This window comes from Schistocerca gregaria, chromosome 11 (assembly GCF_023897955.1).
Source record: "Schistocerca gregaria isolate iqSchGreg1 chromosome 11, iqSchGreg1.2, whole genome shotgun sequence".
Taxonomy (NCBI): Eukaryota; Metazoa; Arthropoda; class Insecta; order Orthoptera; family Acrididae; genus Schistocerca; species Schistocerca gregaria.
In genome coordinates, this window is record NC_064930.1 from 107846912 (window position 1) to 107968807 (window position 121896).

General features: G+C 40.5%; 2 protein-coding genes across 5 annotated transcripts; one reads left to right on the forward strand and one right to left on the reverse strand.

The window, feature by feature from the left end:
* Positions 1 to 35066: 35066 nt before the first annotated feature.
* On the reverse strand, positions 35067 to 85668 carry LOC126295361 (uncharacterized). 3 transcript variants are annotated; one of them, XM_049987839.1, is made up of 3 exons: positions 84990 to 85078; positions 78208 to 78329; positions 35067 to 38493 (listed from the first exon to the last, which is right to left on the reverse strand). In XM_049987839.1, the coding sequence occupies exons 2-3, from the start codon at positions 78299 to 78301 to the stop codon at positions 36953 to 36955; spliced, it is 1635 nt and encodes a 544-aa protein (XP_049843796.1). In that variant the 5' UTR covers positions 78302 to 78329; positions 84990 to 85078; the 3' UTR covers positions 35067 to 36952. The 3 variants fall into 3 exon arrangements, with proteins under 3 accessions (XP_049843796.1, XP_049843798.1, XP_049843797.1); XM_049987841.1 differs by lacking the exon at positions 84990 to 85078 and adding an exon at positions 77803 to 77959 and having other exon boundaries at positions 78208 to 78294; XM_049987840.1 differs by lacking the exon at positions 78208 to 78329 and having other exon boundaries at positions 84990 to 85668.
* A 51-nt stretch (positions 85669 to 85719) lies between these two features.
* Positions 85720 to 117709, forward strand: LOC126295365 (uncharacterized). Of its 2 annotated transcripts, none has more exons than XM_049987845.1 (4): positions 85720 to 85902; positions 94348 to 94484; positions 94601 to 94754; positions 116565 to 117709. In XM_049987845.1, exons 3-4 carry the CDS (start codon positions 94745 to 94747, stop codon positions 117626 to 117628), a joined length of 1074 nt encoding a protein of 357 aa, XP_049843802.1. In that variant the 5' UTR covers positions 85720 to 85902; positions 94348 to 94484; positions 94601 to 94744; the 3' UTR covers positions 117629 to 117709. The 2 variants fall into 2 exon arrangements, with proteins under 2 accessions (XP_049843802.1, XP_049843803.1); XM_049987846.1 differs by having other exon boundaries at positions 85744 to 85833.
* Positions 117710 to 121896: the final 4187 nt, after the last annotated feature.

Below are 121896 nucleotides of genomic sequence, written 5' to 3' on the forward strand. Positions count from 1 at the left end.
TTCCTTTCCTTCCTTCTTCCTTTTCCTCCAGAGCTCCCTTTCTCCTTCCTTTCTACCTCCCCCCTCCTCTCTCCCAGTTCCCCCCCTCCCTTCCTTCCCTCCCCCTGGCTTCCACACCCAACTCTATCCTCTCCCCTCCCCTCACCCTCCCTTTCTCCAAGTGACTTCTTCACCCTCTCCCCTCCTACCCCCTGCCCATTCCCTGCACCCAGTGTGTTCATTGTGTCAAAGATCATCACTCTCCATCTATGACCATCACTGCTTTCTTCGGTGTGCTCCTTTGGTCAGATGTAAAACTGTTTTTCTACATTTGTGTGCACTGTTGAACTTGCTTGTAAAACCAGTGCCTTCCGCAAACACCTTCATTTCATATCTTCTGTATATCTCCTGTTTTTACCATTCATTCTTCTAATAATTTCCGGGTATGCAGCCGGATCCCGTCGACATTCTGCCACGATATTTCGGCCCGGAGACGTCCGGCCATCTGGGCCGAAATATCGTGGCAGAATGTCGACAGGATCCGGCTGCATACCCGGAAATTATTAGAAGAACAAATACGCCGGGAAAATTTCAGAAGTTTACCATTCATGTTTGTTTGTTTTTCTATCTCCATGTTTACTATCTGTTTTTCTTTTCTCCAAAGAGTGGCATATATAGGCCACTTTTTTTCAGCTTACTTTTGAGTGGTTACATAATTAAATTAGTACATACGTTGTAGATGGAGAGGGATTGACAGTGCGTTATTTAAACACATTATGTAAATTGTGTGTTAAGTTGTTATCAGTAGCTGTCATTGCTGTCCATCGGGTGATGAGAAAGATCAGTTCCTCCTTAGTGGCCAGACAACTCTTTTCTCAATTTTGGTAGAGTGGTGCTTCCATTCAAAATCAAAGCAGGGTACGAAATTATCACAGTCTGACTGTACATTCTGAACGCAATGCACCGTTCCCAGTGTCACACTAGAACATGTTATCGACACTCGGTCAAATCTCTAATCCGTGGTAGGGATGCACACGAGGGCGATTGTTCACCTCCTTCTACCCACTGTATCAACTGCAATGGTAGCCGTGCCATCTTCTCTCGAGATTGTCCTGTGTATCTCGATGAGTGGGCTGTCCAGGAGATCCAGGTAAAGGAAAACGTGTCTTTCCCAGTTGCTTACAAGTTATTGGCTGGTTGTGAACCACGACTTCTACCGTCTGGATCTAACAGTCCTTTTCTTGCTACATTTTGCTCCACGAAAGACGTAAACACGCAGAGATGAGGCTTCAAATTCATCTATGAGGTTGTGAAATCACCCAGCGCCCAGGTAGCCACCAAACCCTCGCCTCAAGGGGCGAAGCCCCTAGCTACACAACTGTCAGGCTGGCAAGCACAGGAGGAGTACTCCCGTGAAGACTTGCTCCGTCCCTCCAGCCGACCGACACCCGAATCTTCTGCTGCTAACAGGAAAGACTCGAAAAAGTCCTACAGAAGTGAACGGTCTGTTCCTTCACTGACTCGAAGATCCTCTTAGACGGTGTCGAACGGGATCCTACACCCGGCCGGCCACCGTTTCGCCAGTGCACACCACCGAGTTTCTGAGTTGGACTCCACAGACTGACAGCACGAGAAAGCCATTGCTTCCGTGGACTTCACGGAGTAGGATCCTCTCGCTTCTGTGCCCCGTAGCAATCAGTCTTTGCAGGTCGGCACCCGGCAGCTGCCGAGATGACAACTCTTAATTTTTTCTTCGTCACGATTCTCCTCCAATGGTACGTTCGCAAACTTCAATCCCACAAAGAGGCTATATGGCTGCCTTTAGCTTTGCAGCATCCCTTTGTATTTCGCCTTCAGGAACTCAAAATGCATCTTTGTGACCACTTTGAGCTTGTGCATTTCTTTCCGGTCTGCTTTGACCTTCCCCCTGAGGTCAGCATCCCATCACACGGGGGTGCCATACTGCTCATACGGGACGACATTCGTAGTCGACCCATGATACAAGCATTGTCGTGGATGGTAAGTCTACTGCTGATCTAGAGACTGATGTTAATGATATACTCAGAGAAGTTACAGCTTGGTTTTCAATTAATTCTCTTTCAGTTAATATTAAAAAAAACTAATTTTATACAGTTCCACACAAAAAATAAAACTCTAGAAAATATAGTAATTGCTCACGAACTAGAACAGGTGCAAACCACTAAATTCCTTGGGGTTCACATTGACAGTAGGCTCAACTGGGAACAGCATGTGTCCCTTACTCTAAAAAGGCTTTCATCAGCAACTTTTGCTCTGAGAATCATTACTCATTTTGGGGGCATCAACATTTTAAAATCAGCTTACTCTGGGTACTTTCACTCATTAACGAGTTACGGCATAATATTCTGGGGTAATTCACCAGCCTCAAAAAAAAATCTTAACTGCTCGGAAGAGAGCAGTCAGAATCATGTGTGGGGTTCCTCCACGAACCTCATGTAGAAAACTTTTTACACAGTTAGGTACAATACTAGAGGTAAAGAAGATCTACATGTTGAACTAAAAAATTTAACACTTGTACAGAAGGGAGTAAAGTATGCTGCTATAAAGACTTTTAACACATTGCCTAATTATATTAAATGTACAACAAGAGAAAATGAAACGCTGTTCAAAGATATGTTAAAAAATACTTGCTTGACCATCCACTGTACTCATTAGATGAATTCTTTTTTGGAAGTAATGCCCTCCCTTAATAATAGATGTATTCAGTCTCTTAGTTATTAGATGGACAATACAATATTATGTTAATGTTATAGTGTTAATTGAATAGTTATAATGTTATATTGAGAATTGCTATACTAGTTAAATTACAGCTTTTAAATGAGAAAAAGTGATACTTATTAATATCTATATCATTGTATTATATTACCATTCAGTAGAATTAATTGTATTTGCACAATTGTATTGACACATGCCACATCCAGGCGAATCACTCGCATGTACGGATCTATGGAATACGCATACCAAATAAAAAAAATTAAAAAATCCCAGACTTCCTGCCTTCAAACTGTTGCAGTTCACCTTTTCCTTCCTCACCTGACTTTTTCCCTTTGTACCATTTAGGTCCCTCTGACATTCGCTGTCACCAGGACAGAGTTCCTTCAGTTTATCGGACAGATAGCTCACCCATTTCTGCTACTCAGTGACTTTAATATGCATCATCTCCTTTCGGGCTCTCCCAGGATCTGCCAGAGAGGTGCCCTGTTGACAGATCTGCTTAGCCACCTCAACCTCTTGTGCCTTAACACAGGAGCCCCCACATTCCTCTCTGCCTCCTCGCACAGCTATTCCCGTTTAGACCTGTCCTGCACTGCCCTGCTTGCCCGTCATCTCGAGTGGTCTGTTCTTTCTGACACCTACTCGAGCATCCATTTTCCACATGCTAACCACTTGATGACTCCTACCCCACCTGCGTACACACCCAAATTGCAGCTTACTAAGGCTGACTGGAGGCTTTACTCCTCTGTGGTGACCTTCGGAGAACAAGATTTCTCCAGTTGTGATGACCAGGTGGAATATCTTACAAATGAATTCTTTCTGCTGCAGAACATTCCATTACTTGCACGTTTTCTTTACCATGCCATGCCCCAGTCCTTTGGTGGACTGAGGCAAGCTACAACATACACTACTTACCATTAAAATTGCTACACCATGAATATGATGTGCTACAGATGCGAAATTTAACTGACAGGAGGAAGATGCTGTGATATGCAAATGATTAGCTTTTCAGAGCATTCACACAAGGTTGGCGCCGGTGGCGGCACCTACAACGTGCTGACATGAGGAAAGTTTGCAACCGATTTCTCATGCACAACCAGCAGTTGACCGGCGTTGCCTGGCGAAACGTAGTTGTGTTGCCTCGTGTAAGGAGGAGAAATGCATACCGTCACGTTTCCGACTTTGATAAAGGTCAGATTGTAGCCTATCATGATCGCGGTTTATCATATTACAACATTGCAGAGATGACAGACATCTTATCCGCATGACTGTAACAGATTGTGCAACCACATCTCGATCCATGAGTCAACAGATGGGGATGTTTGCAAATCAAGAACCATCTGCACAAACAGTTCGACAATGTTTGCAGCAGCATGGACTATCAGCTCGGAGACGGTTTCTGCGGTTACCCTTGACGGTGCTTCACAGACAGGAGCACCTGCGATGGTGTACTCGACGACAAACCTGATGCACGAATGGCAAAACCCGATTTTTTTTGGATGAATCCAGGTTCTGTTTACAGCATCCATGTCTGGCGACACTGAGGTGAACGTACATTCGAAGCGTGTATTCATCATCACCATACTGTGGTATCACTCGGTGTGACAACCCGTGGCTCTACCCTTCATTCAATACCTGTGAAACCCTACAGCTCAGCAGGATAACACACTACCGCATGTTGCAGGTCCTGTACGGGCCTTCCTGGATTCAAAAAATGTTCAACTGCTGCCCTGGCCAGCACATTCTCCAGATCTCTCACCAATTGAAGACATCTGGTCAATGATGGCCGAGCAACTGGCTCGTCACAAAATGACAGTCACTACTCTTGATGAACTGTGGTATCGTGTTGAAGCTGCACGGGCAGCTGTACCTGTACACGCCATCCGAGCTCTGTTTGACTCAATGCCCAGGCGTATCGAGGCCGTAATTACCACCAGAGGTGGTTGTTCTGGGTACTGATTTCTCAGGATCTATGCCCCCAAATTGAGTGAAAATGTAATCACATGTCAGTTCTAGTATAATATATTTGTCCAATGAATACCCATTTATCATCTGCATTTCTTCTTGGCGTAGCAATTTTAATGGCCTGTAGTGTAATTTGGTAATTTGTGCATGCAGACATGCTCTCTGCAATTTTAACCGTCTTCCCATGATGGCAAACTGCATTTGTTATAAACACATGCATGCACAGTGTCGTTGTGTTCTTCGGGTTGGCAAAAACGCTAGCTGGATTTCATTCACTAGTTCTTTTAACAGTTCCACACCTTCCTCTGTCACGTGGGCCAGCCTCCGACAGTTCAGTGGAACCTTGGTCCGTACCCGAATTTCCAGCCTGACACTAGCAGACAGTGTCATCGTGGGCCCTATTGCTATCTCCATCACCTTGGGTGGCCATTTTTAGGAAATTTTGAGCTCTTCCCACTATTAGCCTGCCTTCCTCCATTGTAAATGAGCAGAGGGGGCTCGGGTGATACCCTTCTCTCCTCAGAATCGTGACTGCTACAGTGCCGCCTTTACTATGAGAGAGGCTCGATTGTGCTCTCAGTTCCTCCCGATCCTACACCCCAGGGCCAGATGCTGTCCACATTTAAATGTTCAGCACCTTTCTCTTGCAGGCAACCACTTTCTGCGTAATATGTACAACCTCATCTGGGCAGAGGGCACGTTTCCCGGAAGCTGGTGTGAAGCCACCATCGTACCCATACCTAAGCTCAGTAAGGATGAACACCTTCCTTCTAGCTACCGTCCCATCTCTCTCACCAGCTGTGTTCACATGGCTCTGGAACATACGATTCATGCCCAGCTAGTATGGTAGCTCAAGTCTCGAAATTTACTAAGACTGTACAGTGTGGATTTCAAGCACGCCGTTCTGCAGTTTACCATCTCGTCACTTTGTCCACCCTCGTCACGGATGGTTTTCTGCAGAAATCTCAGACTGTGTTCACGTTTTTTGATTTGGAGAAGGCCTACGACACCAGCTAGAGAACTGGTATCCCCCGTACCATCTACATGTGGGGCTTCCGTGGCCACCTGCCCCATTTCCTCCAGGAATTTTTAAAATACCTAGTTTCAGAGGTGCTTGTGGGTTCTGCCTTGTCGGATACCTTTATCCAGGACAATGGTGTGCCTCGTGGTTCCATCCTGAGCGTCATCATTTTTGCTGTTGCCATTAACCCTGTAATGGCCTGTATCCCGCCGGGCATCTCCGGCTCCCTTTTTGTTGACGATTTTGCCATCTATTGCAGTTTTCCACCTGTCTCACTGAGCAGCGTCTTCAGCAATTTGTTGATCATCTCTACTCCCTGAGCTTTGACAATGGCTTTCATTTTCCACTGACGAAAGCATCTGTACAAATTTCTGGTGGCGCAATTGTTTTTCTCCCACCACCTTCACATGCTGGGGTGTTGCCCTACCATTCATTTAAAGTACGAAATTCCTAAAGCTCATGCTCAATAGGCCAACGTTTCTTACCTGGCAGCCCGCTGTATGCAGTTCCTTAAAGTCCTACATGGTACTTCCCGGGTGCCAATCGAACGACCCTCCTCCTGTTGTACTGGTTCCTCGTCCGTTCAGAATTCGACTAAGGGTGCTTTGTTTATGCATCTGCACGTCCGTCCCTCTTACGCCATCTCAACACTATCCACCATTGTGGCATCCGTATGGCCACGGGTTCCATTTACACTAGCCAGGTTGAGAGTCTGTATGCTGAAGTTGCTGAACTGCCACTGACTTTCCCCTCAGCAGGTATGGATTCCATGTGTGGCGACCCATCCTATGCCACCTTCTTCGACGATTCCTTTGATCACCAGTATGGGGTGCATCCCTCTTCTCTGTTACCTCCTGGAGTCTGCTTTTGGCACTTGCTACAGTAGCTTAAATTCACACTACCAGCACCTTTCCCAGTGGGTGTGAACCCTTCACCACATTGGCCTCATGAAACGACCTGTGTTAACCTCGGCCTTCATTCGCTTCCTAAGGACACTACTTCAGCCTCGACCTGTCACTTTCAGTTTCTCGACCTTCGCACTGCAATGGTTGCCTAGTCGTAGATATTGCTAATTGCTATAACAGCACTATTTCACTCCCATTTACGGAGCTTGTTTGCACTTGATGTTAGGTAGGCGCCATTAAAATGCATTGTAGTAATTGCTGCTGCTTGCTGGATCGCTGCTGTGTCTCGATAAAAGGGGTAAAAAGACGAATTCCCGTATTTTTGATATGCTTTTGATGATAAATAACGAGCAAAACCCACAAATATTTAAACTTCAAATATTTATTACTCTGGTGGCCATCTTAATTCCACTGTCCACCAAAGACAATGACACAACAGGCAAAGTAGTACTTCTTTTACATGTTCTTTGCATTGTTTATCCACCTCAAACAATAACACACACAGTACACACTTCACCAAAGTGACATTCCGACTGCGCCCCCGGCCCTTCTTACTGCTTGTATTTATAACATTGTCAAAGAACTACTAAAAACAGATATAGTTTATAAGTCACATGTACATTTGTTATCATAATTCGTGCAGAAAAGTTATTAATTTACATCGAGTGACATAATTTAACATGTTATTAAAATGACAGACAGATTTGTTGACTTGACAGAATAATTGTTTATTACAAAAAGGCCGTTTTTTAGAAGTTTGTCAATTGACTTCTCTAATTTGCACAAATAAGTAAATAACATGAATTATTAAGAATTACATTGGTTTTCGTCTAAAATAGGATTGTTTAATTAATACTGAGTGAAAACGGTCATAGTGAACAAATGAGTTTCACTGGATGATTTTTATTTAAGGAGTTCCAAAATATGTAAGTTTGCCACTATTTTTTGTACTTCATATTAATTATTTAAGACGAACTTTGTGTTTTTACATGATGACATTTGCTGTATCTGTGATCAAGTGATATTAACTTTTGTGTGGGTCAGTTAGTCGGTATAATTTAATGGGTTGACTGCGTATGGAGACATGTTATGCAGTCATTGTTAACATACACAATAACTTTTCTATAATCATAAATATTCGTTAAACTGGTTGAATTTGGAGGGTATCGCATACTTCGGTAAAGTAAAGCCTTCAATATGTTCCGTTACAGCACGGAACTTCACAATAGTACCTTTGTGTACACTGACGGCTCTCGGATTGCCCGAGGGGTCTGGTGTGCCTTCGCCATTGCCACCCGTGTCTTTCGATATCGGCTTCCGGCACACTGCTCGGTATTTACAGCCGAGCTCTTCACCCCGTATCAGTCCACGCAGTACATCTGGTGATGCAGCATTTTCAATTGTATCCTCTGCTCAGACTCACTCGGTGCCCTTCATAGTCTATGTGTGCTGTACACTGCCTGTCCCTTAGTGCAGCAGGTCCAGGAAATCTGTCACTTGCTCACTCTTACCGGCGCAACTGTGATGTTTATATAGGTTCCTGGTCATGTTGGTTTACCGGGAAATGAGGTTGCTGATGCTGCTGCCAGAGCTGTAGTCCTTGTATCTCAGAATACTGGTTCCTATATTCCCTTTCGTGATCTCTCTGTTGCCGTCTGTCGGGAGGTGGCGTCACTTTGGCATCACCATTGGTCCTCCCTTCGTGGGAATAAAGTGCAGATTATTAAGCCTTTCCTCCCGACCTTATTAAGCCTTTCATCTCGACCCACCCTCCAAGAGAGTCATTTTAAATAGGTTGCTTATTGGGCACTGCCTTTTTAGCCATCATCATTTCTTAAGTGGCGCTCCCCCACTACTTTGTACACATTGCGCACAAGTTTTAACTGTCCACCATTTCCTGACAGAATGCTCGTTTTCAACCACATACGTTCCCACCTGGGTTTCCTGTCTGAGTTATCGGCCGTTTTACTGAACAATGCATGGGCTGTTGACCACGTTTTACTTTCTATCTGTCGTAGCAATATGTTGGAGGCCATTTAAATTTTAGTTCTGGACCTCCACTTCTGTACGATGTCTTTCATAGCCCTTTCTCCACGTCTCTGTTTTTAGCTGTCTTCTCTTACATTAATCATTTTTCACTCCTCTCTGTCTTTGTGTTCTATAGCTTTGAATTGGATGTGTGTGACCCCAGTTGTTTCTGCACCCTAAAACAAGAAGAGAAAAAAAAAAAACAAGCAAATCACTTATGCAACCAGTTCTGACTATTGCTGAAGTGTGTGGGACCCACACCACATGGGACTAATGGGGGATATTGGATGTATACAGAGAAGGGCAGCACGAATGATTTGTTTATTCTGTGGGAGAGTGTCACAGAGATACTGAAGGAACTGACCTGGAAGACTCTTGAAGATAGACACAAACTATCCTGAGGAAGTATATTAACAATGTTTCAAGAACAGGCTTTAAATGATCCTTATTTGTCACCTGTAACATCAGGCCTACTACAGTAGTAAAAGTTTATATGCCAGCTACCTGTGCAGATGACGAAGAAATTGAAGAAATATATTATGAGATAAAAGAAATTATTCAGATAGTGAAGGGAGACGAACATTTAAGTCATGGGTGACTGGAATTCGACAGTAGGAAAAGGGAGAGAAGGAAACAAATTAGGTGAATATGGATTGGGGCTAAGAAATGAAAGAGGAAGCCGCCTAGTAGAATTTTGCACAGAGCACAACTTAATCATAGCTAACACTTGGTTTAAGAATCATGAAAGAAGGTTGTATACGTGGAAGAACCCTGGAGATACTAAAAGGTATCAGATAGATTCTATAATGGTAAGACAGAGATTTACGAACCAGGTTTTAAGTTGTAAGACATTTCCAGGGGCAGATGTGGACTCTGACCACAATCTATTGGTAATGACCTGTAGATTAAAACTGAAGAAACTGCAAAAACGTGGGAAATTAAGGAGATGGGACCTGGATAAACTGAAAGAACCAGAGGTTGTACAGAGTTTCAGGGAGAGCATAAGGGAACAATTGACAGGAATAGGGGAAAGAAATACAGTAGAAGAAGAATGGGTAGCTTTGAGGGATTAAGTAGTGAAGGCAGCAGAGGATCATGTGGGTATAAAGACGAGGGCTTGAAGAAATATTGAATTTAACTGATGAAAGGAGAAAATATAAAAATGCAGTAAATGAAGCAGGCAAAAAGGAATACAAAGGTCTCAAAAATGAGATCGACAGGAAGAGCAAAATGACTAAGGAGACATGGCTAGAGGATGTAGAGGCTTATCTCACTAGGGGAAAGATAGATACTGCCTACCTTTGGAGAAAAGAGAACCATTCGCATGAATATCAAGAGCTCAGATGGACACCCAGTTCTAAGCAAAGAAGGGAAAGCAGAAAGGCGGAAGGAGTATACAGAGGGTCAATACAAGGGTGATGTACTTGAGGGCAATATTATGGAAATGGAAGAGGAAGTAGATGAAGATGAAGAGTTTGACAGAGTATTGAAAGACCTAAGTCGAAACAAGGCCCCGGTAGTAGACAACATTCCATTAGAACTACTGACGGCCTTGGTAGAGCCTGTCCTGACAAAACTCTACCATCTGGCGAGCAAAATGTTTGAGACAGGTAAAATACCCTCAGACTTCAAGAAAAATATAATAATTCCAATCCCAAAGAAAGCAGGTGTTGACAGATGTGAAAATTATCTAACTATCAGATTAATAAGTCACAGCTGCAAACTACTAACGCGAATTCTTTACAGACGAATGGAAAAATGTAGAAGCCAACCTCAGGGAAGATCAGTTTGGATTCTGTAGAAATATTTGCAACATGTGAGGCAATACTGACCCTACGGTTTATCTTAGAAGAAAGATTAAGTAAAGGCAAACCTACGTTTCTAGCATTTGTAGACTTAGAGAAAGCTTTTGACAATGTTGACTGGAATACTCTCTTTCAAATTCTGAAGGTGGCAGGGGTAAAATAAAGGGAGCAAAACGCTATTTACAATTTGTACAGAAACCAGATGGCAGTTATAAGAGTCGAGGGACATGAAAGGGAAGCAGTGGTCGGGAAGGGAGTAAGACAGGGTTGTAGTCTCTCCCCGATGTAATTCAATCTGTATATTGAGCAAGCAGTAAAGGAAACAAAAGAAAAATTCGGAGTAGGTATTAAAATCCATGGAGAAGAAATAATAACTTTGAGGTTCGCCGATGACATTGTAATTCTGTCAGAGACAGCAAAGGACTTGGAAGACCAGTTGAACAGAATGGATAGTGTCTTGAAAGGAGGATATAAAATGAACATCAACAAAAGCAAAATGCGGATAATGGAATGTAGTCGAATTAAGTCGGGTGATGCTGAAGGAATTAGATTAGGAAATGAGACACTTAAAGTAGTAAAGGAGTTTTGCTATTTGGGGAGCAAAATAGCTGATGATGGTTGAAGTAGAGAGGATATAAAATGTAGACTGACAATGGCAAGGAAAGCGTTTCTGACGAAGAGAAATTTGTTAACATCAAGTATAGATTTAAATGTCAGGAAGTCATTTCTGAAAGTATTTGTATGGAGTGTAGCAATGAATGGAAGTGAAATATGGACAATAAATAGTTTGGACAAGAAGAGAATAGAAGCTTTTGAAATGTGGTGCTACAGAAGAATGCTGAAGATTAGATGGGTAGGTCACATAACAAATGAGGTGTTGAATAGGATTGGGGAGAAGAGAAGTTTATGGCACAACTTGACTAGAAGAAGGGATCGGTTGGTAGGGCATGTTCTGAGGCATCAAGGGATCACTATTTTAGCATTGGAGGGCAGCGTGGAGGGTAAAAATCGTAGAGGGAGACCAAGAGATGAATACACTAAGCAGATTCAGAAGGATGTAGGTTGCAGTAGGTACTGGGAGATGAAGAAGCTTGCACAGGATAGAGTAGCATGGAGAGCTGCATCAAATCAGTCACAGGACTGAAGACCACAACAACAACAACATCAGGCTCATAATGTCATTGTCTGTTGTGAGGTTGTATCTTGTGCTGTGCATATGACATAATAGTTGCAGCACTGATCTGAAACTAGGAGGGGCTAAAGTATTACTTGATGTATTGAAGTGGTCAAATAGACAAAAGCTCAGCCGTCATAATCGTGACTTCCTTGAGGAGATTAAATTTCATTCCAATACGACTGCTGGTATTTCAGTAAACACAACCACCTCCTTCTTCATTACTTGAAGTCTTGGTGTACATGAATCGTGCATTATGTTTGCAGAGAATTCCTTAAAAATGCTATTATTTGAATATCTTGTTGAAAAGACACAAACATTCATTTTCAACAACACATTTTCATTCTTCACATTGGATTGACAATGTGGACTTTTAAACAAAATCCAGAAGTCTGTGGACCAGTTAGTGCCAGTTCTGAGGTCGTGCTGCAATCTGGATACCGAGGAAGACAACTCACTGGGAAAGGAGGCCTTCATTTATTTATTTATCCATCGTGTTTTGTAGACTTGATAATGAAGAACCGTTGGTGCTGCAGTATGTCGTGTTACACTTAGCTCCAGAACAGTGCTGTGTGTCCTTCCATATACCTTACTAACGAATGATGCTTGAGACTTGATGAAAGTCATAAAATAAGGTGTTGAATGTAATGTTACAAGTGTTGTGTGGGGTTGTTATTCTTATTTGCACTGTCTTGCCATATCGAGTGTCCGTGCGTGTGTTCGAGGTGGAACAGTGACTGCAATAACTTTGCGAGAGGAGCTGTGTGCTAGGACACTGGGCATACAAGCTCCGTTCATCACTGGCTTGTGCTGAAGCACTGTGTTGTCCGAAGAATAAATGCCCTTAGAGAACAATAGAAATAATCTCCGTAAAGCAAATGGATTGAACTGTCAATTTTCATTGTGTACTCTGTGTTTGTAAGCAGTCTTTCTGGCTTTGAATATTGAAGAAAACTGTAAATCACTTTGAAGAATACACGAGAGACATACGAAAAATTTCTATTCCCTTATTGAAGAAAAACAGATATCGTTGTATGTCATTGCCTTCCAGGATATATAGCATTATAAGCAGAAGTCTTGGATACTGCAGCAAAGGCCACCTTCTTTTAAGAAGAAAAGAAAACCAGAATGGTATTCTATCCCTGCTGACTGAAGTAAGTAGAAGCTCTTACTTTTAAATGTCACAAGAACACTACAGGAACCAGTCAAGGGACTCTTAGAAACCTTAGGAACAGTGAAGTTGCAGTATTTGTAAGACTTGTCATCATCAGGTGAAGGAGATCAGCAGTCTTTATTACTTGTTAAAAATTATTAGTGTCGATTGTAATAAAATGTAATTACATTTCGCCGATTTCTGGGTTCGGTTGACTAATAACAATTCCGATGTCGTGCCTACCTAAAAATAAGTACAATGTTGGCCATGACACCACCGTTGCTAAGTGTAACTCATATCGTGCTTACTAAAGAATTGCTGCCTGATCACAAAGCTGGCAATATCAATACTGTGTGGAACCCATGAGTGGTAAAAAGTTGGCCAAAGCATGACTCTAGGTGTATAAAACCAACAGAAGGCTCAAAATAAACTATCAGTATACTGCTTTGTACTGTTTTTGCTTATGCCACCAAAATGTAGCTCAGTAAATTAGAAGGAAGTCCACTGTCTCAAACAAAGCTGAAGCTTCCGGTCATTTGAAAGGTTTTGATGTTTCGGGCCACAAATTCCTCTCCTGCAGCAACCAAATGTACAGGATGAGTCAAAAAGGGCCTTACAACTTTGAAACGATATAGAAATTTATTGAGATAACTTAAAGATTTAATATATGTGTCGTTTTCTGGCAACCAGTCTCAAGTTAGATTCGTGTAGTGCATCAGTACCCCATTCTTCCACTAGGAATGCCAGTATAGTGCACAGTTAAAATGTTGCATCAGATAGAGGATAACGAGACAGTCCTGAAAACAATACTCTTCAGTCAACATTTCATATCAATGGCACGGTGAAAACACCCAGGTGCAGGATACGAGGAAGCAAAGATACACGTGCGACCCTGGAACATGTTCATGACAACCCCATAGTTAATGCGCTTTGTTATTGCGTTTTGTGCCCTTAGCAGACTGTAAGCGTACGACCATTTCTTCTTTGTGTAATTCTCTACAGGAACTGGCAAGTGTTCCAACTCTGTAACGTGGGAACGAATCCACTAGTGGTTCCCCTACTAGTGAATGTCGGATGTCCAAGTATGCGTTCTTATGTTTAAGACAGCCAGAACATTCGCGACTACATAATAAATTTACACTGATGGGTAGTCCGTGGGAACACGACACCGTTCACATTCAGGGCGTGAGCTGCTGCGTTTCTTCAGCTTTGTACAGACCAGATGGCCTACCAAACTGGTGGGCCAGGATCAGTATACATCACTACATCAGACATCACGTCACTCTAGACTGTGGTCCATACGATGGATCAGCGAGGGCAGTGACCGGAAGAGACAGAGCAGGCTTGTGAATCGACAAAACGTGAACCACGGTAATGCCTTCTTTTCAGCAGATCTGCCTCACAGGAAGCGTTTACAGATTGATGTGTGGGCAGCCCGCCAGGCTGAGTCGCACTTCTGTGCTTCGGCTAAAACAGATACCTCCAGTCGGCCTCCCGTTTCCCACTGATGACAGGAGATTGCACTACGGCCAACTTACGATTGCTGGGACCCAGCTGCAACATGTAAATTGAACAATAAATTGTGTAAAAATTAATCTTTTTTCATTGGCTGATCCTCGGGCCATATATTCTGTCGAAACATTAGGGGGGTCCAGCCCGTGAGTGGGCAACCTGTACAAACTGGATGTCAGAAGTGTTTGACTGCAGCAGCAATATAAATTGGATGGCAAGCCTAAGAAGGATGTTAACCCTGGAAATTGTTCTGAGAACGATGCACCAATGGAGGATTGTCAGTATCCGCAAGAGCTTTGTTCACAGATAGTTGTACTTTTGCTATGTCTGAATAGGATTTGAAGACTGGAAATTAACATTTAAAAGGTCACATGAATCCATTGAATTGTCTCACTATAAGGGAAATAGCCGTGAAGAGTATCTTGTCCTGATGCATTGTAGAATTTTCAATTTAACGTGTCACAGTGCACCTGGTGATAAATTCATGTCTGCAAGATGGACTACATGCCAAGAAGCGGGTGGCGTAGGCCAAGAGGAGTGAAGGGTGACTGATGGCGAGAGGGGACCGAGAAGGGGGGAGGAGTCTGAGAGGGAGGAGGGGTCGGAGTGGGACCAGGGGTCTGGAGAAGGAGAGGGGGACAGGTGTCTGGAGAGGGCGGGGCGTCCGAGATGTGTGGGCGGGGCATCCAAGAGGGGGCGGGGCGTAAGAGATGAGGGGGCGTGGCATCCAAGAGGGGGGCGGTGCTTCCGAGATAAGTGGGCGGGGCATCCAAGAGGGGGCGGGGCGGGGCGTCTGAGATGAGAGGGCGGGGCGTCCGAGATGAGAGGAGGTCTCTGAAAGGTGCTGGAGCGGTCTGAGGGGGGGGGGGGGGGGCGGCAGGGCATGAGAGGGGGAGGGAGCTGAGAGGAGGGAGGGGGCCGAGATGTGGATGCAGGGAGGGAGGGAGGGAGGCAGTATGAAGTGGTGATGGTAAGTAGATATGTGGAGGCAATCCTGTGACCACGTCTCTATTGCAACTGTGTGTTACACCACTGTAATGTCCTTAGTAGTATAGGCAACTACTGCATACTGTACACAAAGCCATTTAAGCAGTCATTCTTCCTGTTCTCCATACCTGAATAGCCCTAATAACTGGTACAATAGGACGTACCCTCTGCCATGCACTTCACAGCGGTTTTCAAAGTATAGATGTTGATGTAGATATACATATATGAACAACCTGGCATTAGCTTGGATATCAGTTCTCGTTATTGCCACACTGGGCCACTATTTTTTAAATTTTGTCTATGGATCTATATTATGTTTCTTTCTAATAACTCCATTATTAATAAAAGCTTTTTGTGACATGGAAGCTTAGATTTGTATGACAACAAAAAGTTAAAAGTGCATAGCAATCGAGAGGTGATGTGGAAAGAGCAGGGGTAGGGGTCACTGAATGGTCTCTGGCCTAGGGCACTACCATTTGTTAATATGGCCCTAGTGATACAGCCACCTGAAGTTGCAGGGTTCTGGTCTGCAGTTGTAAGACATTTGTGGTCTTGAAATTTGTGTTCAGTTGTGTGTACCTGTGTTTTATGTTGTTTGCTTTTGATACAATACATGAATCTGACATTACTTAACAGGCTTTCTTGGTATAGGAAATACTAAAAGTTAAAAATTTCTAGACATGTACCTTTCCTGTTACAAAAAACTAGATTACAGATGTTTTTTATTCCCTTTAGGTACACTCACAAAACACATTTTCAATCATTATCACAAAGTGTAGTGGCACATGAAATCAAATGCTGAGGTATTTACGCATATAATAGAAAGTGTGCCATCCTTAAATTAACTTTCTTATTTTTACTAAGCCTGTCTAAAGAAACTTTTTTTTTACTATGTTTCTCCAATGAATGGCAAGATCTGTGGAATACGGTCAGTATTATGCTTCCACAGTACTATGACACCAGCCGTACAACAAAGTTGACAAGCGGAGATCAGTGGGTGACACGGAAATGGCAGATTCAACTTTGTTGAAAGAAACATTGCCTTTATTTGATTGTAGATGGAACACATCAGTGTACATTACTAGGAGAAGAAGAATAACCATCCGACACATTTTGGTGCTGGAAACAGAACAATGCAAAGGCAGCTCGTATCGTCCGACGGCAGTTTAAGAGTAACCTACTATTAATGCGTGAAAGAAGCCTGACACAAAAGAAATATTTTTCCAAATTATTTGCTGAATATGAATTTCATGACGTAACCTGCAATGGGTATAAATGTATCGCCCAGTTGTGATGTGTGAAAACTTGTACTGGGCTGGAAGCTAATTCTGGATTTCCCATTTATTGTGAGTAGTCCCCTTAACCATTTTGGTTACCCGTGCACACTCTGTAGCACGATCCAGACCTCCATACGTCACTGTCCATTTCCTATATCGTCATCTTGTGTACGTCTCCCTTTAAGCTCAAAACATTACTCAATTCCCTCACAAATTTTCAGTTGTAAAAATTTGGTAATACGTCTATACGTGCAGCTGATGTCACAAAATTCACACTCAGCAAATAATTTGGAAAAATATTTCATACAGCTGCTGACTGTCAAATTGTACGTAAGCAAAAAGAAATATGGGACACCTTTATATCAATGTTTGAATTATCTTCATTGCAATGATTATGTAAGTGGCTCAGTTGTCCCTTTGAAATAACGGGTGATGACATCATGTACGTAACAACCACACCTCGCCACTTGCTGCAAACATTTTCAATGACTTACGCAATGAACTGGGAAAAAGTGATCCAAATGCACCCTAGCCTCTGCCGCTCCTTCATATTTGTATTTTCAAAACAATAGGACCTGAATATCAGTTTTATAGGTCGACCTGGTATCATTTGACTGCATCTGAGAATAAGACAAAGTTTCTCACTGAGAATTTTCATTTGATTAAGAATTCACCGACGACACACACAAAGACTCGGGCAGATAGCACTTTCTATGCAAAATCAAAAGAAATTTAATCAGTCACAGAAGAAGCAAACTTGTTCTGATCTATATAGCACAAAAGTTGAACAAATTGTTGTAAACTGCTGTAAACACATGTTCACAGGGGGAGGAGATTACTGTTTAACTTTAATGGCAATGAGGCCATTAGAGACGGAACACAAGCTTGGATTACAGAAAGAAATCAGTCATGCCCTTTCAAAGGAATTATCCCAGCATTTGCCCGGAGAAGTTTAAGGAAATCACAAAAACCGTAGTCAATATGGCCGGACTCAGGTGTGAACCACTGTCTGCCCGAATGCGAGTCCACTGTGCCACCTCACTCGGTTCCACAGAAAAACGAAAGATGACAGCTAGTAATACTAGTCGTAGTTCCCGATTAAAAGTGAACAGCAAATCAAGTACATTATAATTCTGACAGCATTGATGCTTGCACTTCTCACCGGCACAGCACGCCACATGCACAGCATTTCGCTGTGTTTGAAAAGTTTCCAATTCCACAATATGTGCACGCAGCTGGTAAGAAAGTATTTTTTGCACATGGGGCTGGCAGTGTTCACACTAAAGTGCATATAAAGAACAGAAAGTTTGGTATGCACCTACGCCAAGGCCTAAGCCTACACCTATATTCTGCAAATCACTGTGAGGTGCATGGCAGAGGGTAGAAGTTGTACCAGTTATTAGGCTTTCTTCCCATTTCATTCACAAATGGAGTGTGGGAAGAATGACTGACTATGTCTGTGCATGCAGTAATTATTATAACCTTATACTCACAATCCATATCAGAGCGATATGTAGGGGGTTGTTGTATGTTCCTGGAGTTGTCATTTAAAGCCGGTGATTGAAACTTGACGTCTATCTTCAAGAGTCTTCTAGTTCAGTTCCTCCAGAATATCTGTGACACTCCCACAGACCAAACAAACCTGTGACCATTCGTGCTGCCCTTCTCTATATGCTGTTAGTCCTCTCCCGTCTGGTATGGGTCCCACTCATTTGAGCACTGTTCTAGAATCAGTTGCACAAGCGATTTGTAAGCAGTCTCGTTTGTAGACTGATTGGTTTCTTGTTAGAATTCTGGGGAAGCAAAAAGTCTACCACCTGCTTTGCCTGCAACTAAGCCTATTTGATCATTCCATTTCATATCCCTACAAAGTGTTACACCCATGTATATGTATGAGTTCGCCAATTCCAATTGTGATTCATTGATATCATAGTCACACCACACTACGTGTTTTTTGGTTTTGTGAACTGTACAATTTTAAATTTCTGAAAATTTAAAGCAGGTTGCCAGTCTTTGCACCAGTTTGAAATCTTACCAAGATCTGACCTACTATTTATGCAGCTTCTTCAAGCTAGTACTTCAATATAGATAACTGCATCAACTGCAAAAAGCCTACAGTTACTACTAACATTGTCTGTTAGGTCACTAATATACACGAGCAGAAGGGGTCTACATCTACATCTACATTTATATTCTGCAAGCCACCAGACGGTGTGTGGTGGAGGGCACTTTACGTGCCACTGTCATTACCTCCCTGTCCTGTTCCAGTCGCGTACGATTCGCGGGAAGAACGACTGTCTGAAAGCCACCGTGCGCACTCGAATCTCTCTAATTTTACACTCATGATCTCCTCGGGAGGTATAAGTAGGGGGAAGCAATATATTCAATACCTCATCCAGAAATGCACCCTCTCGAAACCTGGTGAGCAAACTACACCGCGATGCAGAGCGCCTCTCTTGCAGAGTCTGCTACTCGAGTTTGCTAAACATCTCCATAACGCTATCACGGTTACCAAATAACCCTGTGACGAAACGCTCCACTCTTCTTTGGATCTTCTCTATCTCCTCCTTCAACCCAATCTGGTACAGATCCCACACTGATGAGCAATACTCAAGTATAGGTCGAACGAGTGTTTTGTAAGCCACCTCCTTTGTTGATGGACCACATTTTCTAAGGAAAATAGCAACTACCTGGGAGCCTGTATGTAATATTTTCTGGGTCTCATGAACAAATAAAGCGAGTTGGGTCTCACGATCGCTGTTTCTGGAATCCATGTTGATTCCTGCAGAGTAGATTCTGGGTTTCCAAAAACGATATGATACGCGAGCAAAAAATGTGTTCTAAAATTCTACAACAGATCGACGTCAGAGATGTAGGTCTATAGTTTTGCGCATCTGCTCGACGACCCTTCTTGAAGACTGGGGCTACCTGTGCTCTTTTCCAGTCATTTGGAACCTTCCGTTCCTCTAGAGACTTGCGGTACACGGCTGTTAGAAGGGGGGCAAGTTATTTCGCATACTCTGTGTAGAATCGAATTGGTATCCCATCAGGTCCAGTGGACTTTCCTCTGTTGAGTGATTCCAGTTGCTTTTCTATTCCTTGTACACTTATTTCAATGTAAGCCCAACACACTTCCCTGGCACGCGCACACAAAGCTACTTCATCTGACATTGACTCTCTGTCCACGACAACATGCTGCATCCTTTTTACCACGATGTCCCTAATTCAGTCACAAATTTCACTTGATGCATTATATGACTGTACTTTTGACAATAAGTTTAGGTGTGATACCGAGTTGAATGCTTTTTGGAAATCAAGAAATACTGCGTCTACCTGACTGCCTTAATCCAAACCTTTCAGTATATTGTGAGAAAAGTGCAAATTGGGTTTTGGAATACATGCTAGTTGGTACTGAGATCATTCTGTTCAAGATACCTCATTATGTTTGAGCCCAGAATATGTTCTAAGATCCTACAGCAAATTGACGTCAAGGATACTGGACAGTCATTTCATGGATCACTTCTACTACCCTTCTTGTAGATGAGTGTGACCCGTGCTTTTTTCCAAGAAGTGGGCACAGTTTTTTGTTTGAGGTCCCTACGATAGATTATAGTTAGAAGAGGGGTTAACTCAGTCACAAATTCAGTATGGAATCTGACAGGTATTGCATCAGACCATTGAGCTTTGTTCAATTCTGACAATTTCGGCTGTTTCTCAACACTGATGACACTACTTATTTTATTCATATTTTCAGTGGTACAAGGATTAAAATGGGGCAATCTGTTGGGTTTTCCCTTCTAAAGGAACATTTGACAACAGAGTTATGAATTTAAGCTTTTGCTTTGCTGCACTCAGTTTCAGTTCCTGTCTCTTTCTCTAGCGACTGGACACGACCTTTGGCTTCACTAACAGCCTTTACATATGAACAGAATTTCTTTTGATTTTGTGAAATATCACTTGACAATATTCTGCGACAGTAGTCATTGAAGTCATTACAATTGCTCTCTTGACAGTTAAACATTTTTTATTCAGTGTCTCTATCTCTATAGGCCTACACTTTGTTTTGCACCTATTATGCAGTAATCTCTATTTCTTCAGAAGTTCCTTTACGGTGACTGTATACCATGGAGAGTCACTCCCATTATGAAATGTTCTACTATGTACTTGCAAGGTCAACTCCTCTTTTAAGGTTGAGCCATAGTTCTTCAACAGGCTCCTGCCCTGTGCTGAAAGTTTCAAGTTTCTCACTGAGGTATGGCACTACTAACTCTTTATTTAGTTTACTGAACATATGTATCTTTCTGCTTGTTTCACCTGTCCTTTGTTCTTGCTACTTATCGTAGAGATGATACGTTTACAGTAAGTGGCACAGTCTATCTTTTCCTACATTGTTCAGATTCTTATTTGTATTGAACACAAGAAAATAGGTATTACAAGGTAAATACAAGGTGCTAATTCAGTCAAGACCAATAATACATTTATTATTGTACCAACTACATGGTAAATCTGAGTGATACTAGCTGAATGATTTATTTGTATGTCTGACAGATGCCCACTTTCTTTTTCACACTGCTGTTCACAAAAAAATGACAATATATATAAGGAAAAAACTGGAATATGAGGTTCATTCTAACAAATACTAAAACAACAGTTAACACAAATTAACTTTACTGCTCTTATGTTTTTAAACTGCAAACAATATTCACCACCAGTGAACAGTATTTCGATAAAAGTCCAGTTAAATTTCAACATTACACAATGCTATACAATTTCACATCAGACATGATTAAATCGTGTAAGCTTTTTTAACTTCTGCCTTATACTTAATTTATCCATTCCAATCTTGTTGTAATCTAGAGCAGGAAACTGGTAGTCTACAAATTTCTTTTCTGCATATGGCAAGATTTTTGTCAGTAAATATTTGTACATAATTTATGGCATCACTTACATTTACTCGGAACATATTCTCTGAATAGTATACAACACAGTTCACATATCACTTGTTCCCCCACTGGCTAACAAGTTTTACAAATTTGTTTTATTGCAGAAGTATTATCCCCAATAGATATTTGTTATGCTGATGAAACAATTTTTATTACTGACATAGTGGTGTGAGTGTTGTCAAACAAATGAACAATTCTAGGGTGGAAAAGGCAGCTTAGTGGTTCCAGGAAGATAGTCTTACATTAAATAATTGTAAAACTCAACAAACCTTTTGTTGCTTAGAAATTTTAATAAAGGGAAAACTCACTCAGTAAAGTTGTTAGGCATCTACCTCTCACTCACACACACACACACACACACACACACACACAAACGTGTGTGTGTGTGTGTGTGTGTGTGCTGCTGACAAAGGCCTTAATGGCTGAAAGCTATAATTGTGTGAATCTTTTTGTTGTGCCTATCGCTACTCAGCATCTCCACTATATGGTGAGTAGCAACTTTCCTTCTCTGGTATTGTTACATTCCATCCTGGATTTTCCATTGTTTAATTTAAATGGTGGCAAAGACATGGTTGAAAGAAAAAGCATTTAAACACAAAAGAATTTATACGTATTGAAAAAAATAAAGGACTTTTATTAATGTGGCCGTGAATAAAACTTTACACACTGATCTGCCAGAACATTACGACCACTGACCTACTATCGATATAAACCCGTCTGTTGCAACCTGGTGAAGAATGGCTGCTTATTAAGACACATGCAAGGTGCATACAGTATGAGTGAGAACGCGGTCCGGGTGCAGAATGGGGAAGGCACACGATCTATCCGAGTGGGAATGAGGGCATATCGGGATGGACCAGAACAATCATTTCAGACACTGCACGACTCATTGGGAATACGAGGAGTGCAGTGGCGAGTGTCTTCGACACGTGGTGAAACCACATTCCAGATGTTGTGGGGTTGGATGGCCACTTCTCATTACGGATGTCTGATGTACGCTGGGCAGCCTGGTAAAACGGGGCAGGCAGAGAACTGTGGTGGAACTAACTTCAAACTTTAATGCTGGCCAGAGAGCAAGTGTGTCTCAACACACAGTGCGCCAAACACTCCTAACGGTGGTGGGCCCCCGCAGTAAACGGTCTGTGTACGTGCCAACGTTAACACCGCAACATTGGCAACTGCGAGTGAAACGGGCACGTATCCGTCGGCACTGGATGTTTTGGCACAGTGGCAGAGCACTACTTGGTCTGACGAATCCCGATACCTTCTTAACCGTGCCGATGCTAGAGGGCAAACAGCTGCTCGACACTCGTACTGCGGGTCGGAGATCAGCTGGTGGCGGCTCCGTTACTGTCTGGGGAACATTCACATTTGCATCTGCAGATCCAGTGGAGCTCGTGCAAAGCATGATGACGGCCAAGAAGTACTGTACACTGGTTGCAGAGCACGTACACCCATTCGTGGCGAGTTTTTTTTCCGACTATGCTGGCATTTTTCAGTAAGATAACGAACTCTGTCACAAGGCCAGGAGTGTGACAGTGGTTCTAGGAACACAGTGCGAGTTCCAGTCAATGTGCTGACCTCCCAACTTGCTAGATCTGAACCATATCCAACACATCTGGGATGTGAATGAATGTGTCATCAGAGGTCGTCCCCTCCCCAGAACTTACAGCAATTATGCAGTGAACACACAGCATGCAGTGAGGTGATCGCTCAGTCAAACAGTGGTCGTGTACCAAATAATTTTATCTTGTGACATCGGTTTTACATATCTCATCGAAAAGAATGACCGGGAGAGCAGTTGTTTCTTAATTTTTGTGACAATGATTTTATATCAGCTGGTCTGCCTCGTGTATTGTTATATCGAAATAGTTTATAAAAGTTAAACTACATTCAGATCCGATGATGGCACCTTTAGTGTGTTGAAACCAGTTATCTAGTACACAGTATTTAAGCGCTCTTGGATTTTGAATTATTTCTATTCGGGTGACTCATGGTGTACATGTGATGCCAACTCCCTACGCGACCTACTGTGGCCTTCCGTGCCATGATGCATTGCTCCTGTTACTGTGCCAGAGGTGGATATACCGGGTAGATGGTCACAATACCCTGGTTCATCAGTGTAGATTCAGATCAGATCAGATTCTTTATTCACCATTGACCACCTGAGGTGGAATAGGCAAGTTACATGGATATTATATAGCATTTTCCTTAAATAGTACCTTAAAGCTAAATGAGCATTGCAAATAGTGCCCACAGATGATAACAAACACCATAACGTAAGATAAATACAGTCACTGACATCACATAATGAAATCCTTAAAAACTAATATCAATTGATTTTATATTCATAAATTCTGTTATATTGTGAAAAGGATTGATTAGTAACCAGTTTAGTAGCTTGCTCCCGAAGCTACTTATGTGAGCAGACCGGGAATAAAATGAAAGTTTATTAAATACTTTTAGACTACTGATTAGATGGGAATTCCCTGTTCTTGTCAGCCTGTGCCTAGGTATGTCTAATTTTTGTTTTGCCTCTGGTATTATGGTGGTGTATGTTTCCCCTCATTTCAAAATCCTCTATATTGTTGTTTTTTTTTTTTTTTTTTGCACACACAATGCTGAGGTGTGTATATAAAGATTAATAACTGTTTGTATTTTCAGGTGAATGAACAGTGGCGGGCAGCGCTCTGATCTACCAGAATTGCTCATTGCCCGTATCACTTTCTTCTGAATTTTTAGAACTTAAGTGATGTGACCTCCCCCGATGAACCATGGACGTTGCCGTTGGCGGGGAGGCTTGCGTGCCTCAACGATACAGACAGCTGTACCATAGGTGCGACCACAATGGAGGGGTATCTGTTGAGAGGCCAGATAAACGTGTGGTTCCTGAAGAGGGGTAGCAGCCTTTTCAGTAGTTGCAGGAGCAACAGTCTGGATGATTGACTGATCTGGCCTTGTAACATTAACCAAAACGGCCTTGCTGTGCTGGTACTGCGATTGGCTGAAAGCAAGGGGACACTACGGCCATAATTTTTCCCGAGGGCATGCAGCTTTACTGTACGGTTAAATGATGGTGGTGTCCTCTTGGGTAAAATATTGCGGAGGTAAAATAGTCCCCCATTCGAATCTCCGGGCGGGGACTACTCAGGACGATGTCTTTATCAGGAGAAAGAAAACTGGCGTTCTACGGGTTGAATAGAATTGGGGAGGAGTTTGTGGCACAACTTGACTAGAAGAAGGGATCGGTTGGTAGGACATGTTCTGGGGCGTTAAGGGATCACAAATTTAGCATTGGAGGGCAGCGCGGAAGGTAAAAATCGTAGAGGGAGACCAACAGATGAATATACTAAACAGATTCAGAAGGATGTAGGTTGCAGTAGGTACTGGGAGATGAAGGAGCTTGCACAGGATAGATTAGCATGGAGAGCTGCATCAAACGAGTCTCAGGACTTAAGACCACCACCACCACCACAACAACAACAACAACAACAACAACAACAACAACAAGTGATGTGAAGAGAGTGTCCCCATATCAGCAGTCCATACTCTGTATGTGACTGAAAGAGTCCAAATTAAATAACTCTTAAATGTTCTTTTGTCACCAGGCTCCTCAATTTCTACATAAATACATAACTCGAGACAATTTTGTGCAGATATGGTTGATGTGTGTTTCCCATGTTAACTTAGAGTCTACATGAATTTCTAGAATTTTAACTGCTTTCACCTATACCTCTTTTGACAATTCTAGTATAATCTGTTGGTTTTTATCAGGGTTGCAAAGCAGTGTATTTGATGAGAACCAATTTAGTGCTGCTTCCAGCCCATCTTGCAAAACTGATATGTTCTCATGCTGAGCAAGCAAAGTTGTGTCATCAGCATAACAAATAATAATTTGGGGATACAATGGGGTAAATCATTGACTGCAATTATAAAAAAGAAGGGCCCAAGGACAGAACCTTGTGGGACTGCTGCCTTAACTTCTAGCAATTGTGAGTCTTTGTTTCAGACAGAGGCAAACTGCTTTCTATTGTTTAGGTATGATTCAATTACTGCCAATGCAGAGTCTTGTACAACATAGAATTTAAGTTTAGCAAGAAAGATATAATGAGATATGCAGTCAAATGCCTTACTTAAAACACATAAAAGAAGTGAGGCTCTATTTTTATTCTCAAAAACTGTTATTACTTCATTCACAATTGAAAGGACAGCAGTAGTTGTATTTCTTCTCTAGCGGAAGCCAAATTGACTATTAGAGAGTAAGTTACGCGACTCAAAGTAGTAGTTCAGTTGGTTATAAAATAAGAGATTCAAATATTTTCGAGAAAATGAGAACTATTTTAACTGGTCAGTAATTTTTGAGATCATGTTTGTCCCCTTTTTTTTACACTGGGATAACTTTCGATATTTTTAGAGTTGTAGGATAGACTCCAAACTCTAGACACCTATTAAACAGAAAGGCCAATGGTTCACTAATTATATGCACTGTTTTTTTAATAATGTAATTGGACAACCAAGAATAGTCCATCTTGGAGTTTGAGAACTTTGCCACTACCTTTATAATCTCAGTGGGTACGATTGTCCTTCGTTTAAAGGTATTGTTTGCAGGTTGTATGTAGACTATATACTCTATGTGACAGAACATGGTATAGTCAAATTATCTGTTAAATAGCATCTATGTAATATTATTTATACATGTTAAGCTTTGTATAATTATGTATTACTGATGAGCCATATACATCACAGTTTGCCACAGGCAAATAAATTAATTTCAATCTGGAAATACATAGGGGGTATCATGTTCTGATACAGATTTAACTACTCGACGGCTTCTGTATGTCGAGACAGATCGGTTTTGAAAATAAGGAAGCACATCCTGCAATATAGTAGGGTATGTTCTGCCTGTAAAAAGATAGCTAATCATCAAGACGTGAGCATTACATCTCTACATTTTCTATAGCTGCTTTGACATTTTGCATATGTTTTCTTGAGTGAAAATTGTAAACAGATAACAGACAACACACATTAAAAGTCAAGCAATTCTCATTCACAATTTCTGAATGGAATATTTGGACTGATCTGCACTGAGATTGTTATTACAGCCACATCTGGCCCAAATGCAAGAAAAAGAGAATTTCAAGTCATCGTAAGTTGATAAATATACCAGAAGTGACTGAACACAAAAGTGTACTTCCCAGTTCTAAATGCCTGACTGACAGCATATTTAAAATTAGGCCAAAAGCAGTTAAGTATTTCTTGCATGCAGCAGCTAAGAAACACTATTTATTTTTAAGTTATGAATATAATTTTTACCTTCTCTTAAAATACCAAGCCAATAAATTTGGTTGTTAAGATTTGCGAGGAGGGGCTCTTATGCCCATTAGTAAATAGATTCCTTGAATTAACTGTATCAAAAATCCTATCGATATAATAAAAGTATTCAACAATTGTTTCACTACCGTCGAAGTGCACACATCATCTATTCTCCTCAAAAAATCTGTGCTGTCAGCCACACTAGAACTCAAGTGTTTGGACTGCTGATCTCTGATTCATTTTCCTGTTTATATAATTGATTTCTAAACAATTTATTGGAAAATGTTTTGCATTCTTCAGTATGCAATTTATTTAGTCTCTCAATAAAATGCTACTCTTAATAACACAACTCGGAGGCTCAATAACTGATTCTTCTGCTAGAGTGAATTTCAAGGCAACTTCATCATATGACACATCTGCATATCTAACATCCAATACACATATTTTTCCAGGGGATGAGGAAGATGGCTTTTAAGTGCACCTTTAGAAAAATTGAACACACAACATAGTGAATGTAAAGTGCTTTCATTTACCTTACAGCCATCGCAAGTAACACACCAAACATTAACATCACAATGGCAGAGTCTCTGTAGAGCAGATATTATCAGCATTGACTGGTTCACTTCAATACTATTCATAAAGAAGTATGCAACAGATTTTGACCTATCTGAGTATTGTATGGGTAAAGAAAAACTGCTGCGTTATAAACAGGATAGGCAAAATAATGCAAACAGTGGTAGTAATGGGATGGTTGTGTTTGACGATCAACAACACAGGTAAAACACGTGGTACGCTGGACTGTTCACGTTCAGTACGGACGAGGTATCACAGCAGGCTGTTTATAGGTAGTGCACGCTTCGTACCTGCATTCAGAGAACAAGGTTGACGAGCAACAAAAGACCTAACAGAGTTACAAGGAGAGCAGATTGTGGGGGCCCAATTAGCTGAAGCATCAGTAACCAAGACAGCCAACTTATTGAATGTTTCAAAAGCAACTGTTTCAACAGTCACGACAGCCTACACACGGAAAGACATAGTGTAAACATAATAGGGGATGCAAATCAAAACTAAATTACAGATCGTTGTACGCTAACACAAATTATGTCAAAACAACACAAAACTACGGTGGCTAAAATGACTGCAGAGCTCAACAGCCGTTTTCGAGACCCCAAATCTATCGACACTGTCTGCTGAGAACTCCACATTCACGGACACGCCCCATGCCGAAACCATTAGTGATGGCAACCGATGCAAAGAAGCGTAAAACAGTGTGAGGTGCACAAATCCTGGACGGTTGATCAGTGGAAACAAGTAATACGGTCTGACGAGCCAACGTTTTCGTTATTTCCAACATCGGGCCAGGTTTACATCTGAAGAACACTAAAAGAAACCTCCAATCCCGATTGCTCGATTCCGACAGATAAGCACGGAAGTGGAAGTGTGATGGTATGGGCAGCGATATCACGGTAGCCTGCTGGTCTCATCATTACTCTCAAAGGCCTTGTTACAGCCAATTATTATGTAAACATTTTAGGTGATCAGGGGCACCCCACGATTCAAATGTTATTCCAACAATGATGCCATATTTCAGGAAAATAATGCACCCATTCACACAGTCAGGACGGTCCAATCGTGGTATGAGGAGCACGCAGCTGAACAGCATCGTCTTTTCTGACCGTCACCATCACCAAACTTTAACATTATCGAACCGATGTGGGCAGTAGCAGGGCGCAGACTCTGGAGCAGATTTAGGAAGAGGCTCTGATCGAAGAGTGGCATATTGTTCCACTGGAGAGTATATAATGATTATATGCCAGTATTCCGAGAAGAATCGCAGCTGTATTATGGGCAAAGGGGGGCCAACCCCATATTAATAAACCATTCCAAAGTAAGTACAGGTGTTCACATTATTTTGCATATTTTAAAACGAATGCACGATATTTACTGAAGATGTTAGGAATATAGACAATATCCCTGCCGAACTTCTGAAATCTGGAGGAGCAAAACTGAATCAGGAGTTGTATAATCTTGTTTTCAACATGTACGAGAAGGGTAAAATTCCTACAGACTTTGAGAAAAACATTATGATCCCCATTCCAAAGAAGGCAAATGCTACAAGATGTGAAAATTATAGGACGCTCAGCCTAGTTACTCACGCCTCTAAAATAGTAACCTCAATTATCCTAAAACACACAGAACAAAAAGTCGAAGCTACACTCACCGGAAAGATAGACAGGGTGTATACATGGACAAGGAAAAAAAATTCCCGGATTTCCCGGTTGAAAATACACTTTATCAATCCTTAGAATGTTTATGGTTTTCAACACAGACGTAGAGTTTGCGCACTTTAGAAAACGAAACCCAGGGGGAAATAAAAACACGTTTTGGAAAGATCTTTGATGTGCAGCAACATGTATGTTGCATTTTTTCGTGTTACGGAGGTATAAATTCGATTTGCACCTAACACTGCATGTTACTTTCCGAAGCAATGAAATCGAGATGCAATGAAATCGAGATTGCGACGCGCTGTTGTAAGCTAGTCATAGCTCATGTCACGCGATCTCGCCAGCTGATGACAGCATAGGACACGTGATTTAGTCAACCAATGGCAAGATTACTCATAAGTAGCGCGAACGCACAAAAAAGAAAAGTTAATGGTTTAAATTAATATACAAAGCGTTGCTACAAGAAAGACAAAGCTTTCACAAATAATATTGGCCTCGAAGATAAGTAAGCTGCAAGAGAAGCTAAGCTTCGACATATAATGCTGATCTTTTCGCGCGTGTTGCACTTTAAGATACATCACACAAATGTGCCAGTAAAATTTTTAATAACGACGTAAATGTCTGATCTTCTAGGCTCGAAATTCTTCTAGATGGTCAACCTCAAAGAGTTGATTTTGAAATGAGAGTCAAACGCTCTGTGATTTAAGACATTCATCGTATATTCTCGCACATATGGTAGTTCATCTTGAGTAAAAGGAAATTTACTTTGAAAGTAACACTTTTCAAACCACCATTCACAATATTTTCCCGTGACCTGTTAGAAATTGGTGCGTTTCAGCAGTTGTCAGAGAGCGCCAGATAACAGGCGTCACTGCGCCTGCGCACGTTGGCCTCGGCCTGCGCAACTACGATGACGCAGGAAGCCCGCATGTTCGTACGTGTAAAACATAAAAAGATCTTGTGTTATGTCATAAAAGAAACAAGACATCAATTTCGTGAACCATACTAAAATGCATAATTCGGCTTTAAGTGCACAACCCTGTGTCCAGATTCGGATGTAAATTTTCTTGAGTACCAGTACTTTATTATGGATACGAACTAAAAGATGAAAAACGTGCACTTGAAATGCAGCGAACAGTGTGCAGCCAACACTGTGAAATTAAACACTTCGTTTCAAATAAATTGTCTGCCTCGGCGCAAGAGATTAATAAAAGCCAAATCCCTTTAGCAAACCGTCAAAAATAACTTCATTGTTCTGCAAAGGTGGGGGGAAAAACCCGAAACTAACAACATATTTCAGCAATTATGCGAAAGTATTTTAATTCATTTGGCCGCTCCCGGCCACAGAAATCCGTTTTGTTTTCATTTAATGTGAGAGCAATAAACAAAGAGGAAACAGCAAAATCACTGGAGACTGCTCTGTGCATCAGATCCAGATCTACGATATTTCATAACCGGAGCAATTTAGATAGTGGCGCCCAGCCACACACCTATAACCTATAACTCATACGTCACTCAACTGCGCATGCCCAAGAGCCCGCCAGCAACTGCTCAAATGAATCTAACAGCTGTCACGTCACGCTCATCAGAGGCAACTTGTTAGGAAGCGCTGCATATTCTTCCTAAAGCCTTTGACACAATTTGGTTGGCAGGCGCTTGTATGAGCACTGTCTTTTGTTGTTGTATATGGCGTATTTCCTTTGCGACTTAAGTTTTATTTTCGTTTTTTTTTCTCTCTCTCTCTCGTTCATGTTTTGTTGCTGCCGTATTATTCTGCAGAAGCGGGGTACAGTAATATCCTTCGTTAGAGTATTGGTTCTTACCAACCAAAAGCACAAAAATTTAACTGGTAACTAAAACAATGAAAAATTCCCGGGTTTTTCTCGGTTTTCTCCCGGACGAAAAAATTTCCGGGTTTTTCCCGGATCGTATACACCCTGGATAGAGGAACCAGAGAAGCAATATTAGCTCTAAAACTAATAATAGAGAAACAACTGGATAAGAACATGACAACATACATAGCTTTCGTAGATGTTGAGAAAGCCTTTGATAATGTTAAATGGGATAAGATGTTTGAGGTACTCAAAGAAGTAGGTATAGACCATAAAGATAGAGAAATTATATGGAACCTGTACAACAACGAGACAGCAGTTATCCGTGGACGGACAAAACAAGAAGAGGTGAAGATACGGAAAGGTGTCTGACAAGGTTGCGCACTATCCCCTATTATCTTTAACATATACATTGAAGACGCACTGAAAAAAGTATGGGAAAATTCACAGACTGGTTTAGTAATTCATGGCCAATGAATAGATATGATAAGATATGCCGATGATATAGCTGTCCTGGCTGAAAGTGAAGAAGATCTTGTAGTCCTACTGAATAGAGTGGATAAAGTTATGGGGGAAGAATACAATATGAGGATTAATAAAGCAAAAACGACTGTAATGGCATGCGACAAAAAAGATCAAGTGAAAGTCCAAGTTCATGTAGGCAATGAACTGCTTGAACACGTTGATAAATTTACTTATCTGGGCTGTAATATCACCAGGGATGGAAGGAGCAAGGCAGAAGTGAGAAGTAGAATTTCTCAAGCAAAGGCTGCTTTTAACAAGAAGAAAAACATCTTAGCACCAGCCTTGAAATCAGGAAAAGATTTTTGAAATCGTATGTGTGGAGTGTGGGTGTGAAACATGGACTCTTGGGACAGAGGAAGACCAGAAACTAAATTCTTTTGAAATGTGGTGCTATAGACTCAAGTTCAAAATAAAATGTATCGACAAGGTCACAAACGAAGTGGTTCTGGAAAGAGCAAGTGAGAAGAGAAGCTTCTGGAGTTTCATTGTTAAAATAAGAGTGCAATTTACAGGCTACCTATTAAGACATAAAGGGCTCCTGAACACAATCATAGAGGGATATGTCGAGGGAAAAAGACCAAGAGGAAGGCCACGACTGAGGTACACAGATCAAATCATGAAAGATGTGGGATGTAATCCTATAAAGAAATGAAGAGAAAAGCTGAAGGACGCACAGAATGGAGGCAAGCTCCCATTGTAGCTGTTGCAAACCTATTCTGGGATTGACCACTACAGAAGAAGAAAGTTAGGAATAAGACATTGTGGTGGTTTGTTAATGTAGTGGGTATGTTTGATGCTCAAACATGTAAAGAATTGGAAGACAGCTTTGATTTATTATAAAGAATGATTGTGAACATGTCCAACTTGCAACAAGATTGCCTTATCATTTAATGTTAAGTTGGGAAGGTGGGCAACTCGGAGAAAAGAGTGATTATGTGGATCCTTTCTTGGTAGCTAGCTGGAAGCATGTCAACTTTTCTGAGAAGAATTTTGGATCTTCCAGACTATGGAAAAGAAAGTTGTAGACTCTAGTAGGTATAATCTGTTATATAGTGACTGGGCGTGGAAGGCTATCAATTGGTACAATGTGTCCTTTTGATCTGAGAAGGTAAGGAAACAGCATTCAGGTACACTAATAAAGGGAAAAGTACATTGATTGAAAAATTAGTGTAGGCGATAAGACGTGTATGTCCGTCAAAAAAATTTGTGGGGGGAGAGAGAGAGGCATTTGCATTGAGCTCCATACATGACACATTCTTCGATATTCGACAATCTTCTGTTCGCTTCTTCTGGGTGGACTGCAATATAATATAGCTGATATATGTTAGGTTCAAGTGATTTAGAGTTTAAATGTTTTAAAATGAACAAAAAAATGATGGCTTACTTTATTTAGTGTAACAGGAACAAATAATGCCTACGCCAGCAGTCACAAAAAGTATTTTTGGATAAATATTTAAACAGTGCTTGCTAATTGTGTTTGTTGATATTAACACACTAAATTTCAAACACTCTAGTGAGCTTTCTGTGGCCAAAAATTGCAAAGTTACTCCTAACTGCTTGTCGACTGGGAATGCTGTATTTTGCTTTTCTATTCTTTCTTGTTTTAACATTAACAAGTAATTCTTGTCCGTTACAGATGTCTTAGAACACTGCAACTGATGAAAAATGGCCCTGAGCACTATGAGACTTAACATCTGAGGTCATCAGCCCCTAGAACTTAGAACTACTTAAATCTAACTAACCTAAGCACAGCACGCACATCCACGCCCGAGGCAGGATTCGAACCTGCGACTATGGTGGTCGCGTGGTTCCAGACTGAAGTGCATAGAACTGCTCGGCCACACGGGTATTGAAGAATTCTGCAATGGAACTTTTTAAGAGAGCTATTGTAAAATATTGTCAGTAAAGAAACAATGTTCACAGCACGTAAATGAATGTAAACAGCTGAAGATGTAGTGAACACGAAATAAACGTATTCTCAAAAAACATGGGTTTTGAGTCATGATTTGTTGCCTGGCATATTGGGGAAGATATCCCATTCATATTGGTGCGTTACCCCGTAAAGATTGACATCATGGGCGCTATATTTTTGAGTTTATGAGCTAAGAGCACAGCTGTCACATCACGTGACAACCTGGCTCATGAGCTTAAGTAAGCATATGAATCAGACCCATATGTCACCAAAGATTGCCCTTGCCTGCCATACAACTTTTACAATAAACATTTCAAAATGGAATAATAAGACTATTAAATTGACATTTTCTGATGGTAGTGTAATATAAATTAGAAGGATTAGGTTTTCAGTCATGGCAAGAGAAGTGTACAGTAGTTTACAATACAATACTTGTGCACAGAAATCAAGGTACTGATCAACATTTTTGTCCAAGGTATTTTGTTGCTAGAGGAAAAATAAGAGCTCAAGTATTTCATCCCAGTATTAATACTGCTATTTAAGAAATTCATACATATCAAGGTGAAGTGTGATACTTTATTGTCACACAAACTCCATATCCAATAATGCTCCTCCGCAGCACACAAAGGAGCAATAGACATTTCAATTATGAGAAGATAGTGACAGACTCTAGTGGACACACAACAACTGCAAGCTAAGTAACTGTTTTCAGTATTCACTGAAGAGAGTCTGCCTGCCTATATCTTAAAGAATTAAGTTAGAGAAATTCCAGTGAACACCAGGAATAAGTTACTGATTGGTACTCATCTCTCATATTATACGGCATGTGGCCCTCGACATAGTGAATTCCTTCAGAGTGTTTACGATTTTAGGCCAAGTGGCCAGTAGCTAGTAGAACGAATGGCAGTGAAACCATTAGTCTGATGAAGGTTCTTCCTAGTGATTACTGAAAGCATCTCAAGGTTTTGGGCTGACTCCTCCATAAAAAAAAAAAAAAACTGTGTCTGTGAGACAAAGAAACGAACTCACTAAAAGTAATTACTCGTTACTGCAGCAGATCAGTCCTGCCAGCTCAACAATATCTAACGAACAAACACCCACCAAAACCTCGAAGACATCCTCCCTCTCATTTCGAATATGAAGGTTAACAGACAAGTTAACCCATACTGTCATTACTGTCCTGATTGCATCACACAAGTAACATTGGAGGGGGGAGGGGGAAGCTGTAGGGAAATAGTATAAATATTAAACTGACATATAATCCTTTAACCTTACTACCAAATGTGTTCATGCTCTGAAATGAGAATGCAATAGATACTAAAGTGCTGTCTGGTGTAAAATTGGACTTTTTTAATTTAACAAAACTGTGGACATATCACACTGACCTGAAACAAAAATGGATATGTCATACCATTAACATAAATACCATATCCATTTTCTGGTAATACATTTGAAATTCATGTTTTAGGATAAGCTATATTCTGTAGAAGTTCTTGCAATCCTGTTGTTTAATTTCTCTAATTCAGGTCAAAAACCAGTTCAAACACTACACCAAAACAGAGCAAAATAATTACTCCACAAGAACAACTTGCAATAAAACCATGTTTAAGAATACAAGGAGCTGTCAAATGCAAACCAGAGATGGAAAGAAAGTAAATTGTTTATTATTTCAAAAGTAATCACCATAACAATACAGTGTCATCGAAACGACCGCGGCAACATGTGGGCGGATGTTATCCTGCAACAGAATTATGCTGTCTGTCCACATTCGTGTGTGTTTGGACTTATGGTGTGCTTCAGTTTTTGCAAGTGTCCACATAAAGCTGTGCTTTAGTTGTGGCACTGTGTTCCAGACAGTTAATGGGCAACAGGCCCTTCCAGTCCCAGAAATAGATTATCATGACTTTCCTGGAGCTGGCATGCCCATTTTGACTATGCTGCAAAAGTTACACTGGGAAGTCCTCACATGCCCTCAGTACAGTGCCAATCTCTTCCCATGCGATGTCACTATTTTTGGAGCCTCGAGGAAAGACATCCCTAGCTGTCGATTTGCTTTGTTGAAGAGATGCACACCGGGGTGCAATCGTCGTTCTGTAGGCAACCTCAAACATTTTCACAGTGGGATAAATATATTAATATTTATAGTGACCACCTAGCTAACTCTTTTTCATTTGACTGCCCCTTACAAAATATTCTAGTGGATATAATATGTTCATGTTTTATAACTTTTATTCTTTGCCAAATATATGTAATTTGAATGATGTGTTGATTATGGTTAAGCTTTGCATCAACATTCACTTCATGTTTTAAGTCATTGTATTTGAGCACAGCAAAAGACCTTGTGTAAGGTAAAGAAAGATGCACGGCTTACCTGGCAAGAGCATTGCATGCGTAAGGTAAGGTTGCTGGTTTCAACCTCTGTCCAGCACACAGTTTTATTATCTGCACCTATTTACATCATACAATTTCGTGTTCTTTACTTCTTTGAGCAAATCTTACTATCTTTTGGAAAATAAAGGATATTATTATATAATTATGCCATAAGAATGAGTGCCATAAACGAACTTTAATATTTTTTTTCCTCGGAGACAAAAATGCATTATTACAATTATTTACATCTTTGATGGCACTTCAACAAACTACATGCAGAATAGTGAAAGACATCTTGCTGATATACAAAATAAATATTGCTAATGATGGCTGAAACTTAACGAGAATTTTAAGTAAGGTTTAATACAAAAATTCTTTTACAACGGTGGATACTTCTTCAAAGCACTTTTATAATACGTTGAAACACAGACACATGGTAAAGGAAACTTCTTTAGGAGCATTCAGCTTAATAGTAACCTAAAGCTCTGTAAACCTAAAGGCAGTAGACAATTTAAGTGCATGAATATTAGAATCTGAAAAACGATTTCGCTAGGTTTAAATAGTAATTTTTTCTGGAATACTTGTGGAGATTTGTTTACGCAGTCACAGTAAGTCTTCTTTAGTGTAATAATGTTCTAAGCTCTTTAAACTGTTTTCAGTTGACATTTTGATTTTTCCTATGGTAACAATGACTATTTTCTATCTGCTGTCAATCCAAATAATTATTGATTAAACAGAAAATACACGATTACCCACAAATTTTGAATTTATATTGTAATATTAGGTCGTTTTTACAGAAAGCTCTCATGCATACCTAAGACTACTGGAAGGAAGAATATTTCTGACAAAAATTTTAGCCACAGCCTCCGGGTAGTTTCCAGACTTAAACATTCACTCTGCAGTGGAGATTCATTTAGAGAATGGCTTCTCCATGACATACTTTTACTCAGGAGAGCCACACCAGCAAGGTATGCAGGAGATCTTGTGTGAAGTTTAGATGACAGGGTGAAGTACTGGTTGAAGTAAAGCTGTGACACAAAGTTGTGGGTCACGAGTAGATAACCCAAGTCGCTGCAATCACTGTCCAGTAAGACTGGAAATAACAAACAACAAACCACACACACACACACACACACACACACACACACACACACACACACACACACTGAAAAATTCATTTCACAAATGAATGTACATTAATCCATACACATACATATGTTAATACGCGCACGTGTTGGCATCACCGCACAGGAAAGTTGGTGGAACAGTAGTTCATTTAAACTGTTGTACGCTATAAATTTTTACTTGCGGCATACGCGGTTGGATGAACTCGCGGACAAAGTCGACCACGTGTTCACTGACGTGCACAGTCTGCAAGTTAGTCAGATGGGACAGTTCACGATAGGCATCCAAGTCCATTCCGAACGTGTAGAACAGTGACAAAGTGCGAAGCTGAGTGCAGTGCCGGAGGAACCACAAGTGGGCGACGTCCTCCGTGTGGGACAGCGACAGCGTCTCCAGTCGCGACAGTGACGGCATCACACCGGAGAGGACGTCCGCGTCGACCCGGCACCTCGTCAGGTCCAGGGCCTCGAGTCTCGTCAGGTGGCGCAGATTCGACAGCTCCGACGTGCCGGGCCAGTGCGAGAACTCCAGGCAGAGACGGCGCAGTTGCGGGCAGTGGCGCAGGAAGCCCAGGTGCGGCAGGTCGCTACCGACGAGGTCCAGCTCTTCAAGCAGCGGCAGACGCGGCAGAACTACAGCCAGCTCGTACACGTTTGCGGCACTGCCGGCCAGGTAGAGCGAGCGGACGCTGGCGGGCAGGTGCCGCAGGCCTGTCAGCAGCGTGTCCGGCGGCGAGGCCTCGACGCGGAGCTCCTGGAGCCGACCACAGTGCCGCAGGAAGGACACGTCCGAGACGAGGTCGCAGCACTCTAGCTGCAACGACACGAGGGACTTCAGACCCGTCGCCGCCACCTCCAGGTCGCCTCCCGCCACGCAACAGTCGCGCAGCCGCAGCCTCTGCAGGTTCCCCAGGTGCCGGAGATTCGCGTACGCGGCTGACGGCAGGTCGGCACAACCTTTCAGTTCCAGTTCCTCCAGCGCGTCCGAGCAGTGCCGCAAGAATGCCAGTTCTTCTAGGCCGGGGCACTCTATTTCCAGCGTCCGCAACCGGCCGATCCCCTCCGACGCGTCCAGATAGTCTGCCGACAAGAACTCTGCATAGATGCACAGGTCCGTGAGATTTGGGCACAGCTCGAGGGCCGCGCCGACTGCGTAATCTGCACTGGAACTGGACGAGGCGCAGCAACACACTTCCCGGTCTCGTTTTCGGGCAAAAGCGTCTAGTGTCGGTATCGCTTTGAAGATCCGCAATTTCCGGAGAGCCGCAAAATCTATAATCGAACGAGAAGAGAAGATGCTTTCCGCGATGTCCAGTCTAGTCGACAAGTACGCGCACCTCAGTCTCTGACTGTCCTCTGCAGATGCTATGTCAGAAATGTCCGTCACTAACAGCACCAGGCGGGGGTAGAAAATGTCGATAACAAACTCGGCTGCCGCCTTGACGATGACTTCCTGCAATAGTGGCAGGGCGCGCAAGATGGCGAATGTCTCGAAGGATTCCTTTGGACTCCTGTTGCTGACGTACCTCTTGCCTTTCCACAGGTGAGTGAAGCCCGACACGATTTCGTGCCACTGCTTGCTCACGGCAGCACAGTGTGCCAAGTCGGGGATCGGTAAGTAGCAGAAGATGGAAAACATTACGTCATACGGCAGATTGTGGATACCTGCAGAAGGAGTCGACGCCATTTCTGCAAACAGACACAAATTTATTAGTTATTCATCAGAGTAAGCTTCCCTACAGAATATAAGAACGGTTTTTCACTTACGTTACTCGCACGTATAGTATATACGAATATAAATAATGCATTAATACAATTTTGTGGTCTTTGATCGGATGAATAGTTTGCTGCAGCTCTCTGTGCTAGTCTATTCTGTGCAAGTCCTAGAATCTCTACTGGGTGCCTGAGAAGACCCTGCACCCCACTTCACTTTGTACAACTGAGGAAATAAATAGTTCCTCGATCTCCACCCCAGCTTCGAAGCTGACGAAAAGCACTGTTGCCAGTTTTTTACTGTTTTGTTTCATTATTTTAGTCGTGAAGCCACAGCCGATGTGAGCTGAGAAGCGATCAGTCGTGTGTGCGTGGGTGCTGGTACGAGGTGCATTCAAGTTCTGAGGCCTCCAATTTTTTTTCTCCTGACTGGAAAGAGATAGAAACATGCGCATTGTTTTAAAATGAGGCCGCGTTCACTGTCAATACGTCCCAGAGATGGCAGCACCGTACGGCAGATGGAATTTTACCGCCAGCGGCGAGAATGGAATCGTGGCGTCGGCGTTGTGAAAAATGTCTGCAGGGCGATTACATCGAGAAGTAACGCCAGTTTCATCGATTTCGGGTGAGTAGTTCATTAGAAAAAAAATCTGAGGCCTTAGAACTTGAATGCACCTCGTATGTCCACAAGAACTGCAGAAAGTGGCCGAGATAAGAAATTCATTTAGAAATTACCTTGGCAAGGCCCCACCGAGCAAAACTATCCTGCTTTTGTTTCAGGCAGTGACACACATGTGCTGCATTGTGGATGTGAGAAACCACAAGGGAATTGAGTGATATGTCTCCAGTGAAATCCATTTGAAAAAGGGCACATAACAAAACACCACAGTCGACAACGAATAACTCTCTCTCTCTCTGTCTCTCTCTCTCTCTCTCTGTCTCTCTCACTCACTCACTCACTCACTCACTCACCACGAAAATTAAGAAACTGGACTATTTAATTTAAACCAATGTTGGTGAATGGATCATCTGACATCATCATGCAGCAGTGAATCACAGCTTGTCATGTTTTGTTGACACAATTTCCAAATGCAGTGTCTCTCTCACAAGTATTATTGTATGACAAAATAGTCATATACTGCAGTACACACATTAGGAATGCCTTTTTATAAAGCATAAAAATCTCTGATGTTCAAAAGTTTGAAAAATTTTAGACTGAATAGAGGATTCCTCAGTATAGAAGATGCAGCATTTTATCTGAGACAGTGTATCGACAGATGTGTAAGTCACTTCAGGTGTGCCCACGGAAGTGTGTTGGAGCCTTCGTTACTGGACCTATTCTCCTTCTTATCCCATCTCGACGATTTTAAAGTTTAGTTCCAAAATTGCAATGACTGCTGATGACACAATTATACTAATCTATGATTCAAACAAAACCTTACCAGACACAGTTCAGATGAACAAGACTTCAACTAATTCAGAGTCCGTAGTGGAACAGACTCATTACACGAGTTAAAACAAGCAAATCTGACCTGTCAGTGCCAGAAGTGGAAAGTAACAGTCATACACTGAGTGAATAAAACTGTCTAAAATAGTGTATCAGATAAGTTAAAATGGAGTCAACAGACATATGAACTAAAGGAGAGACTCAGTTCTGTTTTTACATGTTATTGTGTTTACACAAAGACATGAGTGTAGGTTTATTTTCATAGTTTTCACTCACTGTTGTTTTTCTGGGACAGTGCACCTAAAGTAAATGAAGTGTCAATTTAGCAGCAGTGAGCATAAACAGTATTGTTAAACATAATTAACTATATATCTTGCAGTCACCTTTTTTAGATTATTAGAATTCTCACACTAACTTCCTAATACATCTTCTGTTTAATGGTTTTTGATGACAACATTAAAAAATCACATTCAATTAAACTGTAATGTCCTTAATCAGAAGACAAGATGTTCATAAATTTACAAAAGTACACTTTAATTGTGAAAATGTTGAAATGTTTGATATGGCACTGAATACAGTATACCTTCAAGTTTTACTCCCAGCTAACACTGTATAGATCCCAACGCCCCCCTAAGTGGTATCTGCGAATGAGTTATTCCAACTGGTTTCGTGAATCCAAATCTACTACTATAGTTTAGAGACAATTTGGGATTAAATATCACAAGCTGCCACCTTAAAGACAGACTGTTGTTACTCGGTACCATTCTTTCACCGAAACTGGCTGTGCATCACATAGGACGCCGGGTCAGGGTCGGCGAGCAGCCAAACACAGCAATTTAACAAGTTCGGCACTCTCACTTTCATAGTCAGGGTATATGAACGAGAAGTGCCAGCATTGGAATTTAAACGCCTACTGTTACAGTGTGGAAGCAAGACTTGCCAAACTTGTTCAATTGCTGCATCAGACTGCTGGTTGACTCTGACATGGCATCCAATGTGGTAAACAGCCAGTTTTGGTGAAAAGATTGTGGCAATCAATAACAGTTTGTATTTGAGTTCGTGCATTGTGATATTTTGTTCTGAATTGTCTCACCTGTAGAAGATCGGGATTCGTGAAATCAAAAATGCTGCGCGCGTGCGCAACATCCCTCCCCCCCCACTCCACACACACACACACACTCTACACCATTATACAACTCTGTGATGGCTGTCAGAATAACTCATTCGCACATGTCACCCAGTAGGACAATGGGAATGTCGGGAACTAGCAGTGTTAGGTGGAAATATGTTGTTGTTGTTGTTGTTGTTGTTGTCGTCTTCAGTCCTGAGACTGGTTAGATGCAGCTCTCCATGCTACTTTATCCTGTGCAAGCTTCTTCATCTCCCAGTACCTACTGCAATCTACATCCTTCTGATCTGTTTAGTGTATTCATCTCTTAGTCTCCCTCTACGATTTTTACCCTCCAAACTGGTGACCCCTTGATGCTTCAGAATATGCCCTACCAGCCGACCCCTTCCTCTAGTCAAGTTGTGCCACACATTTCTCTTCTCTCCAATTCTATTCAATACTTCATCATTAGTAATGTGATCTACCCATCTAAGCTTCAGTATTCTTCTGTACCACCACATTTCGAAAGTTTCTATTCTCTTCTTGTCCAAACAATTTATTGTCCATGTTTTACTTCCATACATGCCCACACTCCATACAAATGTTTTCAGAAACGACTTCCTGACACTTACATCTATACTCGATGATACAAATTTCTCTTCTTCAGAAACGCTTTCCACTTTTGTCGATGTTCATCTTATATCCCCCTCTCAAGACACTGTCCATTCCGTTCAACTGTTCTTCCAGGTCCTTTGCCGTGTCTGACAGAATTACAATGTCGTCGGCAAACCTCAAAGTTTTTATTTCTTCTCCGTGGATTTTAATACCTACTCCAAATTTTTCTTTTGTTTCCTTTACTGCTTGCTCAATATAAAGATTGAATAACATCAGGGATAGGCTACAATCCTGTCTCACTCCCTTCCCAACCACTGCTTCCCTTTCGTGCCCAATTCCAGTCAATATTGTCAGAAGCTTCCTCTAGGTCTACAAATGCTAGAAACGTAGGTTTGTCTTTCCTTAATCTATTTTCTAAGATAAGTCGTAGGGTCAGTATTGCCTCACATATTGCAATATTTCTACAGAATCCAAACTGATCTTCCCGAGGTCGGCTTCTACCAGTTTTTCCATTCACCTGTAAAGAATTCGTGTTAGTATTTTGCAGCCGTGGCTTATTAAACTGATAGTTCAATAATTTTCACATCTGGCAACACCTGCTTTCTTTGGGATCGGAATTATTATATTCTTCTTGAAGTCTAAGGGTATTTCGCCCGTTTCATGCATCTTGCTCACTAGATGGTAGAGTTTTGTTAGGCCTGGTTCTCCCAAGGCTATCAGTAGTTCTAATGGGATGTTGTCTACCCCCGGGGCCTTGTTTCAACTTAGGTCTTTCAGTGCTCTGTCAAATTCTTCACGCAGTATCATACCTTCTACTTCATCTTCATCTACATTCTCTTCCAATTCTATAATTCTATATTATATAACTTGAAGATATACTGCGTTCAGTGCTGTATCAAACATTTCTGTAAGTTATTTATCCATTCCACAATTAAAGGTTACTGATACACGACTAATTTATAAATACCCTGTACAAAAGACAAAAATTACTCTCTTGTAGACTTTGCTTCCATGTCTAGAGCTTATAAGGGAGGTCCTGCTATCTGGTGCAAAGATTCAGGAATATCTGATCCAACTCAACTTAGCCAGGGTATTTGTTACACCAACTACAGATAGTAAATACACCCTTAGTGGTGATCTGGATGTAACATAAACAAGAGTTTCATGGAGGTCCTAAGGTGCATGACCAGCCCTGGGTTAACACTGCTGTGAGCTGCATGATCACTGGATTGAGTAGGTTTCTACATCTACATCTACACTCTGCCAATCACCATGAAATGCATGGCAGAGGGTACATCCCACTGTACCCATTATTATCCTTCCCATTCCACTCATGTACGGAGTGCAGGAAAACTGATTGTTTGAATGCATTTATGTGTGCAGTAATTATTCTAATCTTATTCTCACGATCCCCATGTGATCTATACATAGGGGGCCGTGACATATTCCTAGTCATCATTTAAGGTCGGTTCTTTAAACTCTTAATACACCTTCTCAGGATAGCTATGTCTATCTTCAAGAGTCTTCAGTTTCGTTCATTTAACATGTCAGTGACACTCGCCCACAGGTCTAACAAGTATGTGACAACTCATGCTACTCTTCTCTGTATACGTTCAATACCCCCGTTATTCCTCTCTGGTACACACTTGGGCAACATTCTACAACCAGTCGTACAAGTCATTTGTAAACATCTCCTGTGTACGCTAATTGCACTTCCCTGGCGCTCTACCGATAAGCCAAAGTCTACGACTTACTTTACCCACACCAGAGCCCATGTGATCATTACATGTCATATCCTCGTGAAGTGTTACATCCAGGTATTTGTATGCGTTGGTCGATTCCAACAGTGACTCGTTGATTGTAGTCAGAGCATCGATGTTTTCCATTTTGTGAAGTGCACAATTTTACATTTCTGAACATTGAGAGCAAGTTGCCAATCTTTGCACCACTTTGAAATCTTATCAAGATTTGATTGAATATTTTTGAATCTTCTTATGGACAGTACTTCAGTATAGATAACTGCATCATCTGCAAAAAGCCTGAGGTTACTATTAATAAGGTCTTGAAAGTCATTGATATACAACATGAACAACAAGGGTCCCAACACACTCAAAGTCACTTCCATATGTAACAATGACTCTCCATCCAAGATAACATGTTGCATCCTCCCTATCAAAAAGTCCTAAAGCCAGTCAAATTTTACTTGATATCCCATACAATCATACTTTTGACAATAAGAGTAGGTGTGGTACGGATTCAAACACTTTTCGGAAATCAAGAAACACTGACTCTACCTCACTGCCTTGATACAAAGGTTTTAGTATAGAGGAAAAAGTGAGGTTGGACTTCACATGATCGATGTTTTCGAAATCCGTGCTGGTTATCATGGAGGAAATCATTCTGATCGAGATACCTCATTATGTTTGAGCTCAGAATATGTTTTGAAATTCTACAACAAATCAGTTTCAAGGATACTGGATGGTAGTATTGTGCATCACATCTACTACCCTTTTTGTAGATGGGTGTGACATGTGATTTTTCCAAGAAATGGGCACGTTTTTTGTTCAAAGGATCTATGAAAGATTATAGTTAGGAGAAGTGCTAACTCAGCTGCAAATTCAGTATAGAATCTGGCAGGCTATTTTAACAATTTTACGAGTTTCTCAACATCACTGACACTAATACTGATTTCATTCATCTTTTCAGTGGTACAAAGATTAAATTGGGCAATTCACTTAGTTTTTCCTTTGTGAAAGAACATTTCAAAACAGAATTACACATTTCAGCTTTTGCTTTGCCTCTTTCAATTGCAGTTCCTGTCTCATTCACTTTGGTGCCGCTAACAGCTTTTACATACAACCAGAATTTCTTTGGGTTTTGTGAAAGATCATTTGATAATATTCTGCAATGTCAGTCACTGATATCAACAGGCATTGCTCTCTTGACAGCCATATGAGTTTCATTTAGCATTTCTCTATTTATAGCTGTTGTGTACATAGTTCCGCGTAGTCAGCGCGTACACAACTTTCCCCACTAGAGCGCACCCCGCTAAGCACAACAGCGCAGCCGCAGCGCTCGTCCGTCTTCGCACTATGAGAAGGCGCTGTCTTAGAGACGGACCAAATTCTGCTTCCGCCGATCCACATATTAATATGTAACGCAGCGATTGAGATTGCTGCTAACGGAGAACCTTTTTTCCTCGCGGATCACACTTGGGCAGTGATACCTGAACGCTCGAGGTATTATAACGAGTGTACAGACCTCCAATTAGTCAGTCTGCATTTGTCTGTAGTCAAGTTTCACTCTGCGCCTAATAAGATTATCATATTCCTGTACATAGCCATCAAGATAAATGAATAGACACTTTGTCGAGTATCAGAGATATGTGAGAATAAGATTAACATACCAAGACCAATGGAACTTCAGATTGTCAATTGTAGACAGCTTCCAGAACCAAGTTAAGTTATTTTTATGCTAGCTATTATTTTAATAAATGTGTGTGAAAATTAATCAAGTTCTGTTTAAAGTTGGTCACCGTCAATCTGCTACTCTAAGTATGCAAGTGGCATTTCTATCGTCTGACCTAACGGTAGAAGATAAACACGCCACTATAAGACCACGAGACATATTGCTGACACTCGCCTACTTCGTTAGAGCGACAAGTCAAATAATCTGATGGTGTGTGTACCGAAGGTCTTACAGTACGCACACCACAACAGCCCTATGCAGTAATCTCCATTTCTTTAGAAGTTACTTTACAGTAGCTGTACAACTTCAAGGGTTCCTTCCCTTACGAACTTTTCTACTGTGCACATATCTATCAAGTGCACGGTCAACTATTCTTTTAAACTTGAGTCATAGTTCTTTTACATGCTCCTGCCCTCTGCTGAAAGTGTCAAGTTCCTCACTGAGGTATGACACTACTGATTTTTATCTTGTTTACTGAACAAACATATACCGGGTGATAAAAAAGTCAGTATAAACTTTACAACTGAATAAATCACAGAATAATGCAGATAGAGAGGTACAAATTGACACACATGCTTGGAATGACATGGGGTTCTATTAGAAGCAAAAAAATACAAAAGTTCAAAACAATGTTAGACAGATGGCGCTTCATCTGATCAGAATAGCAATAATTAGCATAACAAAGCAAGACAAAGCAAAGATGACGTTTTTTTTACAGGAAATGCTCAAATGTCCACCATCATTCCTCAAAAATAACAATAGTCGAGGAATAATGTTGGGAACAGCACTGTGAAGCATGTCCGTAGTTATGGTGAGACATTGGTGTTGGATGTTGTCTTTCAGCATCCCTAGAGATGTCGGTCGATCATGATACACTTGCAACTTCCGGTAACCGCAAAGTCAATAATCGCACGGGCTGAGGTCTGGGGACCTGGGAGGCCAAGCGTGACGAAAGTGGCAGCTGACCACATGATCACCACCAAATGACGCGTGCCAGAGATCTTTCACGCGTCTAACAAGATGGGGTGGAGCGCCATTCTGCATAAACATCATACGTTACAGCAGGTGTTTATCAGCCAGTCTGGGGTTGATGCGATTCTGTAACATATTGGTGTACCTCTCACCCGTCACGGTAGCAATTACAAAACCAGAATCGCACATTTCCTCGAAGAAAAAAGGCCCGATAACGGTAGATGTGGCAAATCCAACCCATACTGTGGCTTTCTCGTTGTGCAATGGAGTTTCCACGGCAGTTCTAGGTTTTTCGGTAACCCAAATTGTGCAGGTGTGGGCATTGACAGACCCTCGGTGCGTGAAATGATGGTCGACAACACGTTACTCAAACAATTGTCATCTTCCGCCATCTTTTGAAACACCCACACAGCAAATGCCCTCCGCTTCACTAAATTGCCAGGTAACAGTTCACGATGCCAATTGATTTTGTATGGATAGCATCAGAGGGAACGCCTCTCTGCCAACCAAACAGTAGTGTACGGAATGCCGGTGCGACGTGCGACTATACGATCTCTGACTTCCCCGCACACAGACGAACCCGCTACAGTCTCCAATTCTTCCTGAACTGTCTCAGCAGCATTACGCCTTGTGCCCGGTTGGCCACTAGTGGCTTCGAACTTCGAAATCATTCTCGCCACAGCTACATCTGTCAACGGACCTTTACCTGTTGGAATCCCCTTCCTATGGCGATATGATCGTAACGCTGAACTAGCACATTCCCCATTCTGATAATACAGCTTCACTAAAAGCGCCTTTTCAGGTAACATCAACATTTTGCGACTGCTGGCGCATCTGATTCTCTCTCTCATTACAGCTCCTTTTGTACACGATTATCATGCGCAGTCACTGACGTTTTGCTGTCCAATGCCATCTGCCAGACATGTCATTCCAAGCATGTGTGGCAATTTTTACCTCTCTATCTACATTATTCTGTGGTTTATTAAGTTTTCAAATTTATACTGACTTTTTGATCACCAGGTATATATCTATCTGCTTGTTTTAATTGCCCTTTTTACTTCTGTGACCGTTTTCTCTCTGCAACCGTGACATGGTCACTGATACTAGTTTCGATGCTGACATCCTCAAACACATCAGGTCTATTTGTTGCCACTAGAGACAATTACTTCATCATGTGTGGGTTCCCTAACTACCTGTTCCACATAGTTTTCAGAGAAGGCATTTAGAAATGTTTCACGGGATGTCTTATCACGACCACCATTAACGAAACTAATTTTCCCAATTGATTGTCGGATGATTAAAATCTTCACTCACGATTACATTATAAATGTGTTTGAGCAAAGTAAGGTTTTCTCTAAAGTTTTTGGTTACATTAGGAGAGGAGTCTAGTGGGCAATAGAAGGATCCATTTATCACTTTATGCCCACCTCTGATACTGAGACTTGCCCAAACTATTTCACATGCAGCTTCAATTTCTAACTCTCTGGATCGGAGATTCTTGTCTACTGCAACACATACACCATCTTATCCATCTTTTTATTTGCTGCTCCTCGTATTGGCTGTGTTTGCAGTTAACATTTTTTGGGATTAGGGGTCCGCCAGTTATGCAAAACACCGTTTTTCTCAGTACCCAAACATGTTTCGGCACCACTGTGCCATCATCAGTGGGTTCTCATTTTTATTTATTCTGCAATGTGAACATTTTCGTTACATGATTATAAAATTATGTGCATTTTGAGTTCAAACAACAGATTGTTTCTTTCTGTAAATATGGTACAAAATGTAAAGGTATTCATGCTCACCAAATGTGAAGGTATTTACAAAAAGAAATGATCTGTTGTTTGAACTAAAAATGCATATTATTTTATAATCACGTAACAAAAATGTTCACATTGCAGAATAAATAAAAACGAAAACCCACTGATGATGGCACAGTTGCGCCGAAACATGTTCGGGTACTAAGAAAAAAGGTGTTTTGCGTAACTGGCAGACCTCTAACTAAAAAACTACACCACCTTATTTCACCACTGACCTATCCTATCGATTTACACTTAAACTCTCCTCAGGTCTCACTGCTATCAAATTCAGGTTTCAACCAGCTTCCTGTACCTACTACTATGTGAGCTTCATTGCTTTTCATGAGCACTCTAATCTCTGCCACTTTGTTGCAAATTCTTTGGCAGTTAATTATTTGGATTTTAAGACTATCACCTGTGGGAGGCATTTCTTTTTATCTTACACCGATACTTCTGGGTTTCATACAACTATCGTTATCTGGACTGGACGGAGACTTGCTCAATCTGTAAAACTCTCGTGTGCACCCCACACAGTCAGCTACCCCAGTAGCAGCCTCTGACAAGTAGTGCATCCCTGACCAATTTAGGACCCTACAGTTCTCAAACCTAAGACGCACATCCACAAAGTCGCAGCCTATAGTGTGATTCAAACTACTTTGTACTTGACAGCTAGCCGAGCGCGTGACTGTGAGACAGTGTGGGCCAATAGCAAGCTGACGTTCAGCACCCCTCCCCTGCATAGTTGCCACTGCTTATGCGTCACGGCTCAGTACCTGCTAACACCTGGTCTTGTGCGCGTTGTGTTGTGTGAACTGCATTATCTCAGTGTCTGCTTCTCCTTTGATTCCATTACACAAGTTTGTGATAAATTAGTGTAGTGGCTTCTGTGTACAAAATGTCCGAAAGTAGAAAGCGTGGTCATCCTAGAGTTCGTAGTCCGAAATCATCTTCGAAGAAAGTTGGGCAAGGAATAGCATTGAGAGGACAATCGCGCACATACGTCTGCAACGTACGACAATATTTTGAGATGGAAAGGGAGAAGGGAGGGCCTCTTCTTTCCGTTAATAATGTAGTTGAGAGGACTGCGGCAGCATTAAGAATAAGCAGAACAACCGTTATAAACATGGGTAAAGAGCAAAATGAAAAACTGAATACACATTTCGGGTCATCAACTCTTAACTCCGAACCACCAAGTCTGGAAACTCCGGGGAAAAAACAATGCGTCAAGAAACGTGTGACAAATGCTGGTTCTTTTGAACAGGATGCGATTCGCAGACATTTGTATGCATATTATCACCGTAGAGAGCATCCGATGTTACAAAAACTGTATGTAATGCTTAAAGAAGCTGGTCTTTTCGTGGGCAGTAAGTCGTCTCCTCGGCTGGTTTTATTAAACCTGGGATTTAATTACGAAAAATTTAGCGAGCGTACAGTTTTCTTGGAATGGCAAGATATTGCTGCTTGGAGATACTGATTTTTTGCGGCACGTAAAGGACATTGAACTCTATGATTTAGTGTGGCTAGATGAAACATGGGTGAATTCTGGTCATACACTGAAGACACGTTGGTCTGACAGATCACAAGAAGGAATGGCAATACCTGTTAGCAAAGGAAGCAGAATAATTGTTGTTCATGCAGGTACCACACGTGGGTTTGTTCCTGGCTGTTTACATGTTTTCAGGTCAAAGAAAACCTCAGATTTTCACAAGGAAATGAACCACACCACCTTTCTACGATGGTTTGAAAATTCACTGTTACCGAATTTGGAGAAACCATTGTACATCATTATTGACAATGCGCCATACCACACTGTTGTAAAGGACAAAGTCCCAACGCTATCTTCTAGAAAAGACAAAATTATGCAGTGGTTACGACCAAATAATATACAATTCGATGAAGGAACGAAGAAAGTGGAACTATTGGAACTTCTGTCACAACATAAGCCACGACACCCGACATACGTTATAGATGAAGTTTCCAACAAACATGGACATTCTGTAATTAGATTACCTCCCTATCATTGTCACTTTAATGATATACAGCTAATATGGGCCCACATCAAGGGGTACATAGCACATGAAAACAAAACATTCAGGCTTTCAGAAGTGGAAAGATTTTTACATGAAGCTGTTTCTAAAGTAACTGTGGAAAATGGGAGAAATGTTGTAGTACATACAAAAGCTGTCATTCAGGAGGCATGGAAGAACAAATCCTTATTGGAAGATAAGTGTTTCCGAATTAATTACTGCTGTCGGGAAGTCACCTGAAAGTTCTAGCGACACAGATATAAACAGCGTTTTCCAGCTGTCGGACAAAGAACACGTCGAGTGATGGTAAGTTCATTGTCTTGGTATTTTGAGTTTTTGTGATTTGTTGTGAAATTCATGGCACAAGACCAAAATGTAACTAACGGCGGTATATGTGCTGCTTCTCGTCTTGGCGAAACTGTAGCACCCACCCACTTCCAACAAGTTCTAAAAATAAATTCAAACATTTCCGGAACTTTTTCTCACTTTGACCCCCCCACAAAACGTAAAGGGAAAAAGTTTGTGCTTACTACATTTCTGGTGTCGATTTGGAAAAGTTCCGCATCAGGCATGAGATTTTAATTAATTATTTCACTATTACTGGCTGTATTGCTCAGAAAGTTTTGCAAACATTATCGAAACATGCCACTGAAGATAACATTAAAATTTTGATGTTGTACGACACACGGTTTAGGAGATGGGGAATGATTAATATAGAATAGCGTGAAAATTCAACTTTTCATAAAAAGATAAATATTTCTCTATTTCAGTAGCACAAAATTTTCACCGAGTTAAAAAAGTGTCAGAAGGTAGTTCTCGTATCACTACCATGTACAGTTGCCAAATTATATATATATAACAGAAAGAAACTTCCACATGGGAAAAATATATTAAAAACAAAGATTCCAAGACTTACCAAGCGGGAAAGCGCCGGCAGACAGGCACATGAACAAAACACACAAACACACACACAGAATTACGAGCTTTCGCAACTGGCAGTTGCTTCGTCAGGAAGGAAGGAAGGAGAGGGAAAAATGAAAGGGTGTGGGTTTTAAGGGAGAGGGTAAGGAGTCATTCCAATCCCGGGAGCGGAAAGACTTCCCTTAGGGGAAAAAAAGGACAGGTGTACACTCGCACACACACACACACACACATATCCATCCGCACATACACAGACACAAGCAGACATATTTAAAGGCAAAGTTAACTCTTTGCCTTTAAATATGTCTGCTTGTGTCTGTGTATGTGCGGATGGATATGTGTGTGCGTGTGCGAGTGTACACCTGTCCTTTTTTTCCCCTAAGGGAAGTCTTTCCGCTCCCGGGATTGGAATGACTCCTTACCCTCTCCCTTAAAACCCACACCCTTTCATTTTCCCCTCTCCTTCCTTCCTTCCTGACGAAGCAACTGCCAGTTGCGAAAGCTCGTAATTCTGTGTGTGTGTTTGTGTGTTTTGTTCATGTGCCTGTCTGCCGGCGCTTTCCCGCTTGGTAAGTCTTGGAATCTTTGTTTTTAATATATATAAAATAAAAAAAAAAAAAAAACCACGACTTCCATTCTTTACAGCAGCAGCTGTCAACATCGCACGGCCGCTCAGCGAACTGTCAAGTACAAAGTAGTTTTGATCGCTCTATAGCGTGTCACAGAACCATTGAAGTCTCTGGTTCATCCTTCCACTCGACTCTAAACCGAAAGGCCAATGACAGTTTTGGGGACAATGCTGCAAATTGTGAGCTTTATCGAAACTCCACGTCCTCTGCCAGTCCCTGGTACGATCTCTGTGCTCAGACGAGAAGCATTAATTTGTTCCAATGTGTGCCACAACTGCAGCAGGTTGCAGCTCGTTCCCTCAACAGCTGCTGGAATAGACGCTGCAACGTGTCGAATGAGGCCCCGGCACACACCGAGTGCACCTGCTGTTTTCTCCTGTCCCTTGCTGCCATTTCCCTAAGGGGTACCATCATTCACTGCGCATTTGAACTGCCAACGATTAACAGGCCCCTACTATTTTATGTTTGCCGCCTCTTGACGCTGGACAGAACAGATTTCTCCAAAACTGGCGAAGTGAGTCATACTGGCAAATTAATGTTGTTTTAAGCAGAAAAATGGGGGCACAGTGCTACAACAAAAATTTTTGATTACTTGGCTAGTGATATAAAATGTATGACAGACAGCAAAGTAAAATTTGAAAACAAATTGAAAAGGTTTCTCCTAGACAACTCCTCCTATTCTGATAACGAATTTCTATTCTTGTATGGCATAAAATGTAGTGGATAGGAATTACAAACTTGCTTATATTCTTATGAATGTTCAGCATGTAGCTATATTGACAAATTAATTTGTGATATGAATATAAAATGAATTTCCACAGCATTACGATTTGTCATGCAAATGATTCACGAAACACGGATGACGACAACATCTACATCTACACCCATATTTTGCAAGTGTGTGGCGGAACGTACGTTGAGTACCTTTATCGGCTCTCCCTTCTATTCCAGTCTCGTATTGTTCGTGGAAAGAAGGATTGTCGGTATGATTCTGTGTGGGCTCTAATCTCTCCGATTTTATCCTCATGGTCTCTTCGCGAGATATACGTAGGAGGGAGCAATGTACTGCTTGACTCTTCGGTGAAGGTATGTTCTCAAAACTTTAACAAAAGCCCATACCAAGCTACTGAGAATCTCTCCTGCGTCTCTCTTGCAGTCTTCCACTGGAGTTTATCTATCATCTCCATAACGCTTTCGCGATTACTAATGATCCTGTAACGAAGCGCACTGCTCTCCATTGGATCTTCACTATCTTTTCTATCAACCCTATCTGGTACGGATCACACACTGCTGAGCAGTATTTGAGCAGTGGGCGAACAAGTGTACTGTAACCTACTTCCTTTGTTTTCAGACAGCATTTCCTTAGCATTCTTCCAATGAATCTAAGTCTGGCATCTGCTTTACCGACGATCAACTTTATATGATCATTCCATTTTAAATCACTCCTAATGCGTACTCCCAGATAATTTATGGAATTAACTGCTTCCAGTTGCTGACCTGCTAAATGATAAGGGATGTATCTTTCTATGTATTCGCAGCACATTACACTTGTCTACATTGAGATTCAATTGCCATTCCCTGGTTCCATGCGTCAATTCTCTGCAGATTTTCCATTGTTACAACCTCTCGATACACCACAGCATCATCTGCAAAAAGCCTCAGTGAACTTCCGATGTTATCCAAAAGGTCGTTTATGTATATTGTGAATAGCAACGGTCCTACGACTCTCCCCTGCGGCACACCTGAAATCCCTCTTACTTCGGAAGACTTCTCTCCATTGAGAATGACATGCTGCGTTCTGTTATCTAGGAACTCTTCAATACAATCACACAATTGGTCTGATAGTCCATATGCTCTTACTTTGTTCATTAAACGACTGTGGGGAACCGTATCAAACGCCTTGCAGAAGTCAAGAAACACGGCATCTACCTGTGAACCCGTTTCTATGGCCCTCTGAGTCTCGTGGACGAATAGCGTGAGCTGGGTTTCACACGACCGTCTTTTTTGAAACCCATGCTGATTCCTACAGAGTGGATTTCTTGTCTCCAGAAAAGTCATTATATTCGAACATATAACGGTTTATTTGATGCTCAACATAGTGGTCATCATTGTCCATACAAGTTCCCAATCTTTCCATTTCCAGTCTCGCCACGTCTCAAATGATTATGAGGACAACACAAACACCCAGTCCTAGGGCGGAGAAAATACTCGTTCCCGGCCAGGAATCGAACCTGGGGGCCCACAAAGAAACGTGGAACTAACAAACTAATTGAGAATCTGAAATAAAGTTAAAAACATACCTCATTAGCTACTCCTTCCATAAATCATCTACTTTCAATGTCTGGAACTACCTCTTAGTGACTCATTTGTTCATGGCCTTCATTGGCTACCTCTTAGTGACTCATTTGTTCATTCATACACACATCCTGTTCTGCACATATGATCAGTAAGAAAATCCTTTGGAGATATGGAATACGCCAAGTCACGGGCAGAGGCATTCACTTTATAGTACACTAATAATGCGTGCAAGATCAAGGGGGGGCAGGCAAAATACTCTCCGATTTCAAGAAGAACGTAATAATTTAAATTGAAAAGAAATCAGGTGACTACAGGTGTGAATACGTTTAATATGTCACGCTTGCAAAAAACTAACACAAATTCTTTATAGAAGAAGAATGGAAAAACTGGTGCAGGCTGACCTTGGAAACTATCAGTTTGGGTTCCAGAAAAATGTTGTAACACGGGGAAGCAAAAGGCTATTTACAACTTGTGCAGAAACCAGACGACATTTACTTGTAAGAGTCGAGGGGGACAAAAGGGAAGGGGGTGAGGCCAGGTGGTAGCTTACCCCGATGTTACTCAATCTGTACTCTGAGCAAGCAGTGAAGGAAACCAAAGAACAAATTTGTGAAGGAATTAAAGTTCAGAGAGGAGAAATAAAAACTGAGATTTTCCAATGACATTTTAACTGTCATAGATAACAAAAGGTTTGAAAGAGCAGCTGAATAGATCGGACAGCATCTCGAAGGGAGGATATAAGATGGACGGCAACTAAAACAAAACAAGGATAATGAAATATAGTCTAATTAAATCAGATGATGCTGAAGGAATTAGATTAAGAAACAATATACTAATGGTACCAACTAAGTTTTGTTATTTGATGGCTAGAGTAGAGAGGATGTGAAATTCTGCAATTTGCACAAAAATGCTATGAGGTGAAGCGACCATTTGGATGCACTTTAATGTCTTTGAAATGTCTTGACCACTTTATTCCCAGAATTGCCTTACACATTTCAACATTCCATCACTTTCATAGGCAACACAAAACTGGTATCGGAAGATGTGAAAATATGTTACGTTTCACCACTGATTAGAGACATAGTATAATGAGTAGAACATGGCTTTCTAGCCTACCAGTGTTACGTCAGTCGTATAAAATTATTCATTAAACATTTTATCTCGTTGACATTATGAGACTAGAGCAAACTGCTACCAAGGAACAAATTGGAAACCAAATGGACTAAACTGCTAGGTGGTGCTGGATATGCAATACACGCTGCATTTGTTTGTTATAACTACAGTTTCATTGTTACATCAGTAAACCTATCATGGTAGCACTCACAAATTGCCTGAATTTCCTGTACGGCACTTACGCATTTGCTTTCATTGGCGGAAATTGCAATGCATGGGTGCCTCCTACTCTTCATAAGTAAGTGCTATGTGCCTGAACTGGTATTTCTATGCTTTATATATAATTATAAAATGGTATGTATGAACTGTTACTGATGGTATTAATTGAGATGCTATAGGTTGTCAAAAATTGTTTTTAACAGACAATTTTCCCGGGTAGCCTAGCACCACTCGACGGCCTCGTCCAATATATTATTTTTTGATGATTCAAAAGATCTGTTATGCATTGTTTTGTAAAAAAAAAAAAAAAAAAAAAAAAAAAAAAAAAAAAAAAAAAAAAAAAACACAAAAAAAACTGAAGTGATTTCCACAATTTGATTGCTGGTGAAACTTTTATATGACTAAATGAAGAAGTTATAGTTGTTAACAGACAAATGCAGCATATACCACGTACCCTAGTGATTTAGTCCACTTAGTTTACAATTTGTTCCTTAGTAGCAGTTTGTACTTGCCTCATGATTCAGAATGTTGACGAGATACACTTTTACATTATTGCAATAACATTGGCAAGCTAGAAAATCATATTCCACTCTTTACACTATGTCTCTAATCATTGGAGGAAAGAAACAGAGTTCTGTAAATGTTGGTAGGTGCCGCCACAACTAACTTCTGCCGTTGAATATATGAGTGCTACACAGGCATACTTTGCAGGCACAAAGATAAATACTGGCACCAAAACCTCTGCGTCAGAAAATAAATTAAAAGAAAAGGTAGAAGAATGTAAACATAATGCCGTGTATTCTTTCGTGTTTGTTGCTATCTCATTTAAATCCTGTGTGCCTAATAAACTATGAAACTAGAGTGAGACAACAGCAAACACGGAAGAATATACATCTCATGTCATGTTTATATTCGTATTATTCTTATGCTGAATAGTGATAGTCAGAAATGAAGCACGGCAACTGACTAGATTTTTAAATCTAAGATGACTCTAATTTCTGCGCAGAATGTAATGTACTAAAGAGGTGTCTGCAAAGATTTTCAAACGGAGAAAAATTTTCGCTGAACTCTCGTTCAGAACATCATCTGTCATACGCAGTATATTATTTGGTTCTTGTTGATCATTATCAAAGACAGCAGCAGTGTTAGTAACAACAAATAGGAGTCTCTTGCCTTTGTTTAGCTTATGAGACAATTCCTCTCCTTTTTTTTATTGTAAGGGGTGGTAGCGCGCACAAAAGTGAGCCATGCTGCAAGCGGCTACAGGTCATAAACACTCATTATCAGAATGCGACAAGCAATGCACGACACAGTACAATAATGCATTTTCAGCTTAGTGACGTAAACCCTTATAACAAAGAGAATGGCACTTATGGGGTTCAAAGCACAATAAGCAATCGATTCGAACCAGACGAAGCAGGTGAAAAAGGAAGGGTACCTTTATAAATACGGACGGAGCGCCTGATACATAGCAATGGCTACTTTGTAAATCTTAAGTGTTAAGCTTACAACTCGAACCAAACTACTGTAGCTGTATCTTTATCCATTCGACCCAAATTGTGTCTCGGACCAACTTTGTTTCGATTTGGAGGTGCGGTCTAACACTTTTCTCTCGTTTTGAAGTTTGAGTCTCAAATTCCAGGTGGGGCTTAGATTTGGGAAAATTATTTTTTCTTGATTTCGAGTATCATTTTTCAGGTGCGGCTTAGATTTGAGTAAATACGGTACTATCTCCTTCACCTCTAAGCTCCCCCCAATCCCTGTATGCTCCCAGAAGCAGCACGTCACTATCCCACCCCACACCAAGCTTTCCCTCCCTGGCCCTGCCCCAGCCTCCACCTTACCCCCACCACCTCGCTGCTCGCCCTGTCATGTGCCGCTTCTCGCAGTCTGGCCTCAGCTGTCAGAGACTGTGGTCTTGTTGTGTGCTTTGCACTTGTGTGAGTGTGTGTATGTTGCCCATTTCCAATGAAGGCCATGTTTGCTGAAAGCTTCCTTTCTGACAGTCTTTTTGTTGTGCGTACCTGTGACTCAGCATCTCCACTTTGTGGTGAGTGCTGTATTTACTCAAATCTAAGCCGCACCTGAAAAATTAAACTCGAAATCAAGGGGGAAAAAAAATTCCCTAATCTAAGCCGCACCTGAAATTTGAGACTCAAAATTCAAGGGGAGAGAAAAGTTTTAGGTCGCACCTCCAAATCGAAACAAAGTTGGTCCATTGTAATATGAGACACAATTTAGGTCGAACGAATGATGATACAGCTACAGTAGTTTGGTTTGAGTCGTAAGCTTAGCAGTTAAGCTTTACCAGGTAGCCATTGATATGCGTCAAGTGCTCTGTCCGTATTTATTCGGGTACCCTTCCTTTTTCACGTGCTTTGTTTGGTTTGAACATATTGATTATTTTTCTTTGATCCGATAAGTGCAGTTCTCTTTGTTATAGGTGTTTACATCACTCTATGCTGAAAATGCATTACTGTACTGTGTCGTGCATTGTTGTCGCATATAATGAGTGTTTACGCCCTGTTGCCGCTTGCCGCATGGCTTGCTTTTGTGCACGCTACCGCCACTTACGATTTAAAAAAAAGAAAAGAGGAATTATCTCATAAGCAAAACAATTGCAAGAGACTGCAATTTATTGTTACTTACACTGCTGCTTTCTTTCATAATGATCAACAAGAACCAAATAATAGACTATATATGTTAGAAGATGATCTGAACGAGAGTTTGCGAAAAATTTTCTCCGTTTGAAAACCTTTGCAGACGCCTCTTTAGTACATTACATTCTGCACAGAAATTAGTCATCGTAGATATAAAAATCTAGTCAATTGCCGTGCTTCATTTCTAACTGTATCACTATTCAGCATAAGAATAATACGAATATAAACATGACACGATACGTATATTCTTCCGCGTTTGCTGTTGTCTCACTCTAGCTTCGTAGTTTATTAGGCAGACAGGATTTAAATGAGATAGCAGCAAACACGAAAGAATACATGGCAAAATGTTTATATTCGTATTATACTTATGGTGAAGAGAATACTGCATGTGATTCACAATTCATAAAAGTTTGTATTAGCAACCATCTCTTCTCACAAGCAGGAAAAAATTCAGAACCTAGAGTTGGCCATATTGACAAACATCCCAAACAGTCTTGCCAGTCGGATTTTCATAGTACATTGAAATGCTGCTACAGAACGTCGAGTTGGCCATATTGATAAACATCCCAAACAGTTTTGCTAGTCGGATTTTCGTAGTACATTGAAATGCTGCGACATTCGAAGATGAACAATACGGAATTTGTATTTACTTCGTTGGATAATGTAAACTACTCTAAATAAATTCTCAATAAATTTCTATATCATTCCAAAGTCCTTTTTGACTCACCCTGTACATATTACCCAACTTCCACAGCTTAATTCTCAATTGTAGCTCTGTTTTAGCAGTTTTGACAGCTGAACAGTACAGAGGCGGAAGCTGTGACATTCCATCCGCTATCTACTGTGATGACTACTATCTGAGATGCCACCACCAACAAGGGAACCTCCCAATCGCACCCCCCTCAGATTTAGTTATAAGTTGGCACAGTGAATAGGCCTTGAAAAACTGAACACAGATCAATCGAGAAAACGGGAAGAAGTTGTGTGGAACTATGAAACAAAAATAAGCAAAATATACAAACTGAGTAGTCCATGCAAAGATAGGCAACATCAAGGATAATCTGAGCTCAGGAGTGCCGTGGTCCCGTGGTTAGCGTGAGCAGCTCCGAAACGAATAGTCCTTGGTTCAAGTCTTCCCTCGAGTGAAAAGTTTAATTTTTTATTTTCAGACAATTATCAAAGTTCAGGCACTCACACATAATCAACTTCGCGTTCCAAAATTCCAGGACATGTTCAGATATGCTTGGACATATGCAGGATTTGACGATCTACACACGGAAAAATTTGAAAACGTTAAAAACATATGTTTTGACAGAGCACAGGGAAAAATGTGCGACTGTGAAACTGTGGCATTCATTTGTTGCAGTTCACGTGACAAACTCTTATGTTTTCATCACTTTTTTGGGAGTGATTATAACATCCACAAGAAAACCTAAATCGGGCAAGGTAGAAGAAACTTTTTACCCATTCGCCAAGTGTACAAATTAGGTGGGTCGACAACATTTTCCTGTCATGTGACGCACATGCTGTCACCAGTGTCGTATAGAATATATCAGACTGTCTTCCTGTGGAGAAATCTGTTGACCTATGACCTTGCTATCATATGTTTTCGGTTGCCATTAGAGAGGCACGTCCTTTCGTCTACGAATCACACGGTTTTGCGGTGTTGTCGCGAAATACAGACACTAAACTTATTACAGTGAGCAGAGACGTCAATGAACGAACGTACAGATCAGAACTGTGCGAAAATAAAGAAAGTAAATTTTTCACTCAAGAGAAGACTTGAACCAAGGGCCTCTCATTCCAGAGTTGCTCAAGCTAACCACTGGACCATGGTGCTGCTGGGGTCATAGTATCCTTAATGTTGCCTATCTTCTGCATGGACTACTCAGTTTGTATATTTTGCTTATTTTTTTCATAGTTCTACACAACTTCTTCCTGTTTTCTCGATTGATCTGTGTTCAGTTTTTCAAGGCCTATTCACTATGTCAACTTATAACTAAATCTGAGGGGGGTGCGATGGGGAGGTTCCGTTGCAAGTATATCTGACAGCCTCTGCTGCCGAGAGCTGCTGCTGCTGCTGCTGCTGCCGTTGCCCCATTCTCGCTTTCACTGATCGGAACACTGCAGTGTCTCACAACACAAGGCCTTTGTAGACTTCATTAATGGCTCACAGTGAGTTGTTCTACCATCATTATTTCGGGACAGAGCACTAAATCAGACCCTCCTTTGCCCCCCCCCCCCCCCCCCAACTCAACTCAAAATGAGCAGTCTACAGCAACACAAGCAGATACCTCCCAGAGAGGCTGTTGCATAACTCTTCATGACTACAGACCTATCATGCAGAGCTGTCGGTTGCTTTTCCGGGCTGCGGTCTACAGCATCAATGAGGGCACCCTCGTAATCCACTAGCTGTTGTTGCAGCACGGGCTACACCACCCGTGTAGCTTGCCATAACATCACGAGATGTGTGCCTTCTTTGATGAGACTGAGACGCGTCTGTATTGGTGCACACTGGTGAGGCCAGCACCCTTCTACTAACTAAAACTGCTGGGGCAGTCACTTACTAAAGGCCTGTCCACACACAATGCTCTGCCTGCGCAAACTATATATGACGGTAGTATCTGTTCCTGAGAGAACAGTTACCATAAATGACGATGCAGCTTTGCTAGAAATGAAATGATAATTAAATGGACACCCTAGCTGCAAACTGGCATTGATGTACTTCATCGGGGACATACTGAAAATGTGTGCCCCGACCGGGACTCGAAACCGGGATCTCCTGCTTACATGGCAGACGCTCTGTCCATCTGAGCCATTGAGGGCACAGAGGATAGTGCACCTGCAGGTACTTAAGGCCCGTCCGCACGCAACGACCTGTCTGTGTAAATGTCTGCGCACATCACATCTGCGCAGTCACATCTGCGCAGACAGATCGTTGCGTATGGACAGAAGATTTGCACCAACCTGAGGTGTGCGCAAACCTGGAAGTTGGAGTTGGAGGTTTGAGTGAAACCTCTCAAATCTGTGGGTTCAAACCACATCTACGCAGACAAGTTGGAGCGTGTGGACAGGAGATCGCCACAAATCTGGCGCAAAACAGCTGTTTGCTCAGTCTAGTGTTTGTATTTGTATTTGTGCGCACAGGGCATTAAAATGACTGATACTCGTCAGTGTTCTCGAGAGTTTGTAAGTGAATTCATTGAAATACATAGAAACCACCCACGTTTGTGGAAGAGTAAAGTAAAGAATATAGTGACCCGAGACAAAAAGACAGCAGCATACAATGCTTTAATTGAAAAATTGCGGGCAGTTGACGCCTCGGCAAACAGAGAAACGGTAATAAAAAATAAAAAATTCATTGCGAACTGGCGAAATTATTTGCAGATGGATGTGGAAACTTATTATTATCTCTTAAAGCTTGTAACCCCTCATATTATGAGAACAAAAATACTTGTATGAGAAGGGCAATTTCTCCTCATAAACGGCTGGCATAACATTAAGATTGCTAGCAACAGGAAGGAGCTACAAGGATTTGGAATTTTCAACTGCAATATCGAAACAAGCATTGAGTAAAATAATACCCAACATATGTGAAGCTATTTACACTGTCCTGAAGGATGAGTTCATGAAGGCAAGTCAAGTAAATTAAGTCTGTCAGCGAACTGTTTACCAAAAAGAGTTATCCAAAGTTCAGAAATCTAGAAGATCTGGTGTAAGTGTAGATTAAGTATACCAGCCAATGTTATGGTATTTTGATCTGCCTGGCTTTCTTAGTGATCAAGAAACGCCAAGACCATGCAGGAGTACAATTGAAGATGAAATTGGGAGTGTCAATGAGCCAGGAAATGGAACACGAGGTAAAACAAAACAGGTTCGCCCTTCAGCTGTCGCAGTAAATGTACGTGAGAATACTGCTTTTGCTTTATCAGCCACTGTCTACACCATTTTGACCGCCTTCTCTGTTTCCTGTGGTTGGTCTGAATGTTTTTTTGCAACACAAGTTGCGAACACAGACCACAACAGAACTTCCTCCATTTCTATATTTCAAAATAACTGAATTAAATTTTTGACGTTTACAGGGAGCGTAGTCGCTTGCCACTGATATTTTTTTTCTACACCGACAGATGGCGGGCGACTAGTAGACTTGAATTTGTGTCGTGTGAACACACCACATTTGCAGCGATCTTTTGCACGTACAGACATCTGCACCGATGTCTGCGCAGACAGATCGTTGCGTGTTGACCAGGCTTAAGACAACTGTGTACCTGTAATCAGTAAATGTCTATTCTGATAACTGTATCTTACTAGTGTCTTTTAGGGTTCGTCAGACCACACTCCACACATCATCATCATCCTTATGACTGTAACAACTGCAGTCCTGGACCTCTGTAATACATTAAAAGTATCATTCCACGAAACTTTAACTAGCTACAAATGACACAAACAGCCTTCACTAAAATTAACAGAATAAAAAAAACTACAAAAAGCAAAACTCCGTATGTTGGAATTTCAAACAAAATGTGGGAAAATTACTTACTACATAAGGTCTTCAGTTATAGGTGGGGTGATCAGAAACAGTCTGGAAAGCTAGCAAAGGTGTTTCAGAGGAGGTTGTGCTGGAAAGTATCTGTTAAGAAAAAAATTTCTTACACTGCACTGGTTCTGAGTTAATTAGCACTGAAGTTAGCCAAACAGGATGTTTCACATGCAAATTCAAGTGGTCCACCATATACAATTAGTGTCAGTTGTTCTTATATTGTAGATAATAGCACACGCTCAGACTTTGGCTCAGGATCGATGCTAACTACTACAATCCATGTCCAATTTTTGTCTATCGCTCTCTTGTTCAGTTTCAGGAAACTGAACAAAGAACACATTTGGAGACACTGTCTCTGGCTAATGTCAGTGCTAAGTAACTCTAAAATGGCACAACTCATCAATTTTTTTTCTTAACGATTATTCTTCAGCACAATGCTTACACAACAACTTTACATTCTTCTCAGACTGTTTCTGATCACCCTGCATGAAATGCATAAATGCTGAAGGGAATGTTCCCTTGACACATTAACATATACAATTTTTAAACCTCTTTGTGAGAAAGGTGACAAAAAAAAAAAGACTTAAATAAAGATCATTCAGTTTCATTACTGAAATCTCTTTCCACAATATTATTGTAAGTAATGCACTCAAGATTGGTCTCACATTTAAGTGGAAACAATTAATTGACACATCACAGTTTGGGTTCCAGAAGGGTTGCTCGACTAAGAATGCTACTCATACATTCACTTACCAAATATTGCCGTATTAAACAATAAAATATCACGAGTTGGAATTTTTTTTTATCTTTCTAAGATGTTTAACCTGCATAAATCGTGTTACTCCTTAGAAAACTTTAGTTTTATGTAACTGATGACTTCACACAGCTCGTTTGAATTATACATCACAAACAGAATGTAAAACGTTGTTCTTAATAACTGTAGAAAAACAATAACTACAGACACAGTAATACCTTCTTGCTCTCAACACCCCGTAGCTCACAAACATGCAGCTTTTCACTCAATGGTACACTGTCTCATATCTATCCTAATGTCCGGAGATGATTTTAAATCAGAGTTAGATACAATAAAATTTAGTGCCACAGCCAATGGCTACAGTCCAGTTGTTATTGACCACATCTTGCACAGGGAAAAAATGGAAAATTATACCCCTCCTCTATGCCCAACCAGCTTCCCCATCCACTGTCTGCAAGAAATGGTGTACACTACCATTTCTAGGTGAGGTATCACAGATTTTAGCCAAAGCACTGAAAGCCTGCAAGTATAGGCTTTCCTACTATGTTAAGAATGACACCCCAGTGTGTTTTCAATAGCAAAGATTAGATCCTGTTATTAGCCAACAGTGAGGTGTACAAAATCACCTGTTCTGATTGTGACAAATTTTACATCGGTCAGTCAGGCAAACATATGGCAACTAGTCTGGCTGAACATGAACGCAGCTGGAGGTTGCAGAATTCTGACTCTGCATTTGTTGAACTTTTACTGACTGAGGTTCACAACTACCAGCCAATGGCCCCACCCCCCGTACATCACTTAACAAAGGCCATAAACTTAACCTGCTGGAAGCCCTGGAAATTAACAAACATCCTGCTCACAGTCCAGATCTAATCCTAAATGACCAGACACAGCTCAACACTTCCCCTCTCTTAAACTTTATATATCTGTTGTTCATTACTTCACACACTGTCTGCTCCTACATATTCCCATTTTCCTGTATTCATTAAGATCTTTTGTTTTATTGAAGTTGTCTATGTATTCCATATAGAATGTAGTTTCAATAGTTAAGGCTTTCTTTTCACTGGTACTTTTATTACTGTCCATGTTTAACACCTCTTGCAGTTGTCTCATCAAATATTGTTCATTTATTTAATGCAAACTGTTACATAGCCACTGTTTTGAATACAATGTTAATATGCAGTACCACCACAATCTCACAGATTGCATTTACTGTATGTTCCCTCAAACACCTAAATTTTCGGGCATTTATTAATTTCTGTTTATCTAACTGATATTGCTTAAGTTCCTTATGTATTCCGTAGTTACACTGATAATTGTTTCTTCTTATAATTGGTTTGTCACTCTCCATGTTTTATACCTCCTGATGTAGCCTTGTCAAATACTAATTTTATTAGTTTTGTTTATTAATAGAAACTGTTATGTAGGCATGCTGTTCCTATTCTGTGTTAAAGTTTTCCCTGTCTACTCCATTTTTATTTATTTACTGTTTAATTTTTACTTTTTCATTGCATTACCACCACACTATCGAAGATGTTACTTACTGTATGTTTTTGCTTCGGTCTACACATGTTACTTTTCTTCCAATGTTGTTTGCAAACATTGTAACTTCTTTGGTAACAATACTCAGTAAATGTCTGAAGATGGCCTTTTAAGCCGAAAACCGGTTAACACAATAAAAGTAATACTGTAGAACAAAAGCAAACCGGTGCTTTTCATTTGTTAACTAACTCTGTTGGAAGGAGAGAAAATTTCCATAACAGGAGAAACCATAAACGGAGTCCTATGAGGTTGAATTTTGCGTACACATTTATTCCTTATTATAAAAGAATGACATCCCATGTAACATTCATGAAGCAGAATTGGTACTTTTTGCAGATATTAGTGTTATAATAAATTGTATTAGCGAGAAAGCAAGAGATATTGTTAATGTTGTTTGCAAATTACGTATTTCTCTAAAAATGAACTCTCCCTAAATTTTGAGAAAAGCCAGTTCTGTACAAAATATAGCTTCATACTGACAATTTATGTAGCACATTAACAGCAGGCAATACACAGGATAGAATGCTCCAGATTTATGGGTGTACATACTGATGAAAACTTGAATGAGCAGAACCATATTACTGAACTGCACAACCTCCTGACATACATACAGAAAGTATGGCAAGATGGTAGTGGAAAAAGGTTCACGAAACCGAGTTCTGTGAAAAACGTAAAAAAGAATGAGTCTTTATGTATTCAGTGCAAAAAAAGGATTGTCGTTCGACCTGGAAAATGTTACGCTGGGAAGTTAATGCAAAAACTGCAAACAAAATCATTACAAGATCAAAATCTAGTGAAAAAACGGTGGCAAATGCAAATTCAGTGACATCGATATGTAAACACTGCGATGATTTTCGTCTCATTTTAACTGCAAAAAAACAGTGAAATCAGTGAACTTAAAAGGACTGTAGCCCTATTGGAGAAACAGCTGCAACATCTTGGCTGTAAAACTCAACAAACAGAGCATCGTCTGAACCTGGAAGAAATATCGGCTTCGAGTGATGTAATCAAAGGAAGAACGATTGTGGAAACCAGCACAAAACTTGGAAATAATAAAGTAAGTGCATCAAATAGTTATAATGACTACCGTGATTCCACAAACAATGTCATTCATAAACATATGAGTCCAGATAATAATTACAAACAACAGCCGTGCACTGTAAATTTTTCGCACATCTCTCATCCTAAACAAAGAAATGTGATTTAAAAAATCAGTCGACTGGCCTCAAGTGAGCAAACAAGAACAAAAAGTGTTGATTTTTGCCGATAATCATGGACGTCATATAGCAGAAAAGGTAGCAGATACACAAACTAACGCAAGTGTCTAAGTCTTTGTCAAACCAGGAGCAGGCCTTGCAGAAGTGACAAAAACAGTGGTAAAATCATGTGAAAACCTTAACCCAAAACACTGTGTCATAATTTGTGCAGGTGCGAATGATGTTGCCAGAGATAAAGGTAGTGAACTCATCACTCTTCTTGAAAGTGTGCTACCCAAATTAGGCAACACAAATGTAGCTGTTGTAAATCAACCACACAGATATGACCTACCTCCTTGGTCATGTGTAAATAAATTAATAGAAAGAGTGAACAAAGAGACAGATGCTGTATGCAAAAAGTTTTTGTATGTGAACTTAATAAATGTAAGCATGTTAGACAGGTCCATGCACACCAGCCATGACCTTCATTTAAATCACAGTGGGAAACAATTTTTGGTTGAAGAAATCTGTCGTCTAGCAAATTTTAGTAACAACAGGCATAATATAGCAGCAGTCCAAAGTACTTTGGACAAATGGGTCATAAAGAAGGATGTGATGTCTTAAAAAAAGAGCGAAAGACATTTTTTAGGGAAGTAGACTGTATCACAAAAAAATGTGATGCAGACTTAAATCGCAAATATAGACTGAAGATTGTACACCAGAATGTACAGTCATTAACAAACAAAGTTGATGAAATAAATATACTCCTCAATAGTGAATGGAAAGTTGTTTCAGTGTTATGTTTTTGTGAGCATTGGTCACAAAATAGGTATTTCCAGTACTTAAAAATATTGCATTTTAACCTTGCAAACTGCTTTTGTAGAGTGCAATCAAAACATGGGGGAACTTGTATATATGTAAAAGAAAATGTAGATTATAAGAATATATAATCTGTTTGTAAACTTGGTTGTGAAAGAGACTTTGAAATCTCAGCTGTTGAGTTAATGTCTGAAAAAAACTATTATTTTATGTGTGTATAGATCTCCTGTTGGCAATATAAGTCTTTTTTCAAAAAAAAAAAAAGGACCTTGCTTTAGGAAAATTCAAGACAACTGGGAAAAACAGTGGTACTATGTGGTGATTTTAATATTGACTTTCGGAACCATAGCCCTCACAGGGAAACGTTTTTAAATATTATAAAAGCCTACAATCTTTGTCTGACTATTAGCTCTGCAACACATGTAACAAAAGCTAGTGTCGCTCTCCTTGATCAGGTATGTGTAAACATGGACAAGTGTAGATCAGAAAACTTTGATACCAGCTATAGTGACCACCTTTCGTAATTACTGACCACACCTGTAAATAACATTTCAAGCAGTATAGAAAATGTTATCCATAAAAGGATTTATAGTCGGAAAAATATTGAATACTTCCAGTACCTAATCAGCGAACAATCACGGAGAGAAGTATATGATACCACTAATACCAACAAAAAGATTAACATTTTTTGAACATTTTCAGGCATAAACTTGACATAGCTTTTCCACAAAGGAAAGTGATTTCCAAAAGCACAGATTGATTCAAAAACTGGATTACACCAAGCATCAGAGTATCTTGTAAAAGGAAGTGGGAACTTTTTCTGCAGTCAAAAACTCACAGCAGTCCAGAATTTATTAATATTTTCAAAAACTACAAGCTAGTCTTGAACATGTCACAAAAGAGGCAAAAATTAAGGAAAATGACAAAATATTATGAAGTCATCCAATAAAACTAAGTTCATATGGAAAGCTGTGCAGGATTTTACGGGGAAGAAGACAGCTCACAAAAATAATGTGATATCATATGATGGCAAGAATGTCCCTAACCCTAGGGCAGTTGCAAACAGTTTCAATTCTTACTATGCAACTGTTGCTAGAAAATTAGTGAAGGAAAAATTTGAAAATCCACCTAATACAACATGGAAAGAACTTTCAGCTATTGAAATAAATAATATATCCATGTTCCTCAGTCCAGTAATCCCAACAGAGCTCCTAAATACCATTAATTCACTGAAGAGTAAGTATTCAACTGGTACTGATGATATTCCAGGTTATATTATAAAAATAACAGCAAAACAAATACTTTCACCTTTATTAGACATATGCAATTCATCCTTATCATGTGTTGTCTTTCTTCAGCAACTGAAAATGGCAAAAGTAATGCCCCTTGATAAAAAAAATGCGATCATCAATGTATGGGTAATTATAGGCCTGTGTCTCTATTGTCAGGGTTTTTGAAAATTGCTGAAAAAGTGTTCCTTTCAAAACTAATTACATTCTTCGAAAAGAATATTATTATTTCTCGATGTCAACATGGCTTCTGACCACAGCGATCAATTGAAATAGCCATGGGCGGCCCATTGTAGCTGGTTACCAAGCCCCCACAGAATGTATCTCTGCCTACGTAGATCAACACCTTCAACCCATTACATGCAGTCTCCCATCCTTCATCAAAGACACCAACCACTTTCTCGAACGCCTGGAATCCGTACCCAGTCTGTTACCCCCAGAAACCATCCTGGTAACCATTGATGCCACTTCCCTATACACAAATATCCCGCACGTCCAGGGCCTCGCTGCAATGGAGCACTTCCTTTCACGCCGATCACCTGCCACCCTACCTAAAACCTCTTTCCTCGTCACCTTAGCCAGCTTCATCCTGACCCACAACTTCTTCACTTTTGAAGGCCAGACATACCAACAATTAAAGGGAACAGCCATGGGTACCAGGATGGCCCCCTCGTATGCCAACCTATTTATGGGTCGCTTAGAGGAAGCCTTTTTGGTTACCCAAGCCTGCCAACCCAAAGTTTGGTACAGATTTATTGATGGCATCTTCATGATCTGGACTCACAGTGAAGAACAACTCCAGAATTTCCTCTCCAACCTCAACTCCTTTGGTTCCATCAGATTCACCTGGTCCTACTCCAAATCCCATGCCACTTTCCTAGATGTTGACCTCCATCTGTCCAATGGCCAGCTGCACACATCCGTCCACATCAAACCCACCAACAAGCAACAGTACCTCCATTATGACAGCTGCCACCCATTCCATATCAAACGGTCCCTTCCCTACAGCCTAGGCCTTTGTGGCAAACGAATCTGCTCCAGTCCTGAATCCCTGGACCATTACACCAACAACCTGAAAACAGCTTTCGCATCCCGCAACTACCCTCCCAACCTGGTACAGGAGCAGATAACCAGAGCCACTTCCTCATCCCCTCAAACCCAGAACCTCTCACAGAAGAACCCCAAAAGTGCCCCACTTGTAACAGAATACTTCCCGGGACTGGATCAGACCTTGAATGTGGCTCTCCAGCAGGGATACGACTTCCTAAAATCCTGCCCCGAAATGAGATCCATCCTTCATGAAATCCTCCCCACTCCACCAAGAGTGTCTTTCCGCCGTCCACCTAACCTTCGTAACCTCTTGGTTCATCCCTATGAAATCCCCAAACCACCTCCCCTACCCTCTGGCTCCTACCCTTGCAACCGCCCCCGGTGTAAAACCTGTCCTATGCACCCTCCCACCACCACCTACTCCAGTCCTGTAACCCGGAAGGTGTACACGATCAAAGGGAGAGCCACATGTGAAAGCACCCACGTGATTTACCAACTGACCTGCCTGCACTGTGATGCTTTCTATGTGGGAATGACCAGCAACAAACTGTCCATTCGCATGAATGGACACAGGCAGACAGTGTTTGTTGGTAATGAGGATCACCCTGTGGCTAAACATGCCTTGATGCACGGCCAGCACATCTTGGCACAGTGTTACACCGTCCGAGTTATCTGGATACTTCCCACCAACACCAACCTATCCGAACTCCGGAGATGGGAACTCGCCCTTCAGTATATCCTCTCTTCTCGATATCCGCCAGGCCTCAACCTCCGCTAATTTCAAGTTGCCGCCGCTCATACCTCACCTGTCTTTCAACAACTTCTTTGCCTCTGTACTTCCGCCTCGACTGACATCTCTGCCCTTAACTCTTTGCCTTTAAATATGTCTGCTTGTGTCTGTGATGTGCGGATGGATATGTGTGTGTGTGTGTGCGAGTGTACACCTGTCCTTTTTTTCCCCTAAGGGAAGTCTTTCCGCTCCCAGGATTGGAATGACTCCTTACCCTCTCCCTTAAAACCCACATCCTTTCATTTTTCCCTCTCCTTCCCTCTTTCCTGACGAAGCAACTGCCAGTTGCGAAAGCTCGTAATTCTGTGTGTGTGTTTGTGTGTTTTGTTCATGTGCCTGTCTGCCGGCGCTTTCCCGCTTGGTAAGTCTTGGAATCTTTGTTTTAAATAAATAAATACATGCATATATCTAAAAACAAAGCTGATGTGACTTACCAAATGAAAGCGTTGGTATGTTGATAGACACACAAATAAACACAAACACACACACAAAATTCAAGCTTTCGCAACCAATGGTTGCTTCATCAGGAAAGAGAGAAGGAGAGGTAAAGACGAAAGTATGTGGGTTTTAAGGGATAGGGTAAGGAGTCATTCCAATCCCGGGAGCAGAAAGACTTACCTTAGGGAGACAAAAGGACAGGTATACACTCGCGCGCGCGCCTGCGCGCACACACACACACACACACACACACACACACACACACACACACACACACACACACACACAAGCAGGCATTTGTAAAGGCAAAGAGTTTCGACAGAGATGTCAGTCAAGGCGGAAGTGCAGAGGCAAAGATGTTGTTGAATGACAGATGAGGTATGAGCGGCGGCAACTTGAATTTAAGGGAAGTTGAGGCCTGGTGGATAAGTTCCCATCTCCGGAGTTCTGACAGGTTGGTGTTAGTGGGAAGTACCGTATTTACTCGAATCTAAGCCGCAGTTTTTTCCAGTTTTTGTAATCCAAAAAACTGCCTGTGGATTAGAATCGAGTGCAAAGTAAGCAGAAGTTCTGAAAATTGTTGGTAGGTGCCGTAACAACTAACTTCTTGCATCGAATATATGTAGCACTACACAGGCATGCCCGACGCGTAGCAATGGCAACCTGGTAAAGCTTAACTGATAAGCTTAATACTCGAACCAAACTACTGTACATGTATCGTCATTCATTCGACCTAAATTGTCTCTCATATTACAATGGACCAACTTTGTTTCGCTTTGGAGGTGCGGCCTAAAACTATTCTCTCCCCTTGAATTTCGAGTCTCAAGTTTCAGGTGCGGCTTAGATTCGGGAAAATTTATTTTCCTTGATTTGGAGTCTCATTTTTCTAGTGCGGCTTAGAATCGAGTAAATACGGTATCCAGATAACCCAGACAGTGTAACACTGTGCTAAGATATGCTGGCCATGCACCAAGGCATTTTTAGCCACAGGGTTTAGCCTTGGTGGATGGCCAGCACATCTTGGCACAGTGTTACACCGTCCGGATTATCTGGATACTTCCCACTAACACCAACCTGTCAGAACTCTGGAGATATGAATTTGCACTTCAATATATCCTCTCTTCCCGTTACCCACCAGGCCTCAACCTCCGCTAATTTCAAGTTGCCGCCGCTCATACCTCACCTGTCATTCAACAACATCTTTGCCTCTGTACTTCCGCCTCGACTGACATCTCTGCCCAAACTCTTTGCCTTTACAAATGTCTGCTTGTGTCTGTATACGTGTGTGTGTGTGTGTGTGTGTGTCCTAAGGTAAGTCTTTCTGCTCCCGGGATTGGAATGACTCCTTACCCTCTCCCTTAAAACCCACATCCTTTCGTCTTTCCCTCTCCTTCCCTCTCTCCTGATGAAGATTGAATTTTGTGTGTGTGTGTGTGTGTGTGTGTGTGTGTGTGTGTGTGTGTGTGTTTATCAACATGACAACGCTTTCGTTTAGTAAGTGGGAAGTTACATCATCTTTGTTTTTAGATATATTTTTCCCACGTGAAATGTTTCCCTCTATTAAATGTATGCATATTCGTATATGTAAACATTCCGCACTGGTATGATTTACCTCCCTGGTCATGTGTGAACCCAGACATCAGAGCTGCAAAATGAACAGCTCTCGAACATATGCAATCAGTTTACAAATGGGAATGTTCTGGGAATCCATAGTATTGGCCAATGATTCCATACCACACATGGTCTTCATTTGAATAGCATTGGGAAAGTTCAAAACTCAAAAAATAGTCTAAACCATCACATTTCATTCTCTCATGCCAGATACAAGAAAAGTTAAAAAAAAATGTTATAAGTCCCCCCCCCCCCCCCCCCCAAGAAAAAGGATATAGTGATTATTTGCTGCTGCAGCATATTCCTGTAGTATTATTTTAAAAACAAAGATTCCAAGACTTACCAAGCGGGAAAGCGCCGCCAGACAGGCACATGAACAAAACACACACACACAGAATTACGAGCTTTCGCAACTGGCAGTTGCTTCGTCAGGAAAGAGGGAAGGAGAGGGAAAAATGAAAGGATGTGGGTTTTAAGGGAGAGGGTAAGGAGTCATTCCAATCCCGGGAGCGGAAAGACTTCCCTTAGGGGAAAAAAAGGATAGGTGTACACTCGCAAACACACACACACACACACACACACACACACACACACACACACATATCCATCCGCACATACTTTAGACTAGAGGATGAAAGTTACGGAGTAAATGTTGCACCCTTTAATAACAATTTAGCTCAGGTGAAATCTAAAGTTACGAAACCTGTCACATGGACAACAGATTACCTGTATAGCTTGAAAATAATTAACCAAAATATAAGAAGCATTTTAAATGAAGAAGAACTACTGCTTTCTGTTCAAGGAACTGCTGACACGGATTAAACTTTTGCTGATGTGTTCTCTCTAACTGAATATTACCTGTTGTTGTTGTTGTTGTTGTTGTTGTCTTCAGGACTGAGACTTGGTTTGATGCTACTCTATTCTGTGCAAGCTTCTTCATCTCGCAGTACGTACTGAGGCCTACATCCTTCTGAATCTGCTTAGTGTATTCATCTCTTGGTCTCCCTCCACCATTTTTACCCTCCACGCTGCCCTCCAATACTAAACTGGTGATCCCTCGATGCCTCAGAACATGTCCTACCAACTAATCCCTTCTTCTAGTTACGTTGTGCCACCAACTCCTCCTCTCCCCAATTCTATTCAATACCTCATTAGTTATGTGATCTACCCATCTAATCTTCAGCATTCTTCTGTAGCACCACATTTCGAAAGCTTCTATTCTCTTCTTGTCCAAACTATTTATTGTCCATGTTTCACTTCCATACATGGCTACTTTCAGAAACGACTTCCTGAAACTTAAATCTATACTCAATGTTAACAAATTTCTCTTCTTCAGAAACGCTTTCCTTGGCATTGCCAGTCTACATTTTATATCCCCTCTACTTCAACCATCATCAGTTATTTTGCTCCCCAAATAGCAAAACTCATTTACTACTTTAAGCATCTCGTTTCCTAATCTAATTCTCACAGCATCACCCAATTTAATTCGACTACACTCCATTATCCTTGTTTTTCTTTTGTTGATGTTCATCTTGTATCCTCCTTTCAAGATACTGTCCATTCTGTTCAACTGCTCTTCAAAGTCCTTTGCTGTCTCCGACAGAATTACAATGTCACTGGTGAACCTCAAAGTTTTTATTTCTTCTCCATAGATTTTAATACCTACTCCAAATTTTTCTTTTGTTTCCTTTTACTGCTTGCTCAATATACGGATTGAATAACAGTGGGGAGAGGCTACAACCCTGTCTCACTCCCCTCCCAACTACTGCTTCCCTTTCATGTCCTTCGACTCTTATAACTGATATCTGGTTTCTGTACAAACTGTAAATAGCCTTTAGCTCCCTGTATTTTACCCCTGCCACTTTCAGAATTTGAAAGAGTATTCCAGTCAACATTGTCAAAAGCTTTCTCTAAGTCTACAAATGCTAGAAACATAGGTTTGCCTTTTCTTAATCTAGCTTCTAAGATTAGCGCCGAGGCCCGGTGTGGCAGCCAGCCTGTTGATGGTTTTTAAGGTGGTTTTCCATCTGCCTTGGTGATAGCAGGCTGGTTCCTCTTATTCCACTTCAGTTACACTGTGTCGGTGATTGCTGTGTAAACGCTATCTCCACATACGCATGCACCATAGTTACTCTACCGTGCAAACATTTGGGGCTACACTCGTCTGGTATGAGACGTTCCAGGGGGTGCGGGTGTCCACTGGGGGCCGAACTGCACACAATAACCCTGGGTTTGGTGTGGGGTTGTGAACCACTGAAGGCTATGGCGGGACAAAACCTCTCCGTCGTTTCTAGGTCCCCAGTTTAATACACACAATACACTGTAGGATCAACTTAAGCCAAGGTGCGGTGGCAATTTATATACACAATACTCGTATATCACAAACCATACATGTAGCTCAGTACTTTACTGAACATTTTGAATACTGTGGTGTCAAATTAGGACTGGAAACTCAGTTTCTCAAAATAATTGCAGTTTACAGGGCACCTATGGGAAATAATAGAAAGTTTCTCTCGCAGCTAGAGTTAGTTCTTAAAAATTTAATAGGAATAACAGTCACATTGCACTATGTAGTATGTGGTGATCACTATGTTAATTTTCTTTCAAATAGTAAAACTAATGGACAACTGGATTCACTGTTACCTACTCCTGATGGTCTCATTGGTATCAATAGTATACGGGCACTGCAAGACCTTGCTTGGTAATGTGTTCCTGGATGCCACAAATTACAATTACATAAAAACACAAGAAATAAATGGTCTGACTGATCACAATGGTCAACTGACAACCTTCAAACTCTCCAGTAGAAAAACAGTAAAAGATCACAACCTGGCAACCATGTTAGAATAATAAACCTTAAATCCGCTAGCTTGTACAGGAACAGTTTACACCATGGACAATGGGAGGAAGTTTACCAGGCAGTTACAATGAATGACAAATTCAATTCATCTCTCACCTTATTTCTCAAACATTTTGAAACCTGCTTCCCCCAAAGACAGATTAAAACGAATTCAACCTGCTGTGGAAGGAAGAGTGGATAACAGCTGGCATCAAAATATCATGTGCTTAAAAAAAAAAAAAAAAAAAAAAAAAAAAAAAAAAACACTTCTATATAGAACAAAGGGCTAGTACAAACCTAGCAGTGAAACTACATAACAAAGAATACCATAAAATTCTAACGTGTGTAACTGGGAAGACCAAACAAATATATTATGCAGAAGAAATTAACAATTCAAGAATGAAGTAAAAACTATATGGAACATTGTACAAAGTGAGACAAATAGGAACATAAAATGCGAACAAGTAGGGGCTTCACACTCCTCTGGTAGTGGTTCAGCCAAGGATAACCAGAAAGTTGCTGCCTCTGACTTTAATAACTTTTTTCTCACTGTAACTGAAAGAACAGGGAACCATAACAAACAGTTTCTCACAGAAGCCATAGAGCTACAATCACATGCAAAACACAGCAAATATAGCACTTCACTTCAAAAGCACTATATCATCCGATGCAACCATTCTGCCTAAAGGAGCCACTGGCTCCGAAAGATTGTGAATTACAACAATCTTATGTGTGTGTTCTGCCCCCACTTTGTGAGTAGAACTTTTGATCTATCCAGATAATAAATTTGTCTATAACTGATTGTTGTTTAAATGCTCTGGGTCTTCTGGATACCATGGAATATTAACTAGGATTTTAAAGTCACAAAGAGACTTAATCAGTCAAATATCATGCATTTATGAAACCAATCAATGAAAATTGGGACATTTGCAGATAGGCTGAAGCAAACACAGTTTGTAAGGGATTCTCCACAGAGAGCTATATTTAGAATATGAGTGTGAATTCCTAAGGGACCAAACTGTTGAGGTCATCGGTCCCTAGACTTCCCCCTACTTAAACTAACTTTTGCCAGGAACAACACACACACCCATGCTCGAGGGAGGACTCGAACCTCCAGCGGGAGTGGCCTCGCAATATGTGACATGGCGCCTCAGATTGTACTGCCACTCTGCACAGCCCATACTTTGTCTAACAGGTGAAACTCTAGATGAATTAAATCTCAGGAGGGGATCTTTTGTGACTTCGCCAAAACTTTCAACTGTGTTGAACATAAAATATTGCTAAAAATGCTTCCAGACTATGGTCTCAAGGGTAAATCGTTTACATGGCAGAATCTTATTTACTCAACAGGAAGCAAAGAGTCATCTTAATGGAAGCAGACTTGGAGTACCCCAGGGCTCGACCTTGGCCCACTGATTTTCCTAATCTACATTTATGATCTGTCAGTTACAGTTCATGACAGACTAAAAATAGTCATGTTTGTGGATGATATGACTATTCTGATCAAGGGCCAGTTCCACACTGCAGGATACAGCCCTGACAGTCTCTAACCAAGTACGCAAACGATACACAGCAAATTGCCTAATTCCAAATTTTTCAAAAATCAACGTTATACAGTTTCGGAGAGTAAATAATAATAAAAAAAAAGAACTCCAAGTTCCTGGAACGGAGATCAACAACCAAAAAATTTATGAAACCACACATACAATCAACTAAGCTGGAAAGAGCAAACTGGTCAGCTGTTCAAAAACTTAGCACAGCGTGTTTTGCTCTGAGCACTATTTCTCACCTTGTTGACAGAAATATTGCTTTTGTCCTATTTCGCAAATTTCCATTCTGTATTCTCTTATGGTACCTTCTGGGGAAATGCTATAGGGGTTGAAAAAGTCTTTCAAACTACAAAAACAGGCAGTGAGATTAATGTGTGGGATTGTAACAGAACATCCTGCTGAGATATTTAAGATTCTCAGAACATTTCCGATTACCAATCAATATACCTACATGCAATGACGATGTTTGTACCCAGCACCAAGGAATTATTATTATAAAACAAAAAAAAACCTAACATTCACAAGCATAACAAAAGACGGGGGAAAATTTCCACCAAGACCTGCAACTCTCACGAAAGTCCATGGTAGAGTAATTGAGACAAAAGTATGTAACAAGCTTCCCATCAATTTAAAAAAGGAAATTAGTAACATAAACGTTTTCAGAAGGAAACTAAAAGCACTCTTCAGAGAAACTTATAAAATGAATGAATTTCTAGAGTAATAAGGCATCCTTTTGAGTAAAAATACATGAAACTACTTACATTAAAAAAGAAAAAACCTCATACAATAATTTTTTTATTATGTCATGAAGACAAATGTGTATTCCTAACATAAATTATAACATTAAATGTACACCACCACTTATTCTACACTATTAAGTATTCACTCTACCTTACTTATGTAATGAAGATAAAAATTTTGTATTTTAATTTAAATCAGAATGACAAAATGTAAACTTAATGTATTTGTAGCGTTGGGATAAAAATGGGTACTTCCATTTGTTTTACTATTTAAGCATTCACTTGAACAGATACCATTAAAAATGCAGGTTGTAACATTGTCCACAACCAATAATTAATAGAAAAGTATTTATATGGGATATAAAATGTTCACATAATTTTATATTAGTTCACTTGGCTTGCCCTATGCTACTAGTACACCCTTTGTACAATATGGAATCAACAGGACAAAATTAAAAAAAAGAAATGAAATCAAACCCACTCTTGTGGAATAATTTTCTGCAGTAACTCATGAATTAGAAATAATATACTAACCACAAAAAAGTGAACCATAAGAGCAATATGTAGTCTTCACCCACAATCGTCACATAGGCACCTCTTCAAAGAGTTGGGCATTTTAACTGCACCATCACAAAACATACAGTCACTAATGATACTACTAATAAATAAGCCATCACCATCTGATAAGATTTACAGCATGCGCGCGCGCACACACACACACACACACACACACACACACACACACACAACACTACAGAAGAAAAAGACTATTGCCCGTTGTTGAAGCTGGTAGTAGCTCAGAAAGGAGTTCAATACGCAGAAATTAAAAAAAAAAAAAAAATATTAGCACTTACCCAACAGCCTAACGTGACTGACAGGTAGCAAAGCAAGTTGTAAATCTAATCAAAAATCATCTCTCCTGGACAACACCTACTCCAGGGAATAATTTATATTTAAAAACTGGTAGCCTCAAAAAATGTCCCAGATTTCAATGCAGCTATAGAAGTAGGACTAAAAAAATAAAATGTTAATTAATGTTAACATCAACCATGTATACATATCCTGTAAACCATATTATTCCATATCATTTTGATAAAACAACTGTTCAAACAATCTATCGAATATGCAACTAACTTAGCGGCATACAAATTCTTCAGACAAAGCATTTACGTAACTCCACAGAGATTACTATCAGCTTTCAACATACTGGCAAAGTAAGGCTCTATCTAATACAGATATTAGACTTAAGCAGAATTTACCTTCTGGTTTCCTGTTATTCCGATAAACTGTAGGAGTGGCTACTGAAGTATTCTTTGGCTTTGTTTTCAAACGTTTGGAGGTTTTCCTTTTCATGTCTTATGTTCACTGGCAGCCTAAACACCTTTGCACATAAGAAAATCCATTCACAACCCGAAACAGGAATGCATTGTCCATACAGAAATTATCTGCAGGGTTGAGGCACCACTTATGGCCGTTTTATCGAAATTCGAGATAGGCTATCTGTTTACTATGGGAAAAAAGTTTACAAACTAATTCAGAATATCATAAACACTTTTTCAACATCTATACATTACAGCTATATAGGAACAAGGGTTCTTAGTTTTATAGCAACAGAAATAAGGAAATACTGAATACAAGATAGCATATTTCCTCAGTTTTGGCCACACTAACTCTAGCTACTGTCCGTTATTTCCCCAGTTTAGACTACTGAGTATTATAACAAAACTGGTGTTCTAAATAATTGTAGAATCAATTTGCCATTAAGTTATTTTGTTCTTTATACAAGCACATAAGAGAAACATGCATTGTTGTTGTTATTGTTGTATCTTCAGTCCAAGTTCTAGTTTGATGCAGCTCTTCATACTACTCCATCATGTGCAAGCCTCTCCACCTCTGGGTAACTACTACAACCAACACCCATCTGAATCTGCTTAATGTATTCATCTCTTGGTCACCTCTGTGATTTTACCCCCCCCCCCCCCCCCACACGCTTCCCTCCAGAATTAAACTGGTGATCCCTTGATGCCTCAGAATGTGTTCTGCTAACCAATCCCTCATTATAGTCACGTTGTACCACAAATTTCTCTTCTCCCCAATTCTATTCAGTACCTCCTTGTTAGTTACGCAATGTACCCATGGGTAGAAAGACAATTAACACAATATATTGTGATAATTTGCCTAAAAACGATCCAATTCTCTTTTGAAGCCAGAAAAAAGAAGTTTCATCCACATTAAAAACTCTGTTAGGGTCATTTAATATATCCTTATCTTTCAGAGTTTTAGATACTTCCTGGAACCAATTTCTTACTTCTCTTCAGCAATACAAGCTGTAGCCCCATTAATACTTGTTGGAATTGTGTGAACAATATATTTCATGTGAGACAGCAGCAAAGTGCATCATGTGGAATATAATAAACTTCTCTGGTGTTACTGTATGCTCCGAGTTTTATGTATATAATGTAATGTTCCTCGGTTGTAGTGTTCGATGTATTTTACCTGGAAGTGGAAATATCGTTACTAGCACTAAATGTGTTTTACTCACTATTACTTATTCAGCTGTGTTGACTCTAATAGGTTATGGACCCAGGGATGCATTTAGAATAAGTATATACATAATATAATTGGAAAAGTTCCAAGTAGTGCACTTGCGTGAAGTATGAGTTATGAACACAACTCTTTTGTACTGTTCTTCGGTCTTATTCTTCATGTCAAGGAAGATCAAAGCTACCATTAAAATGAGTGCGGCACAAATTCCACAGATGGAAAGACTTATGGGTCATGAAAACTATGCAACACGGAAATTTGCAGTAGAAGCGTATTTACATTTGGACGACCTATGGGATGTGGTGGATGAGACAATGAAATCCACAGATCAGAATTATTCAAGTAAGGATAGGAAAGCAGAATCAAAGTTGATATTACTAGCTGACCCAGAGAATTATGTTCACGTTGAAAAATCTGCGACAGCAAAAGAAGTCTGGGACAAATTACAAAGTGCATTTGAGGATGGAGGTCTTACAAGGAAAGTAGGATTATTATGTGAGTTAATTACCACTCAGCTGGACAAATGCAAGAGTGTAGATGAATATGTCAACAAAACAATTGCCACATCGAACCGACTGAGAAACATTGAGTTTGCGACTGCTGACGAATGGATAGGGTCACTACAGTGGATAGCGTCACTACTGTTGGCAGGTCTGCCCGAAAGGCATGCGCATATGATTATGGGAGTGGAAAGCTCAGGTATAACGATCACGAGCGACAGTGTCAAAGTGAAAATCCTACAGGATGTAAAGAGTACTTCAAGCTATCATATATTTGAGAAGTATCTGCCCTTTATTCAAGAAACAAAGAGAAGAAATCAATGAGGTGCTATAGATGTCAGAAAAAGGGGCATCTTGCATCTCAGTGCAGAGGAAAAAAACAAGGTCAGACACACAGAAAAAGAGGTATATTGCTGATAGCCCTGGGAGGGGGGACAAATAATAAAGGTAAGGCAATCTCATGTTTCCATTCTCTTGGAGATGTGGGTTATCTTCAACTGGAATGAATTTTAGATTCAGGTGCATCTGTGCATACTGTTAAAGACAAATCTCGATGATAAAGATAAGACTCATATGGGAATATCTACTGTTGATGGCAGCAAGCTCCAGTGTCAATGTTGAACCTGATATGGTTACAGCACATGGTATTCATTATGTAAAAAATGTTGCGATTAACCTACTGCAATAACGGGAAATTGTCAAGAAGGGAAATAGTCATTTTTGACATGCAAGGAGCAAGAGTAATCAACGAAAATGGTAAAGGAACACTACAGCAAGTAATGAAAGGGGTATTTTTAAGTTGGATACCATTGACAGTAAACATAAAAATGTTAGTCCTTCAGTATACTCAGTGGAAGGTTTTTTTATAGCACTGCAGACTTCAATACCTAAATAGAAAGAGTCTGTCTTTAATAAGAGATATGGTAAAGGGAAAACAGAATTGTAGTGTATCCAAGGACCCTTGTGAGATATGCATAAAAGGAAAACAAGTGAAGCTACCTTTTACGACTAGCAAATCTACAGAGGTATTACAGTTAATCCATACAGATATATGTGACCTGATGGAGTGCGAATGCACAGGCGGGAGTTGTTATTTTCTTACATTTATTGATGATTATTCACGATATACTCATGTTTATTTTCTTAGTTCCAAAGACCAGGTGAGTGACATTTTTGAGGAATATCTTAACACGGTCGAAAGGTTGACGGGAAAGAAGATTAAGATCATCAGGTCTGATAATGGGAGAGAATATATTAACCAGAAATTGAACACACTTCTGGCAAAAATGGGAATTGGGTATCAAACTACCATAAGGTACAGCCAATCTCAAAATGGGGTTGCTGAGAAGGCTAATAGGACCATTGTCGATGATAACTGATGCTGGATTATCAAAAGATTATTGGGCAGAGGCAGTATCAACAGCTGTATATTTGATCAATAGAGCAACTACAAAAGCATTAAGGAATAAAAACCCCTATGAGATATGGGTAGGAAGGAAACCTGATCCTAGCAATCTAAGGGTTTTTGGATGTGATGCAATGGCACACATTCCAAAACAGCGAAAATGGGACCCAAAGGCAAAAAAGAATATTTTTGTAGGCTATTGTGAGAATTCAAGGGGCTACCGATTAATGGATCCATTGAATGAAAGGATAGTTACTGGGAGGGATGTAGTATTCTTTGAAAATAGAAAGGACTCTGAAGAGGACAACTACTACTAAGTTAACTGCACCTAGTTCCAAGAGTGAAACCTTATGTGAAGAAAGAGAAAGTGAAGAACAGGAAGAGGATAGTCAAAGGCAAGTGGGGACTATTTATGACGACAATGACTCGGAGGACAAACAAAAGGAAGATAACAATGTAAGGCGGTCTTCACACATACCAAAACTGAAAGAATATCTGTATTTTGAGATGTATGCAGGTCAGTCTTTTAATGATGCGCCAGCAACAGCAGAAGCAGCAATGAGTGGCCCGAACTCTTAAGAATGAAAAGAAGCGATGGAGAGGGAATTGGAATCTTTATCTCACAACAAAACCTTTGAATTGAAGAGCCCGGAAAATTCATCACCAACATATAAAGCACAACTTGTAATACAAGGGTATTTGCAAAAACAAGGGGTAGATTCCAAAGGAACTTTTTCACCTGTAGTCAAGTATGCCTCATTTGGATGTAAAAACAGCATATTTAAATAGGAAATTGGAGGAGGAGACATATGTCATTCCATCAAGAGAAGCCATGAGAACCAGATCTGAAAGGGAAAATATTTTGTGTTTGCAAAAAAGTATTTATGGACCAAACAAAGTGCACATTGTTGGAATCTATATCTACATAAAACTCAAATATGAGTATGAAGCAATCTCAGGCAGATCCCAGTATACACTATAAAAGGGGAAGAGAAGGGATGATAATAATGACAATATGGGTGGATGATTGCTTTATCCTGACTGAAAACTGAAGGCAAATAAGAATTTTTAGGAAATAGCTGCAAACCAAGGTTCAGGTGCATGATTTGAGAGAATTTAAACGTTATTTAGATATGCAGATCACTAAGGATGAAGAGAGACAAGAATTGAGCCTAAATCAATCATCATACATAGAAAAAATTTTAAAAGAAATTTGGCATGAGTGACTGTAAACCCATAAATTCTCCAATGGAAGTAGGAGTGAAGTTAAATGTAAATGAGACAGCTGTGGAATGTGATAAGAATGTTCCATATTTAGAAGCAGTAGGGATCCATTATATTTGTCTCAAATGTAACGACTTGACATTGCTTTTGCCACAAACTCAGCGAGCAGATATTGCCAAGACCCAAAGGAAAAGCAGTGGAAAGCTGTGAAACGGATATTCCAATATCTAAGATATAAGTAAACCGTGAATTAAGACACCACAGACAAAGTAATGCAAAACTAGAAGGTTACAGTGATGCGAACTGGGGGAGTGAATTGGGAGATAGGCACTCCACTACTGGCTGCTGCTTTAATGATCTTCTGCGACAATAAAGGAGCCATTAACCTAGCTAAAAATGTCACTAGTGCTACAACGAAAGATATTGATATAAGGCGCCATTTTATTCGGGATGACACAGAGCGACAGAACATCACTGTGGGCTACCTGTGCACAAAAGACATATTGGCTGACCTGACAAAACCACTACACAAAGAGAAGTTTGAAAAGATTGAGAAGCTACTTGGTTTATCCTGTGACGGCACGCAACAAAATATATGTTAGGGGAGGGGGGGGGGGGGGGAGGTGTTGGAATTGTGTAAACAATATATTTCGTGTGAGACATCAGCAAAGTGCATCACGTGGAATACAATAAACCTCTCTGGTACTATTGGACACACTGAGTTAAGAGTTTTATCTGTATAATGTAATATTCCTTGGTTGCTGTGTTTGATGTATTTTACCTTTTCACCTACAAGTGCAAATACAGTTATCGGCACTCAATGTATTTTACTCACTATTACTTATTCAACTATATTAACTCTAATAATACTTGGCATCTTGAGAAAACTTTGTGCGTCTTTAGAAAAGACAAATATCTCTTTTTTCCAGGTTAGTTGGTTACTTTCATGTTCCATGGATCATTCTGCATGATAAAGCATCATGATGTGTAACTAGTCATTTTACATTCATATTGCAAATTAATTTGTACATCTATTTGTACTCTAACCACCACCACCACCACCACCACCCTCCTGAAATCAAAACAAGATATATAGATTGAGTTAGCAACTCCTAACCACCACCTTTTACAGGTTAGTTATTAGCGATGCAGCCTTAGAACTCCAATGATCTGCCTTTTCAATACATTTCTGCATGGGTACATAGAGGTTTTCCTAAGTAACTGGAAACCCTATGTTGGACCAGCCCAGAATTCAGACCAACTTTTTTTTCCCCACTACGATTGAATGTGGGTCACAGTGGGGATGGGCCAGAAATTGTATTTCTTAATATTATTCCATCACTGTAAAATTTACTTGCAGTAGCAACCTTCATTCTCTCACAATAGAGTCCAGTGCATTTTTAGCTTTGTTGGGAGAGTACTGAACTACCCTATTTCATGGTTGATTCAAAAACCACGAGTTAAAAAAATGTTCTATTTTCATGACACAAACTGCATATTTTAGAATGTTACAAGGAGACAGAAAATAATGAGATCAAGCAAGACTTAATTAGGTCCATCTTGATATAAAAAAATAAAACCAGAAATCTTTTAAATAACCTACATAAATAAAATTAGCCTAGTTAGAACTTAGACCAAATTGCTATTATAGATGTTTATATATTTTTTTAAAAGTGGCCAAAACAGTACACACGTCTCTACTAATGGTCATAACAGGGAACCACGACTACATATGTACATGTTAATGGGCACAGATGTTGAACGGCGTGTTTTTTGACTAGATCATACTTAAATGGTAAAAATGAAACCATAATATGTAATCTTAACTCTAACACATTAAGTTTCTTCTGATGTTTTATTTATACATGTTGAAAATGAAACACCTGTTTATTGTACATCATTGTAAAATGATCTACGGTGAATAAAATTCTTGAATGCTTAAAGAAAAACTCTAGGAAACGCAACAACACACATCTTTTCACAAAAATGATTCAGAACAAGAACAGAAAATGCTTCTGTATAAATTGAATAGCACATTTCGTGTTTAAACTAAGCTATTGTAAGATTGGCTGATATTCAAAAGGAGTTTAAAAATTCGATAATTACACCAAAGTGGCCATAAGTGAGTATAGTATAGTATAGTGTTTGTGAACTGCTGAGTCCATGCGGGCATCAGTTTTTTATTTAAACGGCAAATATCATTAGCGAGTAAATATACTGGTGTGTGTGTGTGTACATAACTAGATTATTTACATAGAAAATCTTTTGAAATGTTCCGTGGATGAATAAACAAAATAATTTCCAGTTTCATCTAACCGCACGAAGTCTATAGATCTTAATTTCATTTATATACACAAATCCAACTTACCAGGTAATTTATGCATGCTCTGGGTTTGTTATTTTGCACACAACTCTTGGTGTAAGAAAAAATTCGCTCAACAGTGGACTTTCTTCGCGATTCATATAACAGTTACATACACCAACAAATCAATATCTTCGATTGCGCACATGCGTACAAGTGTTTCGCAATAGTTTCAAGGTTTAATGCTGTACAACAATATATTAAAAACAAATTAGTAATGCCCTAGTTCTACGAATCATTCCTTTCCCTTTTCTAGTAACAGTCAACTTCACTACTCCACACTCCACAGAGACAGAACCTGCAATGGCGATCATGTTGTATTAAGGACTTTATTGATCAAAATAGCGGCAATTTTAAACTTTCACTCTGGTGGTGTCAACTACATAAAGTAATCTGTGTCATAGAATGATAATTTATGAAGTCACACCATTATTGTTTAAAATTTGCTCTGATGAAATGTTCGTCTACCACACAGTTCTAATAGGTGTGTACCAAACCATTGCCTGCCGTTTAAAGATGAAGAAATTATTACGCGGTTTTGATGTCAGTGTTTTCAGTGTGCTGTATTTGACAAAAGATGCGGCAAGTTTCGTGGATAAGACTATTTAACCAAAAAGCAATATCATTTTGAAGCTTCCTGAACGATTCCATGCTTCCGCAAATCTCAAAACGACCAAGAATTACCGCTTATTGATTAAACGAATGACAGCTGCTGCGATTGTTCGCTATTGGCCAAGAGGTTTATCGCCATTTACTTACAGTCAGCCAACATTACTGCTCAAATTTGTAGTATGGTGCTTAACAGCAATCAAACTGTCAAAAGCTGGAACGTATTGCAGATAAACTAGAGGTAATGTGTAACAAGTAAAGCATTGTAGATGGATGTGTAATGGAATCATCGTGTGGTTATATAGTAAAGGTACAGTAATCAACGTATACTTCGAACATATTCTGTTAAATAATCTATGTCGTTTCATTTATAATACCCGTGAGATACAATCGCGTTGCGATGGTTCGGCTATTACTTGCTATTTACTTGTTGATTTTGCGTATCTTCCTTTGAACTTACGGCAGACGATCTGACTCGTGGTGTAGTTTTTGATCGTTCACTCTATACACGGGAGAGCATGAAGTCATAACTCTCTACACTCTAGTAGCAATCCGTAATTTCTACCATATTTTACACGAATAATTCCCCCTGAATTTATACATAAGTGCCGTACGATGTGGAGGTTGTTCTTTGGTTCTTTCCTGGGGAACATTTATTGCCTTTTCTGAGATAATAGTTTATTATCCTAACGAGATTACGTGGTCCAGCTGTGGAGACTATATGTTCCAACCCCCACCCAGATGCAACTATTCTGTAATTTCCGAAATTCCTTTCTATTGTATGTAAATTATTGTTTATTGACGTATGCTAGATGGTTCAGGCTGAAATTTGCAATCTCTTTATCTGTCTGTATATAATGACTAAAGAAAAGATGGAAATAAATCACTTGACAGGCACAACTATAAAGGGCTGATACAAAAGCAATAGTGGCATGATGGTGCCTCTTGCCAGGCAGAGATTTCTTTCAGTATCTAGTTTATTTGCCCAATGATGGTTTCAGTTTGCTATAGGATACGTCAGCTTAATACAAGAAGATAAACATACGAATATATGGACATTTTAGTGAAATTATCAAATCCAATGATGTTGCCATTGATTTGACACATTTTTAACAAGCAAAGATGGTGGGCTGTGGCCTTGTTGGGGGAATGATCCCAGCTGAACTAGACTGTGTGATAATGAAAACCAACAGGAAACAGAAGGAGCTATATTACACAGTATTTTTTTAAAAAAAAGTAATGGTCAATTTTCACGTTGTGCAGAAACTCCCCCCTCCAATACTGATTTTTGTAGCATTGACAAAAAAAACTCGCTCATCAGTAGGTCTATGTATTCATAACAATGTGAAATGGTACAAAATGGTCACAATGTACTACTCATTATCTCCTGGGGAAACTCCATAAATACCAGAAAATATTTAATATCTGTACAGACATTGAGAATAATAAAAAGAGCTAAATACAGACTCCTGTAGAGCAGTATTTAAAATTCTCGTTGTACTACCCTTATCTCATTTATATATGCACGAAGCTCAAATATTAACAAATGAAGCATGTTAAAAAAAGGAAAATATCAAAGTATAAATGAGTGTTACTGTAATTTTCACTATTATGATTGTAGGCTGAAGCATGAGTGCATGTCAGTACTGTTGTTGTTGTTGTTGTTGTTGTTGTTGTGGTCTTCAGCCCTGAGACTGGTTTGATGCAGCTCTCCATGCTACTCTGTCCTGTGCAAGCTGCTTCATCTCGCAGTACATACTGCAACCTACTTCCTTCTGAATCTGCTTAGTGTATTCACCTCTTGGTCTCCCTTTACGAGTTTTACCCTCCACTGTGCATTCCAATACTAAATTGGTGATCCTTGATGCCTCACAATATGCCCTACCAACCGATCCCTTCCTCTAGTCAAGTTGTGCCACAAACTCCTCCCCAATTCTATTCAATACCTCCTCATTAGTTATGTGATCTACCCACCAAATCTTCAGCATGCTTCTGTAGCACCACATTTCGAAAGCTTCTATTCTCTTCTTGTCTAGACTATTTATCGTCCATGTTTCACATCCATATATGGCTACACTCCATACAAATACTTTCATAAACGACTTCCTGACACTTAAATCAATACTCGATGTAAACAAATTTCTCTTCTTCAGAAACGCTTTCCTTGCCATTGCCAGTCTACATTTTGTACCCTCTCTACTTCGACCATCATCAGTTATTTTGTTCCCCAAATGGCAAAACTCCTTTACTACTTTAAGTGTCTCATTTCCTAATCTAATTTTCTCAACATCACCTGACTTAATTCGACTACATTCCATTGTCCTCGTTTTGCTTTTGTTGATGTTCATCTTATACCCTCCTTTCAAGATACTATCCATTCCGTTCAACTGCTCTTCCAAGTCCTTTGCTGTCTCTGACAGAATTACAATGTCATCGGCGAACCTCAAAGTTTTTATTTCTTCTCCATGGATTTTAATACCTACTCCAAATTTTTCTTTTGTTTCCTTCGCTGCTTGCTCAATATATCACTCCCTTCCCAACCACTGCCTCCCCTTCATGTCCCTCGACTCTTGTATCTGCCATCTGGTTTCTGTACAAATTGTAAATAGCCTTTTGCTCCCTGTATTTTACCCCTGCCACCTTCAGAATTTGAAAGAGAGTATTCCAGTCAACATTTTCAAAAGCTTTCTCTAAGTCTACAAATGCTAGAAACGTAGGTTTGCCCTTCGTTAATCTAGCTTCTAAGATAAGTCGTAGGGTCAGTATTGCCTCACGTGTTCCAACATTTCTACGGAATCCAAACTGATCTTCCCCGAGGTTGCCTTCTACTAGTTTTTCCATTCCTCTGTAAAGAATTTGCATTAGTATTTTGCAGCTGTGACTTATTAAACTGATAGTTCGGTAATTTTCACATCTGTCAACACCTGCTTTCTTTGGGATTGGAATTATTATATTCTTCTTGAAGTCTGAGGGTATTTCGCCTGTCTCGTACATCTTACTCACCAAATGGTAGAGTTTTGTCAGGACTGGCTGTCCCAAGGCTTTCAGTAATTCTAATGGAATGTTGTCTACTCCCGGGGCCTTTTTTCGACTCAGGTCCTTCTGCGCTCTGTCTAACTCTTCACGCAGTATCGTATCTCCCATTTCATCTTCATCTACATCCTCATACATTTCCATAATATTGTTCTCAAGTACATCGCCCTTGTGTAGACCCTCTGTATACTCCTTCCACCTTTCTGCTTTCCCATCTTTCCTTAGAACTGGGTTTCCATCCGAGCTCATGATACTCATACAAGTGTTTCTCTTTTCTCCAGAGATTTCTTTAATTTTCCTGTAGGCAGTATCTATCTTACCCCTAGCGAGATAAGCCTCTACATCCTTACATTTGTTTTTTAGGCATCCCTGCTTAGCCATTTTGCACTTCCTGTCAGTCTCATTTTTGAGACATTTGTACTCCCAGGAGGGTAATACAAAATGCTGTGCTGGATCCCGACGGCCTCATATCACTAGCTGTCGAGATGACAGACATCTTGTCTGTAACAGACCGTGCAGCCACGTCTCGATCCCTGAGTCAACAGATAGGGCGTTTGCCAGACAGCAACCATCTGCACGAACAGTTCTACGACGTTTGCATCACCACGGACCATCAGCTCGGAGACCGTGGCTGTTACACTTGACGCTGCATCACAGATTGTCGCATCCGTGTTTGGCAACATCGCAGTGAACACACATTGGAAGTGTGTATTGGTCATCGCTATACTTTCCTATCACTCGATATGATGGTATGGGGTGTCTTTGGTTACACGTCTCAGTCACCTCTTGTTCGTATTGACGACACTTTGAACAGTGGACGTTAAATATTAGATGTGTTACGATCCGTGGCTCTACCCTTCATTCGATCCCTGCGAAACCCTACATTTCAGCAGGATAATGCACGACCACATGTCACAGGTTCTGTACGGGCGTTTCTGGATACAGAAAATGTTCGACTGCTGGCCTGGCCAGCTCATTCTCCAGATCTCTCACCAATTGCAAACGTCTGGTCAATGGTGGCCGAGCAACTGGCTCGTCACAATACGCCACGCACTACTCTTGATGAACTGTGGTATCGTGTTGAAGCTGCACGGGCAGCTGTACCTGTACATGCCATCCGAGCTCTGTTTGACTCAATGCCCAGGCATATCAAGGCCATTATTAGGGCCACAGGTGGTTGTTCTGGGTACTGATTTCTCAGGATCTATGCACCCAAATTGCGTGAAAATGTAATCACATGTCAGTTCTAGTATAATATATTTGTGCAATGAATACCCATTTATCATCTGCATTTCTTCTTGGTGTAGCAAATTTTAATGGCCAGTAGTGGAGAGAGAGAGAGAGAGAGAGAGAGAGAGAGAGAGAGAGAGCAGGGGGAGGAGGGGTGCGAGGGTTCAGTTAGTTTATATATTACCTCCACTGGTCTGCAGCTCCGAGTAGCCTGTGAGTCACCAACTCGTTAATTAACTCCAGCAGCAGTTCATCAAATTGCCATCTCTCACAGACAGCTGCTGACCTTCTGTGCTCTGGATGACATGTAAGGTCGCTCATTGTTAGTGCTTTGGTTGTCTGTATCTCCATAGACGTAGACCCGAATGTACAATGTATTCTCGTAGTTCCGTGGCTGTTTAATTGCTTAGCAGTTATGTTGCTGTAAGCAGATTTATTAATTAACAGAAATTCTGATATATGAAAAGTCAGCTTAAAAGCATATACTGGGTGATCAGAAAGTCAGTATAAATTTCAAAACTTAATAAACAGGAATGGTAAAAATTGACACACATGCTTGGAATGATATAAAAAAAAAATTCCCCAATATTGCTAGACGCTTGAAAGATGTCTTGCACGCATTGTTTGGTGATGATTGTGCGCTCAGCTGCCACTTTAGTCCTGCTTGGCCTCCCAGGTCCCCAGACCTCAGTCCGTGCGATTATTGGCTTTGGGGTTACCTGAAGTTTCAAGTGTATTGGGATCGACCGACATCTCTAGGGATGCTGAAAGACATCATCCGACACCAATGCTTCACCGTAACTCCGGGCATGCTTTACAGTGCTGTTCACAACATTATTCCTCGACTACAGCTATTGTTGAGGAATGGTGGTAGACATATTGAGCATTTCCTGTAAAGAACATCATCTTTGCTTTGTCTTTCTTTGTTATGCTAATTATTGCTATTCTGATCAGATAAAGCACCATCTGTTGGACATTTTTGAACGTTTGTATTTTTTTGGTTCTAATAAAACCCCATGTCATTCCAAGCATGTGTGTCAATTTGTACCTCTCTATCTACATTATTCTGTGATTTATTCAGTTTTCAAATTGATACCGACTTTTTGATCACCCGGTATTATTCAGATTTTCTGTTTTTCACATTTTGTGGCTTCAGCTGTGCTGCTATTTTATGTTTCAGCGGTGTACAATCGTTCATCTTGGACTCTGAATAGCAACATCAGCACTGCCAGTTACTTCTTTAAAATTGATTTTCTGAAAGAGTAATACATCCCTTGACTATTTCAGACTTGTTTGGTTCATAATGGCTTGCTGGAAGATTACTGTTCCTTTTGTACCAAAATCTTCCTTACTGGCATTGAATCTTGTCATTCAGTTTTCGGTTTGATGTACCGGTATTGCTTAGTTGTATTCCAGTTCGTTCCACACTAGGGTCGCCATATGTAACAGATCAGTTAGTTTATGAATTACCTCGTAGCTGGCCTTCAGCTCCGAAAAGCCTGTGAACCCCTGACACATTAATAAACTCTTCTTATGTCTGTAGAAGAAGTCTACTGATATGAAAATCAGTTCTGATTTGTAATTAGGCCTTTTATTGTGCCTTATATTATGTGGTTGATCTAAAGTTAATCAGTATATACCTCAGTATTTACATTATTAATGTTCTGATCATCGGTATTCGATGACATCACAGTTCAGCCAGAAGATCCTTTGCCGCCTCCGATTACTTTGCACATCACGATGCCAATCACTGCTTTAACGTTCGTGGGACAGCACAAAGCTCGTGCGGAATACCTCAGACTAAAATAACAAAACAAACAGGACCCACTTCTTACCAAATCTTCCCACAAAATAAATTTTTAACATTTGTGCAATTTTTCCAGATGAACAAATGAACAGATCTTCTGTTCATTTAGAATTCAAAATTGGCATGAGATTTCACCCCCAAAATGAATCATTTTGGAAAACCCTGGCAACAAAAATCTAGGAAATCTCATTCTCTCAAAGGTGTAGCATCAGGTCGTGGGACGTTGGGGGAGAGGGGGGGGGGGGGGGTGAAGAGAGTGGAAAAGGAGAGGAACAGGGAAGGGGAAAGGACAGGTTGGAACATTGGTGGAGGACGGCACATAAATGGGGTGAGGGAATGTAAAAAGGTGGTGGTGGTGGTGGTGGTGGTGGTGGTGGTGGTGGTGGTGGTGGTGGTGGTGACAGGTTGAGGTGCTAGAAACTGCTCCTGCCCCCCTCCCCCCACCCCCTCCTCCTGACAATGTGCATATCAGTCCCTAGTACCTGCCAAATAATGCTCTTCTGCTGCATCCTCCCTACCAAAAAGTCCTCAATCCAGTCACAAATTACACTTGATGCCCCCATATGAACGCACCTTTGATGACAAGTTTAAGCATGTTACCGAGTTAAATGCTTTTCGGAAACCAAGAAATACTGCATCTACCTGACTGCCTGTATCCAAAGCTATTGTATGTCATTAGTAAAGTGCAAATTTGGTTTCAGAATCTGGGCTAGTTGGTACTGAGGATATCATTCTGTTCAAGATGCCTCATTATGTTTGAGCCCAGAATATGTTGTAAAGTATTACAGCAAATTGATATCAGGATATTAGACAGTAGTTTCATGGATCATTTATACTATCCTCCTTGTAGACGACGGGTGTGACCTCTGCTTTTCTTCTAAGTAGTGGGCACGGTTTTCTGTTTGAAGGATCTGTAAGGATTATAGTCAGAAGAGGGACAAACTTGGCTGCAAATTCAGTATAAATATAATAGGGATGGAGCTTTGTTCTATTTTAACAATTTCAGCAGTTTCTCAACATCACTGACACTAATACTGATTTCATTCTTCTTTCCAGTGGTACAAGATTTAATTGGGGAAATTCTTCAAGGTTTTCCTCTGTAAAGGAAGAACGTAGCTTTTGCTTTGCCACCCTCAATCCAGTTTCTGTATCATTTGCTTTGGTGCCACTAACAGCCTCTACAAACAACCAGAATTTCTTTTAATTTTGTGAAAGATTATTTGAGAATATTCAACTACGGTAGTCACTTGAGACTTCATGCATTGTGCTATTAACAGCCATATGTTTCATTCAGCATCTCTCTATCTGTATTACTATGTTTTGTTTTAAACATATTATGCAGTAAGCTCTGGTTCTTCAGAATTTTCTGCACAGTGACCTAATATCATGTAGGGACTTTCCTGTGTGTTAAAGACTCTCTGCCGGCCGGAGTGGCCGAGCGGTTCGAGGCACTACAGTCTGGAACCGCTAGACTGCTACGGTCGCAGGTTCGAATCCTGCCTCGGGCATGGATGTGTGTGGTGTCCTTAGGTTAGTTAGGTTTAAGTAGTTCTAAGTTCTAGGGGACTGATGACCTTAGAAGTTAAGTCCAATAGTGCTCAGAGCCATTGGAACCATTTTTGAAAAACTTTCTCAGGAACAGCTAATGTATGAAGTTGAAATTTGTCATATTGAGGCCCATGGTACCCAGGTGGTGTAAAAAATTGAGGCTTCTAAGTAAATGCAGTCAAAAGATGTTGCCATTTATGTCACACGTTTTGATACTTGCACACTCACTTATCAAAACCCAAACTGTACTTCCCATTGGCGTAGAAACACGAGATTTGGCAAGAAGCAGTATTTCACAGCACAACAAAAGGAAAAAGCTGAAAATTTGTAATTATATCACATGGAAAAAATATTTATTCTGTCATTTTTTATATGGCAGGAGTAATTGTTGCACATAGATATGGCGTTTCAAGTTGTTTGTGAATATTCAGCCAGGCAACCTACGAAATGATCAGTTAACAGCAGTGGAATTTTCAATCTTGCTTGTCACATACATTTAGCTGCTTCAAGTTAAGCTGTGCCTTTGGTTCCTACCTGATCCTGCCCTCAGAAAGAAAACAACAAACTTTTGACATCCAGTATTATATGTAAAAGCTTAGCTTTTCTTGTAACTGTATTGTACATATATTGATTTACACCATCAACTTTTCTTGTTTGTGTGTTCATGCTACTTAACAGTGATGTTGTTTGGGTGACTACATAACTCTGAATATCTACTGTCATTGGCTGGCAAGCTATGATTGACCAACAAATGCACCTTGCAGTCTTAATTTTATTGTTTTAGGAGCTACCGTGCTTTATTTGGTGGAATTCACGTTTATACTTTAGTGTATAAGTTGCTGTGCATCAAGTATATCTGCTAAACTTGTTGGTTTGTTTCATATTTTCATTTGCCAAATTGTTGGAAAAGTTTGTGCGCCTGTGTTTAAAACATTTACCATTCAAAGGATTGATGAGTTTTACAGCTGTGAGGGAAAGTATATTGTCATGGAAAAAATATTATTTCTCCCAGGTGTAGTGTATTTTCACGTAGGGAAAAGTGTATTTTTAACCAGGAAATCGAATTTTTTTCCTTGTCCACATATAAACCCTGTTATCCAATCTACCCATCTAATCTGCAGAATTCTTGTGTTTCAGCATTCTTGCATTGCCAATAAATTTCTGAAAACCTCATCTGGCCAAATGGTCGGAAATTCTGGAAGCTGAAGGTTGTTCACATGTGAGATATTAAGGTCTGGGGATTCCCGAGAGCCACTTCGTTTGCTCTTACATAGGTGAGTAGTGGTCTCTGGTTTCCATATGAGCATGATAGTTCATTATCCCTCAGTAATGCACAAATTTTGCACCAAAGTTCAGTCCAACATTAATTTGAAAACATAAATGTTTCCAGGGTCAGAGCTAGCAGAATGAACATGTTGGCACATAAAACACTGGTGGTTTAGAATAAAAAGTCGATAGGGAGATGTGAAATGTGAGAACGTCAAGTCAGAATTTTTGCTGAAGGTAGCATTGCCGCTCAATACGCTGTGGGACCATGTCACCAGGTAAGTTAGCAGTAGATTTGAATCCTGTGCAATTTGTTTTTGGATGGTCCGTACTAGTTGACTCCCTCGTTAATTCATTCATCTCCATACATATTTACTAGCTACCATATGGTGCATGCCAAAAGGACACACTGTACCACTGATAGTCATTTTCTCTCCTGTTCCACTTGCAAATCGTGCGATTCTGTATGCCTCTCTACGAGCTTTAATTACCCGTGCCTTCTCTTCGTGGTCTTTATGCATGATGTACTCCAGTGCCAGTAGGATCATTATGTGCTCAACTTAAAGTAGTAATTTTATCAGAAGAGTTTCATAAAACGTCTTCTCTCCAGGGATTCCCATTTCAGTCACAAAGCATCTCTAATGCTCACAGGTTAATTGACTTGAAATCTAGCAGCATGCATCTGTGTGAAATCTAGCAGCATGCATCTGTGTTGCCACCTTCAATCTGATATGGTGGGCAGTACTCGAGAGTGTTCTGTACCCAGTATCATTTATAAGTGTGCTACACTTTTGTAGAAACTGAAGTCGACCATTGTCATTCCGTCAGATACTCGACTGACGCGATTGTTGAGCGAGAAAAGGACGAGTTGAGTTTTGCACAGGTGATGCTGTCTCAATTAGTGCCGATTTGTGGATAGAAGCTTTTCTCTCTCGAGTAAATTAATTAATGTGAGCATAGGATAGGCTCAAAAATTCTGCAACAAACAAACATTAAGAGTATTGGTCTATAATTTTGCAGGACTTCTGTTTTAACTTTCTTATATACAGGAGTCACTTGCACTTACTTTCAGTTGGTTGGCTCTTCACCCTTTGTGAAAGACTCACGGTGAATGCCAAGGATCAAGTGCCGAAATGTTCTCTCTGAAGTGGGGTTCGATCCATACCTGGTGATCTGTGTTTTCTACTTTTTGTTGCTTTTGAGAGCTAGGAATGCCTACGTTTGTGCTCTTCATATGGGAGTTTGTGTAGCAGTGAAATGATGGTTTGTCTTTACACTCATTCTGTGCAAATGATTTTTTTAAATGCAAAATTCAAAGCTTTAGCTTTCCTTTTGCTCTCTTCTGCAGGAACACTGACTGACTGGTGGGTGACTGAATAGAGACATTCAACCTGATTAGTGATTTTATGCAGGATCAGAATTTTCGAAGATTCCCTACAAGACCTGTAACTAACATATGACAGTGCAAATAGTGATACGCATTGCGGACCAATCTTTCGGTAGTCGCAACTGCATTGCATAAATGTCGTTATGAAAGAGAGATTTCAGGGATGAGCTAGAGAACTGGGAAAGGTGTCATTTTGCAGCATTTTGCATGCTCTTTCCAGGGATATACAACAAAACATAGCTTCTAATTAATAACCTTTCTGAAAATACTAATAAACATTTTGATTTAATTTTAATTTTTTACAAAAAGTACATAATTGAACATTTTCAAAATATTTCCATAACTACTTCATACTATTGTAAATCACATGGCAAAATATAAATCTGGGATGATGATGGGTTCATTGTTAAAAAAAATTATTCCCGACTCTTGTTTTTCACTAACGTCCCTAGTTTGGCCAAATTTACTGTTAACAAACAGGAATTTCTTTAAAATATGCTGAAAGGCAAGTAAAAAAAGTATTAGAAATATCAAAACTTCACCTTATTTTACATAATAGTTCTCGTCCATGATGTTTGAAATGGAACTGTTGTTGTTGTGGTCTTCAGTCTTGAGACTGGTTTGATGCAGCTCTCCATGCTACTCTATCCTGTGCAAGCTTCTTCATCTCCCAGTACTTACTGCAGCCTACATCCTTCTGAATCTATTCTAACAAATAAATTAAATACATAATGCTTGGTTTTGAGTAACAGGTATCTGTACACAGCTAAATTTAACACAATAGGTACTAACAATAATTTTGAAACAACTTTCTATAAAATATACATTAACACTAACCTGAGACAAAAATTAAGTTTTGAGTTGAAATCAGTTTCCCAATAAATTTTCTTGGAACTTCACATATTACATTTTAATAAAGTTGACTGGGTTTGGTTTACATCACTTTTATTAAGAATGTATGTTCTCCCTGTCGGAGTAAATGGATTCACTTTTGTGAGAACATCCACAACTGACACCCACAGGACATCTACATGTGTAGGATAAGAGAATGACTTAGCTGGTCCACATGGATGAAGAAAAGTTATTTTCACTTCATCAAGTTCTTCGTTTTTTTTTCTAAAATGTACCCAAGCCACCAGTTTCTGCCATATACAGTGGTGACATGTCCTGATACATCTTGTAACTTCCCTCTCCCAATTCTGCACATCACCTGGAAGTATTTGACTATTAATTTTGATGTATTGTTGGGAATGAAAGCGTGAAATTGCTGTGTTCCTTTGATTGTCAATGCCTCTTCAAGTCAGCTTTTTAAGAATATTTCTGAAGCAGCGTAGTCTTCTTGAGTGGAATATGCAAAATCAACATTTGTGATATTATCTACTGCCCACTCAAATAGATCTCGTGCGGTTTGGATCTGATTTTGGTATGGCCTTTGCAAACTTGCACAAGCTGCCAGTCTCTTTACTGAACCCCCTACTCCATCATAAGGCCCTTTCCCATGTGCTGTGGCTGAAAAGTGCCACTCAGCTTTTATGTTGAAGTCTTCCTCATGAATGCAAAGTTTCAGGAAGTTTTTCTTATTTTTATACTGAACGGCAGAACCGTCAGAATAATAGTATATGTTTTTCGGAATATTTTGAAATTTATTCGTTAGATATGAAATTAGCTTCTTTTGAAAAGTGTAAACCACAGTTGTATTTTGCTCCAGGCAATCAGAAACAATGACAAAGCTCATATGCTCAATTTTGTCTTCCTGTTTGTAATATACATCAAATGGATGGATGGTAATCTGTTGTCTTGTCCAGTGGAAACTCCTAGCTTCATCCTGTAGAACAATTTTCTGAAAAATCACATATGACAACAAATTCAGATTCCATAAGGTTTTCTCTTGTGGAGTTAAGGAATGTTCATTGTTGCTTGGCAATGGAGTCAAACCGAATCAAAGTCGACATCTCACTACAAAATAAATCTATGAATGCTTCAGAAGTTTCCTGAACAATTTCCAGATTACATTGGTCAACTGACATCCACTGTTGGAACTGAACACGTTCATTTAAGTTTTCATGAAAAGAGTCTCTTAAAATTTTACATATGACAGTTTCTCCTGGGCAGTATTCACAGTTTCCCATGTTGCAATCAACTGATGATGGGTTGCAAAGCATTTTTGCAATGCACTGCTTATAATTGTTTAAGCTGCTGTTTGTTACTGTATTTATTTTGGCATTTTCTACCATTCATTTTATGTTTTGGTGGGTTGTGCACTCGCAGACAGTGTGTGTGCCACTCCGGCCAGCTAATACACAATGTTTTGGTCTCAACTCAGCAAATTTAGAGAAATCTATTTTTATGTTAGGAAACTTGTCTTTAAAATGTTTGTAAGCTTCTTTAAGGTTACACAAAATAAGTCTTTTTGATATTTTTGTTTTATTTCCACTTGTTTCTGTAATTGTCACACAATCTTTAATACCTGGCATTGCCCTGCTAACTTCATCATTTTCATAAAATGAATGTACAGTTTTGACAGTTTCTGTTGGTAAACACTTCCCTGGATCTGGGTTTGGACCTTCCATGAATCTTCTCTCTTTCCAAATTTTTTTGGACTGCCTAATAATGTAATTAGGAGCATTAAATTCCCTCATTATTTTCCTGACACTCCACTGTTCAGGTACACTTGTAAGAATCATTAGTTTTTTGCTCTACTTATAGAATTTTTAAAGTTTGTTTTAAGATTTTCAAGAACGGATTCACCAGTATCAGTATCTGTCGAAGAAGTTTCGGGAGCAACAAAAAGTTTACGTATCGTTGATTAGATTTTCTTCACTTTTGATTTGGCGTAATGCCTAGATGTTAGTTTTCTCTTATCAATTGGGGACTCATGTAGTTCTTGCAGTGTTGCGTTAAATGTTGTAACAGCTACTGAAGTTGGAGTGAAGTCAGGGTCTTGGTCTCGGATGATTATCTCTGAGCCAGAAGATTCTTCTTCAACACTTTCATCACTGATGGGCTCTGGTGTATTTTTCAATTTGGTTACATCTTTCCTACATTTATCACAAAACTTGGCACCACATGGTATCTGAGGAAATAATATGGGCATCCATATTGTGACATTTCTCAGTTTTTCTCTGTCTCGGATTATTAAATATAATATATACAGACTGGTCAGCACAGAGGTAACGATTGATTTGCACTTATACCACAGTGCACAATAATGCTGTAGGCACACAAAGCCTTAGAAGGTAACAATGCAGACTGCATCATCTCAACAATGGCTCCAGTCTCTGAATTATTGTACAGACATCAAGCCCTTTGTATATGCTCCTCTACTGACGTACTACCTTAAAGGTCAGTTTGGTCAAACTAGGGCCGTCTGTGAAAAACAAGAGTCCGGAATAATTTTTTTTTAACAATGACCCCATCATCATCCCAGATTTATATATTGCCATATGATTTACAACATTATGAAGTAGTTACAGAAATATTTTGAAAATTTTCAATTATGTACTTTTTGTAAAAAAAAAAATTAAATCAAAATATTAATTACCATTTTGAAAAAGGTTATTAATTAGAAGCTATGTTTATTTTTGTCTGTCACTGGAAAAAGCATGAAAAGTCCTGCAAAATGACACCTTTCCCAGTTCTGTAGCTCAATTAGGGCAGCTCTTAGGGCAATTTAAAAAAAGTCCGTTCACACATTTTTGGCCAGTTTTTTAAAAGTTTACACGACGATATTTCAGGAATGGTTTGAGGTAAAAAATTGAAATTTTGTATTTTTCTTAGTTTCAGCACCCACTGTAAGTATACCAACTTTCAGCAAAATCTAAGAGGGTGAGGTAAAATTTTTTATTGAAAGTGTGTTGATTTTACATGGAATGACTCAGTTGTAGAATTTTGGAACACACATTATGTTTGAGTATAATGACTTTTCTGGAGACTAGAAATCCACTCTGTAGGAAACAACATGGGTTTTGAAAAAGACAATCGTGTGAAACCCAGCTCACGCTATTCGTCCACGAGACTCAGAGGGCCATAGACACGGGTTCACAGGTAGATGCCGTGTTTCTTGACTTTCGCAAGGCATTTGATACAGTTCCCTACAGTCGTTTAATGGGCAAAGTAAAAGCATATGGACTATCAGACAGATTGTGTGATTGGATTGAAGAGTTCCTAGATAATAGAAGGCAGCATGTCATTCTCAATGGAGAGAAGTCTTCCAAAGTAAGAATGATTTCAGGTATGCCGCAGGGGAGGGTCGTAGGACCATTGCTATTCACAATACATATAAATGACCTTCTGGATAACATCAGAAGTTCACTGAGGCTATTTGCGGATGATGCTGTAGTATATTGAGAGGTTGTAACAATGGAAAATTGTTCTGAAATGCAGGAGGATCTGCAGCGAATTGACGCATGGTGCTGGGAATGGCAATTGAATCTCAATGTAGACAAGTGTAATGTGCTGTGAATACATAGAAAGAGATCCTTTATCATTTAGCTACATTTAGCTACAGGTCAGGAACTGGACGCAGTTAATTCCATAAATTATCTGGGAGTACGCATTAGGAGTGATTTAAAATGGAATGATCATGTAAAATTGATTGTCGGTAAAGCAGATACCAGACTGAGATTCATTGGAAGAATCCTAAAGAAATGCAATCCAAAAACAAAGGAAGTAGGTTACAGTACACTTGTTCGCCCACTGCTCGATTATTGCTCACCGGTGTGGGATATGTGCCAGACAGGGTCGATACAAGAGAGAGAGAAGATCCAACAGAGAGCAGCGCGCTTTTTTACAGGATCATTTAGTAATTGCAATGTTCGATGAACGCTCTGTCAGTCACTTAAATGTGATTTGCAGAGTATCCATGTAGATGTAAAATTCAGTGGTCCTAGCTCCCGGTTTCCTATGGCATCAATGTTCGCTCTTTCCCTGCTCACCCTTCCTATTCTATTCTTTTCATGGCTTCAGGCAGTCTTCCACCCACCGCCTCGCTTCTCTCCGTCACGATGCCACCTCTCCTCTTTGTTATCTTCGTCACATTCTCTCCCCACCACCTGCACTTGGTTAGTTCCTCTGCCACAGATTCGGATGGATCTCTTTCGCTGCCCGAAAGCTCCCATCCCTCCAATGGTGTCCTGTTGCTTTATCTGCCCACTCTTACAGGAGTTTCAGTACGCTACTATTTTTTACACCGGCGGCTCTAAATCTACCGATCGTGTAGGATATGCCTGTGTGTCCCCTGTTGGCACAAAACACCATCTCTTACCTGCCATGGGGGGGGGGGGGGGGGGGAGGGGGGAGGCTATCCCACTGTCTAATAAACTTCGTGCAATTGAGGAGACTCCAACCGTGTGGTGTGTTCTTCTCTCCTCTGCCTTTCCCAATGGGAATCTGCCATCTTCGTATCTGCTGTACTAAGTTGACCCACAGTTTCTTACTCTGCAGTTCACTGCCCCATCCTTTGTAGTTGAGGCCTCCCCCCCAACTAACAGTGTTTCTGGACTGCCCCCCTTCGCACTTAATGCGCCCTCCCACGTTGTTCCGTATGTTAACAGATGACCCTCGAATGGTTATGTGTGTACTCAGCTTTCTATGTGAAATTAGTGTTTCCTCCCAGGTTTCAGTACTAGAATTTTTTACTTTTAAATACATTATGAGAGTGACAGTGATCAGTATTTACTATTAAAAACAGTCTTGATCTCGATTTATTTATTAAGGTGACTGGTTTCGACTCATCTTTGGAATGGTGTCCAACTTCACCATGGCAACCAGTAGCTCCAAATGGTTGACTAACAGGCCTTGAGAGGGCAACCCACGTACTGTCAAACCAAAGTTCATTTATCGCACATATTTAAATATTTTTAACGCTTCGTAATTGACAATAGCTGTTTAATAAGCTAAGTTTAGTGTGTGTTTATTTTTATTTCTTGGCAATGTTATTTTAACTAAGAAATTTTACATTGTTATTCGACTTATACCTCATTGGTTAGTAATGACGTCATGCCGTCAGAAGTGGGTGGAGCCTCCATTATACATGCACTGGGTACTCCAGTAGTGATTCTCCAGCAGAAAGAGGTTCCTACTCAATGGTAATTGATCATTTTATAGCTTTATGACTATACATATTTTCTTTAATGTATGTAGCCCTCTAATTAAAGCTTTGTATGTGACTTGTAGGTCTGAAGATGACCACAGTAGTGGTCAAAACCGGTCACCTTAATAAATAAATTGTGATCAAGATTGTTTTTAATAATAAATATACTAGAATTTTGCTCTGAAATTGGAGTCCCTCAGTTAGCTCTCGTGTCGGTTGTGGCGTCCTCTGTGATGGCTACACACTGGCCATGTTCTCCCCTTTTCCCTATGTTCGGTCTGGTCGTTTTTGCCATTTTATTTTTTCCTTTTGTCGTATCTTCTTCCTCTGATGCTGCCTCCTGTCATGACCGTGGATCAGGAAGGGTCAGTGGCAGTACCGGTGCCCCAGTGCGTGTAGCATCTGGGGCCGTTTCCGCCCAATGCCCTCGTTTTTCGTTCTTCCTTCTGACGCGACATTTCTTTTGCCTCTTCATTTGCCTGTTTCCCCTTCCCCCTTGACTGGACTGTGATGCATGTGTACCGTATTTACTCAAATCTAAGCCGCACTTTTTTTCCGGTTTTTGTAATCCAAAAAACCGCCTGCGGCTTAGAATCGAGTGCAAAGTAAGCGGAAGTTCTGAAAAATGTTGGTAGGTGCCGCCACAACTAACTTCTGCAGTCGAATATATGTAGCGCTACACAGGCATGCTTTGCAGGCACAAAGATCAATACTGGCGCCAAAACCTCTGCGTCAGTAAATAAATTTTAAAAAAAAGTGGAAGACAAGCTTTTTTCTCCGCCTCGAGTTTCGACCACTGCATTTCCATACATTATCCAATGAAGTAAATACAAATTCCATATTGTTCATCTTCGAATGTTGCAGCATTTCATTGTACTACGAAAATCCGACTAGCAAGACTGTTTGGGATGTTTATCAATATGGCCAACTCTACGTTCTGAATTTTTCCTACCTCTGAGAAGAGATGGTTGCTAATAGGAACTTTTATGAATTGTGAATCACATGCAGTATTCTCTTCACCGTAAGAACAATATGAATATAAACATTTAGCCATGTATTCTTTCGTGTTTCCTGCTGTCTCATTTAAATCCTGTCTGCCTAATGAACTGCGAAACTAGAGTGAGACAACAGCAAATGTGGAAGAATATACATATCATGTCATGTTTATATTCATATTATTCTTATGCCTAATAGTGATAGTCAGAAATGAAGCACGGCAACTGACTAGATTTTTAAATCTAAGATGACTCTAATTTCTGTGCAGAATGTAATGTACTAAAGAGTCGTTTGCAAAGATTTTCAAACGGAGAAAAATTTTTGCTAAACTCTTGTTTAGAACATCTTCTATGATACACAGTCTGTTATTTGATTCTTGTTGATCATTATCAAAGAAAGCAGCAGTGTAAGTAACAACAAATAGCAGTCACTTTCCGTTGTTTCGCTTATGAGACAATTCCTCTTTTTTTTTTTTTTTTTTAAATTGTAAGTGGCAGTAGCAAGCACAAAAGCAAGCCATGCCGCAAGCAGCGACAGGCCGTAAACTCTCATTATCACAATGTGACAAATGATGCATGACACAGTGCAGTAATGCATTTTCAGCTTAGTGACGTAAGCACCTATAACAAAGAGAATGGCACTTATCAGATCAAAGAAAAATAATCAATCATTTCAAAACAGACGAAGCACGTGAAAAAGGAAGGGTACCTTTATAAATATGGACGGAGCACCTGAAGCATATCAATGGCTATCTGGTAAAGCTTAACTGCTAAGCTTACGAATCGAACCAAAGTACTGCAGCTGTATCGTCATTCATTCGGCCTAAATTGTGTTTCATATTACAATGGACCAACTTTGTTTCGATTTGGAGGTGCGGCCTAAAAATTTTCTCCCCCCTTGAATTTTGAGTCTCAAATTTCAGATGCGGCTTAGATTCGGGAAATTTTTTTCCTTGATTTCGAGTCTCAGTTTTCAGGTGTGGCTTAGATTTGAGTGCGGCTTAGATTCGAGTAAACACAGTAGTTCCTCCCCTGGTTTCACGAGTAGCGATGCAGGCACCGACTCTGGCATCCGGCCGATCGTAAAGGTGGCGAATGCCGTCCTCCAATATATTACGCTGTTTGCCTTTCTGTTCGTGTAGTTCTGTATGAATGTGTGGTTGACAGCTCACACGAGGCACTTCCAGTCCCACCGTATCCCACATGCGAGGTGTATACGACCCGGGACAACTGGGAGATATGGGGAAAACCTGGGAATTTTTTCGTGCAGGAGAAAACTGGGAAAAACTTTGGAATTTTCCATTGTTTTAGGTTACAGACGACTGGAAAAACTGATAGAAGCTGACCTCGGGGAAGATCAGTTAGGATTCCGTAGAAATGTTGGAACACGTGAGGCAATACTGACCCTAGGACTTACCTTGGAAGAAAGATTAAGGAAAGGCAAACCTAGGTTTCTAGCATTTGTAGACTTAGAGAAAGCTTTTGACAAAGTTGATTGGAATACTCTCTTTCAAAGTCTGCAGGGGTAAAATACAGGGAGCGAAAGGCTATTTACAATTTGTACAGAAACCAGATGGCAGATAAGAGTTGAGGGTCATGTTCTGAGGCATCAAGGGATCACCAATTTAGCATTGGAGGGCAGCGTGGACAGTAAAAATCGTAGAGGGAGACCAAGAAATGAATACACTAAGCAGATTCAGAAGGATGTAGGCTGCAGTAGGTACTGGGAGATGAAGTAGCTTGCACCGAAGCTTGCATGGAGAGCTGCATGAAACCAGTCTCAGGACTGAAGACTACAACAACAACAACATTAGGTTTCAGTTAAATTTTTGTAATTTTGTCTTGTAGGAACTGATACTCCAACAAAGGATATTACTGTATCCCGCTACTGCAGAATAACACTGCAGCAATAAAACAGAAAAAAAAAAAAAACGAAAATAAAACTTAAATTGCAAAGGAACTGGGCCATATAAAAAAAACACAGTGCTGATAAGGGTGTCAGCCAACAGCAAAATGTCAAAAGCTTCAGGAGAGCTGCGCGCAATGCTTTGTAGCGACAAATTGCCTTTGATGAACGTGACATCGCATCTGTTTACATTAGATTCATTTAAGCAGTTACTAGCAGACTCGTGCACACGTACAGTTGAGTAGTACCTTCTCCCGCTTCTGGCTGCAGAAATGTGGCTGTTGGCTGTGTAAGCAACAGTAGCAGCAACCAGCCACATGGTACCCAAAAATTTTATTGGGGCAGGGCACCCAAGTTAGCAGATTCACGTATGCGCACATATCGGGGGGGGGGGTTGTTAAGTCTCTGAGTGACCTGCGTTTACATTTAGTGATTTCTCTGCTTCCTATTTGTTTAGTGCTCTCACGTCAAATGAAAACAAGACAGATATCTGTGTCTAGGAGCTATCAAGTGAATTAAAATATTCACATAATTACAGAAGGCTAAAACTTGTTGTTACTTTCAGATTTTATTTTTATTTTCTCCTTTATTGCAGAACAATTAAGTTATTTTTGTCAGTTTGCTAAGGAAATTGGGATTTTATTAATCGTTTCCGCTGACGCAGTAAATTTATTTGAACCGAAGTGTTTAATTCCACACTACTGGCTAGTTTCAACTCTTTGCATTACTTCGAGTGCACTTTTAGTCTTCCGGCACGTATGGCATTATGCCGTAATAAAGAACCAAACGCGAGATAATACAGCACTGGTACTTCGAGAAAATTGACAACCCGAAAGCCACACAGAAAAGCTTAATATCAAGTTGAGGCCTACTTCATTGGGAATCTGGACATATAAATGTGCACTTTAAGGTGACTTATGCGTATTAGTATGGTTTGTGAAAGTCCGATGCTCTTGTTTCTTATATGACATAGTAAGATCTTTTAATGTTTCACACGTACAGACATACAGGCTTCCAATGTCACCGTAGCTGCGCAAGTGCAGTGACGCCTCCTATCTGGTGCTCTCTGGCTAAAACGAATCTGTTTCTAATGGATCGTGGGGAAAGTATAGCGAATTGTGTTTTGAAAAGCATTATTTTCAAAGTAAATAACCTTTTACGTGAGATGAACTATGTGCAAGAATGTGCAATGAATTTCTTAAATCGCAGAGCATTTGTTCTCATTTAAAAATCAATTCTTTGATGATGTGCCATGTAGAAGAATTTAGAGCTTAGAAGATCAGAGATTTATGTCGGTATTAAAACTTTTCTGGCATATTTGTGTGATTTATCTTAGTGTCACACACACACACAAAACAGATCAACATTATATGTGAAAGCTTAGCATCTCTTGTAGCTTAGTAATATTTGAGACAAATATTATATGTGGAAGCTCTGCTTTTGTTGTAGCAAGACTGTGTATATTAATTTAAACCATTAACTTTTCCTGTTTGTGTGATCACGCTACTTAACAGTGGTGTTGTTATTGGGTGACTGCATCACGTGTCCTTTGCTCAGAATATCCGCTGTCATTGGCTGGCGAGATCACTTGACGTGAGCTATGACTGGCTTTTACAAAAGTGCATCGCAATCTCGATTTCAGTACTTCGGAAAGTAATGTGCGGTGTTTTGTGGAATTCGAATTTATGCTTGCATAATATGCAGTTCAGAACTTGTAAGAGATTTCTTTTCAGCAAGTGTATAACATATGAAGACATGCAGATCGAAGAGGTTGACAGTATTAAGTTTCTGGGATTACAACTTGATAATAAATTTAGTTGGGAAGGCCATACCACAGAATTGCTTAAGCGCCTAAACAAGTCTGTATTTGCAGTGAGAATGATGTAAGATATAGGAGAAATAAATATAAAAAAACTTGCATACTTTGCTTACTTTCATTCTATTATGTCATATGGGATCATATTCTGGGCAACTCATCAAACCGAGCAAAAGTTTTTATGGTGATTTGATAAGAATCATTTGTGGTGTAAATTCAAGATCATCATGTAGAAACGTGTTCAAGTAACTTTGTATTGTAACCACTGCTTCACAGTATATTTATTCCTTAATGAAATTTGTTGCAAGTAATCCGTCTCTATTTCCAGCCAATAGCTCAATACATAGTACAAATGCTAGGAACAAGAACAATCTACATAAAGAATTAAAATCAATTACCTTTATTCAAAAAGGGGTCCAGTATTCAGGAACACACATTTTCAATAAATTGCCAGCAACCATTAAAAACTCTGTTTAAACCGTGCTTTAACTGAAACAGAGTTTGAAAGACATTTTTATAGGCAACTCCTCCTACTCTGTAGATGAATATCTTAACAGAGATTGTTAAGCCAGCTTAAGTAAAAATGTCTGATAATTCAGTTTTGACAGCACTTAGTCACAGTAGTCAAGATTAAGTATTTTGTGTATGAGAAATTTATTAATAGTGCAAAACAATGTTTCATTCTGACAGCGTGTTAATTCTGTAAATATTAGGTGTTCCAGTTTACCACATTGTATTCGCTATTTTGACAGTCACCTAACAAGTGATCGGGTAGTATTATATGCAAATGTTTTATGTTATACTTTCTGACATGTTCTGCACTCACGAGATCATCTCATTTTTTGGGTTGTTGTGGTTGTGGTTGTGGTTGTGGTCTTCAGTCCAGAGACTGGTTTGATGCAGCTCTCCATGCTACTCTATCCTGTGCAAGATTCTTCATCTCCCAGTACCTACTGCAACCCACATCCTTCTGAATCTGTTTAGTGTATTCCTCTCTTGGTCTCCCTCTACAATTTTTACCCTCCACGCTGCCCTCCAATACTAAATTGGTGATTCCTTGATGCCTCAGAATATGCCCTATCAACCGATCCCTTCTTCTAGTCAAGTCTAGTCAGCCTTCTTCTGTAGCACCACATTTCAAAAGCTTCTATTCTCTTCTTGTCCAAACTACTTATCGTCCACGTTTCACTTCCATACACGGCTACACTCAACACAAATACGTTCAGAAATGACTTACTGACACTCAAATCTATACTCGATGTTGACAAATTTCTCTTGTTCAGAAACACTTTCCTTGCCATTGCCAGTCTACATTTTATATCCTCTCTACTTCGACCATCATCAGTTATTCTGCTCCCCAAATAGCAAAACTCATTTACTACTTTAAGCGTCTCATTTCCTAATCTTATTTGGGTTTATGGAATCAAAACTGAACATAATCTAATCTAATATGAAAATATGCAGCATACATGTGGCAGCAAATAAAAGATCTTTTCAAAACGTCCCCCCCCCCCCCCCCCCCCCCGAGTTTCCTTTTCTAAAGTGCCGGGAAATTCTACGTTGCTGTGTAAAACCATATCCATTCAAAGGATTGATATGTTTCACAGTTCCGAGCGAAAGAATACTGTTCCTGGGAAAAGTGTATTTTTTACCGGGAGATCTGACAAAAATTCGGGAATTTTTTTTTCCTTGTCCATGTATACATCCTGCACCTGAGATTGGAGACAATTCCAGGGATCGTGCTGGCCAGGCAAGTTGCTGCACATCTTGCAGAGCACACAGCGTTTGGGTGAGCATTATCCTGTTGGAACAACACATCTCCTTCCTGTTGCAAGAATGGCAATCTTGCACATACTGAGTGCTGGTTAACGTCCCCTCCGGAAACACAAAAGGTCAACAATAGTTGCAGCTTATCCCACTGCACACAGTAAGGCCTGGGATGGGACCAGTTTGTCTTGGACGAGTGCATTTTGAGACAGTGCCCACGAGGTCTATATCGTACAAGCAAAGGCCCATCACTCGGGTCCAGGCAGAATCTGCTGTCATTACTGAACACCACGGTGCGCCATTCTGCATTCTGAGTGATCCTCTGCCGGCAACAGATGCTGTGACGTGAGTGGAAGAAAGGTTAGAGATGTGCATTTTTGCAATCCCACTGCCTAATAAATGGCTCGCAGCAGTTCGTGTTGGCGTATCTGAACTCACACTGCTGTGGTAGCTGTATGATTTGCCACTGTTGCTCTTGGATTTTGTACATCTGTGTTCAAGAGACATGTTTGTGTAACACGTAACTACTTCTTTGTGTTTAAGTGAAGAAATTGTAAGGAACAGCCACATTTCTGAAAGTAAGTCACCAATGGCTTCCGTTTTTCTGCCAAGAAGATGGTCTGTATTAACTTGTGACGTTACAAAGAGTTTCTCCCACCATTCTTACATCTCAGTCCCGTTGCTCTCCCATTCGTGGAGACAACAAAATTTTTAGGTGTTACGTTTGACAGGAAACTTAGCTGATCTTCACATGTCATATTTGGCTGCCCGTTGTACCCGTTTCCTAAATGTCTTCGTGTTCTCAGCGGTACGTCGTGGGGAGCAGATCGAACCGTCCTACTTCACCTATATCGGTCGATTGTCCGCTCATTGCTGGATTATGGGAGCTTTGTATACCCGAAATGCATATTGGCGTAAATAAAAAAACGCATTAAAAAGTGGCTGGTTGCCGTATTTTTTCAGTGACAGATGATATAAGCAGAATGTCGGTGGTGGCGAATATAAAGAACAGCCCGATAGAGGACAAATAGCTCAGCTGTGAAGACCGAACAATGGCCACAGACCCGGCATTTGAAACTGTGTGCCCCGGCAATAAAAGAACACTCGACACCGGCATTGGTCTTAAAGCCATCTGTATAAATGAAGATCGTATTAATGAACTTCGAACAAAGTTTGACAAACCGCGAGCGGTATACCGAAGCTGGGGTAACCTCCTTTGGGAGCAAGCTGAGGTCGAGGTGAATGCGAACCTGAGCTTGGGGTCAAGGTGGCACTTGGTTCTTGCCCACTCTAAAGGTTGCAGGGAGTGAAAAATCTAGTTGCTGAAGGAGGCGACGAAATCGAACTCCAGGGGGTAACAGGGCAGATACATACAACCCGCATTGACGGTCGAGAGAGTCTTAAAAAAAAGAACGATAAGACGCGTGGTTGGGCACTGGTAATAGCCGACAGGCATACCAACAAACCAGTATATCGCACCAGTAGGTTAGTGGCAATTCACCGGCTTCAGCATGAAGACTCTCGACGGGACTAGTATACAACACTCTGATCGCAAGACGTAACCCCGATGTTGTATAGAGTTGAGGCGGTGCAAGATGGACGGCCGTGCAGAGGAGTATACAAAACGACACAAACACTTTTTATCACGTATTTTGCACAGGCGACAGGCACAGTCGGCAACATGGCGGATAACGCAGTGCGCCTGTGCAAAATACGTGATAAAAAGTGTTTGTGTCATTGCAAAAAAGAAGAAAAGCCAGGAAAAAACAAGGAGAGGAGAAAGCTTGCTGCAGCATCCAAACTGCTGTCGAGATTGTACTACTGTAGTAACTGAAGATCCATGTAATTTGCCAGCTGAAGATGGGTGCAAACCCGAAATGCATATTGGCGTAAATAAAAAAAAAAAACGCATTAAAAAGTGGCTGGTTGCCGTATTTTTTCAGTGACATATCATTATCCACGGCCACGGAGCTCAACAGTCCAAATAAAATGGACAAATTGTTATATCATCTTCTCTGATTCCCTGAGAGCCATCCGGAGCCTCAGTGATCCTTATCCTGTTCATCCTTTTGTGCACCGGACCCGATGCTCTCTTTGGCAGCTGGCCGACGACGGTTCTCCGGTTACCTTTATGTGGGTTCCCGGCCGTGTCATCCCCGGGAATGAAGCTGCAGATGCCGCGGCCGAGGCTGCGGTCCTCCAGCCTCAGACAGCTTCTTGTTGTGTGCCTTCGTCTGATTTTAGCAAGGTCATTTGTCAGCTCATTTTATCGCTGTGGCGTGCCGATTGGTCTAAACTTACTGAAAATGAGCTTCGGGCCTTGAAACCTCTCCCCATAGCTCGGACGACCTCTTCACGCCCCTCTCGACGGGAGGAGGTCGTTTTGGCCCGGTTACGGATCGGACACTGCTGGTTCGGCCACCGCCATCTGCTGACGGCTGCGCCGTTCTGCCCGTGTGGACAATTGCTGACGGTACGCCATGTTTTAACATCCTGTCCAAATTTTAATACACTGCGCAATGATCTTGGCCTGCCATGTACTCTGGATGAAATTTTAGCAAATGACCCAGCAGCTACGTTCTTCGTTTATCGCCTTGACAAACCTGTCTAAGGACAATTGATTATGCTGTTTTCTTTTAATCCCTTGCCTGTTAATGTGCCTTTTATAGTGTTGTCCTTTTTAGTTGCTGTTTTAACATTGTGCCTCGCAGTGCATTCATAATTTATTCTGGGCGCTAATGACCACTGTAGTTGTACGCCCTAAAAAAAAAAATTAATAATAATAATAATAATAATAATAATAATAATAATAATAATAATACCACTGTTGCTCCAGGCATTTTGCTGCACGGATGTCCAGAACCTTGTCTGTGGGTGTGAGAATGTTCACGTGACCACTGTATCGACATTGTTGCGCAACTGATGCAGCGTACCCAACTTGTGTGGCAATTCTCTGAAAGAACCGTCCCGCCACTCGGAAGGCGGCAATTCAATCACTTTCGAACTCACTCGGTCGGTTCTAGGAAGCACGTGTGTGTCTCCATGGCATGGTTGCCTGCTTCCTTCCAACATTTGCATCACACTGAGCTTTCTGACTGTCAGCTGCACTCTGGTAGCTATGCCACTATGTTAGCTGTAACCACTTCATTTTCTCTTCTTCCTTTGTTGTTGTTTCCTATTTTTCGAGTATTCCCTCCCCATGAAGTCTTTCTTTCTTCTGTCCATGTTGTTCCCGATTTTTTTTTATTTCGTCTGCTTTGAAAACCTTCCATATTTAGGAATTTATTTTTAAAGTGGTTTTTTTTCCTTTTGATTCTTTGCTGTCGTTTCTTTCTAGATCCATAGTACTGTCGATTTCTTCTTCCAGAAATATAGGAGTTTTTGTTTTGTTAGTCTATTTCCATCCATTCGGTAGAGATGTCCGAAAAGGTTAAGCTTTGTTTGGCCATTATGTCAGATATTTTCTCTATATTTTTGTAGATCTACTCATTGCTTCTTATTTTCCAACCATCTGCAGTTTTTATTGCACCCATTATTTTTATAATAATCCTTCTTTCCAGTACATGTAGTCTGTCCATCTTATAGTTAACCGTTAGGCATTCAGATCCGTATAAACATTATGGTCGTACCACTGTGGTGTAGTGTTTTAGTTGCTTTTTTTTTTTAGATATGCATTTCTTGTTGTAAATATTTTTGGTAAAACTGTATGCTATTTCCATTTTGTTAATTCTTACATCCATTTCAGATTTTTCTAGTCCATTCTGATGAATTTAGGTGCATTTTTTATATTTGCCATGAATTTTGTTTTTTCAGCTGAAATTTTGAGACCAGTTCTGTTTGCTATTTTTTCCAGAAAGTTTATCTGAAGAACTGTTTCTGTCAGGTTTTCTGAAATTATTGAAGAATCATCCGCAAAAGCCAAGCATTTTACCTTCATTCCATTTGTTTTTCTTCCCAGAGTTATTGATTCAATTTTGTGACTTTTTAGCTCCGAATTCCAAATCCTCACAATTTTTTCTAGAACACAATTAAACAATATAGGTGATAAACCATCACCTTGTCTAACATCCATTCTTATTTCAAATGGCTGAGATACTACTCATGAGTATTGTATCTGTTAGTGCTTCATAAATTATATTTGCTAATTTTGATTTAACACCAAATTCTCTAATGACCTTATCTATTGTTTTTCTGTTGATACAATCAAATGCTTTCTTGAAATCAATAAATGACACTATTATTGGTTTGCTGGTTAACATTCTATGGCAAATTATTTGTTCTGCACAGAATCTTCCCTTTCGAAAACCACCCCGATATTCTCCCAGTTGTTTGTCTAAAGTATCTACCACTCTGTTCAGGAGAATTTTTGATAATATTTTGTTTGCCACTGGCAGAAGTGACTCTCCTCTGTAATTATTGACATTTTGTTTGTCTCCCTTTTTATATAGCGGGTGGATTAATGCTGTTTTCCATTCAACAGGAAACTTTTGAGTTTTCGAAGTGTTCTCAAGAAGCAGTTTTAGGTCCTTTATGATTTTTGGTTCTGACCACTTCAGTAATTCTGCTGTAATGCAGTCTTCACCATTTGATTTATTGTTTTTGAGTGTTTTGATGACTTCCTGAATTTCTAACTCTGTTGGTGGTAAATCTTCCTCTATAGTTTTAGGTGTCACTGGAAACTCTAATTAATCTGTTGGAACTGGACAGTTCAACAGCTTTTCAAAAAATTTTGCTAAAATTTCACAATTTTCTTTGTTATTTAATCCCATTTTGCCATTTTCATCTTTGAAAGAAATACTTGGTGCCTGATACCCTTTAATTATGTGTTTAAAAGTTTGGTAAAAATTTCTAGTATTATTTTTGGTGAAATTTTCTGCTATTTCAATAAGCTGAGAATTTTCAAAGTTTCTTTTGATTTTCTCAGTTATTTTTAACGTTTCTTTTTTTTTTTTGTCTGAATTGTTCAAGGTCTTCCTCTTTTTTCAAACATCTCCTTTTTTGAGCACTTTGTATTAGTGCTTCTTCCCACTCCTCATTCCACCATGTCTTTTTATTCTTAGCCAATCCTAAAGTTTTCTCTGCTGCTTGAGTTATTTGCAAGTGGAGTTCACGCCAATTGTCTCAATTTCTTCTCTAAATGTTTCTATATTTTCTTTTGTAATATTAGCTGTAGTGGTGTTGTATCTGATCACTTTCTTGGTCGCCATTTTTGTTTCAGATGGGAGAAATTTTATTTTAGAGAGATAATGATCTGAGTCGAATTCCCCATTTCTGACTATTTTAACATTCATAATTTCCCTGATATCTCTTTTAGATATGGCTATGTGATCCAGTTGAAATTCTCCTAGGTTTGGGTTATTATTATTATATACTTGAATGACATTGCGCACCGCCCAAGGAGCATCTCAAACAAATATTGCAACCATATATACGAGGTGCTACCCAAAATATCAAAGAATTTCATTGTAAAAATCAGAAAACTATACTTACATCGTAAGGTCCTCCATCACCTCCCGAGTATTCACTTTGGGCATCCATGCAACAATCCCAGCATTGTTCCCTTTTTTGGAAGCACTGCTTGAAGTCTGTACAGTGAAGGATGTTCAGGACCTGTTGCAATTTCAATTGGATGTCTTCGGTCAAGTCGAAACACAATTTTCATCCTTGGAAATTGATAGAAGTTGCATAGGGCTACGCCTTTAATTGTTTTTCTCTCACTATTGTCTCACTATTCCCCCTACTCCTGCTGCTTTGTTTTGGAGTCATAAGTGTAGACCCAAGATTTGCCACATGTTACGACTCTTGATAATAACTTCGGACACTCTCGAACTCTTTGTTGCAGCTCACTGCATTTCTGAATCCCGAGGTTTCGTCGGTTGATGCTGAGAAGGCGAGGGACAGATTTCACTTGAGATTCATCTCGTGTTCAGTTCATCGCTAGAATTCATTGACACATACTTGTATGACAGCCCGAGTCTGTTACAAAACATCCTGAATTGTCTGCCTTCAATCTTCATGAATTGCATCTCTCACACTTTCACTATCATTTCCGGTGTTTGACGTGTCGACAGTTGACCGGAATGTTTGTCCTCCTCCACAGATTCTCGGCCTTGCTCGGATATTCTTGCTTGACTCGGTGCACTCTCACCAAGTGCCTGTCAGCACATGGTGGTTTCAGCTGTGAAAGCACTGAAATACATTCTAATAACACCACTACAACTCACAACTGCACACATCAAAGATCGTGCAACTTCATGCCACAGTAATTGATGTGTGTACTTTGAGACACACAGCTGTGGAATCTCATACTGGTTCGACCAGTATAATAAAATTCTCTGATATTTTGGGTAGTACTTCATGCTAATACATAACATTTGAAAAATGTGGACCTGTGCTTCCGTACATTTATCAATAAACTGCATTATCACTTGTTTATGTAAGATGATGAAGGTACAGAAAACTTCACACCTCTGATTTATAGGGGAAAATTATTGAATTTAGTTTGTACCCTCACACTCTGAAACGTAAGTTCTCCCTGCCTGTACAGTGTGAAACCAATAAGGCAAATTGGGGAGTCACAATCATCACGTTGGCACTGCCGGTTTATGTTTACAAAAGAAGAATGAAGGAGTAAGGAAGCCAGGTTCGTTCTGCTACTGTTAATTTAGACCTTTCAGTTACTACCCAAATTATATGAGTGACAGCTGTGTTGCTGCAAAAATATGTTGTTGTTGTTGTTGTTGTTGTTGTGGTTGTTGTCTTTAGTCCTGAGACTGGTTTGATGCAGCTCTCCATGCTACTCTATCCTGTGCAAGCTGCTTCATCTCGCAGTACATACTGCAACGTACATCCTTCTGAATCTGCTTACTGTATTCATTTCTTGGTCTCCCTCTACGATTTTTACCCTCCAGGCTACACTCCAATACTAAATTGGTGATCCTTTGCTGCCTCAGAACATATCCTACCAACCGATCCCTTCTTCTAGTCAAGTTGTGCCCCAGTTCTATTCAATACCTCCTCATTAGTTACGTGATCTACCCATCTAATCTTCAGCATTCTTCTGTAGCACCACATTTTGAAAGCTTCTATTCTCTTCTTGTCCAAACTATTTATCGTCCATGTTTCACTTCCATACATGCCTACACGCCATACAAATACTTTCACAAACGACTTCCTGACATTTAAATCTATACTTGATGTTAACAAATTTCTCTTCTTCAGAAATGCTTTCCTTGCCATTGCCAGGCTACATTTTATATCCTCTCTACTTCGACCATCATCAGTTATTTTGCTCCCTAAATAGCAAAACTTCTTCATTACTTTAAGTGTCTCATTTCCTAATTTAATTCCCTCAGCATCAGCCGACGTAATTCGACTACATTCCATTATCCTCGTTTTGCTTTTGTCGATGTTCATCCTCTACCCTCCTTTCAAGACACTGTCCATTCCATTCAACTGTTCTTCAAAGTCCTTTGCTGTCTGACAGAATTACAATGTCATTGGCGAACCTCAACGTTTTTATTTCTTCTCCACAGATTTTAATACCTACTCCAAATTTTTCTTTTGTTTCCTTTACTGCTTGCTCAATATACAGATTGAATAACATCAGGGAGAGGCACAACCCTGTCTCACTCCCTTCCCAACCACTGCTTCCCTTTCATGTCCCTCGACTCTTATAACTGCCATCTGGTTTCTGTACGAATTGTAAATAGCTTTTTGCTCCCTGTATTTTACCCATGCCACTTTCCGAATTTGAAAGAGATTATTCCAGTCAACATTGTCAAAAGCTTTGTCTAAGTCTACAATCTGTCAAAAAAATTGAGAAGACAATAAATTTTCTCCTGTTAACTCCTGATGCTACATGATCAACTGTTTTCAGTGGCAGTAGTGAAGTCTTTGATCTCTGTAATTGTAGAGATTCAGCAGGAAATAGTTTTGTCAGTAATGATTGTGGCATCCTCAGTAAAAATTTTATATTTCTCTGTGTAAGTAGTAAACATTTTGGAGGAACAGATAAGTTTTCGAGGATGTCATCGACGTTTTTAGGGTTCCGTACCTCAGTCGGTAAAAACAGAATCCTCTAAGAATCACTCTGTCGTCTCACTCTTTACTTCTCGTTTTTGCAGAGTGTGCAGCATCGAGACCGGCACCGGTCGTGAGAATTAACGACCTGCCAGACGAGGTCCTACTGGAAATCTTTTCCTACCTGCCACTGGACGACATGGCGCGGAGTGCGCACGTGTGCACAAAGTGGCACATCCTGTTGAAGCGGGAAGAGCAGCTGTGGAGGCGTAAGGAGTGGAGCAGCGGCAGCGTGGGTGCGACGCAGAGGCTCCTCGCATTCAGCGGCGGCTTCCCCCGGCTCCGTTGCCTGCGACTGCTCTACGACAGCGAATACGGTATCCGCGTCGCCTGGCCCGAAGTGACGGTCCACCTGTACGTTGGCACTCCCTACCGGTGGGAGCCGTACTTCCGGTCCTTCGATACCGAAAGTCTAGTGGTGAGCGAGCTCGTGGCGGAGAATATTTCCAGTTACATAGAGTGCGTAGACACGCGGACCCTGAGGAGGATCTGCGTAGCGGAGCAGCACCTGGAGTACCGCCAGCCTCGCAAGGGGCCGTATTTCACCTTCGTCCCTACCAGCCCGCACTACAGCTCCCCACTGCGGAGCTACGGTCGCGCCGAGATGGTGCACTCCTCGGAGCGGTGCTACCGGCGCGACGAATTCGGCCCCGACGGGGAGTCAATCTCGCGGAGGTCGAGCGTGTCGGACGTGTCAGGGATGGAGGGCGAGGTGGACTCGGAGGTGTGTGCGGACGGCTGTGTGGCGTGCCCGGCCCTGGAGGTGTTGAACGTGCACTGCAAGAGGCTGTCGCAGCAGCGGCTGCGCGAACTGTGCGCCCTGGGCCCGCTGCGCGTGCTGCGCATCGAGAGCCGCGGGCTGCGTGACCTGTGGCTGCTGCGCGGGCTCGGCCCCCGCCTCGAAGAGCTGGTCGTCGCCGACTGTGCTGCGTTGGACGTGGAGGACTTCTCGGAGCTGCACGGGCTCGTGCGGCTGCGGACACTCCGGCTAGGGAAGTGCCGGCTGGGGGAGTCTGCACTGAGAGACCTCACCGCGGACCTGCCACACCTCAGCACACTTTCGCTTAACGGGCGAGAACTACTTGCGTGCGGCAGTGATTTCCCGTAGTGATCTAGTCCCTTCCTCGCAATCTCTGTTTTTCAAATGTAATTAGTAATAGACGATAAATAAATGAATATATTTTTGCTATCCCACTGTTCTAAATTTTTCGAGGCCCCGTTGTTATACGAGATTATAATGTCTCAATAGTATCTTTACATTCTAGCAGACTGCAATGTTTCTCTTGAACCTAATGTCAGTGCTTTTTGCGGTTTTGATAATATCCTATTTACGCTGCTTACACTCTCTTGTGGGATTTTTCCGTATCTTAAAACTGTTTCAAAAGTGGTTCTGGTAAACATTTTTTCAGATGAAATTACAATGAAATGAACACCCTTAGCTGCTTACAGGCATTGACATATGTCAACGGGGACAGGTGAAAATGTGTGCCCCGACCAGGACTCGAACCCGGGATCTCCTGCTTACATGGCAGACGCTGTATCCATCTGAGCCACCGAGGACACAGAGGATAGCGCGACTGCAGGGATTTATCTCTGGCACGCCTCCCGCGAAACCCACATTCTCAACGCATTGTCCCGCACTACATTAGTAGTGCGCCCGCCCATCGGCGCATTGCAGATTCCTGTAAGAGTTCGAGCACTGTTTGTGCATTCCCACAGAAGAAGAAGATAATCTATATATAAGGCTCACTGCCGGGAGACCAATCACAGTAAAAAAGAGGGAGCATAATTTTTCAATCCTTGCCTAGAGCAGTAAAACACCTAGAAGTGGCGCTGCGTAAATTGTGAAGTTATAGAAGCTCATTGAAGACATCATTCTTAAGGTGTCAGATTCTGCTGTCAGTGAGTCAGATCTTAAGAAAAAATGCTAGAACTGACACCCATAAAGGAAATAAAAGGTCACAAAATAAAATAAAAAATCTGGATTAGTATTTTTATAATAGTGATATCTCAAACACAGCAAGATAAAGTAACTGCAGCAGAACTAACTATTATGTTTCACGCTCTAAAACATAACCACAGATACACCAGCACGAGTTGTTCAAATGATTAACTCATATTTTTGGGGATGCCAGTGTTGCTAATAGTGTTTCGTTTGGAAGGACGGAGGGAGAAAATTTGGTTTCAGATATATTGGCTACAAAATCTGTAAAAGATGTTGTGACTTAACTTTTCTAAAACCTTTCTCTTCAGTTGCAAGCAACAAAGGTTATCGTAAAATGTTTCCTCACTGTGTAAGATACTTCACAGTTACAAGTGGTGCACAAAAAAAGTTGCTGGACTTTTATGAAAGTGCCAATGAAACCACGAGTTTAATTAATGCGTATGTCATTAACATAGTTAATGAAAATGGCCTGCCTTTAGACAAGATTACTGCAAATATTGCAGACAACAGTACTGTAATTAATTACAGTAAGTGAAATGGTTTTTAAGCTTCTTCGTGATGCGCACTGCAGAATTTTGAAGTCAAACTGCTCAGCTCGTATTGTTCATAATGCAGTTAGGCAAGCAACTGATTGCCTTGATATAGACATAGAAAATGTTATTCTGAAAACACATAGTTATTTTTACTGTCCACAAAGTGCTGCAAAGATGTGAAGAAATATTTTGAGTTTGTAGATGTTGAATGGCTGGAGATATTGAGATGTGTTAAAACTCTCTGGCTGTCTTTAGAACATGCAGTAGAAAGATAAAGCCATAACTGGTATGTCATCAAAAGCTACTTCAAATTGCTGGGAGAGGACTGTTCCAAAGTTAAGAAGAAGTATTTTGGTCCCAAGGATGAACTTAAGGCTATATTGCTAGAAATCAATTTACTATTCTTCAGCAGTATAGCTAAAATTTCTGTTCCATGCATTGAGATTTTATAAAGAGATACTATTTTTGTGGTTGAACCTTTGGACAAACTGTGCTTACTGAAGAGGAAACAGGAACAAAGGAAAGATCAGTTCTTCAGAATAGCTGTTAAGAATGTCCTCAAAGCTCTGTCTTCTTCAGGAAGAACCAAACTGGAGAGAAGTTGTATTCAGTTCTACCACGAGTCAGGGACTGATGACCTCCAATGTTAAGTCCCATAGTGGTCAGAACCATCCATCACGAGCCCTTAAACTACCTTCAAGAATTGTACGATTTCATGGAGAATATTGCAGCGAAGCTGCAATTACTTGGTTTAATCAGAAGCGTGCATTTTTATTCCCTGGAACCTGCAGTGAAATCCCTTCAATTAACTGAAATAATTAATATGGATAAACTGTATGAGGATTATTGTCTTGTTGGGAACATTCCTGCCAGTATTTTGGAGGGTACAGAAGATGCATTTAATAAGTGGTTGTCATCAGTGTTTACTAGTCATCAAGGACAACAGAAATTATTAGAATTAGAAAAAACTTGTCTTTTGTAATGAATGTTCCTGGCTCAAATGAATTTGTTAAACGCATTTTCTCCATAGTTTCTAACAAGTGGTCAGGCAGTAGAAACTGTTCAGTAGATGTGACTAAAAGTGAACTACTAATTACTATAAACATGAACATGTCTTGGAGAGAATTCCATTGAACGATAAAGTTAGTCATGTAGTTTTTCAGTCGGCTAGATCAAATGTGAAGTATAGATGGAGAAAATAAGGTAGTTCCATTAAATTTTTTTTCCCCTTCTGCACATTTTGTCTTACCTAATGCATTGTACTGCATGTACTGTTAAGAGGGTGTTAGTTTCTTTTACGAATTTCAGTAATTATCTTATTCTATTAATGAAACTAATTACAATGTAACTGAAATTGGTACATAATGTTTGATTTCCAAGTATTTATTAACTGCCTCTTATTTTTGTGAAAAGTGTTATAATTTTGGGCGAATGTACCTTATTTCTTATATCAAAAAGTGGCAACCCTAGTCATACATCAGTTTTCACCACAATAAGTTCTGAGCTCTTAGACGCTGAGTGTGTTGTTGTATCTGTATAGCACACATTGTGGGGAATCATTCTCTACACACAGAATGATTGTATTTTATTAAGAACAACTTAATTTAGCATTTACGATTAATCTGAGAATGCCAGAAGGAGTGAAAATTGTGTAATTATTGTATTGGCTGGGTAACTACTATCTGATGGCACAAGCAGCATCTACTTGGAGGGGAGCAGGTGTATGCTGCTTGTAGTCAGTGGCGGAGCAGGCAAAATTTCACCAATTTGCTACAATATTTAAAAAATAAACAGATTGTGTTTCCTCTTTGTCACGATAGGCATGACAGTGTTGTTGTGATGCTAGCTGTACCTAATTAACTGAATATATTAGTGCTGCTTATATATATATGAACTGTTTAAATACACTCATGCTCATAAATTAAGGATAATTGCAGAATGTGGTGCCCCACAACGTGGCACTAATAGCATAGACACGCATGACACAGATTTGTAAGTCCACATATTGGTGATAAGTTGAGAAAACCGTCCCAAAACACATGTGCTACAAAACACCACTGTTTCCTGTGCTTGTACCCCAACATCAGTATGGGATATGATCACCATGCAGACATACACAGGCTGGAAAACAGGTTGGAATACTCTGGATCAGGTGGTCGAGCAGCTGCTAGGGTATAGCCTCCCAAACTTGCACCAGAGCCTGTCGGAGCTCCTGAGGTGTCCTAGGGGTTTGAACATGTGCAGCGATACGTCGACCGAGAGCGTCCCAGACGTGCTCGATGGGGTTTAGGTCTGGAGAAAAGGCAGACCACTCCATTCGCCTGATATCTTCTGTTTCAAGGTACTCCTCCACGATGGCAGCTGGATGGGGCCGTGCGTTATCATCTATCAGGAGGAAGGTGGGACCCACTGCTCCCTGAAAAGACGGACATACTGGTGCAAAATGCCATCCCGATACACCTGACCTGATACAGTTCCTCTGTCAAAGACGTGCAGGGGTGTACGCCCACTTGTCATAATCCCACCCTTACCATCAAACCACAATCTCCATACAGGTCCCTTTCGAGGACATTACGGGTTTGGTGTCTGGTTCCTGGTTCACGCCAGATGAAAACCCGGCGAGAATCACTGTTCGGACTATTCCTGGACTCGTTTGTGAATATAATCTGGGACCACTGTTCCAACGACCATGTACTGTGTTCTTGACCCCAGGCTTTACTGACTCTCCTGTGAACAGGGGTCAGTGGAATGAACCTCGCAGGTCTCCAAGCATATTATCTGTGTCTGTTCAGTGTCTGTAGACTGTGTGTCTGGAGACAACTGTTCCAGTGGCTGCGGTAAGGTCCCGAGCGAGGCTACCTGCAGTACTCTGTGGCCGTCTGCGGGCACTGATCGTGA

Bases quoted from the DNA above. Each gene is read 5' to 3' on its own strand.
- LOC126295361 (XM_049987839.1), bottom strand. From the start codon at position 78,301: ATGAAAAGGAAAACCTCCAAACGTTTGAAAACAAAGCCAAAGAATACT. The intron at 38,494-78,207 runs GTAAATTCTGCT...GTCTGTTTGCAG, and splicing joins GAATAACAGGAAACCAGAAG to AAATGGCGTCGACTCCTTCT.